At 40.5% G+C, this 144,179-nt stretch overlaps 1 protein-coding gene across 2 annotated transcripts; it reads left to right on the top strand.

Moving 5' to 3' along the window:
• The first annotated feature begins 71,032 nt into the window (after positions 1-71,032).
• Positions 71,033-141,370, top strand: SATB1 (SATB homeobox 1). Of its 2 annotated transcripts, none has more exons than XM_059818902.1 (11): positions 71,033-71,243; positions 75,009-75,185; positions 75,990-76,116; positions 76,845-76,968; positions 94,929-95,040; positions 97,668-98,122; positions 106,641-106,853; positions 115,290-115,445; positions 137,439-137,642; positions 138,145-138,240; positions 140,906-141,370. In XM_059818902.1, exons 1-11 carry the CDS (start codon positions 71,033-71,035, stop codon positions 141,368-141,370), a joined length of 2,340 nt encoding a protein of 779 aa, XP_059674885.1. The 2 variants fall into 2 exon arrangements, with proteins under 2 accessions (XP_059674885.1, XP_059674886.1); XM_059818903.1 differs by lacking the exon at positions 138,145-138,240 and adding an exon at positions 139,990-140,006 and having other exon boundaries at positions 137,439-137,646.
• Positions 141,371-144,179: the final 2,809 nt, after the last annotated feature.

The raw sequence follows: 144,179 nt of genomic DNA, 5'->3' as shown, positions 1-144,179 counted from the left end.
GCTCGTGTATTCTTTCCCTGGGTAAAATGAAAAAGTGGAAAATGAACATGCTCTTGGGTATGATATATTCTCATAATGATCATAGTCAAAGCATAGAAACTCGACGCTGTTAACAGGGAGAAGGAAAGCCTTCTATTAAACCTATGGTAGCATGGAAAAAAACAGATGTTTTGGGCACACACACCTCTCTTAAGACAGAAATAGAAGCTTTATATTTACATTATGCTTGCAATTGTTCAGGCAGAGACTGGGAGCAATACCATGCTGCTGAGGTGACCAGTAACACCACAGAGAGCACAGCCCTGTAGTAATCCAAAGGCTCACAGTCATTCTACAGAAAGGTTTAATGAATCACACATAATTATGAATTAACAAAAATAAATAAATAAATAAATCGAGTCACAAATAATTCCTAGAACAGGGAAAGACAAACTAATAATAAGACTCTGTAAGCTATATACATGGGTGGGAGAGAGCAAATTCATCTAGCTGCATGTGTATATTCATTACGTCACTCCGAATTAATTTGTACCAGGAAGAAAGGAGGAGTCTTATCCCCTATCATCTTGCATGTAATGAGATCATTTTCATCTGCGCAAAGCGAACATGGGGTCTTACTCCATCAGAATTCTGCATTCCCATTTAAAGCATTTTACATCTACCACACAGTGGTCTAACTGACCAGACATATTACCACCTCAGGCATATTGTCAGCCTGCATATGGAACGAGCCATGATTAGCTAAAAGATATAGTTGAAATTATTTTTATAAATAGGAAATTCGTAGCAGGGGTGTGGAGGGAGAATGGTGGCTTATGATAATAAAGGCGGGTTAGTATTATATATATAGGGAGAATTTATACTTTGTTATAATTTGTTAGCACTCTGGACACATCATTTTTCATCATGTACTTTGAATGAGAGAAAGATACACTTTATAAGAATCCTCCATGCCTATATTATAGCATCATTCTCTCTTAATAGCCTTCTGGCTATCCACATGCTTCAGAGTAGAAATTATCTGCCAAAATCACTTAATGTTGAAGATATCATGGGACTGCAGGAAAAAGTCCACATTATAGTTTGTCTTCATTTCTTCTTCAATTTCTTTATTTTTCCATCAATCACAATAGTTGATTCCTTAATAGTGCCCTTGAGAATCCCTACCAAGAAAGCAGAAAGTCCACAGGCTCTCTCTCAGTCAGATGTTTCAAGTGTACTCTGAGGATCTTGTAAATCTCTAATACAGAATGGATCATTCAGGTCTCAAAATGTTTAATATAATCTCTCCTCCAGTCAGCCTAAGGGACCAGAATCTTAAGGGCTGCAGCCCTTCCCCTAATTTTCTGAGGTTTTGAAAATGTCAAGGCTAATCTTAGATTCACGTAGGATTTTCTTAAATAAGTTGCTTGACCTTTGTGTTTCATAGATATTCTAACTGATACAAACCAATTACAAGGAAAGTTTGTCACCATTTTCTTTTCCCTGGGATATCCATGGTCTTTCCTGCTACTGTCACCCAGAAGCAGCTTTTAAGACTTGTGAAAATCTATAGCTATTGCTGATCTGACCTCAAACCATTCTGTAGCTACAGATTATCTGTAGCTACAGCAGCTACAAGTTCCCTTCTGGCTGCATGCTGGCAGAGGAAATTTCTTCTCTCATAACCTACAAGAATTGCCACAATAATAGAACAGTAGTAAGAATAATACCCGACTCCTGTGAAATGCTTTTTAGTAACTGCTTTCATGGAGTTTTACAAAGGTGAGGAAATATTACTGCCATTTTTAATGCAAAAACTCGAGCACTGGGCAATGCTACATGTTCAAGGTCATCCAGCAGGTGAAGGGCAGAGCTGGAAATACAGACTTGTTTTTCTAAGGCCACACATAGGATACTAGCCTTATTAACATGAGTCAGTGTTGTTCAGTAGATTAACCAATCAATCAAACACTTTTTCCATTTTCCATTTTCATACTGGCTCTGACACCTAGTCCCTCGAATAGCCTTAGTTAAGTCACTGAGAAGAAACCCTTTGAATAGGCTAATGTCAAGGTTTTTTATCCACACATGCCATTTAGGCTTACATAATTTGCTTCCTGATTCTTAAACTTGCACAAGGATACACACATTTAATAACTGACTTTTTAAATTGTGTAACTTACATTGGCAAGTCCTGATTGATGGAATCTGTAGACTTGCACCCTTCAGAAATATGACCTAAAATGATGCCAGATGATACATGATAGTTGTCTGTAAGTCTCTAAAACTCCATCTTATTTTAAATTGCCATTTAAGTATCCTAAAATAGAAGCAAACTTTCACAGACCACATTATGAGTAATACAATCTAGCTAAATTTGCCAGGAGGTTGGAGGAACTATCTCATTGACCCAAGACCCAAAACTGGTCCTCTATTTACTTATTCTGGCTGAAAACCAGTCAGTTACGTCTACAAAGAATAGAAATAAGTTTTTCAAGCATTTCACAATATTAAGGCCTGAGCAGGGTCTTTCAACAGTTTTCAGTGTCACTTCAATATTCTTCTGTCACACCATTGCATTTTGGCAATGGATACTTGTGCACATGGAGCATAGGCGACTCAGCAAAGCATTTCCCTACATTTCAGTGCAATCTGCCTTTGATGGAGATACACCCTTGATGATGTGTCCAGCAGCTGTGATACTGTCACACCACGGATCCTTAGGAAGCATGTATGCAACATGTTATGAATTCCAGGAATGGTCACACATGTGATTTTTGCCTTTTCAGATGCCTCGCTACAACTGGCAGAAGACAGAAAGATAAGGGCTATTGGAAGTCAATCTGTAATTTTGCCCAGCATATGCAATATTACAAACATTACCTGAAGGTGATGGAATGATCTAAAGACTCTCTCAATGAGAACAACTCTCCTACTCAAAGGCGTAAGAACACCACTAATATGTCCTGAAATTCTCATCAACTTTTCTCATTATTGTCCCTATTCTACTGTCATTATTCAGCTTGAAAGCTAAGAGACCGTCTTTCTATCAACAGCATTTCTAACATGCCCGTTACTGCAATATGTCTAGATATTAGCTAAGATTTGGATCTTTACTTACATTTCTTGGTTATATATGATTGAACTGATGGACTGACAGTAGGAAGTTTTGCAGCTGTTTTGTCTTCATGAACATACCTTGGGACACATTCTTTTCAACGGGTATATTCCCTTGATTTCCTATTCTTAACATTTTCGGTGGAGTTACTTGAGAAGTAGCAGGTAGCCTCCCAAAATTTCAAATATATTTTATCCCTTTCTTAAGAAAGGTTGTAACTACAAATACAGAAATAAACACCTATGTGAAAAGCACAGACTCGGAAAGGGGAAATATCTTTAGCAGGAGTAGATTTTGCAAGTGTTCCTAGTTTTATTACATTAGAGCCAAAGCTACTAAGCCATCATTCTGCAAAGGTGTAACACCTAGTGTGAGTGTCATGGAGAACTGTGAAGTTTCCTCATACAGCATAGCACCATTACAGAAACACCTGTGTTAAAAATAACTTCAAGCTTATCTACTCTGAAGTATTCCTTAACCTTTAAAATGTTTCCTTTCTTACGCTTTAATACTTGCGTTATGTTCCAGACCACAGCTGTGACAGCAAAAGCATCATCTTTTTTTTCCTATTCTTCTGACAAAGGATAGTACTTCTCTTTAGTGACAAATAACTGCATTTACAACTGTAATAAACACACACAGAAGTGTGGCAAGTCGGGATGAAAAAATCCACAGTGCAACATCTATTCATTTTGCGTCTGCCTCCTTGTCCTCACCTAAGGTGTGACAGCCACGACCCTCTCACACAAGCGGCACCGTGCTGGTCTGCAGCAGTAAGGCCTCCAGCTGGGGGCTCACCCTTCACCATGGCACCCACTTCCACCTCAGTGTCTGAAAACATTGCTAGTGTGGAACAGTAGGCCCAACGCAAGTCCCAGCATGCACATGAATTGCTTCTTGAAGAGAGGAGTGAAGTGTTTCCCAAGAGGGGTGAAGAAGAGTACGACAGAATTGAGCTAAATAAACTTAAAAATATCTGACCATCAAACAGGTCCTTGGTGACCAGAATAGACTCAATCTACCACCTACAGCTCATGCAGGAGCACAAAAGAACAAAATTCTCCTTGCAATGGTCTTCATGAGGGTTTCCTCTTCTGGGAGGGAATTGTCAACCAGCAAAACTCATACATCCAACTTTCACGTGGACTTCTTCACCCAGCTTGGTATGGCAGACATTTGAGAGGTAAGAGAAGTGAAGAGTGTTGAAAAAGAGTGGAGTCCTTCCACCTATTCACAGCTGCAAAATGCAATGAGTTAGGGGCAAGTAAGGCAGCAGGCTGAGGCAGCTTGAGAACCACAAAGCTTTTTATTTTTCACCCTTGTCCTGGTGGTTGTTAACGCAGAGTAGAGCCTGTCCTACAAAACGTTTTCTTTGTGCATAATACAACATTTATTTGTAGAATCAATAACATCTCAGACCAAAGAAAAACCACCAACAGTTTCCTTCCTAGGAATAGCACATTCTTGATTCTCATTCACTACTTTATCCGCCAGCTGTTTTAACTGATTAGTCAAAGGCACACTCCTTGTTGACATCAAATGTGTGGCAAAAACAAGTGTATAAATGAATAATTATTTCCAACACTTGCAATGAGATTAAGCGCTTATTGGATTAGGAAAATAACAGGATTTAATGGGGTCATTTATGCTGCAACTCTAGTATAAAAATGTACAGTGCATGCATACATATGAGATTACTATCTCTATAGTCCATCTAGCTATAACCATTTAAATATTTTATCTATCCAGCACTAATACATTTCTGGTCTTTTCCATTTTAATACACTACAGGTGAGTGTCCTTGGGCATCTCTGTAGTGAACACGTGACACAGTTGTTACTGCTATTAGTGAACAAGCATTTTTCAGTATAAGCTAATTTTGGTATCTTATAACTTTCCTAGGTCTGGGGACCTGTCTTTTAAGCCTCAGGCACATGCGACGAATGCCTCTCTCACTGTTTCTCCCTCTGTATGTTGCTGGAGACATCACAACCTCTACCAGTCTTCATTGCAGTGTCCCTACAGCTTCCTGGGAAAAAGAAAGGAACAAGAAGGGATGATTTGGTGAACCCACATATCCATCATTGTATTGGTTGTATTTGGCAAGGTTTTGGTGGCAGGACAGCTGTAGGGCTGACCTCTGTGAGAAGAGGCTGGGGGCTGCCCCATGCTGGACACAACCAGCTCCAGTAAGCTCCCCAATGGACCTACCACAAGAGACAGCTGAGCTGATGCATCAGGGGAGTCTGTGGTGCTTCTGTGAAAGCATACTTAGGAAAGGGCAGAAAACCCTGGACAGGCAGAGGGGGAAGGGAAAAAAGAGTGAGAAACAACAGAGGAAACACCAAGGTGTGTTTCCAAGAGGAGGAGGAGGAGGAGGAGAAGGAGGGGGAGGAGGAAGAGGTTCTTCAGGCACCAAAGCAGATATTCCCCAGCAGCCCGCGGAGAGGACCACACCAGAGCAGATGGATATTCCTGAAGGAACTGCAGCCCATGGAGAGGCCACACTGGAACAGGTTTCTTCCTGAAGGATTGCAGCCCATGGAGAGGACCCACACTGGAGCAGGGGAAAAATGTGAGGAGAAAAGAGCAGCAGAGAGAAACTGCTATGTATTGACCGTAACCCCCATTCCCCATCCTCCCTGCAACACTCAGTGGGGCAGTGAGAGGAGTCAGGAATGAAGGAGTGAAGTTGAGCCTGGGAAAGGGGTGAGGAAAGGTGATGTTTTAATGTATGTATTCTTGTTTCTCACTACCCAAATCTATTTAAACTGGCAATAAAATAAACTAATTTTCCCAAGTCGAGTCTGTTTTGCCAGTGACGGTAATTGGTAAGTGATCTCCCTGTCCTTACCTCAACACACAAGCTTTCTCATTCTTGTTTTTGTCTTATTTTCTTCCCCTGTCCTGCTGAGGAGGGGGAGTGCAGCTGGGTGGGCATTTGGCTGTTAGCCAAGATTAACCCACCATTTGAAAATCCTAGATTGATTTTTTTTAGATGCTATGATCTACAGGTGGCTTCCTGGTGCAGCGTGCATGTCTGTTTTCCAGGCTAATTTGAAAAAAAATTATCCTGAGTATCTGTCCCTTACTGGTACAGTCAGTATGGACACATCTGAATGGTGGAACAATAAGCTTCTTTTTTTCAGTCTAGACTGCAGAGCAATGAACTTCCTGAAGCCACTTTGATCTAGATTTGATCAGGAGAGTCAAAAGCTAGATGGTGCTGGAAATTGTAGGAGCATCAGAATAAAAAGAGGTGTCCACAAAAAAAGTCTGTCTGAATCCCAAAGAATACTCACAAGTGTAGAAGCGATCTTCTTCACTGAGAGGGTGGTCGGTGAGTGGAACAGGCTCCCCAGGGAAGTGGTCACGGCACCAAGCCTGTCAGAGTTCAAGGAGTGTCTGGATGATGGTCTTATTAATACGGTTTAGCTTTAGGTAGTCCTGTGAGGAGCAGGGACTTGGACTCAATGATCCTTATGGGTCCCTTCCAACTTGAGATATTCTATGATGCTATGATTCTAAGAAAGGGAATAGCAGTAGGTATTTCCCTATTTTGAATGACTCTCTATCTTTTGACTTGTCTAAATTGAAGGAAGGTTGGTTTACATCCTATCTGCACTCTGCCTTCCGTATGCTTAATCTGCTATGTGTCCTTTAGAAAGATGTACCTGACTGCTTAAATTCCTGGAAAACAAGCACTAGTATTGGCTGTAGGACCCTACTTATAAGTGACAGAAAACCAGCCTTTTTTCCAGGAATAGAGTTAAACTGAAGAGTCAGTGACTAAAGCTGTGTGATTGTTGATGCTTCCATTCACAGGACATTCAAACAAAATAAAAAGTGTTGAGCAAATCTAAGTTTTTTTAACAACTTTTTTAACTGCATGGAATATTTAACTTAACCTGAAACAGAAATTTCATTGTGATTTTGAGAGCTTCTTTACTTTTATAAAATACATTTCAAGGGATATTGAACATGTATAGTATTTTTAAATCAGAAAATTATACTATTTATTTTAAAGTATTGCAATAAAAAAAATAAAACTATGTTTTCCAATTTATTTTCAGGGGTTTAAGGAAAGTTACTTTTTGTAACTTGATAACATGAAATCAGATTCTCAGAGTTGTTTGGTACTGCTGAACCTGCCTTTTTCATGTATATGAAAAATACATACACTGTATCAGATGAAAAATATTGACAGACTCTACCTGGAGCCAGACACACTCCACCTGGAGTGTTAAAGCTCTGGAGCCGCCACGAGGGAGAAGTCTGGGGAAAGTTGAGGAATGGATCAGTGCTTCTTATTGATCCCAGTAAAGTTGCTTAGGTCTTTGAATACCAGACAAAGATATCAAGCATATAACTAAACTAAACAAATAAAAGAATGAATATGTCCTTTGATTTCCTTTTATTTAGGTAAAGCTTCCAACAAAGTAAAAAAGACTGTATCTTACCTCTTTGGAAAATGAATGTATAATTTAATTAACATTTCTCATATTTTTTTAAGCGCAAAAAGCTTAGCCAAGAAAGACAGACAACATAGCATGACAAACTGATCACTCCAAATCGGAGTTCAACAGGTATAGTCAATATTAAAGAGTAACCTTATTTTCACCAAAACCAGCTTCCCCTCATACTGCTACAGATCTCACATTTGAACTGTCACACAGCCTCAGACAACATGTAAAGACTGGACCCTGCTCAGAAGCATACACTTAGCTTTAAGAAAAGGGATGATCTTATGAAGTCTAGGAAAATACTCTCATCCTCAGAGCTGAGCATGTATCTAACCTCACTGTGGGTTCCTAGCACATTCCAGTCTCTCGCATGCTTAGTAAGTATCATGTGCACATGGTTAGACCAGACTGACCCAAAAGGTGGTCTACAAGAGGTACCCAACTCTCCTTTGGCAGCCTGACTTTTCCACAGAAAGAATGGCAGCAGTTTTGGGGGTAGAAAGGCATGGCTGGCTCAGATCACCAGAGGACTGCATTATTGCAAGGAAATGGGGGTGAAGGAGGAGGAAAAAAGAATGCACAACTCCTGCCCATACACAACCCCTAAAACCTGCTGTCATATTTGAGGCAGGGAGGAAGACAGGCAGCAATGTCTCTAACAGCTCATAGCCAGAGTGGGTGGAAGAGGAAGGAGGTGACAGAGGTGGAGCTGCTTCCATGTTTTAGCAAAGAAGAAAGGGAGATTAACCTTGTGTCATGGTTTAACCCCAGCCAGCAACTAAGCATCACACAGCTGCTCGCTCACTCCTCCCATGGCAGGATGGGGGAGAGAATCAGAAGAGTAAAAGTGAGAAAACTCGTGGGTTGAGATAAAGACAGTTTAACAGGTAAAGCAAAAGCTGCACACGCAAGCAAAGCAAAACAAGGAATTCATTCACCACTTCCCATGGGCAGGCAGGTGTTCAGCCATCTCCAGGAAAGCAGGGCTCTATCACGCGTAACGGTTGCTTGGGAAGACAAACACCATTACTCCGAATGTCCCCCCTTTCCTTCTTCTTCCCCCAGCTTTATATGCTGAGCGTGACATTGTATGGTATGGAATATCCCTTTGGTCAGTTGGGGTCAGCTGTCCCGGCTGTGTCCCCTCCCAACTTCTTGTGCACCCCCAGCCTGCTCACTGGTGGGGTGGGGTGAGGAGCAGAAAAAGCCTTGACTCTGTGTGAGCACTGCTCAGCAGTAACTAAAACATTGCTGTGTATCAACACTGTTTCCAGCACAAATCCAAAACACAGCCTCATACTAGCTACCACGAAGAAAATTAACTCTATCTCAGCCAAAACCAGCACACCTTCCCACAGCCTGCTGTCTGTGGGACTGGGCAGGAAGGAAGCTGGGAAAGCAGGACACAGACCATCTGCTCACCCAGCACCCAGAAATCCAGCAGAAATCCTGACCTTCAAGGTGGGAATGCTGCCCCTGAAATGGGATCCTGCCCCTGAAGCTGCCAAGGCTGGAACGTGCTGAACTAGGACATGAGCTTCTTCAGTCTAGGTCTATGGGCCTACTTACTCCTCATCTTATCCCCTGTGGCACGGGGTTTGCTTGCACTGACTGCAGTCAGTGCTGAACCCTACACCTCGTCTATGTTTGCAGTAACTGTGACTGGATCAAGCCCAACTACTTCTGAAAGTTTTCTGTCTTTCCCTACCCAAATACAAGCAGCTTCATTTTGTGAAAGCCCAGTATCTTCTTCCTTTGTGATTTTGCTGGTAAAACATGGTGTTCGTCCCAAAACATCATGTAGCCAAAGTCAATAGGGCTATTTCCCTCACTTACATGCACTTCTCCTTTCTCCTTTCTCCTGTATAAAGTGAATGAGGTATTCTGGTTATCAGTACATACTACAAAGCTACATAAAGACCACAATCAGTTTTCCTTAGGAAAAGAACACAGTTATGGAAATGGGTCTCCTGCTGCTGGAAGGCAAAATTGCTACCAAGGCAGGTCTCTCAGGACCAAGTGAAGCCAGCAAGGTGCCAAGGTCATAGAGCAGCGCAGGATCTCCCATGTCCATGATGTGAAATGCATTCCCCCCTACCAGACTCTCCCGCTGATAAACCCCCAACTCAGATTTGTGTACAAAGCCAGTCCTATGCTCTTTAGGGAGTTTTCCTGAGACCAAATAGATTCCATTGCTGCTGAGTTCTCTTAAGAACGTTTTTTCTTCTTTTTTTCTATAAGAACGGTGTCTTGGACTTTTTGTACTTGCTCGGGCACTCTGTATATGAAACAGATATAGATATGCATATCTGCTCATGCTGTTCATCCCCAAAAATCTCACCACATCCACCTGGTCACTAACTGAATAAACTGACTGAATTTCCCCCCTTTCAGGATCAAATCAGAAGGGGAATAGCTTATCTGATACTCTGTTCAGAATCATCATACTGGACAGTGCCCAGGACCCACCCTCATAATTTGTTTTTAAGGATAAAATCACTGTTATCTAAAAGGAGGCAATGTGTTCTCAGTAGTGTGTAAACATTGGTTCAAACACTCTTAAGTCTGTGCTCTAATCCAAATACATTCTTTAGATTGTATTGTCAGATCTTTTCCCTTTTCCTTTTTAAAATCAAAAATATACAATGTTATGATAGTGTGAATTGTTTTAACCAAGAAGTTAGACTCATGGACAGAAGTTGTGGTTTCTGCAACTAAACTACAGCAAGAGATGTCATAAAAAACCCCTACATATCCAATGTTCACATAATGTTGTATGCTGGTTCAGTACACACATTCAAATAACAATGAAGTAAAATAACTTAAGGGTTTTATGTTCACTTTTAAGCCTGTTCACATGTGCATTTGCTGTGCAACGCCAGGTGACACAACTTTTATGAAAACTTGAGGTAAATTCACTATGTGCTATTCTACTTATATACTCACCACACACACATACAGTTGCGCACATACACTCCCTCCTATCCACATCAGTGACCAAAGCTGAAAATAAAACCGGTTTTCCTGTTGTCTGTGCCTATATCACAGTGGTGTTGCAAAGCTGGGACTTGAAAATACCTTCCCAGCTTGCAGCTGTCTCATATATGAGGATTCCCAAGCTCAGCACAGAATTTCTACTTTTCAACTTTCTTTTTGTTCCAATAAATACATGAAAAGAAACAAACCATGCATGACTCAAAATAATTTGATCTAACTTTTACTTCTTCTATATCTTTACTCTTTTCCTATTTGAAGACATCTTGTCATATTTTCCTAGTTCTTTTCCTGCTACCCTCTTTACTGAGTTCCTCACATCTGTCCTCTCTTGTTTCCTATGTTTTTAATCACATCATCCATTCAGAGGCATAGGTGTGATCACATACTGCATTCCTCATCAGAGGATATTGAAGACATCACCGTCACCCACACAACAGTGTCTCCCTTTCCCAGAACATCTCCTCTCAGATCGCTACAGATGGGCCCAGTCTCAGGTTTCCTTTGAACACCTCTCTCCTTGCACACAACTCATCCTTGTTTTTAAAAATGCTCTCTTCCCTCTGTGAATAGGGGATGCATTTCTATTTACAGTAATCCACGTGTATTTCTCTGGTGACCAAAATTCACAAATATCATTCAAGTATCCAGGCTTGAAACAGCTAATCTCAAGAAAGTTGATTTAGATCACAGCAGCCTCTCTGCTGAAAAGGCATCACACCATCACTTCATTTCCTCCACTGGCTTCCTGTTGAAGACAAGGTCATATTCAAGATTTTAGCCTGTATTTTCAAATCCACATATATGACTGGTCTGAATTATGTGTGGGATTGCTTTGTCCTCTGCAATCATGACACTTTGCATCAGCTACTCTCCAGATACGAACAAAGTGTCTCTCTCAGTGCAGAAACGTGTTAGTGCAGGAGACAGAACTTGGCCGGCAGCTGCTGCACATAGCTAGAAAGGAATTCACGTCCGGTATGCACAGGAGGACCACAGACTCATCACCTCAAACACAACATATATCCCACCACATATCCCACAACATACATCCCACCACATATCCCTAAAGCAACACTTCACAACAAAACGGTCTGAAACCAAAGTGAGCCAGATAATGTATGGACAAATAGATATCTTTGCAAGTATAAGTGGCAGACTAAAAACATGAGTTGCTTTATTCACCAAAGATAAAGCTTTAACAAATACACCGAAAACATATCATTAGATTGCTTAAACTGCTAGCCCACTATATTCATCATGCATACACTTTGTCATGCAGATAGTGTCCACGCTGCCCACACATGTGGACATACCTATAGGCCAACCACAGGTCAAATACATCAGCGTCACACTGAACGAATCCCTATCCCACTGTGCTCATTGAAAGTGCATATTTATACATTGACCACTTCTGTGACTGAAAGCAAGTGGGATCTGGACATAGATTTGCACAGTTTGCTTAAAACCTCTTACGCAGGTTTTAACTTGTGTCTTAATTCCTGGTTTCATATTCATTTTTCACTAGCTTGAACATAAGAGCAAAAAAATTATGAGTCAGTAAGAGTATGTTCCTTCGTAACTAGGAGCTCAGATTTCAGACACAGGATCTGCTTTGGCTTTTGTATAGCTTGAACAAATTTACATTAAGTGACAAGTGATGTCATACAGCTGAAGGACATAAATGTCAATATGTGATGTATCATTTATAAAGTCATAGACTCAAAAAGGAACTGTAGTGGGGAAACCAGAGTGATTATTTTTTCAATACCCCAGAGAATCTTCAGGCCCCATTTATCTCGGCAGGTGCTGCATACGCTCTGCAGTTTTCAGAATCAGGCCCCTATAGCCCTATTGCTGTAAGGACAGAAACACAACCTGAGCAGTCTCCTCCTTCAGATACGGGAGGATTTACTCAAAATGTCTGTGAACAAACTGTGTTGTACATTTTCTGCCTTCAAGAAATGTACAAAGGAATCTGTAAGGATGCATAAATGATTCGCTTCTCATCAGCTGTGGGACTCCGTAGCATCCTTCATGCATTTAGAGGTTGGAAGCTATTTGTACTACCAGTTAAGCCCATCACAAACAAATCTGCATGGGGTCAGACCTGGAGGTTCAGAAACCATCAGGAAAATGGAGGTTTGCTGTTTATGCTGTGCTGCGTTAACTTCATGGTATCATTTCCACCAATGTGAGTGAGGTGAGGTCTCCCTCAGCCCTTTGTAGCTTTTTCCACTCCAGCCCCCAGTTCCAGCCTCCCAGAGAGCAGTTTGTGAGGCCCACAAAAGAGGAAAACAGCATGATGATCATGAGTCCCTCCACCTCCACAGGAAGGGGTGAACCCAAATGGAATGTGTCTTTGCTGTCAATAATAGTGTGTACAGTTTGTCCTTGAGATAAGACTTTAAATGATGACTGAGGGCTCCCACTCGCAGAAGTGCCTCCAGCTTCAGCCCTCCACACTCACAGTTGCCCGGCAGGCTATTGCCCTTTGAGATCACCTCAGACAAAATATACGAACATAAAACTGGTTTCTGCCCTGAACTGCATTACAACAATTTCTCCAAACAATGATTCTGCCAAACTCAATCTAAAAAATGACCTTTTATTTTAAAGTGCATCCAGTACCTTCCTTAATGTTGGTTCCAAAGCAGGGATGTGTTACCGAGTGGGTTTTGAAGACCATTTTCTGACTTATAAGTTGAATTTAATACAACCAAAGTAGCAATGTGGCAGTGGAAACCCTGTATTTGTGCAGGGAAGGTAAGACTGTTAAGAGAAAGTCCAAAAAATCCCCTAAATATCACCAGTATGCAAAATGGTATGAAACTATAATAAAAATACAGCTATCTAAGGGAATAGGCCATTAGTATGACTGGATGCGTAAAGAAAACTGATACACATGCATATCAATATGATGTTTAACCTCTTGGAAATCAGTTAAATCAACAGAGTGGCCGAAACTCTTAGTCTAAAACAAAGCGTTACCACTTCAAATGCACAAATAGGCAGATTCTGATAATGGAGCTTCTTCTCCGGTCTGCAGTTTCTTGCCATACTCTGTACTTCGGGGTTGCTTGAGCAAAGTGAACCGATACAGTGGGAATAGGAATGCTTAATCTCAAAGGCAGCTGTATTTTTAAATATATTTTTTAGCACTTCATGATGTATTTGCCTGTGTCAGGAGACTTAAATATTTAAACAGGGTGACAAAGTTCATTTCAACCTCAATGACAGTCAAACCCCCTGACATCCCCCTTTTGTAATGTGAGCAGAATTTTCTTCATAGAAATAGCCTACCTCAAAGGAGCCAGGGAAAAAAAAAACCACACTTCTGTTCCAACTTTTAATGCCCTGAAAGTCTTTGCAATGTCTCTCACCTTTACCTACTTAGTCACCCCACCCATTTCCTACGAATAGCCATTTATTCTTCAAACTGCGCCGCAGGTACATCCGCCATGCAAAACCAGCTGCCCACTTCAGCAGCTTCAGGCCCAGGTGAGGGGAGGCTGGCAGCCACTGCTGGCCGCCCGGGGGACCGGGCCTTTTCCACCCTGAGCTCAGGCCTCATCCTCCCAGGGCAGCGGGGGCTGCCTTTCCCTTTCCCCGGCACAGCTTTCAGGTCTGCCGGAGGGGTGTGTCCGTCCTGCGGCAGACCCGCGGATGAGCAAGCGCCTTTAAAATGTGACAGAACGAGAAACACGTATTTGCTTTCTCAGCCGGCGCAGCCGCTGGGGTTTCCGCGGGCGCCGGGTCACCCCGCACGGAGCCATCTCGCGGTCCGCCACGGGCACGGCAAGCGGCGGGGCCCGGCCGGCCCCGCAGGCCTCTGCGCGCTCCCGCACTGCCCGGCTCGCCGTCCCCCCGCTCCTCTCCTTCCCGAGGAGGTGGGGGGGGTAGTCCATCCCCATTTTGGCTTTCCGGCGCCCCGCGCGTATCCACACACCCGCTCGGTGCTCGCCGTCCCTCCCGGCGTACCCCGTTCTCCCGCGTGCACGGCGGGTTTGGCAAGAGCCGGAGGCACCAGCAGTGTTGGTGCAGGTTAACGTTAGCTTTTCCAGCTGAAAGGCGGAGGGGAAGGCAGAGCAGCGTAGCAGAAAAAAGCTCTCACTGGGAGGGGAAAAGATAGTGGTTGTCCTCAGGTGAAGTGCTTGGCTCCTATTACGGCCCGGTCACTACCAGCCTGAGAGGAGAGGCAGGACGGAGCTCTCACAAGCCCCATCCTGGCACCATCCCTAACTTTGGATTCCCGGCACTAGTCCCACCCGCCCGCAGGGCTGAGGACCTACAGCTGCGGCAGGTACGCTGCGGGGGGGCACCACCCGGCTGCGGGGCAGCGCGAGCAGGGGGAAAGGTCCCCTTTGCCTTTCCGACGCCGCGGGGGGGGAAGGGGAGGATTAGCCTTGGCTTAGAAAAGACCATTCGCAGGAAAGGAAAAGGTATTTGTTAAGTGAAATGTGTAGAAAAGACCATTCGCAGGAAAGGAAAAGGTATTTGTTAAGTGAAATGCATAGAAAAGACCATTCGGAGGAAAGGAAAAGGTATTTGTTAAGTGAAATGTGTTTTATGCTGAATAATACAAGGGTACGAAAAAGGGAGCGTATTTTGCATGGAGAGTTAGTAGCAACCATGCTGACAAATACTAACTGTCAGGGGAAATAACACCTCGAGAATGGCTCAGTCAAAAAGAGTTTAATCTGCTGAAAAGGCTTACTTTGGGGTTTTCGGGCTTTTTTTTACCAGTAACAAGCAGCGGGTGCATGGAGAGGCTCAGAGAAGAGGGCAGGAAGAGAAGCGCCTGGAGCTCCCCTCTTGCTGTTTCTCTCTCCTCGCAGTGGGGGCCAGCGTACAAACCCTTGAGCCGCGTGCGGAAAGGAAACAGAAACCAACCCGCTCCCAAGCGCACCTGAGTGCTTGCAGCCCCGTTCTTCACATGGTGACTCGAAAAGCATAAGGAAATGGGAAAATCATGCCCTGTGCTCTTCCAGAGCGTTGCAGTCCGGTACCCTGCCAGACTGCTTTCCCAGCACCGGGGTGTAAAAGATTGCTCCCTACATACCACACAGCTAACAGAGGGGTCCCCCAGACCCCATGTCTTCAAACAGGAGACTGAAGCAGCTGATTACCCACTGTTTTGACATTTATGTCCACCTTGGCCTCTTCTTCCTCCTTAGCTCCTTCCTTCCATAATCGGCCAAAAGGGACATGGACTTCCACACAGTGGACAAGATTTTAATTATGTCTAGCAGGAAATGAAACACTCACTCACGTACAGCCATGCCACTGGCCATGGGAGTGAGGGGGGAGCAGAAGCTGCCTACCAGGGAAGCTTCCCATGCAGGCAGGGAGATGGCAAAGAAACTAAGATTCTTCTTCCCTCTCCACTTCCAACTTGCCCTATGCAATAGCCAGTGTGACTAAACAAGAACAAGAGGATCTTGTTATTCCAATGTATTACTGTGGAAACAAAGCGAGTCTGACATGTTCCTACCTCTCCCATACTGCAGATGGTTTAAAGACCATATCAGTCTCTGCCCCTCGGTTGTGCTTGTGCAAGTGTTTGTGGAGCTGCTTAGTAAAGCAGCGACTGAAACAGCCCAGCCTGAAGAAATGCCTTGAAAACAAAAAAAGAGTGTCCACAGAACATTTGTATCCGTTGCATTTCCTCATGGAGCCGTTGGAATAAGCTAGTCTCCACCATTGTCGAACCATCAGAGTCACAGTAAATAGGAAAAATGTTCCTATCATTCCTGTGTGTGATACAGAGATGTGGGCTTCAAGTCCCTGCTTGGTGACTCTCAGGGGGTCCTGCAAGCCCCACAGAGCCTCAGCCCACCACCTGCAAAAAGCAGCTTCGCTGCTTGAGACAGCAAGTAACCAAAAGACTGTGACACACTCTGACATAGTTAAAATGGAGCCCATAAAAGCACTGGAGCTAGAAATTCCTCTGCCACCCTCAGGCAAAGGGTTCTGGGGAGGATTTCTGGCTCTGAGGGATGGCGACCACCCAGGCCGGCACAGCAAGCTGGCACAGGGCAGCTACGTCAGCGTGGCACTGTGCCCAGCTTGTCAGCTCTTCCGAGAGAGTTTCCTCACTGCCCTGGGTCACGTCTTTCTCACGAAGATTTTACAGGGATGTCATAATTATACATCCTCCCATATGCACAGTTAAGAATTAGAGCTTTCCTAACCCCGCATAATTATTAACATGAGAGCAATTAGATAGAAAGATCAAATAGCTTGTTATTAAAAGACCAAGGAAGAACATAAAAGTCTACCAATTGGCATAAGAAATCTTGATTCCAGAATACTAAAACCCATACCTATGGAGTGCTTCGTTTATGTCATATGATTTATGCTGTGGGATGTATTTTTCAAATTCCACCTGTCCTGTGCTATCTGTGAACACTGTAATTCATCATGTAGGTATCCAGGTAAAGGGGAAGTGACACCTAGTGTGGCTGGCTTTTGCCTAATCCCACACTTTTATGATCAGGCCTTAGAATATTATTTTAAGTTCAGCTAAAACATTAATTGGAGATTCTGTTTTATAGCTGATTTTTTTTTATCATCGAACTGATAAAGTAAGCTGTAATGAGAACTTTCTGGATGATAGATGTCATTCTCCTGAGCAGTGCTATTAGCACTTGTCCAGTTTCAGGAATATATATTAAAGAAAAAAAAGACACACATATGGCTTGGTGTAATTATGTAGCCCTTCAGAGTAAAAGAACTATTTAAGAGAACACAGCTTCATAAAGCTATGTTTATCTCCTTTTAATTTCTATTACTTTTTCCAAGTCTGTCAGCTTTACACACAATTTTACATTTTGTCAAATGAAGTTGATAACACTAATTTCACAGAAATAAAGGCCAACATTCATAAACTACAATAACAAGCCAACACATGCCTGCATCTGTGAATGGGAAGGGGGATAAGAAAAAGGCCTCGTTTTGGTAGGCAAACAAATTTCAGTTTGCATTTCACAAGGGATTATCATTAGTCTTGAGCAAACTCGATGTCTGTGAACATCTTACATTATTCTTATGGTCCACAGGTTTTGCAGAGCTAGCTTGACTTTGCAGACTTTTCTTTGATATAATTTAAACCATTTGTTTTTTTCAAGTAAGAATTAGGACTGTACTGTAGCTTAGCAAGTAGGAAAAAACACACAGCTACCTAACATGCCAGATACTTCTTTGGACCATGGGTAGAAGGTATTGCTAGTATTCCTTTCAGATCCTCTGTCCATAGTATCTAATCCATTCTTCACACTATGTTCATATTTGTTTGCCCATGCTGCTTTCTTCTCTTTTACTTCCCTTATTTTATCATTAGATATTATTCTATGTGATCATCTGAAAAGAACAAGAAGCTAATAATATTTCGTGATTAGAAATGGTCTTTGAATAGGCTTGTCATGAGGTAAAATGAGTTCACCCATCTCCAGTTGTTTTGTATACAATATTCTCCTAATAGTGAGAAATACTTTGACAGAATACTCTTAATTAAAACATTCAACAAACTGAGAGCCTGTGGTAGACGGCTTTATGGATTTACACAGTACTGTACCTTAAACAATGGTTGGGTTGAATTCTAGGGTAAGTTGGTGTGATTTATGCTTTCTTTAGCCAAAAAGTATTTTACACACTCTTGGCTCTCTTTTAGTGTACTTAAACAGCTTCAGACTTACTTAATTACCTAGAATCATTTTGATTCACAATCATTGACTAATGTGTGAGTTACATTCTTGTCTCTTTACATGAATCCTCTGCCCTTAGTCTGTCTTACTATAAAAAGCTTTGACAATGTTATGGTGTGATTTACGGGATGTGCTGTTGTTACACTTATGAACTCCTGGTGAACAGTGCAAATATTAAAGAATTGTTACTCTGTTGTAGGAATCAATTACAATTTCTTTGTTTGCAACAGTGGGTTTTGCAGCTCTTTTCGTAAGACATTTCTTTTAAAGTGAAGACATACAAAAAACTACTGACAGAAACTTACTTTCCTGTTGGAAGTTACTACAGCTCGTCTGTGGGGAGAGAGATTTTCATTTAACAAAAATGTCCAGAAGAAAAAGAGGTATTGTATATAAAAAACCCAAAACCACTATTTCTTTGTAATATCCATGGCTCTTAACCACAGATGATATAAAGTTTGGAGGAAACTTTCCTTAAATGGTATGAACAACGTAAATCAAGCCAGAAGCACAAGCCTGCCAAAATGTATACCAGCCACTGTTTGTAAAAGTGAAAAGAAAATTAGCACATTGAGAAAGGAAAACCACATCTTTGGTGTCAACTTTTCTGCAGACTTCTCTGCAGCTGTAACAGTTGCTCTCCCCATTTTTCAGAGAGGTCTGATGGACAACAAGGAAGGGGAGAGTGCCTGGAATAAGTGGTATATCTGTTTGAAGCTGCAGGCAGCAGCTGGGCTGGGTTCAAATGAGTTCGTTGATGGTAATTCTTGAAATGACTTATTCTTGGTGGTGTACTTTGATTAACTCTTTGAAAAAAGTTACATTTAGATTTTATGAGGCAGGAACTGACAGTCATTCTGCAATAGCGTGGAAGTTTATAGTTTACTCAGCAAAAGCTTGCATGGTGGTGTATTTTAGAAATGTTGGTCACCTCAGTACTTGAGAATCCGTTCTTGCTGGATTCTCTTAGTTCTCCGGAATGGAAAGTAATTGCAAGTTTCAGAGTTTGAATTTCACTTATTATTCGTCGTATTCGTAGAACCATGAACTGAGCAAGGTCTCCACTGTGCAGTTAAGAACAGTTACGAACTCACAACAGGCTGTCCCTGACCCAGCAAACTCGTCTAGTTTACTGAGCGCTACCAATGTAAACCACGCACTGATAAATTCAAAGGATAGAGTCTTTGTCTTGAGGAACTGACACAACTGATCCAAAGCCCTCTGATGCCAAGGGAAGACCCTTACTGACCTCAGTAGACTCTGGATCAAGCTGTAGTTTCAGACATGCCGGAATAAAAGAGGGCAATGAATAACAGGAATGGTCACTAGTACTGTAACCTTAGTATAGCATATTAAACTTTTTTAGATGCATGGTATAGAATCATTAAAAACACAGTTCTACACATATGTGTTCAGGATCAAATTTCAGTCATGGTCGCTGAAGAACTATAACCACTAGAAAAGACATACGGCATTATCTTAGTCTGCAAGGACTCAAAAAGCTGCTTGCAACAGCATGTGTCAGAGAAGACCTTGTTAGTTTTATGAGGAAGAGAAGTGATGCATTCTTGGTAACAGCTCAGTCACCGTCAGGTTTTTTCCTTGACCAGACTGCATCTATATTCTCATCTCTACCTGTCTCCTGTATTACTTGGGCTGTACACGTTTTTGTTGGTATTAAACTCACATTCCCAAAGGCCTGTTCTGTGCATTGAGGAACTAAGGTTCCTTACATGTCTTTTCCACTGTCTTTTGGGAATGTAGGAAGTGAATACTATTCTTTCCATGACACGCCACATGCCCACATCCCTGTGTTGTCAGTTGGTAGTAAATGCAGATCATTTAGTGCAATGTACTTCACCTGCCCCAGGAGAACACGAATCTGGCTGAGCCACTTATATCACTCTATGCTGGAAATGTCAGACAGTCTATCTATCTATATCGTATGCATTTACTATACCAATAGGAACCAGAACAGATCTACCTTGTTTTGTTGCTATTGTGATAATATTGCTAGCTTGTGAAAGTTATTATGGGAAAACTCTCTTTGAATACTTTTCATGGTGAATCACAACCACTAGGTTTGGAAAATGATTAGGTGATGTAGCATTTCTCAGCATTGCAGTGGCCAGTAATACCATTGCAACATTTAATTATCAACATTCATTTCCACTGACATAAAGAAGGAATCAAACAAAATGGCAGTAATACAAATAGTAAAGAAATTCTCACAGTTGAGTCTAATTGTTATTTAGTTTTAATTGAAAAGTGTGGTAGTGGTACAACACAAGGAAGTCCTTGGTTTTTCCAAAAAATATTTGTTAGGCTCTCCGTTGATTTAAAGAAGCTGAACTGTAGGCTCAGAATTACTTGCAGAAAGTTAAGCAAATGCCTGAATGTTTACATATTTGTGAGGAGCTACTTAGTTGTCAAAATTAACTGATAGTCTGCCTTTTAAAAGTAATGAACTATGTGCATATTTACACGTTCTTTTTGCAGAGAAACACAGACAGCATCTTCTTCCTGTGAATCCCTATTTGCTGCAAGAAGCTTCAAGTGTCATCAGCAACTGATAAAATTTCTCCAATGTTTTGCAGCTTCATTTAAAACCATCCTACAGGATCTTTAAATGCCAACAAGTTTGTTATTTCTTCTACAGGGAATAAATTTTGTGCTGTTCTTTTCTGAAAAGTTCTTTCTCTCTTGTGTTTCCCATAAGCAGTGGTAGTAAAAGTACTTTAGGTACCCGAAGTCATGTATGCAATTTAAAAGATACAACCTACCAGGAAAAACAGGCAGTGTAACAGCCAGCTGTTTGTGCCCAATATGTGCAAAAAACAGGATCCATAAGCAGGTATTTTCCGCTGTTTCACAGGTGGCTTGTTCTGTGATGCTCATCACTGTTGCCGTACATGTTGTTGGTTAAGCCATTCTTACGACTTTTACTGTAAAATTTCTCCTCCAAATGTCTGTGAAGGGCAAATAGTGATTAAATCAGTACCTTTGAGAGGTGGAAACCCTGAGGCCACATCAAAATTAGTCTTGGTGACCAATACCTGACGACTCAGATTAAACTATGCTTTTCTGAGAACGACATTGCAAAGCAACACAAAAGTGAAGGCTTTTCTTTCCTCTTTGCTCTCATGGCTAAAAGTTATAGAGAAAAAATAAGTTACAGTGTGATGGGCTGCCTACCTTGTGATTTGTTCCCAGTAACTGGAGAAAAACTTTATCTGACCTTGTGGATGTGTGGGGAGAGCTGTGACAAAGCACATCTCACTTGTGGTAGAGACTGCATCCTGGCTGCAAAAAGGTTAATGAAAGTAGAGCCCAGGCTCCAACCTGCCCTCCCTGGTTAATCCAGCTGGTCATCTTATGAAAAGGGCCCCTTGTTTGGGAGTAGAAGGGATTTGGTGCAAAGATATCAGGGAGGGATGCAAGTTGTCGTTAAATGATACAGAGGAGTTGGCAGCGAAGAAATTTTCTATTTCCTCCTTCCCACTCCCCACTTCACAGTTTGCATCCCCCTAGTTGTGCCGACACATCTAGATGTTGGGCTGTGAGGTAAACCAGATCCCTGAAATGATCCGCGTAAAAATAACCCTTCTGACTGTTTTACGACTGAAGTATTACTCTTGCAGAGCTCTTGGAGACCAATTTTAATGCCTATTTTATTTAAAATAAATAAGACAAAAATTATTAATTGTCTTATCAGAAAAACACTACTGTTAAGCATTATAAAGCAAGTGCATCATGCCTTTTTCAATTCATAGATTTTTTACAGCCAGAAGGGACTAAACATTATGAAGGAGATTTCAAGTTCATGGAGAATAAATGAATCAGATTTTGAGAAGTAAAAATTGACACCCTAAACTTACAACTCTATTGGCAGGATACCTAAAAATGCAAGACTGCTTATTTTAAAAAGAGAAAGAGAGTGAGAGCTAACCTTAACAATGAGAAAACATGCAAGACCAAGTGTAAGTTTTTGAAAGATAAATTTATCCCACTTATCTATTACTGGTCCTTGCTAAAGCTGTCTCTACCTAGTTTAAATAGGTTGTTGAAAAAACCTGCTACCTAATGGAAACGAAAAAGTGTGCATTTCATACAAGTGAAGCAGGGAACAAAAGAATAAGCACATTACCTAATAATCAATGTCTGTCTAAATGCTTTGCAGGGATAACTGTAAAAGCCAGTGCACAATGTCATGCAAAAGAGCAGAGATGGGAGGTCATGGGACAGCTCCTTCAGTAAAATGGCAGTGGCATTTTTGTTGCTAAATTATTTGTCTAACATGCGCTGTATTGTAATTCTGCTACTTTTACAAAATGCGTATTATGCTATTTATGCTAAAACACTTTCTGAAAGAGTTGCCTGTGAAAGATGAGGCACTCAGGTGTTAGCAGAAAAAATCATTAAGAGTTTGCCCTTATGAGTGCCCTGATAGAAAGTGTAGTCTCAGAGGGGGTTTTGGCCCTTAACCTGAATGTTGCAACTTTCTGCTTTCAGTCTAGCATAGTTTCCTGGATTAGAGAGCACAGTTACAAAACACTTATTCAAGGAAATTTCATTTTGATTCCTGCAGCTGAGGAAGCTTCAGCATAATTTTCTCATCTGCTTCTCTATTTCACTTACTTACTTGGACAACTTTCTCTCCTCTGCTCGAGTTGAAGCAACCTTTCACCAGCACCGTTCCAACCATCTCTTTCTTTCGGCTTCATCACTATCAGACGGTGTGGTGTAGTACTAGCCTGTTTACGTTTTAGAGCCTCTCCTCCCACACGGTAGGTAGCTGGGACTTCTCTGGCTACAGAAAATTAGTGGTGGGAGCAGCTGCACCATTTTCTAGAGAGATTTTAGAAGAAGAGTGAAAGATGCTCTATATCTTTCAAGATAGAAAATAAGCCCAGATTTACTGGACGCTTCTAGATTGCAGGAAATTTTAAAAGCCTACCAGAGCTTAGAGTAAAAGAGGAGCAGAGAATAGCTTATCTGCGATGCAATATAGTAACTAAGATGCTTCACTGTTTAAGATTATGACTGTTCATCCTTTTCTGGAACAGAAATATAGCTTTTGAAAATGTTGGTACCATTTGAAAATAGTTTATTGCTTTTTCTTTAGAGCGTCATTTTACTCTTCACATATTCATTAGGGTCTTGTTCTCTGCCATAACTTCTAAGACCTAATCTAACATGAACAGAATAATATTTAAATAAAAAAAAAATATTGAGCTGAGATTAGAGCACTTGTGTCTTCTGCAAACTCTTTGCCTTGATGCCAGGTAGTAGATTTCTCCTTCTGACGTGAAAAAGCACATGGTTTTACTAAGCTCTATGTGGCAGATATCTTGGCACTATTTCTCTCCCACATCCATACTTACCAAAATCTTTACAAAATGCTAATATAACCTGAAATGTTGAGACTGTAATATCAAATAAAGGGACAATTTACACGGACTCAATTTTCATTTCAGTTTACTGTTGGACTTTATTTTTTTTTTAATGTTGAATTTTAACACCTGTTATTTTAATCGGGTTTGCAGGCCTTTTGTGGCCTTTATTACAGTTTGGAGAAAGACAAGAGGACAGTGAAAGACTGGATGAAAAAGAAGATTTACAATACCTTTTCCCTCGTTAGTTACATCCATGTAATTATAGCAAAGCACTGAGTGGGTACCACTTTGCCATGCACCTGAAGCATTTTTTGCTTGACAGTGCACTGATAGTTTAGTAACACAGCCCCTACTGTGACTGACAGTTGGTTTTGGACTAAATCACATAAAATTGAATAGGAGATGGTGGCTATTGGCTCGTTCAGCCAAAGTCTATTTGGCAGAGTATATTAACCTTCATGAAGCTCTGCATTATTGCACAGCTCCATGCGATGCTGCTGTCTGCAGCACAGGTTTACCTTTAGCTTGGCTACTAAGAGTAGCCAAAGGCAGCGCTGTAGAAAAGCAGAGAATCACTGAAAAAGTTTTCTTTAGCTGCAACAAAGATTACATGCATGCCAAACACATCAATGTGGCAGATGACCTGACAGAACTGGTAGTTAAAACAATTCAGTCCTCTTAGGAAAGTTGTTCCTGGGGTAAAAGCTCAAACCTCAGCTCACTCAAAATTATTCTGGAGTATCATTTCTCTCTTTAACACATTGGGAGGGCAAACCGAGTAAATTAATACTGTTACTTCAAGACTTTTATCTGTTTTATTTAAAATTTTCCAAGAGCCAGTTCAATGCCATCCAAATCTGTAAATTACTGAAATGGAAAGCATTTAAGTCTGTTGATTGGAAAAGGAGTGAATACCATATTTCTATTGAAGAAGCCAAATCTGAAGGTGATCCAAGAAATTGCATTAATGTAAGCTTCAGCCCAGAATCACAGATGAGGCTAGTCATCAATCACCAGGGAGAGATGAGAAAATAAAACAGGACAGTAAGAAGAGACTGGATGGAAACATGTTGTAAGTCCTGCCATCTGACCTCCACCAGCAGACCCCAGCATTGATGGGAGCTCCTGTGTGAGCTTTCCGAACCAAGTTTCTGCTCTTCCTAAGGGTGCCAGGACTGCAAGATTCGGGCTCCCAGCTGATCTGCTCAGATCCTGGGGAGAGAGGAGATCTTCATACCACCTATATAAGCATGCTTTACTCCAGGCATCTAGACCAGTTACAATTCAAGGTAATTAAAAGTAGGACCCCAGGATTCAATTACTTTGTTCAGAATTAAGCATCAGGTGCTTGGAATAATTTAGGGCAGCCAAGAGATCAGCCCAAGGCTGACAGGTATAACACAGGCACTACAGGAGAGCTGTGCCCTTCTGCTGCAGCAGCTGCAGGCCAGGCAGGTGACACGAGGGCATCTCAGATGGTGCTAGACTCCTACGTTCAGGCAACTGATCTGAGCACCTAATTTCTCTGCATAGCCCACAGGAAGACGTAGGCACCTGCATTGGCTAGTTCAGGGCACTGGAGTTAGACAACGTGATTGCAGCCCTCAGGAAGCATTTACAGAGGCAGGCAGCCTTGCCTGTTCACCCTTGCAAATACACATCCTCTCCTCAGTGCTAGCGACCCATCACCCCTGCCATCAAGACTAAGATGGGATTGAGTCTGCTTTTGGAGGATGGTGCGGTCCTTTTCCCTCTGCTATCACCTGTCCTTCCCCAGGAGGGAACTTTATTGAAGTGAGGCAATGACAAAACTTTGCCTGATGCTGAGCCCGCAGCTTCAGACGGTGTTAATCCAGGCTGGCGTCTCTCGCCTCTTCTGCTTGGCCTCTCTTCTGGTGCCTAAACAATTTACACAGGGTGGAGGAGAGATTTGTGGAGAGAGGTGGGGAAAATCCCATCCTTGAAAAAATGCTAGGATGGTAAAAAGAGGACATCTGCTGTACATGGCCTCTGGCAGGGTCAAATGTCCGATTTGAATGAAGCAAAATCAGGGCTTGCAGCATGGGTCTCTATCATCCATGTGAGTGTCCTAAGAACCTCTAGGTTACTGGCTTCTCCAGAACACTTGTTTCATCCTGATACAAAGAGGGAAATTTCTGAATTTTTGGCAGGATAGTAAAACCACCCAGCTACAGTCTGAAGGCATGCACCCACTCCATGGGAGGTGAGCAATCACACTCCACGCTGTTCCCTCAGGTACTGGCCCCGCTCCACGGGCTGATAAAGAAGGATAATAGGTCTACGGCCCCACCTCCTTCCTTTGCCTTTTTGACATCCTGCTCCCCAAATCTGAGTGACAACAAAGGCTAGTGCCGCAGTTTTTGGGCTGCCTAGGACACCCACAAGGCAGCCTGTCAGGTCCTGCATGGATGCCAGGGCTCAGCTGGGAGCAGTTCCTCCACAACACAAACAGCTTTGGAGACTCAAAAGCACTCGCTTTCGTTTCCAGCCGCTGGCAGCATCGCCCTGGGTTACCTGAATGACTCCGGGGTCCAAAGTTTCCTTCCTACCCTGCCACCACCCTCCTGCGTGACATGTCCCCGGCGGGTACCGGCCAAACCTCACCTGTTGGAGGGGTAGGAAGGAGGGGGAGATTAAACAGACGTTGAGAAGGCTCACGCAAAACAGAAAGATAATGACTGCTTCAGCCAGTGCTGGCAATCGCTGTGCAAACTTCCCCGCACAGCACTGCCAATGTAGCTCGCTCCTGACTGCGACACACCTGCTTGCTGAGAGCTGTGCTTCTCCGTGCCAGGGCTGCCCACTGCACCGACTGCCTGCGACTGCGCTGCTCCGCACTCCGAGACAATACGTGCGGCAGAGGGGAATCAAACAACCCCGCTCACTCCACTTCTACATGCAAAGAGCCGAATTTAGACCTAAAGCTCTCCGCCCTGATGTAGTAACCCACCCTTTCACATTCTTACCGCATGTATACGTACCATACACCAAACCAGGAAGTCACACTTTTCTGCCTGTAGAATCCTGTGTGCGATTTGCAGAACATCACTGAGCTCATTTTAGGAGAATTCATTGCTGGAAAATGATTTTCAGTGAATGTTTTATTAATCAACACATGCCAAATCATATCTGCAGGGAAAAAAATAAAAATACTAAAAGAAACCCAAACAAAAATAATAGAACAATTATTGCTTGAAGATTCTGATTGCCTATAAATTATAACTCTATTCAGCTCCATGACAATTTATGCTTTCATTTATGAAACCATTCTTGTTATTAACTTTCAATCTTGTTTACTGGGAGAAGTAGGAACACACCAAGCAGACAAATCATTTTAAACCATGTCTTGAAAACCTAGGGTTATGGCACATGGGACACGTTTATTACCACGGTTTTAGAGCACCTGATAAGTTTAAAATGGGGCCCTATTTCAAAAGGCAGGGGTTGGTTAGGACAAGGCAACTTACCATGACCGCAGCTCCTAATGTAAAAGTGTCAATGTGCGTGGTATATTCATAATGTGTTTATTCTCATTACAGTTTTCAATTTGTCAGTGTTTTACTGGCATGCAACCACAGAACATTGACTGCTATTGCTGGTTAACCTTGTTATTGCAGACAAGTTACAAGTCCTGACAAGAGTTTGATAACTGTGCCTACTTATTTTAAGCCATACATGAGGAAAGGGTAGGAGGTTCAAAGAGGTTATGCTTTCCTGTGTGAGTCCCCATATGATCACTCAAAGTTACTGTAAATATAAAAGCAGAAGTGCCTGATAGCCATTTTGTCACTATGACACTAGACAAGAAGGTATCAAAAACCAGAGTCAAACATGAGGCTGAAGTTACAAAAGCGTAAAACCCTGGACCCTCAATCCTCTAAAGCAAATGTGTGGATTTAGTCACCTGTACAGGTGTTTGCAAGATGGAGGACTCATTCACTTGCAAATAATCTTTCCTGGAATCTATATCGCAGAAGAAACAGTGACCAAACAGGTAAAGAGTGGAAATTACTATTTCTTATGGAAAAAATATGCTTTTCTCCTCCTCCTCCTCTTCCTCTTGACATGTTTACTGCCTATTCATCTGCCTCAGCCCCTTGTTTTATCCTGTTGTAGGCTTTGATTATAAACTTGCTGAGTCAGAATAATCTTCTTCCTATTAATTTAACAAAAAAAACCCAGCTTGCATAAAACACATCATCCAGCCCTGATCCTTGACTGAGGCCACATATCACTGCTGGAATGTAAATATGATCTTACTATTTGACCAAATGCTCCACAACAGTTAAATAATAAATATACAGTGGTGGAGAAAAAAAGAAATTAAAAATTTAGGCAGTTCCTGGATGCAATTTCACAGTTCATGGTAAATCAGATAACGCTTTTACAGCTTCCCAAAAGGAGACACCTAAATAACATTGTTTTGATATTCAGAGACATTGGCCATGTGCTGTTCTTTAAAAATGAGGATCATGGACGTGCAACCCTACAATTAAAAGATTCATTTCCTATTTACATTTTGTCATCTAAACTAGAAAGCCAACAAAGACTGACAAAAAAAATTTGAAGGAATAAAAAACATGAGAAAAGGTTAAAAAAAAAAAAAAGGTAAACTCATCGATCTTTAACAAGCATCTGCCAGTGGCCATTTGCACATCAATTCTGATTGTTGTCCTGCTGTGGAGAGGAGTGGTGCTGCCCCGTGTATACCTTTGGTTTGAGCAGAACTTCCTTATCATTAAGGTCCATCAGTGTTCATTAGCGTCCCATAACATGAGCAGCAGACATATGGGAGGCAGAGCAGAGAGAGGCAGGATTCTGTTCCCAAACAGCATCTGACACGGCTTGGAAATCCTGCTTCTTCTGTCTAGGAGCACGCTGCAGTATCTCACACATTTCTTTATAGCAATGGAGGTCCATTTTACCAGAAAGTTTAAAAAAAAAAAAAAAAAAAGCAGCTAAACTCGGAGATCTGTGGAGCTGCTGTAAAATTAAGACAATCCTTTTCTCATTCATCTTTTAATGTTCCCTCAAATTAGATGGAGAGGAAAGATAGTTACTGGCTTCACCCTCAGCCTTCTCCACCCTACCATTTAACCACAGAAAAGACTGATTTATAACAACAGTAACTTCTGTACTATCAGACATCTACAAGTTTTTCAGTCTGCAATTTTACCTCACATGAATAGATACTGCAGACTTAACACGCTTCAAAAAGTTAGAACCATTTTAATGAACTACTTCTAATGTGACTACACTTCTGAGAACATGCAGTTCTTTTAAATCCATTTCCAAGTGACATAACACTTCTGAGATTTATTATAACACATATATTTTTCCTGAAAATACAGTAGAATTATGCTTTAATTATTCTTAAGTATTTGAAAGCTGATTATTTTCTTCTTTGAAATTTGTTTTGACCCAAGCTTGGGTTTAAAAATAATTAAAAAATTAAATGCAAAACTGTCCATTTCTGCATTTGTTATTTGCAGTTCTATGGATGTTCTGCATTAGGATACTCCTCCTCAGAGTAGAAATTTCCTACATAATTTCACAAAACTTCAAGATGGAACACCTATTCTTCTGATAAAACTTTTGTTTAGAAAAGCCTCCTCTTTTAAGTACAAGCTCCCTGGTTCCAATTTTGCCACCTTGGTAAGTATTTATAAATGAGTCACAAGCCTCTGAACAAAAACTTTGGATTGGGAGCCTAACTGAAGCACTGATAGTAATATACATATTCATGTTTCCCTTGCTGACCTTGTATCTGCTACTTTTATGGGAAAATCAAATGCTTTTCATTATTAGATTCAATTTCTGTCCTATATTTCAAGCCACATCTAAACTCTACTTCTTGAGGCTCATGCTGATGTGTAAACAACGTTTCTTTATGAATCATACAGAGATGTCAGCACCATGGGTCTTGGGTAAAGTTCACACACTTGATAAGCCTAAACCTGAAGGGACTTTTTGTTGGGTCTGTGAGAGCAAAATGGCACATTTAAATCGATTCTGTTTATATCCAGTGTACAAGAGACTTATTTTTATTCTCTGATACACCTTGGTATCAGGAGGTGAAACGTCAAGAGTAATAAGGAATAAAGGAGGTCACAGACATTCCACCAAACCAAATATACTTTATTGTACACAAGATGCCATGCCAGGATTAACCCCATTTTTAGCTCCTTGGCTGACAGTCCGTAGGGACTGTGGTGTCTCCACACAGCTATGTAACATAGGCGGCCTGGGTACCCGTCACTGGGCCAGTAGACTTACATGGCAACACGCTGTTTTGGAAAAACAGCTGAGCTTAATTAAGGTTGGTTGTTGGGTTTTTTTAAACGAAGTGACAAGGAATAGTGTAAGGCCCATCACCACATGATTCCTGCCCACCTATTTCACTCCAGTCATTCCCCACTTTGAAAATGCAGGCAGAGTCTTCTTAGCCTGTTTCATCTCAGGATCAAAACAGGTTCAGTCCAACAAGGTTCTCTGAAAGAAAAGAAAAGTAATACAGTCTCAGTTGCAATCCTCACATTGCTCTTCAGGAGGCCAAGATCATTCCATATACACCAACCCCAATCCCCTTGATGAAACTGGAGAGCCAGAGAGGTCAGGCTGATTGCTTTGCACATCTCTGCAAATTAATGTTGGGGACGTGAATCCCAATAGAAGTTGTATTCACAAAATCAGTTCCCCACAGAAATGCAGGGAATATGCTGGAAGGAAAAGACCTTTCCCTCAGTTATGCAAGGTAAAACCACAGCAGGTATTGTCTTGCAGATCTGTGCACTACCTGGACTTTTCAGGTGTCAGAATGATATACTTCCCTTACTTACAGCAAAACCAAAAGAAATAAGTTTTGAAACAAAGAAGAGCATTTATTCCATTTTTTTCTCCCCCAGGTTTTAGATTTAGAAAGATGTGGCAGAGAAACCCTAAAGTTAAGGGAAAATAAGACAAAGGAAATCGTAGCTAAATAATTAACATTCTTACTATTACAGTCACAACGGCCGATGGGCCAAGGGCATGCTCCTCATAATAAGGTGGGGTATATAGGACAAGACAGAGAAGGGTTTGAGTGGACAGTAATACAAGTGTTACAGAGTAAAAAGGTCAGTTATATTCCCATCAGTGTGCGACCTGCTGACATGGTTTTAAACAGCACTACTCTTACTTAAAATGAGTGTTAAAACATGGTAATTAGCCTGTATTGTAGCATAGCTCATTTTCCTAGTGTTAACGATTAGGATTGCAGGAAGAAAAACTATGAAAAACATAAACTAAGTTCAAGCCAATATGGGAATACCTCCACAGTTTGTGAACAGACTGCCCCATTTATTGCAAAGGCATTAACTGTGACATCCTCTCGTGGTTTTTGAAAGGGTAACAAGATTACCCTTAGCAATATCACAGTTAAGAAAGTGTGCAAGAACAGTCTGATTGTCATAATCAGCACAAATATTTTATTTTCCTGACTGAAAATAGTTGAAAGCAATAAGAACAAGTATCTGGTGCCAAAAAAAATAGGAATAATATCACTCCAGCATGGAATTCATCAGCCAGCTCTCAAATTGGAGCCCAAACATTACTGACAATTCTTTTAAAAGAAGTTCAGTAACATGTTTTTTAAAAAATTCAAATGCTTCTGCAATTACTGTTTTCATCCAGATCACAAAGAAATAGTATCAGAACGTGAAGGGAAAGTTCTGGCAGTCCTGCTGAGCAAGATGAAAACACAACAAGAGCTAGAAGACTCACAAAAACAAACAACCCCTCCCAACCTTGGTTTTTGGTGGGTGGTTTCTTCCGCATTTCCCCAAGCAAGAAATTAGGAAGTGTTCCTTTCTTGATGAAATTATCCCTACAGGATTTGAGTGATTCTTCACAATACTGCTTATATGAATATTATTTTTTTGTACTTGCTGAGGGTGTCCCCTCAAACTCACTGAAATCAAGGGTGCATTAAGGCAAACTTCCCCCCTTGTTTTCTGGGGCAGCTGTGGAGACCTGTAAGAGCCTGTGGTGGCAGGAGAGAAGCCGGTCCCTGGTGGTGCCTACACCCGCTGTGTGGCTGCAGGGGTGAACGAGGGTCCCAGGAGGCTGCACAGACATCTCTGCCGTCCTGGTGCAGGGACCGTGGAGATCCATACCCCGACTGTGCGTGTTGCTGAGCCCTGGGCTAGCTGGGGTGGACAGTCAGTGGCTCGTCACCGTTGTCCACAGAGAGGAGAGACGGAGGGAGATGCCCGAGCAGTTCCCGGGGCGAGATCTAAGGGAGGAGCCGGAGCTGGGGCTCTGGAGACAGACAGAGGCACAGGTGTCCGCAGCCGGAGTGCCGGAGGGAGGGTCACCTCGCCAGCGTGGGCCCAGATGGCACTGCACATGGCTCTCCCCTTGCTGGAGCCGTGTCCACTGAGGCAGCACCTAAGGTCACGGCGAGGCTTGGCAGAGACCTTACAGAGCTCCCTCTCCCCCCGCAGTTGCTTGGATTTGGAAGGCCGGTGGGTTTGCAAATGACAAGCTGCTCTCCCCCAGTCCGGGGAGGGCTACCTGGTGACCTTCCAGAAGACAGTGCCCACCAGCCTTTGCCCTGGGATGGGTGACCTGCCTGCTCCAGGCAAAAAAAGAAAAAGCAAAACAAAACACAGTGGTTCTCCTCCACCTATCCCAAAATTACAGGTGCAGGGTCAGTCATTCCTTGCCTGGGAGGCCACCACAGCGCTGTTTGGCTTGTGATACGTACCCAGAGCAGCTGAGAAGTGTCGGACCTGGGCTTGGAGGCGGCAGCTCTCACCAGCCAGGTGCTGCATACCAGGCATGGAGGTAACACCGGTGCTTGTCAAGGGCGCTTGGCTGGTAGATACGGCGCCTGGTCGGCCTGTTTTGATGCTCCCAATAGAACTAGCACTTTCTACCTCATGCTTGAACATTATGTTCCTCCTCCCTGCCTTCTCCAGTCGTGCGAGTGGCTGCATACTGCAACACGTGTGCATATTGGTGGGACCCATTTGTGGGACCAAGTGTTAGAAGGGCTTTGCCAGGGATACCACAGCAACCGTGGGAGTGGGGACAAGTCCAATGGCCCACCACACAGTATGCCCAGGGGCGAGACTGGGACACTGCAGGGATACCATAAGGGTACCTCTCTCACGAGGATGTGACGGGAGTCAGAGGGGATGATCCTGTCTGGGTCTCCCATAGTTAAGGAAGCCTCGAGAGTGACATATAGTGGCAGGATAGTCAAACTCCTGCCCAGAACCACAAACTCCAGGAGTCTTGTGACTTATACATAGTTTTTGTGGCGGTTTTTTTACAAGTTCCAAGAGCATGAAAAGATGACCTAAATATAATTAATAAAGTTACAACTACACATCACTCAGCCTGAAGCAAGAGAGAGGGTGGACTGCACTATGCATCTCAGTAAAGTATTACTATAATAGGAGGTGTACCAGCTCGGCTAATAAAACATTCCTCGTTCTCGCCCTTGAGTTTAATTTGTTGTTGAGGCACACCCTAAAGGTTGAGCATTTCAGCTCACTTAAGGAGTTATGACCCAGCACCGTACCAGGGCTACCATATTCCAAAAGACTGAACATCACTGTTAATCACAGCTTCCCAGCAGATCCAGAGAGGGAATACCATAAAATTGTTTAGTAAACACTGCATCTGCATTGAATAAAGACAAAAGCTCAATTTGAAATATTTGGAAGTAACTTTCAAATGAAAAGAAAAGGCGTGAATTCTTATTACACGTTTCCACAAAAGCCTTTTCTGCTGCTATTATGGTGTACCTTCCTGGGATAAATGTGTGGTTTACAGCATCTACATTACAATGTATAACTTTTAGCACTCACACTTTATGCTGTAACACATGCACAGACACTTTTTTTTTTTTCTCCTCGATCTTCTTTTGGATGTGATTTCTTAAGGCTTGTCTACACGGGGTAAGTTAAGCAGCATAGCAATTCTGGGATAACTACTGTGTGATAGCTCCCTGTGGACACTTCATTGCAATAAAAAAAAGACTTTATCTGGGAATAATTACTCTGCATTGTGAGAGGAATAATTATTCTAGAATAAAAATCAGCCTAATTCCAAGATAAAGTGTATACACCCATGCAGGAGTTTTTGTTCTGCTTGTTTGGCGTTTGGGTTTTTTACCTCAGAATGTGAATACTGTACAAGAATAGCTGGAATTTTTTTTTTCCCTGGAAGAGCTATGTTGGGCCATTTTTTCCTTATAGATAAAGTTATGGTATTGAGTTAAACAAAATGTCCGTCACCTGGATTCTTGTTAGTTTGAAGTGCAGTTTTTCTCAGGTCAAAATATTTGTGTTGGTAGCCAGTAACGGGTTGATGGGCCTTTCCTTGACATGTTTTTTCTGTTCCTTGGTAACAGGGGACTTGTCCTCCTCAGCATATTCTTCAGATAGGAACTCTGTAGCTGGAAGCCAAAGTGTTACAGATTTTATTTTGTGGGATCATGCTGGAAAGTATCTTCTTTTTTGTACATCTCTAGCAAAAGAGAGGCATTGTCTCTGCCCCATAAATCCAGAAGAGTCAAATCATGACTGGCAAACTCTTATCTAATAGGGTTTTGTCTCTCCTTTCTGCCTACATGCAACTGGCTATTTATTTTAAGCAGTTAGGTAATAGACAAAGATCAGAGGAGGCCACGATGGTTTGCCTGTTAAGCAAAGCTGAAATAGCTCTCCACCTGGCCAAGACGCAGGCCAACCACAGGCATCTCTCCCGGTCTTTTATCACTGATCTTTCTCCAAGTTCACTCAAGCATCCCTTACCTCCTGTATTTATGACCTCTCCTGCCTTTGTATTTTAACTGGCTCTGCTCTCAGGCTGTGGGTGGAGTGAAATGTGTAAAACCACCTGTCCATGATGCTGTGTTTCCATTCAGCTTCAGGAAAAAAAGGTTTATTCAGTAATTAAAAACTCTTTTTTGCCTTTAGATGTGTCTAAGCGTTTCTAGCAGAATCATAAGTCACACAAACAAATCCAATCCTTATTCATCTTGCTGGCCCGCCTTTCCCTTTTAAAGACATGTAATTCTGTTTGAAGGTGATCTTCAGGGTCCTTAGTCCTTTCATAATATGGCCTTTCATTTCCCTCCTTACCCTTTAGCATTTTTAAGGAGATCTGGCAGCAAAGGCTGTTTCAGATACAGAATGTGTTCATGATACTAATAGTGTTTAATGCATAGTCCAGTGGAGACATTTAAAGCATCACATGAACCATAAGGAGTTAAATTCAATTGGCTTCAGTATGAATCAGCTTTATGTGCAGATAAATTGCCAGGCAAAGAGCAAACTGCAAATGTTGCTCCTGATTCTGTGTACACCAGCATTTTTGGTAATTTTTAAACATTCTATATTATCTTTTAAACAACAGATGGTGTTAATAAAATTATAAACCACACCCCATAAAATGCCAAACAGGAATAGCATTTTCCACGGAAATAATACAAGGTATAATATTTCTGCATTTATGAAAAGCTGAGCATGAAAAACATTCACGTTGCAAAAGATAAGACCCAAAATACTCCTTTTCATTTCTTGTTAATGCAGCTTCAGCATTTTAATTAGTATCAATTACTGCAATTACTGTTTTGGATGTGTTTTAACTTGTTCAAAAGTTTCAAAAAAGAAAGTTTTTATTTGTTTTGTATTAGTCTCTCTCACTGCAAGTTCGGATGTGCAATGCAAAAAAAAAAAGGATCTACTTTAAGAAGTGGAGTTTGCTTTGAATCAGTTAAAATGAAAGAGATGGATGACATGTTAAGTTTTCTGTGAGTTCTGAGTATTAAATTACTTAATAAAGAAAAGTTAAATTTGGCAACGCTGGGTAAGTAATCACAAAATAATGAAAACACTCTTAAATAGGTGACAAGTCAAAGCTCTATCAAGGGCCAATTCCTATTCCAGGAAAACTCACATTAACTTTGATCGAAGTGAGAGCTTTTGGTACTTCCACAGATGGAAAAGAATACTGACTAGTTGACGTAGAGATCTTTATTCTACTGACATTTTTCAAAAGTTTATAAACTAGATGGGAACAGACTGGCTTTCCCCTTCAGAGTAAACTCACAGTCTGAATATCGCTCCAGGAGAACACTGCAGTCGTTTCTCAGCTACAGTATGGAGACATATGGACAAAACAAGTGTCTTATATACACACAGGAGAATGCCACCAGGCCTGTCATCACTTGGGTCATTCAGCACTTCCTCTGCCTATTTTGAGGCCAGCCTGCTGCTTTATTGCGTTATGCCGGAGGGAGAATCTGTTTCTTCTCTCTTCCATCTATCTTTTTGATATTCACAATGCCGTCCTCTTCCCCCCCAAGAAGCCCAACGATCATGGTAGCTCAGCTACTTATCTTAAAGAAATGAAAGCGAAGTGTATTTATTAGAGAGCTGGGAAGTCTGGTATTGAGGATCTGAGTGTAGCTAGACTACAGCACAACGAAGTGTGAACCCAGTCAGACTCTGCACTTAATTATGGAAAGTAGCGATCATGCAGGATGAAAGTCTCGTCTCAGCCAACTGCTGCCAGGTCTACCTGTCTTAAGGTGTTCCAGCAAGGTGTGTGGCTAAATTTTCATAGCTCCACCCTCCTTTCACAGTCTCTTGTGGCATGTGCGCGTCTTCATTTTATAGTCTTCAGGGCTAGTCCTCTGAGTGCAGTTTATATGAGTCAAGAGACTCACGCTGGCGTTACCGAGATCAGAATCTAGACATTTGTATGTCTGAGCACATATTCTCCTTGAAACAAGTTTGTGGTAGTATATTCAGGAATGTTTCGCACTCGGGTTCAGATCTGGTTCCAGCTGGAGTTCCCTTGTAATGTTCCAAATCTCATTAAGTTAATGAGCGCATTTTTCCAGCAATTTCAACGGGATTCCCTGTTTCTGTGCCCACATCCTCGGCTCAGCCTTGCACACGGGAAGCCAGGGCGAGTGTCGGGAACAAGAGGTCACGCTCCATCCCAGCCACTCCCTTTGCAGCGGGACACTGAACAGGGGTGTCAGGGCAGACATGCCAGAGCTGACCGATAGCCGCTCTCACCTGCCTCCCTCATGCCTTGCCTTTCCCTTTTCTCTGTTCACTGGTATGGCCAGAGATTTGGATTTAGGAATCGGAGCTAGGAAAGTTGCACAAGTAAAGAAAGGAAAATTCAACAGGAATTGTGTATGTTACCAAGCTTGGGGAGTGCACACTGGCATTACAGTGATAGGCAATGGTGTCACCCCCACTCACAGGTCAAGTTCAATCATTTAACACGTGCTCTTTTCCTTTCCAAGTATAATACCAAATTGACCTGTCACATCTGGCTGCCTTGCTGACCATCCCAAAAAACGAGATTGCAGACAGAAGAGATTGTCCTCAGATGAACTGAGGAATGGCTGGAAACCTTGCACAGCTGGTGACAAAGCTGACTTATTTTCATGGAAAGAAGACTGCGGCAATCAGGACAGTCAAACCAGTACCTTTAATGAGAAGTAGATTCACCCACACAAACAAGTTGTATGGACTCAGAGATACGTATCTTCTCATATCCAAATCATATACTTCCTATTAGCACTACAATTATTATACAGACTCACTAAGAGAAGACAATCTTCCTAAATATTTATTTAGTGTTGATAGAATTGCTTACAAAACCTCTCTCTCATTCTGAGAATCTCTTACAAGACTCCCTTGTTCCCAAGTTCATTATAGCTACTTATATTATTACTGTAAATCTTTCTAATGCCTCAAATGTTTGGCTCTGAAGAACATTTTTATAATGAGGGTGGGGCAATGCAAAACTTTTCCTCTCCTAATTCATTGCTAAATTGTATTTGCAAGTTCAAATGCCAGAGTGATGAAATCACAATATTATTCATTGGATTTTGTTTGATTATTTGGTAGTGGTGTAGGGAACGTATCTATAAAACAACATGAAAAGCAAAGCAACAGCTTTAGGGGTTTTCCGGAACTTCTCTTCCGCACACATCAATTTTACTGTATGACTGTCCTGAAAGATTTATGCTTTGTGTTTTGAGGGCCAGGTTTTAAATGGCTTCACAGAATAAAAATATTAAAATTTAAATGCAACTTTAAAAATGTGTGTTGGACCTTTGGGCCTTCTGAAGAGGTCAAGTTCAAGACACTTATAAAAAGACCATTCCCAGAGAGACTGCATGGGAAAGCCTATTAACATTACTGCTTTCCCTTTATTTCCCCTTTGATCATAAAATAAGGTTATGGGTGGCAAAAGCTGTAATGGTGGGAAGATCCCAAATAGGATAGTATGATTTAATCTACTGAATATAAAAGTACAAACCACCAACAACAATATGGTGGGTTACCAAGCCAGACTATGACTACAAAGTGCCTTGCTAAGGAGAAACAAAAACAAAACCAAAAAAAAAAACAAACAAAAAAAGCCCTATATAAGTCCACAATAGGAATTAAATTTAAAAAAAAAAAAAATAGGAATAAGAAAGGCCGTTTTCATTCTACTTCTTCTTTAATCAAATCTCATTTTGTTCATATGACAAAAAGCGTTAACAACTATTATTTAAAGAGCTCCTAAATCCTGAGTAAAAATACTCAGTAAGTTCCACATCTAGCGTAAGAAATAACAAAGGACAATTATCTGTTTATGCTAGGAACATGCCTCAAAATCTCCATATTCCATATGGAGAATATCGAAGCTCTCCTTTTCCTACTTCTGCAGGCCTAATAGTGACAGTGACTGATTTAGGGGAAGAGAAGGAGAATATACAAGTTTGCATGAGCACTTCTGGGCTCATTTTCATCCAAACAAACTGGCTTTTGACTTGTTATATATATTTTATTTTAAAAGCTGGGGGCTTTTTCTCAATTTTACTGTATGAGGTAAAATTTGTAAAATATACTATATGAACTGTCTTCCATTCCTGCTAAGGCCATTTTTTACTATGTGTGTATCAAAAGGTCCCTAGCGCAAAATACACTAAAGCTCATTGATTTTAAATAGTCCCATATAAATAAAGGCAAAATTTGGCTCTGAACACCTCTAGCAGAAAACTCTGTTATTGTCATGAATATCTTAAGTGTAATCGTTTTTCTTTTAATTAACATTCTAAAGAGAAGAGGAAGTTGGAAATCCAGATAAATCTGTTATGAGTCAATTAAGGAGCCAGGATTAGCATATGCAATCAAGATGGGTGCAGCAAGATTTCATGGAAGAGTTCATGAGGAAGCAACCAGGATGTATCATTTGCATGGGCAACCTCCTTGGTTTATGCTCTTCTCAACCTCAGTATTGTTGACTTGACTCACTGCATGAATATTGCCAAGCAGTAGCAAACCACGATTTCATTTTCCTGCTTGCACAGATACAGCTTACCTTGACATGCGGTTTTTAAAAAGACAAATTGTACGAACTATGACAAACAGCAGTGGTCCTTTTCTTCTTTCTCCAGATATCCCTTTTTATAAAATCTCTTTCTAAACCCCAGTTGTATAAATATCATCAGTAGATACTGCAGACTGTCCTACTCTTCCTTGATCAGATAGATCATATTGACTACCCCTCAGGGACTAGAAATGGGATACTTCACACAGGTCACCAGAGCAAGTAAAGCCTTTTTCAGGGGGTGTCTGCTTAGTGGAAGATATAAAAGGAGTTGATGAACTCACACCAGTTACTATCAAGGTGAGTGTTTATATTCTAAAGCTAATGTCAAATTTACAAGAGAAATGTAGCTTTTTTGTGTGTGTTCTAAACCAAAAAAATACATGAGCTTTATGGGTACGAAGCCTGAAACCTTTAACATTTTTGAGCTGATTATCATAGAGTCGGGTCGTCATGGAGAATCTTACAAGTCCCCTATCCATGCTATATCTTGTCTCCAAATAAACTGATGGCTAATGTTTTCCTAACTTCACGTTTCACAGAAAGAATTCAAGGCTTTTAAAATCTGATACTCAATGGAAATAAAAATAATTTAATATATATCTGAGAGCTCAATTGCCCTGAAAAAAGCTGTCCATGGCGCTGCAGAACAATACAAATTTAGCACAGCTGCTGAAGGACAGTCACTACTGAACTCATTTCCAACATATGGCATGATTTTGCTTAGCTCTACAGATTGAGGAAGTTTGATGAAAACTAAACAATCGTTCATAAATCTCAAGCCTCAGTTACCACGGTTCATGCGAAGCCGTACACCTAATGCCAGTTAAGACTATTTGTTTTTTAATGACTAGAACAAGAGTATAGAACATGAAGAAATAAGAAAAACTGAATTTCAGCCACCAAAGATAAAGCTGTGTTAGGAGAAGCTCATGTCTGCTTTTGCTGAACTTCACATTCAGAGTTACGATAGGCTTTGCACAACACCACTTTTCCTCATATTGACCAAGATTTATATTGATGTTAGTTCAACACAAGATGTGATCCCTTCAAATTCAGCAAAGAAGATTATACTACTTCACAAACGTACTTTCCTAATTCAAAGTTTCTGAAACAAAATACAATACTGTTTTTTTAGGTTTTTTAAAACATGCTGCACAACTGGAACTATTTCAATGAATACGAAAGATGGCATGGTCCTGACGTCGCAGTAAAGACTGATCACTATAATCATGGCAATGATAAGCCCTTACTTTAGGACAGAAACTTCAAAGTATCAAAAGAAACACATCTACTGGACCTTTTTTTCTCTTACTGAATCTGCTCCATTATATTTCTCTACATCATAGTCAATCTAAAATGAAAAAAAGAGTAAGAAACCCTGCACATCAGAAATGCTCTACATGGACTACATTTTTAGAGGTTGTAAATACATTAGAATATATCAATGTATATGAACAAATTAGGATAGAAGGGTGTGTTTCAGAGGTTTTTCAATGTGTGCACGCTATTAAAATCCGTCTGAGATCTGTTTGGAGAAAGCAACAATTATATTTCTTATTAAAGAATATGCAATTACAGCCCTCCTTACACTTCCTGCTTCCTTCAACAATGAAGACCTGTCTGCACCGAAGATTATAAAGTCCTGCACTGTTTCACTAGGTCACCAGACTAAACAGGCCAATCCACTTTCACAGCAATTTATTCCAGATTTTCTCTTTTGGGCCAACTTCTTTATTATAAAACTGGGCCTAGCTGGAGATTTACAGCATTGTCACTGCAGGAGAGTTAGCCCCTGTAAAATTAAGTAGAATGTTGTTTGAACTTAAACACCAAAAAACTTTTGTGAGGTCCCTAATGTGTTAGTCTCATGTCTATTATCTTTCAAACCTTTGTCAGACACTGAAAAATATGATCCTCAGAATTCCCAGTTTTCCACAAAAGTTACCACTAGCCATAGCTAGTGCCAACACTTTATGTACTAAACCATTATTTTAGTTCCTTTTTGTTTATGGTATTTGTCTGTCATCAGAAAAACCAGAAAGTCTACAGTTCAGATTTCTCAGGATCATAAATGGTTTGATTAAACTACAGATGTTAATTAAGACCCAAATCTGTATCTTCATGCATAGCCAGAATAACCAGATTGTTAGCTAGGGAAAGCCCATGATATTTAGAATATTCCATATTGTAGGATGCAGATCACAAGTGGAAGGGTTCCAAGGCAGCTTCATAACCTCCTCTTCAGTTGTATCAAGCAGGTTTGGGGAAGGAAACATGCATGGGACAGACTGTCTGAACTGTGTCCATACATCCTATACGTGGAAAAAGCAGTCAGTTACGCCCTGGCAGGGGAAATCTGTGCACTGGACTGTCATCATGTTGTTACCTTTTTTTTGGAGGAATATATTGTCCCCTGATTTTGGAAGTTTGCAAGTAGGTAAAATGAAATTATTTTTAAAGGAGAAATACGCATCTTTGAATATCATTACACTTTTCCTAAAAAAGGTCAAAATTTCAGTATGTATTTTCATTTAAATTTAGTTAAATTCCATAAACATACAATTCTAACCTTGTATCCCACAGGACTCAAACCAATATGAGCATCTAGCCGTGCTAGCCATTACAGCTTCTAATGGGAAACACTTACAGTGAGAATTTTCATTATAAATAATATGCATTCCAACAGTTTCCTGTGCTGTCCGTTGTGATACAAAATAAAAAGGGACCAGAAACTCTACTGAGGGAACAGTTACCAGCAGATACTAAGTATTGGTGTTAATATGAAACCAGCTGTCATGAATAAACAGATACTGATTTATATGGCTTATGGCCTAATCCCATAAAGGATTCGGGTGCTCCAACAACTTTGGTGCTCCAACACCGAATTTTTCAGCCCATGGTCCCTACGAGGTATCCAGAATCATGTTTTAAAAGCGTGACTTTCCTGTACATGGAGAGACACCTGGGCAGCCTGGAAAACAGCCAGCACAGCGTGCCTTGACCTCAACGTAAGATGAGTGGAATTAACCAGGGAAAAAATTAGGTTTGTCCCAAATCCAAAATCCCACCTCCTTCTAAAGCCAGGGCTCTACCTGAGGGTTACCTCTAAAGACAGGGTTCTACCCAGGGCTGTCTGAGAGATGCCTCCATCCACTCAATATCTACACCCTGATGCCTTTTATGAAAATAGGTTCCTGTGATCTTTCCTTCAAAACTTATGTTTTATTAAAACATAGCTGGAGGAGAAGCTGGCTTCCCATCTCCCACTATGTAACAACTCTGTGATTAGAGCACTCACGCAATCATAGGATTCATCTCTCCTGCCCTGAAAGGCCCTAATTCACAACTCCTCTCACCCCAGGGAAGACTCTGACCATCAGTCTGATGGTTATTTTAGAAAAGGCAGTCTCGACCCTTCTGCTGAAACAGTGCCCTTGAGCACAAACAAATTCAAGATTCCTTAGATCATAATCTAATGTTTAGGTTATTCCCAGGGCTGGGGCACACACTGAGTTTTCTTGGGATTATTTCTGTCTTCGCTATGTTAAATTGCTGTGGAATACACACAACACCCCCCTCAAAAAAATAAAAATAAAAAAAAGTCCTGGGAGTAGCTACCATCAGTACCACTGTGACCCTGCTGCATTTTGTCAAGAGGCCAGTTGTGTCAGGGAGTCTGGAGCACGCTCCAGGAGTGGCCAGGGGGTCAAGCCAACCAGGACATTTGGGTGGAGGAATGTCGTGGTCCTGGGGTCCAGAGGACTTGGGCATGAGCACTTCTGAAAGGCTGCTCGGGAGTCCCAGGTGGAAAAGGAACTAACTCCAAGGCATGAATCATGAGAGGCAAACGTAGTGCTTTGAGGTTTAGGCAACTGCTTAGCAGAGGTTTTCTGAATCACACGTTTGTTCACATGCTTAAATTCCACCAGAGTCCCACGTTTCACACCATCCAGACCCTCTTATTGAACAAAACACAAGTATTGACAAAGACATCTTTGTGCTTACCAAAATGTCTTTTTATTTATGAAAAAAACAGCAGCAGTTGCCGAGGACAGTTAACATTGAAAGCATTGAGTTGTCACCTTCACAGCCTTGTCATAGCTCAGCTGACAGAGTGATTATTCAAAGTATGGTGCACCTCTGGTTGGCAATCATATTGCAAGGCTTAGGGCTTTGCACTAAAACTGCCCTGTCTGAGATAAACCCCGAAGGAAGAATTGTGCTAAATCCTATTTTCACTTCAGAATATTCCTGAAGTGAAAATATAATTTTGCAGAAGTAAAATGTTTATTTTGACATCGTGACTGATGTCTTCCACTGCATGACAGAAACGTTAGCAGAAGGCCTTACTAACTAGATGCGGTGAACTCCAGACCAAAGACACATTGCTTTTAAACTTCCTTATTCTGGGCATGTTCTGTTTAGGCCTTTACAAAATCTCTACATTTCTAATAACAAGATGTACTTGTGTCTCTAAACAGCTCAGTGGTGAAGTGTTTATATTATCACCTGTAGCAGGAAAAGCCTTTCTACCGGCCTTACCAGGAATACAAGAAAGAAAGTGATTTTCTCTTATTTCTTCTGTTTTCATAAGCCTATTTACTAAGATCTAGTGGCACACCTTGTAACTCCTAGTTAGGTATTCAGAATAGCAACATGACTATAAGTTAAATATAATTTGTGAAATATATGCCATATTTGATAAAAAATGCATGTAGTCAGAATCATATGATGATTTAATTTGCATAGATGTAAAACCTGAATTTATTATACACAACCTATATTTGTAAAAGTAGACAGTCACCTGGTTTCTCTTCACTGGTTTAATCTGGCAGTCCCTCACTAGAGGCAACAGAATTTTTAAAAGCAGCCAAGATGAACCAGACACCAAGGGGAAGGAGAAAAGAAGAACAAACAGACAGTGTGCAGGAAAAGTGGTTCACACAAATATTAATACAACTCCTTTAATACTTTCAAAAATGATAATTTTAGACTGACAGAAGATGGAGACGGCAGTCAGGCAAAACAGGAGTGAGTTTGATGTCATTGATGCACCTGCAACAAGTTGATCTTCTCTTCCATAAAGCAGAAGTTTTAGGAGGAAATCTACAGGATGCAGTTTATTTTTTTAGGTAATCAAAAGATCTCCTGTAACAGAGATGTGGAGCAGAAAGTAGTTACTGTCTTGGAGCAAAGCTGAATGGACTGAGGTACTGTGTAGCATCAGGGCCTGGAAACGTGAACCTTCAATGAATGATTGGAGGAAACTTAAACCAGTCTGGAGACGGACAGATTAATTTGTTATTATTGACATGATGCCCATTTCAGTGAACAAATTTTCAAGAGAGACATTCCTGTAGTGAGGTGGAATAGGCCTAAGCTCTGGAGATTGGTGTCTAACCAACAGAGTAGAATAATCAACAGACTGCAGAAATAGACTGAAAGCAGCAGCCACGTTCAGAAAAAGCCATCTGAGTGTCTTCCGCTGAGCCACCAGTGAGGTGAAACACCAGACAAGGTTATGGTACCGCTGATAATGGCCACTTGCATTTAAAATATGCACAGAAGGCCACTCCAGCATGGTTATATTTGTTCACTGCCATTTTCACCTACGACAGATAACGCTAATACCGGTTGGAACATAGTTACTCAAACCAAGTCTTAACATTTCCTCAAGCTGCTGAGACAGCTATGTGTAGACCATGCTAGTAAGCAGGTTTTTGCTATGTTTCACAAGTACTAACATACAAATAGATTACAAAACTTAGGCTGCTGTTTTTGTATGTTAAGAAGGAAAAAAGACTCAACTGTTATTTTCAGTTTCTGATGCGCTTAGCTTAAAGCAAACCATGAAGAAAGCAAGCAATCATAAGAAGTGCTAGATGGCATGTAACGTTTTTCACTGCTATAGCATTAGCCATATACTACAAGCTGGAAATAAACAATACTTGGTAAGGTATGTATTACTTGGGAATGACATAAGCATCTGAGCATTACTGAGAGTTCTGTTGATCATCTGCAATTTCAAGCAGAAGATTGCCTTCTCTATCAACCATGGGTCAACATAACTCTCAAGTATGCACACGTTCATGCAGCGTTTCTTCTTAATAATGAACGTTTCATTTCAAGCCCCAGCTAACATCAGACAGAGAGAAAAAAACCACATGTATTTATTTGGTTTCTGGGTCTATGTGGATGCTTTTAACCCCATTCCACTCCTCGCTCTACTTCACTTCCTACCCCTTTCTACGCATGTAAGATCTTTACATGTCTGAAAGGAACTGGAAAGCATCTGTGATATTCCAGAGGATCTGATAGCTCTTCTCACACAAAAGTGTATTGCTACATCATTATGTCACAGTAGCACTTCAATAAGGGGCACCTCACAAAGGGCCTCTGACATAGTTTCAATTAGCAGATTCACCACTTTCACTACCTCACTTGAAAGAGAAAGATCTGAACAGGACTATTTTCAGTTAATATTGTCCTTCACGTGAATCGGTTATGTCTGTAGTCCTTAGAGGATGGGTCATCAATAAGATGGTCTTTGGATAAATGTACTTTTACACATTGTTCGAAGTCCCTAAAACTCATGGGAGTTTGAAATCATGTGGATTTCTGGTGTTCCTTGGCAGGCTCTAGATCCACAAATTCATGAGTGGATTGTTGTGATTCATATGCCACTTTCATTTTTGGCAGGTAATGCTAATGGTATTGGAGAATGATTATTTGAATGAGATCTGCACTCACTTCCCTCAAATCAGGACTCTAAAAAAGCTCAGAATGGAGCTGTCAGCATAAATACATAAAAACATGTGTGAACACTTATTCTGCATAGGGTTTTGACTGTACAATTCCAGCCACCAGGGATGAGCAGGATGAGCAGGACTTTCTGTAGTTCCTGTATAAGGTTGGGCAAGCAAACATCTGGGGGTGGACATTGAGGAAGAGGAACTATCTACGTGTCAGTAATAGGAAAGTTATATTGTACACCTGCTTTTTAAGGCATGCCATCTGCTCTCAGTCATACCATAATGTAGCTTTGATGACACGCCACAGCTAAAGGGCAGGCAATATATGTCTTGCTTCATTGACATGAATAACACAACTTGGTAAAACTCACTGCTTAATGATATAAATCTTAACTCTCAAACAGAGTATATGGTTGTCCCGTACGTTTTTCAGTTTTTAGACCCATACTAAGTATTTTGATACTGAAAGCACTGAAGGAGCACTACGGTGAGAACCGATGCACACTAGGTAAGCAATAGCACCCTTATCTATACTAATGCCGGACTTCTCATTGTATTTTGTTGGCCTGTAACTACACTGTAACATCCACTGCATATTGTTTACAGTAACCTAATAATGAGCAATTCTGTTCCCATTACTGCTCACAATCTCATATGAAATGTTTCTTGTTTCCAAAGTAAACTGCCCTATGTAGTTGAAAGATATCACCACACTTTTTAAAGAGCTGGATAAATCTTGTATTTAGAAAAGGAAACGGGATCTAAAAAAAAGGGTGTGTATTTTGAATAATATACAAAACTGATGAAAAATAAGGCTTACATTACACTTATTTTTTAAAGAAGCATTTTCCATAGTGCACTTGAGAAACTTTAAGAGGGAGCTTGGTCTAAATTCAGTTCCAGTCCTGGATCTAGACTTAAATCCATGTGTAGCCTCAGGCAAATGCGTTAATTCTGTTTCAGTTTCCCTGCCTTTAAAGTGGAGACAACGCAACTAACCCAAATAGCTTAGCTGCAATTTATGAGTAACTCGACCATTAGATTTCTGAGACACGAAACATGATTATTATTAGGATTCACTGACCAGCCAGTCAGAAGAGTGAGCGTGATACAAATAAAGGGGATAGATAGGGCTTCGACAATAGAAGGATGCCGGCTAGCCAGTCAGTCAGTCAGTCAGAGTAGCTGTGCGAGGAGGCAGCTCTAGGGACCAGATAGTTGAACTCCTAAAAGTGAGAATGCCCCCTTTGTACTGACTTTCTATTTATTACCCCATGGTACCTAAAGACTATAAAAAGCTAAGTCCTCTCTGAGAAATGAATAGGTCCAAAGCACTACAACAAATCAGCTGCAGGCAAACAAATTTTTATCTGTGTAAGAGAGCTAGATGTTATTTTTCTAGTGGAAATGTCAGAATTGATTAAAGACTTAGCATTTCTATTTAAAATGAGAGAGTAGCGGATGACACATTTTAAAGGGAGAAAAAGTCAGAGGCCTGATAACATGGAGATAATGGGGTAAATTAATTTCTGGTGTTGCTGCAGTAATTTGGTACTCAACCTATTGGGTCCAAATTCACACCACTGTACGTAGTATAAATAGGAGTGCCTTTTACTAACTATGACAAAAATACTCTCCCCACTGGCAAGGTCAGTATTATTAATTGTTATTCCTGTTATTAACATTTAGGCTTGTGTATCCTCCACGGATTAATGATTGTCCAATAACTGGGCTACAAGGCTGCACTTTCTAATAGCAATTAATAGAAGGGCTGGTTAACTAGAAAAAGCATTAAGGTATCAACTTCATGGTCTTGGTTTTGTTTCTGAGACAAGCAAAGGTGCCTACCGGAATTGTACCTGTCAATTCCCAGAGCTGAAAGAGGAAATCTGCCTCAAAGTCAAAACACATAAAGAAAGGAGATTGGGCTGACATCCAGGGTCCCCTCTCTTCTCAGTCTCCTACGGAATAAAAAAACAGCCTCAGCTTTCAGGGAAACCTGCACTCATTGCCAGGTTCACTCTCCAGGAACTCCACTTCCAAATGCTGCATCAGCGAAGATGGAAAGAAGATCTTAAAAACAAAAGAAGAGAGAACAAGTCCCTCCCCAAGGAGAAGTTACACTAATAAAGGCAATTCTCAGACAGCGTTACTGAGAAGCACATGGTGCCAGGTGAAACACCAGGCGAGAGAACCGCGGGTGATGCGCGGCGGGACCCGGCCCCGACGGGGCAGCGGGGCTGCCAGGCGGCGGCGGGCGGGCGGCGACCCCCGGGGGATGCCTGCCCTCACCCCGCGCAACCCCGTCCCGCGGAGGCCGCCAGCGCGGCCGCGGAGCTGCTGCCTCCGCTGCCTTGAATCGCTGGTGGCCGCGGGGCGCTGCCTGCCCGAAAGGGGCCGCCGCTGGGGCCCAGGGAGTAGCGGCGGGGGGCGGGCACGGGGCGCGGGGGCAGGTGTGGAAATAAAGGAGCGGGGGAAGGACGGAGGGACGGGGGAAAGCGGGGAGGGGGCCGGGGGCGCGGTGCCCGGGGAATGCAACGCGGGGGCGGGTCTGGCCCCTCTCGCAGGGCGCGGGGGGGCGGCAGGGATGGACACACACCCCCCCACCCCCCGGCACTTCCACCAAGTCAGCCCCACTGCCACGGGGGGCTGGGAGCGGGCGGGGAGGAGGAGACGCCGCGCACAGACACACACACACACGCGCAGCCGCCGCGCTCCAGCCGCCGCTCGGTTCCCCCCTCGGCCCCGCAGCCCCCCGCCGCCGCGCAGGCAGGAGCCAGCAGGCGCGGAGCGGGCGGCAGCGCAGGGCGCGGAGCCCCCCCGGCCGCAGCCGGCCTCCCGCCGCCGCGCTGCCCCGACGGCACCGCCGCCCCCTCCCCGGGGGCAGCGCGCACCTCCCCGCCCGAAGGGGCCGTACGAGGCAGCGGGGGGGACGCAGGCACACGCGCGCACACACACAGAGACACACGCGCGCACACACGCGCGCACAGACAGAGGCAGGGCTGCCCCGCGCCGGTACCTCGCTGTCCTGGTGTCTTCCGTCCGGGCTCCTCCTTGCTGAGGCAGCTCGGGAGCGGGGCCGAGCGGGCGGGTGTGTGTGTGCGCGCGTGTGTGTGTGCGCGCGTGTGTGTGCGTGCATGCGTGTGTGTGTGCGTGTGTGTGTGTGTGCGAGAGCGAGCGAGAGCGAGAGCGACTCTCCCCCCTCCCCCTCCCCCTCCTCCTCCTCGCGCTCCTTCCTTTAAACGCCCACTCCTGATGGGTGAAAAGACAACTTGAACTTCAGTGCAATTAACTTCGCCGGCGCCTCGGAAGCCGGAGGTGTCGCCGGCCTCGCCCGCCGCGCTCCCATGAGTGAGTCGGTCCCGCTCCTTCGGCGTCGCTCCTCGGGGACGGGGGGGACGGGGCCGCGGCGGGGGCATCCGCCGTGGTGATTTTCCGAGGCCGACGGTGCCGACCCGGGAGGGCGGGCGGGCGGAGACACGGGGCGGGGGGCTCCGCTCGGCGCTGCCGCTGCCGGCGCCTCCCGGCCGGCACGGGCTCACACCTGCCGCCGCGCCGCTGGCGGCCGGCGGCCCCGCTTCGCTCCCCTGCCTGCCGCCGCCTCACCCGCCACCGACACGGGGGGAGCGGGGGGGGGGGGAAGGGGGGGGGCGGGCAGGAGGTACAAAAACCTGAAAGTTTGGCAAACTTCTTCCCCGGCCCCGCGCGCCTCCCGGCAGCGGCGGGCGCTGGGCGACGGGGCGGCGGCACCCTCGACGGTGGGGGGCGCGGGGCGAACCGGCGGGTCGGAGCGGGCGTGGGGGGCGCGGGAGGGGGGGCGTGGGGTGGCGCTTCCGCGGGGCGCGGGGGTTGCGCGGGCGGCCGAGCGGCGGCGGCGGCGGATCGCCCCGCCGAGGGCGCGCCCGTGGCGGTGGGTGGCACGTCCATCCCCCCCGCCCGCCCGCGGCCCGACCCGGCGCTGCCGCTGTCACGGGGAGCTGTGCCAGGAACTCGCCTCTGTGCTCCAGGATTTTATTTTTGGTTTTTCCGCTCCGTCTCCAAACCCGCCACCCGAGGTTTTGCTCAAACCGTCGTCCTTTTGTCGCCGTCTCCGCTCGGTGCCCGGGGGAGCGCTCCTGACAGGCACCTGCCCGGTCCGGAGTTCCCCTCTGCCGGGCTCCAGGCTTCTCGGACTGCGAGAGAAACTTCGCTAAAATGCAAGTTTGATGAAATACCTTGCCCCAGCTCCTGAGCTGAAATGAGTTTAAACTGACGCAGGCTCTCCGCTGGTTTTAGTCAGCCCAACTGAGTGCAGCGCTTCTGTGAAAACAATTCACAAATTCAGATGCAGAAACTCGAAAGCGTATGATCTGGTAGTGCCCTTTCATTATGGTCCATGCTACTTGGCTGGGAGTTAGCGGCAGTCCCTTATTTCTACTTTATACGATTTTGGTACAGTGCATTCGTATATTTGTCTGCTGTAGTCTGCTGGCAAACATTAGCATTCAAGCTTACATTTTTGACAAATGTGCAGACAGGAATAGGCATCTTAAATATTAACAACCTAAGCATCTGTTGTGAAACAAATTTAATATATTTACTCTGTTTTTCTCACATTGTTAGAAAAGGTTACAATAAGTGTAAAATTTCAGCTGTAGTTAGCACAAGGAATGCTTGGGTATTTCACTATCTCTTCAAGCATTTAACACAATCACCAGATAGAAATGTGTCAAATCAGGCGCACTATTCAAAAACAACTTGAAACAGTAAGCGTAGAGTGTAAAGACATGCATGTTGGATGTTCTCTGCAATTTGTATCTTCTGATTACTCTGCAGCGCTATTTGTAGAATTTGAGAGTGCTCTTTTCAGTCCCGTATTCCGATATGCTCTTTAATACATTTATACGTACACTCATTTTCTAATTCATTTTCTATTTGAGATTGTTATTGGTATTACCTTGCTTTTCAAGTCGAAGCAATGGATTGCACAGAAATGTGTAATATCGTAGAGCAGGTAACAAAACGAGCAGGCAGAAAATGCAACGTGTTCACGTATAAGCATGCGTCTAAACAGATAGCACACACACATAATAAGGCAATAGAAAAGAAATTAAAATCACTGGCTAGTATGCTATGTATGCCCACTCTTGAATACAGACAGTTAGTGGAAAAGAAACAACTGACTCCAAGGAATGCCTCTGTCCCTGGAATAAAACTGTTCTGAGGAGAACAAGAGCACAGAAAGTGAAGTCTCTAAAAAGACTGTAGAGTTATTTCAGGAATCAGTGCATTCCTTCCCTTTTTCCCACAAGTTCAAATATGCAATAAATAAGTCCTTTGTATGCAAAAGAGTTTACTGGAACAAAAAAATATTTAAATGGAATGCTTTTTGTGTGTACACTTTGAAAAACTGGCCATTTCCTCTTTATATTCTTTGTTCTTAATACTTTAAATAGGAAAGTAACTCTCGCAGTTCCTCCTCTCCTGTTATTGTAGCGATACGCGTGAATCCTCACCTGCTGCTGCGCACTTCTGAGAAAGCACTGTAAAGCAGACAGAGTCGATCGGTAACTCCCTAACGGGACGTAGTTCTTTGGCAGAATGAGACGCAGAGAGGGTCTGCCACGATAGCCCGAGCTTGTAGGCAAGCAGGGCACCTTTTTGGTGCGCAGCGTAGGCCCAGCGGGTCAGCTGATGAGCACCTGCCCTCTGTTGCTGTGCTTCCCAAGGCAGGGCAGGCAACGCCAGGCAACGCCAGCCCTGCCTGCAGCCCTGCCAGCATCCCACGGGCACCGCCACGTTCAGCCCTGCGGGGAACGCGGGCACATCCACCCCTTCAGCAGGAAAACCTCTTTGGAGTAGGAAAGTCCTGAATAAGCACTAAACCATCCCACGTTTCAGGTTTGAGGTATAGGGGGGTTTAAATACGCGCGACTGCCGTTTAGAAGATGATCAGCTGAAGTCTGGTGTTCTTGGAAAAAGAAACCCCAAATCTTTTAATCGTATCAACTACTCAGTTTTTGGAAGTATTGTCACCTTTTCATTGTCGCCTGTTTTTTAATCTAAGCATTGTCAGATAAATTTGAAGTCCTTCTTAAGGTTTCCAGCTGTATTTGAAAAAAAAAAAAAGATTAAGGAGATTATTTTATTAATAAAATAGCTTGCAATATATAGAAAAAATACACTAAAAGTAGATTTCTGAATTAAAACTGGGGGAAATAAGACTTCTGAAATGTTTTAGTCATATTTCTAGGAACTACGCTGTTTTAACATAGATACTACTGAAGCATTTTATTGCCTTCTTGTACATAACTGCCATTGCTCTCTCTAGATATGTTTAATATATATCCAATGAAGCCACAAACTTTCCTTCTACACCAGTTTAAACACATCTGGAACATTTTACTTTCTTATAATTTATGTTAATAGATGTAGAGTGTATATACAATCTTCTCAGAAATCATTGCTTTTTCCAAAGGGGAATTTTTTTACTTTCAGTCAGGGAATATAGTTATAAGAACAAAATAACTCAAAGTATAGGCAATTCTATATATCATTTTATTTTCTGTTATATTAGGTTGATTATATAAAGCTTTCATTTAGAGCAATGGGATGATGAAATTACAGAGCAGTGATTGGCTTTTGTTTTTTCAAATGGTTCAAGTTGAGGGCTGCAAAAATAAATGTTTTTGGTAAAGTTCTTTGAGTATGTAATATTTTTCATAGAATTCTGACAAATTAATTTAATAGAAAAGCCACAAGTCTCTTAGCACGAGAGGCTATATTTTCAGGTAAAATGGAAGTTCTGCTTTTGCCATTATAGGCATCAGGCTTCAGTAATCTGCTCCTCTTGTGGAATGAACACTTTCTACTTAAAGCTATCATGCACCTACTGTTTATTTACGCTGCATTAAACTGACAGCACGGCAATCAGAGCAAAAATATGACTTACTTTCCTGAAGTAAACACCAGTTTATAGGTTAGTGCATGTATTTATATTCCTGTCGCCACTAAATAATGGCTGTCTCCATTTTAATATCTACCTGCGGTGTTATCCAGGGCAGCTGGCTCTTCCTCGTTTAAAACGAGAAAAAAAGGAAAGGGGGGTGAGCAAGAAAAGAAAGTTTTCTTATCATTCCACTCCAAGAAGAGCTTAATAGAAAAGTGATTCAGTATTCCTTTCTGTGGCATGCAGAAGCCAGTTTTAAAGACATAGTATTCAGTTTTACTTGGTGTATTTGAATTGCATCTCAAACAGGAAAAACAGAATTCCTTAACAGTATTTGTCTATCCAAGTCACTGAAATTGTATATTCAGGCAACGGCAGATTAAGGGCAGAAGCATTTTATTAATAACTGAAAGCACATATGTGTGTGTGATGAAAAATGTTCTGCAAATCTGTCACTATGCAATCAAGTGCATTTTTTAAACTTTAGTTGTCACAAAGTTGCTACTGATTCTAAAAAAAAAAAAAGTAAAACAGTTTGACGGTTAAAGAGTAACTTACAGTTCTTATTGCTTGTTATACTGAAATTTTGCAACTTTATGAAGTCCATGTCAGAAAACCCCATTGATGTTACTTTTAATCTTGGACTAAGGCGTCCAAGTAGCTGGCTTTTGAACTGAAGATAACCGCAGAAAGAACAACCCACAGTTTGCAGAAGGCTTCCCTAAATTCTCTGTGGGAGGATGCCATTAATAACCTCTACCTGAGAGGTCCATTTTCCCCTCAGATTCTGAAATTATTACATTTAACATTAAGTTAGCTTGTGTGTCACTTCCCATGTGAGTGGTATCATGAACTCTCAACAGCCCCGACCACAACTTGCAACTGTTACTTCAAAAAGGATATACTATAATGTTGCCTTCAAAAATGAAGGTGTTTTCGAACATTTGTCATCCTGTGGCATCTTTTCCCACAGTTATCACCAACACTTCATTACTTAATTGATACCCGTTTTGTTGCTTTGCAAATGTCGACTTTCTGATGGTTTCTGCGCCGCATTGCTCTCAGAAGGTATAAATCTTGATAGAGATTAATTTTAAAGAAACTTGCCGGTACTGATCTTGTTCATATGTTCTGATCTGGTCCTCGTGCCCTGTACCAGCTGTAATCTACCCTTAACCGGTGTCATCTGGTGCAGTGTAGTAGGAATGGCATAGTAATAGTACAGTAGTAGAGCGTAGTAACATACCTCAGGCACCGTCTGGATCATAAATATCTCCTTTTAAGCTTGCTGGGCCTGACTTTCCTCTCATGCACACTGGTGTATCACTGCAGAGGTGGGTAGACCTTTTTTACAGTTCTTGTAGGGGATCAGTGTTAGGTGCTCGGATGGGCTGAGGGACACACTAACACCTAGTATTTATGCCAAGGTCACCTTTAGCTATTTATTTAGAATACGAATACCCAGCGATCTCTTCGGAGATCAGTTTTCCTGTGAGACTGTGTGCATTTGTGTATGCCAGGATTAGGATAGGCTGTGAGAAGGCTTCCTTTCACCGGAGCGTAGGCTAACTCCTCTCTCTGAGCTGTTGTAAAGCATCGTTGGAAACACATCTCCACAGCTGTAGGTTCGCAAGAGTCAGCTCTCGCCACCTCGTGCTTTTCTGTTGTGAACTGCAGGTTAGATAGGCAGCAGAGTCTGCTTGCCTGCAGATGGACCTCAGTCACCCCAGCTGCACCTGGGTGCAGAACATCAGGATGGGCCACGTCTATCAGCTGCGTTGGCCTTGCATAACTCCCAGCGACTATCTGCTCTATCTCTTTCCCTTGGCACATTATGACATGATATGACCTGAGGAGATGAGGGAGGTGCTTTAAACTTCGAGTGCATCTCATCTTCCCAGGATCCTGCTCTGACAGGATTTATTTGGCCAGCAGCAATCATTTGTGTGTCGTTCCACTTGCTGCTCACTAGAAGAAGTGGTGATGCGCTCGGATCATATATACCCGGAGGATTGTCTCGTAATCTTTTCTGGTGTCTGGAGTCCTGGTTCTGGTTTCAGCCCTGACAAAAATGTGTGATCTCGGGTAAATAACTGACCATGCCATGTCTGCAATCCTTCATGCCGTAAGCCTGATTTTGAAAATGCTCAGCACTCGCAACTTCATATGAGAGAAAAGGAAGCTGCAGCACATAATCCCTCTATAAATGCGGCCTTAATATGCCCCTGGTTTATTTATCCAGCTATAAAATTAGTAATATATATGTTTCATAGAACACTGAAGGACTAATTAATTCTTTATATTTGTAAATCAGTCCTAGAGTGGAAAACATTGTACAGCACAAGTGCAAAGAATTGCTGCTCTGAACTCAAACCCACATGCAAAGGTACGACAAAGGTATTTCCTTTTCAGTAACTGCACTTAGAATATGTGTCTGTTTGTAACAGCCAGGTAATTAAAAACATTTGCAATAATAGGAGAAAAATTCTAAATATCATACACGCCCTGTATTCCCAATTCTAATACATTAAATAAAAGACAGAAAGAGAGGAGAGGGGAGAGAGCGTGAGAGACTGTGCATGCACGCAAACTCACAGAAGGACCAAAGGCAAAAAATGAACTGGAGAGAAAAAGCTGAGTGAGTTTTAAAATGTTTATAATCAAAGATTAAATGAATATTTTGTGGAGAGCCATATTAGAAAGATTTTAAATCGTTAACGCTTTTCATCATAGGTGGGCTTCCTTGATAAATGTAGGAAGTCTCGAGAATAATTAAAGGCATCTTAAAACTTAAAAAATTGCATTTTAGCTTCTAAGGATTCATTGTAATATAATAATACTGTATGCTTTTTAGTGTTACTTCTGCACTAGACATTTAATTACAGTCTTTGTGAGACATGTTATCTGTATAGTAACCAGTGCATAAAAAGAATGATATATACTTTTACATACAAGGTCTTGCTTGCCAGTTTTCTTTTTAGGATTATAGATTAAGATCTCCAATCCAGAATGTTCATGTCTTCAATGAAAACAACTTAATTTTACACAATTTTCGGGAGGAATGGGGCATTTCTTGTAACAGTATTTCTTCTGTAGTTACACTTCTTTTTGCAATAATCCTTGAACTGTTGTTTAGCAGGGTTTTTTTTCTGTGCAAGGGTCCAAACTCAGTGTTTTCTTTGCACGTTCAAAGGATAGATTTTAGAACACCAAACAAAAAAGCATATTTAAGTCGTATATTGAGAAGTAAGATTCAAAAAAATGTAAGAGTAGTTTGGTGGGTTTTTCACATGTACAGCTTAATGTTTAGACGAAATTTGGAGCTTGCCTTTCCCATGTCAGGTCTTGAATACTGTCTGAAACACATTGTGGATAATGTAAATTTATGGGATTCGTAACTTGGTCCACACATGGCTGTGGAAAAGTGAGTACGTTTGCAAGGAAGAGCAGGTACATAAAAGGAGAGTTTTTCTTTTGATACATTTGCAGATTCCTGTAATTGTGCGGCTTGTAAAAAGTGCTCCTCCACATACTGAACTTCCTACAGTTCCCCATGTTTTGCACTGCAGTCATTGCAGGATGAGGCACGATGGGTACAGCATCCAACCATTTTAGAGCATGTCCTCTTTCGGGTTTTGTTTTTCACTTCTTAACTAGCAGTATCGTGCAGGAACGGTATAGTATTGGTGTTGAGCCCCTAGTTCTGGTATGCTTTGTAAGAAAATTTCACAGTAAAATCAATCAATCAAAATCAATCTCTGTCCCATTGACTGTATTTTATTGACTTTCTTTTTCTTTCTTTTTTCTTCACTTGACTCGCTGAATACGTAATCCTTTTGGCCATTCTTGAAGGATTTTTTAATCTTTTTAAGGTAAAGGATGGAATAATTTTATAATAACATTTTTATATTTGAAACTTGTGATTCCCCTACTTAATTTGGACTGTATGTCCTATGAGAAACTGGCGCCTGCATTGCCACTTAAAATCACAGTGAGGATACTTACAGGTGTAGTTGTTCTCTTCTAAAAATTTCAGAAGAATTTTCTAGATACCATGCAAGAAAATTGAACCAGTAGATTTTTTTTATACGTGTGGCATGATGACGGATATGCCTTGAGAAGCATTATACTGTCTGATAAATTGCATTTTCAAACAGTATTTCATATAGGTTCTGTCTCTTTAAAAATGCAGTCTCCTCTATTTGCCCTATTAATTGTTGATATGTTGCCATCCACGAGACAAAAATTAGAGCTGTAATTAAATAATCATGTGATGCTCCTTAGTGCCAGTGAGAGCAAACTCATTTTTCCAGGCCCTGATGGTCACTGATTATTGTATTACTACTGGCTTGCTTTATTTTTTTTTAATGGCTCTATATTGCTGGGTTACCTAACCACTGCCCTTCTTTTTCAAAATTAAAGGAATTGAAGAACATTAAGTCACTTAATTGGCCAGTGGTCTACGGGGACACAAAGTAGTCATACCTTCTCTGCTTTTTGGTCACTCAGTTGGTTCTACTGGGAGAACTACATCAGTGGTGTGGTTGCGTGCCATTTAATTTACACTGGTGTTTTGGCTGGGATGGATGCATATAGGGAATGCCAGGAGAATTACAAAAGGAGCAGGGTATTAAAATTCAGAAATGATTAAAATTGAAATAAAAGGATGCTGCTTCTTTGCCAGTACTCTGGCAGTCATAATGACACATAGAGATTAGTTTCCACCTTCATCTTTTCCTTCTTTCTCATTTCCTCTTGTTTATTGTTGACACATTTTCCTTATGTCTCTGCTTCTCAGCGCTTTTTTTCACTGTTACATATTCCTACTTTTTCTCTTTCCTTAAGCATGGAGAAGCTTACTTAACCTTATTATAACAATAACAGAATAGGTTATTAATATTTAATATGCACATGATTAAAATTTCTCTCTTAAACATAGGTCAGCTCTATTATTAACTGACATGTTATTTTTCATTAAAAATTTTTTATTCTGCCCTTACGGTTTCTCAAACACCCTTTACTTTGGTGGTGATTTAACACATAATGTTTAGAAAACTGTGTTAGGCTAGTGAAAAAAAAGAACTTACCAGTCAAGGATAATCAATTATGCATGAATTCAGATATAACAGATGGAAACTGGTGAGTTAAAGTTTCTCTTTAGCTTCGTGATTTTTTTGTTTTGTTTTTGTGACACCTGTCTCTTATGTATAGATAAACATCTAACATAGCATACTGCTTTTCATGCATCTTTGTGTTTTTTGCTTTTTGGGTTTGGGCTTTTTTTTTGTTTCTTTTTGGTTTTGTTGGTGTGGCATAAACTCATTTTCCCCTGTTTCTAACTTACTATTTTTAATCTGTTTGTCTGCTAGCATTTCTATAGTGCCTTCGTTTTCTAGGGCTAAATTGTCCTGTGATGAAGCCAGCATTTAATCTTCTAATAAATTATACAATGCCATTTAACCTTAAAATTATGTCAGCACTATGTTTTAAATTGTATGAGTTCACTTCTGCCTTCAGCTGCTCATGGCCTATAGTGTTATGACATTAAAGCAACAGGGTAGACTGTGGCTGTGCATATGTATTCATATATGCATATACGCACATTCTTGTGATTGTGATACTTATATAGGCGTTCCCTCCAAAGGCATTAATTAAATTTCTTTCAATCATTTGACAATGAAGCAGATTGCTTTACTGCTTTTTATTAAAAAGTTCAATATGGACTGGGCATAATATTTCTTTTGGTCATGGAAAGATTTTCACAGACCTAAGTCAAGCAAAAAAGATGATAACCTTTTGCGATATGCCCACAGCAATAACCAATTGGTATTAGGTGAAAGAAGAACTAAATATGTTTTCTCTCTCTTTACACAAAACAAAATCTGAAAGAGCTTTAAGCATGGGGTTGGATATGAGATGACAGGGTTTTTGTGTAGTTCATTCATGGCAGTGCATTGGGGGGTTCTTGTATTTGAAGGTGCCCCATGTTTCAGAAACACGGGGGTAAGTTGATTTGGAGATTACTTTCCTATGACTGCAATAATTTGGAGCATTTCTTCACCTGGACCATTTCTTCACCTCCACCCACCTTTGAAGCAGCACATTTTCAGATGTGGCTCAGAAAGATTTTCCATCAGTATATCTATAAAAGAAAAATTAGTTGAGAGTATGCACCACATCTTTTTTATGAGCAGAAAATTTCAAAATTTCTCATGAGCGTCTTACCAACATTTCTGAAGGAAAAAATCTAATACAGGAAGGAGTTTGTAGTATAACCTGACAGAAACAAATTACATAGAAGAGATCCTAAGGAAATGAACACGGACACCGCGAAAATAACTAGTTTCAAATGTTATTTCTTCTGTCACAGCTGAAGCTCTGCTAGGAAACTTCATGAGCATGCCTCAGTTTCCTCTTACTCAGCTATTCTTACGTCAACATAAAATACAAACTTTTCCCCAAAATTTCTGTATTTAATGCAGGAACTAATTTTTACACACTTATTCAGGCCTTTTCTTCTAGTGCTTGCATTAACTACCATAAATATTAACGTCATTTTGCCCTAAAAATATTGTATTCTAGTGGATTCCCAACTGCTGCTCTCCATCTCAGTTTGTTTCCATTGTAGCCACTTAGCAGGAAATTTAGAAATGTAGTTGTTTTAGCAAATAAATACATTAAATACTTGAATATATTTTTGTTAATGTCTCCTTTTTTTTTGCTGTTTTTCTAAATCAGGACAAGTATTTTGAACATTTACAGGCTACTTGGGGTAACATTTTGAAGTGACTTGTTTTTGCCTTATGTTGTTTGCATTTAAACTAAGCATACTCTGACACATGTATAAATGACCTTTATCTTAGTGACGCTGCATATGCTAAACCTTTTTTATGTTAGCGCCTGAATATTAACAGGTACCTTGTTCCTTAAAAGAACTGTGAATATTAACAGCTAATTGTTCCTGAAAAGAACTGTGAAAAACTCATTCATTTCGTCTTTGTTATTGTGGAATCATCTGAGTCTGAGATTGGAACGAGCCTTAGAAGAAAAAGCGAATTCGGCCCAAACCACCAACTTTCAATTTGTTTTACACCAAACCCACACATTTTGCATGTATTTTATGTACAATGAATATTGACTCCTGTCAAGTTTGGCCGTAATTAGATGCACAGTTTTACTTAAAAGGCTTTGAACCTTAGAAAAAGTGTAGCAGAACCTGGGCAGAGTTCTGAGTTAACAATGAAACTGGAAACAGGACATTTCATGTGGTTTTGGGTTTCATAATGAAAGTTTGACATAGTTCAAGTCATCAATCAGTTCTAACCATTTCCTTAGACTTAAACTCTTCCAAGTTTTCAATTTTTATCAGTAGATTTTATTCATAAGAAAGAGAAAAAGATGATTGCTTGTCCTGTTGATGAAGTATTCCTTTGTAACAAGTCACTGTGTTTTGAGTGCAACAGCGCGAGCATCTAAGATCTAGCTAATAATACTTGAATAATCCTTCCGTGGTGCTAACCGCAATGGTTCAGACTATTTTCTACCATAATGTGCAGCTTTGCTTGGGCTGTGTAAAATTCATCCTCACCCAGAATTGCTGGATTAAACTTGTGCATTCCTAAAAGCATCCTTTTTTTTGACTGGGAGAGAAATGCAGTGGTTGGAAGAAGTCAGAAAAGGGAAGAGAAGCGGAATCAGTCAACAACACTGCAAAACATTTTGGAGATAACTTGGTGCTACTTTGCTTTTAACAAGTAAAAATAACTGGAGCTCTACTGATTTATATGTCTAGGGATCATGGTTTACATACTATTAAATCACTAGCACTTCTATTCAGACACATCCCTAAAATAACTGCTTATCAACCAACTCTTCTTTCAGGTAACAATTATATGCCAAGTCTCATGTCTAGGAGTTATCTAGTGCTGTGATGATTAGGGTTTTAACAGGAACCACTCTTTTTTCATCTCTCAATGTCCCACATTTAACATCTTCACATGGTAGGCCTAAAAATTATATCTCTGGGAAGAAAACTGTGAAATTAGTGACCTACTGAACTTACACTTATGACATAGGTAACCTGGCTGATCCTAAGATGCCAGCTTTCATCCTTTCTTCTAGCTTCCTAATTGCATTAAATACTATTATATAAAGTTCCATTACATTTTTTTGTTCTTCTTTTTTGTGGAAGCAGTTGGCTGTAGCTGCCACAAGGAAATTATGAGCATGACTTATCAAGGATCTAGTCTACTGTTACGGATGGAAGAGGATACGGTCCACAAAATGCTTTTTTTTTTAAGTTGAAGCTTTTTATGTGAAGTAGTTCTGAAATCCATAGTCAGAAAAATATTGGCTTATATTAAATAACATAGAGATAGTGTTTGTGAAGTTGCAATGCTGATACACTTAGGAAGTGAACTCAGCTTCTCCACGTAGCAGGTAGAGACTGTGCAACTACAGAGTAAGATTCATGCGATTAATCCATTAATATTCATTGCTGGGATCTTTTATGGGAAAGTGGACAATTCCAACCAGCTAGGATTTCTCATGGCAATGAGAAGTGAAGGACTCTCTATTCTCTTTAGCGGTCATGTTCACCCTTCACTTCATCATGCCGAACAGTTTTCTTGGGGTTTACTCCATAATTTTCTTCCAGCATTTTGCCTCTCTGTGACTCATTTGGCACCAAGGGGTGAACTGAAATGACTGTCAGGGCCACATCAGCAAGTGTCTGTATTTACTTCAGGTGTACAAGCATCTTAGTGAAAATAGATGTACAGCTATGAAGGACTTATGCAAAATGGTGCGGTAGTTTGACTAAAAGTAACTTCTTTCATCCAAACCCACATTTTGCATATTCTTATTCAACTCTTATTTTCAAAAGAAGATTCCATGATTGAAATACACTGCAGAAAATGTTTGCAGGAGTAAACAAGCCTCGTCACAGAGGCAATCAATAGGGAGATGTCTGTTTGTATATGATTTTACATATCTGCAAGCTAGCTGAGACATCCAACTACGAAATACTGCACCATGGGACACTGTGCAGATATCTGATACTTTCCAAGGGATTTGGGGTCCGTAAACTAATGAATGCACTACATGTAGCCATATATGTAGGTTTTTCACCTCTGACGAATATGCTAAGGATAATTTACTTCATTTAATAAGCAATTAAGTGCAGTTCAATACAGCTGACTATTGTAAGTTAAATATTCATTTTACGTAACCGTTTCAGGACATCGTGTGTGAGAGAACACAAACGAGCAGAAATTACTCATGCAAAATGTGAGAGGGGACGACAGCTTGTGTGCGATGCCTTTCACTGCTATGAATTTCATTTCATAGCACTTTTGCTGTTTGACAGGCATCCTATCCAGGCTGGGGCAGGTTGCAGTCAAAAAAATCTAGGTTGGTACGTAACTTTTGAGTTCAGTGTGGGGGATGTTGCAGAACGCTGTGATTCACATCGGTGCGCGTCGGATTCTTGGGTCGTATGTAAATCGAGATTGCCGCAGTCAGGTTGGTTAAAGTGTTTGAGCCGTGTCAGGCAACTATTGTCGTTCAGGGCAAAACAGAGGGGAAGTCAGTCTGAGGAGTCTGAAAAGCACCTTCAGTCCGAGGTGCAAAACTGGTAGGGCCACGGGACTGCGCCTGCACCACAGCGGTGACTGTGCCGAGGCTTGCACAGATAGAGGTGGGAAAGGACAGTAGGGCACATCCTTCCCCTTAACCCACACTTCATCTAACCCATGCGGCAATTAGGCACAAGCCCACCAGGGAGCCATCCACCTTTTGGCCCTAGATGTTTACCTTCGGAAAGCCATGGATTGGTATTGTCACTGCCTTGCTGTCCCAGCAGTTACCGTTAGCCATAGATGTGCATGCATCTCCCCTTGCAGCGGGGAAAACACTTTCAAATCCCCACCAAAGTGAGTTTCCTCGCAGTCCCGCTGCCACTGCACAGCTCTGCATCGCACCTCCAGCATGGGCTGGTGCTTAGGAGTTACCCAAATGGCCGCAGAGTTGTCAGAAGTACGTATGTATGTATAAAACCCAATCAGCCTGATCTCCCCAAAGACATCTGATAAAAGAGAATACACAGCCATGCTGGTTTTGCTCTGCTGCCAGGTCATTTCTGTTTGCATTGCACAAGAGCCAAGCCTCAAAATTTGGGCCCATATTTCCTAATTTATTTTAAACAAGAAGAGATTGGAATAGAGACCTTAGGAGGCACCGAGGCAGCGTGCCACGCTGGAGAATTTGTTTTGTTTTGTAGCTACTGAGACTGCTGCTCCAGAGTTAATTCACCATGGGGCTGAAAAAAACCAGTCCAACTTTTTAACTGTTTGTCTTATTTCAACACAACCTAGTGCAAAATGCATTTATGTATCATAAACACAGTGCAATGACTTTGAGGATTAATAAGCTTTATTAAGCATATATTTGTCTGCTGTATGTTGACTAGAAGCTATGAAAAATGTGATGTTACTATTGCCGCATGTTTAAATGATTGCCTGCGTATGTATCCATGACAATATCTATTCATCTTCTGTTCTTTATATATGTTTTTATTATAAATACCTTTATTCTAGTGGAACATTTTAATATCAAAGTTGACACAGTGAAGTGCAAATTGGAATAGGTCAAATGAAAATCAGATATGTGTATGCTGAATTTATTCCAAGTAGTTTGGTATCGATAAGAGAAATCTGATTGTTGTCTATATGTCAAGACGTAGAAACCTTCAGTAATTTGTGCTGTCTAGTCAAAGCAAGGGTTCCGCGCTCAGCCTTCCAAGTCTGTAGTAAATACTTTACCAGCCATAAGTGATGTACAGGAATTAGATGAATCCATGTTGTAGGGAGTTTATAAGGTTTAGTATATATATGCAGTTTCAAGAAGAGAGTTATTTTCCATAATCATTTATCTCAAGCATAGGAAGCATATGCATGGTTATATAATTAACAGAATATTTGTTTGTCAGTGTTTGGTTAGTGCGCATAATAATATCATTATTAGGCCTTCTGTGCTCCTGTATTATCGGATTGTTATCTCCCTGCTCCTTTAATTCACTGTCTCTGCTTTTTAGATTAATCACTTTGGTTTAATCTGAACATTTTAAGGTTTTTATGACCATGAAGGGAATGGTTTGTGAACACCAAAGCAAAAGTTATTTTAGAACAGAATTTCTTTTTTCTGTTATTGTCATATCTGGTAATCATTTTTATAAGGTGGTGTTTTAGTCCCAAATCTTGTTCCAAATCATATTTCTAAATATCTGCTCTATTCTAATCAGCTCTGCATCTCTCAAATTACCTTCACTGTGCTTTTCCTCCATCATACTGCAGGCAGCATACTGCCAGCTGAAACTCCCTCATCCTTCATCATTTTCTTCTTTAGCGGTCAGTCTTGCTCACTGCTAAAGTTTAGTCTATCAGGCTTTCCTGAAAAGGATGAAAAATGATACAATGCTGATATTTTCCATTGTGTCTGCAAAGTTCAAATTCAACTAGTTAACACAGTTTTTCCTCCAAGTATTCAAATGTATTGGGAAATAATAATTTGTTTCTCTTATTTTTTTTTTTTAGAGGGACTGAATAATACTCAATCTATCTCGTTGGAAAAAGATTGGTTTCTAAATAAACAACCTGCTAGACAGTGATCCCTTGATCATATGTTACGGAAGATGTCATCTACATTTTCCCTTGTTTTTCATTGTGAAACATGTTTCTTGTTTTTTTTCCTTTTCAGCACTCTCGGTAACAATCTTAGTAACCTTTTTCGGGCCATGCAACATATGTACAACTTTCCATGTTTCCTATGTACGCCACCTCCATTTGCTCTGCTCTGAATAATAGTATTATGTAACAGTGCCTTCATTTTCGAGTGTTGCAGTTCTCTGCTTCCGAGATTATAATCTATTTTGTGCATTGCTGAATATGATAAATATTTCATGTATTTCACCCTATTACCATTTTCTTTTTCCTGCATGCCCTGTATGCTGTTTGTGCTTATTTCAGTAAACGTCAGCTTGTTTCTTTACCTAGTCTCGATGCATTCCTTTTGTTTTATAGTAAGTAATATATGAGTAGTGATAATTCTGCTCTTCATAGATTTATTGATTCGCCTTTTCTTTGTTTAGAGGCTATGCTATTTTGTGTATTACAGAATTGGTATTAGCCTCCCCACTTGCCTACTTTTGCTGCTGCCTCAAGTTTGTATATGCAGGTCGGTCCGGGGTTTTGTTGGTTGGGGTTTTTTTAAGTTACTACTCTAAACGTTTTGGCTATGTATCTGCCGCTGCAGTAATTCGTGTTTTCGTTGGTTGATGATGCAACTTTCCTTTTAAACACAGTATATTCAAATAGTATGCATTTTATCAATAAAGAAGTTTAATTTTTCTCTTATCTTGTAGCTTGTACAAACTTGTTGCTTTCAAGTTTGTCTAGTTGGGTTACTTTTTTTCCAGGTGCATTGTGGGAAAAAGTTATGTCTGTCTCACAGTTATTTATTTTGTCAGTACGTCACCGCCTTTTAGTTTTCACCTTTTACCGGTGGCTTTGCGGTCCCGCTCTGCAGACAGGACACAGGGACATTTTGTGCCGTCCCGCATCGCGGCAGGGCCGTAGTATTCCGCCGTTGCGAGCACGGGGTGATTTATTACGGCTGCCTAGGGTATGTCGGTGGACGATTTGGCTATAGCCACGGCGCCCCCCGCCTCACGCCTGCCGTGCGGACGATGCCCTCCACCGAACGGGGACACGCTCACGCAACCTCTGCCGCCTTCTAAAAATGCGCCCGGTGCTTTTCTTCCGCCTCTGTTGATATCGAGGGGGGGGGGGGGGGGGCGGGGAGGAAAAACTTCTTCCCCCCACGCGGCCAGCTCGCTCCCGGGGGCTGCCCCCGCCGCGCGCCCCCACCTGCGGGTGCGCGGGGCCGAGCGCCCCAGCCGCCCCCCTCTCCTCCCGCCGCGGAAACCCCGCGCCGCAGAGCGCAGCTGCCGCCGCCGACCGCCGCGGCCGCTGTGCACCTGCCCGCCGCGGCCCGGCCCGCGCAGCCTCCGCGCGAAGGGGCAGGGGCTGCGCTGGCGCGGCGCGCTCGGCGGCGCCAGCAGGATATTGTTCAGCCTTCGCCCCCGCCCCTCCTCCTCCTCCTCCTCCTCCTCCTCTCCCCCCGCTCCACGTTCCCGCCGGCTCGCCCCCTCCGCCGCAGGCCCCCATCTGCCATGTGCGTGCGCGGCCGGCGCTGCCTGCGCGGGGCGGCGGGCATTGTGCGCGGCGCAGGCAGGGCCGCCTCACCCGCACCCAGCTGGCTGCAAATTCGTGCGCGCCCGGAAGCCGCACGCCCTCTTCCCCCGGCCCCCCCGCTCACCTACCGGCGGCGGCCGCGCCCCCCCCGGCCCGGCTCGGCCCGGCCCTGCCCGGCGCCCCCTCGTCGCCCCTCGTTGTGGTCCCCCTCTGCCACCTCTCTTCTCCCGACCCTCCCTCCCCCGCCAGCCTCCCCTCCCCCACGTCTCTCTCCTTCTCCACCACCTCCTCCTCCTCCTCCTCATCCTCCTCCTCCTCCTCCTCTGCCACTTTCTCTCTCTCTCTCTCTCTCTCTCTCTCTCTCCCAGGACGCGTCGGATGATCCGGGGCCGCCGGGGAAGGGCTCCGGGCAGCAGCAGGGAGGCTGCGTCCTCCTCCCGTTTCGGGCTGTAAAAAAAAAAAAAAAAAAAAAAAAAAAAAAAAAGCCGGTGGCCTCGGTGTTATTTTGTATTAAAATGAGGAGGAGGAAGAAGAAGCAGCGGCAGCAGCGGCAGCGGCAGCGAGCGGTAGCGGAGAGGAGGAGAGGAGGCTCTGAGCAGGGGACGGCGGCGGCAGCAGCAGGAGGAGGAGTAGTGATGAGTCAACTAATAATTTAATGGGGACAGAAACAGAGAGAGGGAGAGAGAGAGGAGGGGGGGGAGAGAGAGCAGAGCAAGGCAGCTCCGTCCGGGGACACATACACACACACATACATATATCCATGTAACATCCAGCAACAACCACCAAACCGGCCTAAATAACAACCATACTCAGCCAGCCAGGGGAAACGAGAATTAAAAAAAAAAAAAAGACAAAAAACCAAAGCCTACCATTATTATTCTTTTGCAATTATTATTGGGTTTTTGCTGGCTTGGTTTTTGTTGTTGTTGGCTTTTTGCAACCTTTTTTTTTTATATTTTTTACCCCTTCTTGCGAGTAACTCTTCTCGGAGTTCCCAGATTTTCTTTTTTTTTTTTTTTCTTTGCAGAAGCAGAACCAGTTTTTTGTTGTGTTTTTTCTTTTCTTTTTTTTTTTTTTTTTAATAGAGAGGGTTGGGGATTTTTAATTACAATTTCTCCCGGGTTTGGTCTCGGAGGGAGTGAAACCTCGTCACTTTTTGTAGTGGTGGTGGTGTGCCTTGTTGTGTGTGTTTCCTTCCTCCCCTCTGTTCTTTTTCTCTCTCCCCTCCTCTCGCTCCCTCTCCCCCCCTCACTCGCACAACAGCCCCCGGTAAATGAGAGGAGACAGGTCCTCTCTGCCTTTTTTTTTTTTTTTTACCTTCCCGGACCGCAAAGGCGAGATTAAAAGTGGCATTTTAGTGCCTTTTCCTGCAATTTTCTCTACACTTTTTTTTTTTTTTTATCTCCAGTAGCGATCTCTGGGGCTGAGGTTTCCGCAGAAAGTTTGGGGGCTGTTACGGTGTGTATTTTTGCGGAGGGGGAGGGGAGCGGGCTCTTTCTGTGTGTGCTGCTCCTCTGGGTGCCTATTGGAGAATAATAGTGTAAGTGACAACCTAGAAGTAGACTTTCTGCTCTTCACACTGGATAGAAAAGCTGCCTTTTTTTTTTTCTTTGCTTTTTTTTTTTTTTAATAACCCCCTTTCTCACTTGCTCCTGTACGCATTGGTTTTATTTTTGAAAGGATAGCTAGACTTAAGTCACCCTCCACCTCAATTTAAACCTGCTACTTTTTTTTGTATTATTATTATTATTATGAATTCCTCGTTTTGAGCGTTACACTTGTCTGATCAATTTGATCTTCAGCTCCTTCTTCTGTTGCTAAACCTCGAAAACTGGCTCTCTCAAAAGATATTTAATCTGTATTTTTTGTCCATTGCCATTTTTGCTCATGGCTACTCTGTTTCTCGCTATCTATTTTTGCCCCTCCCCGCCTAGAGGAAAATAGCAACAAGAAAAAAAGAAAAAATAAGAGAATATTAGGGGAAGTAGTCCTCAGGTCTGCTGCCCCCCCTCTCCCCCCCTCCAAAAAGGGGGGGACCTAGAAAACATCAGTCTTGAACTTCTTCCTCTTCAAGAGCTCGGGCTGCAAAGGAAACCTCCTTTGTTTTTGTTATTTATATGCTGTCAAGTTTTGAAGTGGTGAGTTTCGGGTCGGTTTTGCTAATTTCACTCAGAAAACTGCAGTGTTTCTGTTTCTAGATAAGTACTTTGCTTCTTTGTCTCTTTAAAAGGTCACAGGGAAAGCTTGGCCTGGATTGTGAGAGCCATATGGAACGGATAAGTGCGGAGCCTCTCTCAAATGTGATTATGGGTTTTTATGGGGGAGGGAGGGAAGAGGAGGGGAAAGGCATGGGGAGGGGGCTGATTCAGGAGGAGAGAAAGAAATAATATAATACCGGCGGCGTTACATCGCGACAAAAGGAGATACCGCACCGACTCTCATTCAGAAATTGCGCGGTGTGCCCGTACGTGTACGCTGTCTCTGGGAAACTGTGCCTTGAAATTGTGCTCGTCTCTCAATGCCTGTGATGAAAACTTGTAGTTGTGAAAGATGCCTAAATGCGAAACCCGGGGAAACTCTTGGCCTGGAACCGGTGGAGGTGATAGTTCTTCCCTGCAACCCTCTCCCTGGGCAGGCCACGCTGGTTGTTGCTCATCACTATTCCAAACTGAGGTTTCAGTGAACTTTAGCCTTGGGCATGGAGTTTAAATGAGTAAATTAGGTGTTTTATGTGCATGTAATTTTGCTTTGTAACATAAAGCTTTTTACAAGATGACTAAGCGGTGAAAGGATGCCGATGGGTGGGTATTCTCAGGCCAAGCGAAAAGGACCCATTTGGTATTTTGGATGTAGTCAGTGTATTAACTAAACTGTGATCTATCACTTTTATTCACTGTACATGATGTAGTGCGATTCTGACTCATGATGACTAGATACTTTTTGGAGCACAGAACCTCGGTGCCTTAGAGTACTTCTGAAGTTGCCAAAAGTGACAAGGATTTTCTTGTTCGAGGCTTTTTTTTTTTGTTTTACCCCCCCCCTTTTTTTTTTTTGCTAATCCTCTTATTCTTGAGAAAGACCAGTCTCAGAAAAGCCCTATAGGATGTCAGCATCATCATAAACATCAGAAGATGTTAACGGTTTGAGTCTGTAATTCTTTGCTTAGGCTGCAGTTAACACAGTAAAAAAAAAATAAATCTTTTTGAAAAGTGGCTAAAATAGGCACGTTTACTGTTAATGAGGCACACGACCTAAAACAGATGGGATCAAGATGAATGGTAAACCTTAGCCTGTCACCTTACAACATAAGGAAAAATAACGAATTTCTGAACTTCAGCTATTCGGTGGCATTCTTGAGGTTGCTTGTAAACGTTCAGATTAATATATTACCTCTTTCTTCACCATATGGGGAAAAGCAGCATGGTGTTCAAACAAGAAAAAAATAGTTTACAGAATTGTCATTGGCATATATACCAACGACATAGAAGTATATAAAAAAATCCCAAGATGTTTAGGCTTTAATAGCTTTGCTATGAAACGTGCAGAAAATGTATTGAATTACTAGGCAACTGAAAGAAAGTAGCAATTATCAGATTCACACCAGTCTTTCTAAATATGACTTCCCCAGTACAAGTATTTGTACTTGCTAATGTAAATACTAGTTCATAAATTAATGTCTAGTCACCTGTCCTTAGTGATTATCTTATATACCTAACATAATTGTCAGTGTAGTCACACCTTTCTCAGTCAGAGAAAGGTAGGGTAAAATACCTAACAATCACAGCAGTATTGATGAATGAATCACAACCAGAAAGATGTCTCTGTTCTCAGCAACTGATTTTATTTTTTTTTTTTATATGTAGTTGGCAAAACAGATTCTGACGAGTGACAAAAATCCTCGAAACTTACTCCATTATGTTCTAGGCTTAGGAGATTTTTAGTTATTTAACTGAAACAGTTATTCATAGACGGAGGTTTCAAAAGTTTCTAACAAGGGAAATATAAGCATGCTAACATATACCTTTTTTTAATTTGCTAGTGAAATGACTTCTGTTTTTTGGTTTCAAATAGCTGTGCCAGCACGTAACTTAGCGTCACCCAAGGTTGATTTTTTTTTTTTTTTTTTTATTTAAGGGCTTCAAAAATGCTGTAGAAATTGTGGGGTTTTTTCCCACCATTATGTTTTGTGAGATGCTACCTTCTCTTCTCAGTTATTTTTCTTAATTCAATAAACTACTCCACTTAACACTTAAAGCTTAACATCTGAAAAATTTCATATGCATATTTTGAACTTTGTGAAAGTTGATAAACTCTTTGTATAATATTGGTTAGGAAACTCAAAAGCAACCATCTCCCGCCACTGCTTTCTGAAGTTAAATGTTAAATTTTCTTCTAACTTTTATTTTTAAGGGGGGGAGGAATTGTAGATGCACAATATTCTACATCTCTAATAAATCTGTTGCTCCCTCAACTAAAGTTTTAACGATCTCTCTATTCTTGTGCATCCATTTTTTTAATCAAGTAGATCGAGAAATGTTTCACTAGAATCTTTTTCTTTCTCTGTCTCTCTCTCTTAACACAATAAAACCACCCGGGATTAATAACAAACCTTTCTGTGAGATTTGTAACAATAGCTGTGTTGGAGCACATACCTTGACAGTCATCATCATTTATAAGAGTCTTAGTCTCTCTCAGATTTAGTAGAATGTCTCTGAAGATTTTTTTTTTTAAAGGGGTACTCTAGCTGTCTTTTAAAAAATAATTCCACCGGATTACAATGTGATCTCTCTGTAAACTGGGGTGTGAGGTCATTTTTGGAGAATAAGTTTGTTTCTTTTAAAAAAGGCATCTTCTTTCCAGTTAAACTAGTTACTTATTCTTCTTTATGGGCTTATGATACATATATCTCTTTCTCTGTACATGTGCAGGCTGTGTACGTATACATATGCGCACACGTGTACAACATATATATTTTTTTTTGAATCATGGCAGGTGATCTTTAGAGGCGGGACTGAGTATGGATCATTTGAACGAGGCAACTCAGGGGAAAGAACATTCAGAAATGTCTAACAATGTAAGCGATCCGAAGGGTCCACCAGCCAAAATTGCGCGCTTGGAACAGAATGGGAGCCCATTAGGAAGAGGAAGACTTGGAAGTACAGGAACTAAAATGCAAGGAGTGCCTTTAAAACACTCTGGACACCTGATGAAAACTAATATTAGAAAAGGTAACACTTTTGATAATTCTGCATTAGAGAAATATGATTTATAATATTTGGGGGGGGAAGCATACTTTTGCAGACTCTACTTCATTTATATTTCAGAATTAAATCTCCATTCTAAAATACTATATATTCCCAACTCTGATATAAATCACATTTGGGAAATGTAAGCTTCATGCTTGGGTGGAGCATCTTGCTTTATAGGGTGGAGTCTGGTTTTTGTTAAGGTAAAGGCTAACTGCCCTGATTGAAGCAAATTCGTACATTGAAATATAAGTAATATAATGCATTAATTCTTTGAGTAAGTGTTGGGCTAAGAAACGCGAAAATATGTAAGAGCAAATACTGAGCCCCCAAAACAAATTCTCGCCTTCCCTCTTAATGTTGGTCCAAGCTTGGAAGGGCAGCAGTATTTCCATAACAGTTGCAAGTTGGTTTAAAGGAGAGAGTGTAAATCTTTAGGTATCACATTGGAAAAGTCATTTATGATGTCAATCTTCGCAGTTTATTTTCTTAAGTACAATTCATTATTGAACAATGAACAACTTGGGTGTCATATTTTTCAGTGGCTGGTTTGCTGTAATTAGACATTTACACAAGGAAAAGGCACATTTAGAATCATTGATGTTTGTATATGGATGGCTTTTGTTTGCATTGAAAATACTTTTAATGGACAATAATCTATAAATTTTGCTTATCAAAATGTGTAAGTCTTTTTGACCATGTCCTGCAGGCTTGCTAATTTAAATCAAAATATGCTGCATGTAATTTAGCATTTGTTTTAAAACAGCCTCTACTTTTCTCAGTATAATCAGTGTATGTTTATAATCCAGATTTTTCTTGCATTTGCTAAGCAAAGTGCAAAATGCAACCAAGACTATTAAACGCACGAAGTTAGAAGGCAGAGGAATTTCATTGTGTCTGATGCATAACATTTATCGTACAATCATTTATTTTTTCCTCGGTTTGGTGAAAACAAAGAATATATTGATCCTGAAATGAACAGACACAGCAGTCCGTATTGTTAGATCTTTATCTATTAAAAATGGAAAAACAGCACTTCAGCAAATTCTTTGGCCTCTGCTCATGATTACCCTATTTATTGATTGTTTGCCAAGAATGTATGCATCTTAAGAAAGCCAGCGTAAGAGCATTAAAAATATAATTTATTACGGCTTTTCAAGCAGAGTGCATTAATATTGTACAGTGAAGCAGTGGGGCTATATAAAAAGGACTTTCTGACGCCTGCAAACATATAAGTTCCATAAATTCCTAAATAGGAGATTTCGGCTGTCTCTGGTATTATGTGATATTTGCACAGCAAACTTTAATGCCAGGACGGTTTTAGACAAGGATTCTACAGACTTCACTGCTCCTTATGGCAGACGTGCTGTTTACACAGACTCGTAAACCTTCAGCAAAAGCTCTAACACTGCCTTCAGGTTTAAATCATGCTGTATTTTTAGCAGCGAGCACTGACCAGTGCTCTCCCCTTTAATACTAGAAGGTTATGAAGTTGCTGCACTTGGAGGTCTTGCCAAGTACTAGCAGGAGTGATCAGCCAGCTGAGATTGTGCTCTCCTGTATAACATTTTTCACATTAACAGAAGGACACTAGTGACAGTTTGCTAAAAGATTTAGTGGCTTGATTTTGTCAGATGATACCTGTGTCACACTCCCAGGATCCACCTCTGATAATCTACGCTGTACATCAAAATTCGGCCAGGAGGTTCTCCCGTGTTGTTTGAAGTACCACATTTTTCAGAACGCTACAACTCACGAGACTGTGTACCTGGCAAAAAGTGTGCTGACATGCAGCAAAGTACCTGTGCATTGCTAGTTTTGTGTCTGATCATAGCTTAATTTGTAGGAACTGATAAGGGAAAAACCAAATACACTCAAAACCAGCTAAAGTGTATCTGCACTGTTTGTTAAAAGGAAGCTTTGTTTACATTTTATCTTCAGGTATTAACAGTGAAACTACGTAAGAATTTTCAGCCCTTACTCTGAGTCAAATGGTAGTAGGTCAAACATCAATTGTGAGAGCCTGGAAGGAAAAAAAAAAACCCACCACCGTTTTGCAGATGAAGCATGCGTCTGTTTTAGAAAGCTCTCCACAGCTTAATTAAAACCAATGAAGAAATCACCAATTTGCATGTACTGCTTTTGCTTTGGTCTTCTCTCCTTTTCTGACCAGTTTCACACAGATTTTAAAAAAACAAGACAAAAAAAAAAAAGCTCCTTCCTGCACTACATAAATATTGGCAAGTTTTTAGTCTTGTCTTTCACGCTGAGCCTATTGGGCAAACTGGAGTGAGTTTGTGAGCTTTTCCAAGCGAGCCTGAAGGGGTTTGTTTGCCAGCGATTGACTCTCTGGTGAACAGATGTAGTTTAAATATACGTGCTTAAGAGGTATCTTTTTTATTGTGATTTCTTGCTATACGTTAGAGCACAAATCAAGAGATGCGGTCTTAAAGCCTTTATCTAATTTGAAGAGTAAATCTTCTTTTTCAACTATGGCATGTCTGGTGCACCTTAGCAGGTTAGGAGGTTTCTGTAAGTCTAGAGGGCAGTAGTTATAGAGGCATTAACATTGTAAGACTAATTGGAGTTCCTGGGTGCCCTGTTAAAATAACCCTTGTCATCATTTATGCTAAAGATGATACCCCTCTGGCAGGCTGCCATAAGACAGTTCTGTACATCTGCTTTTAACCCTTTTGCTTTCTGTCATTAAGAGATCCTAACCTGCACTGCTGGAGACAGCGGGACAGGACTGGAGCCTAAAACCGCGGGTCCGAGGTCGTCATGTCATCCGCGTCTGTCTGGGAGGCTGGGAGGGATTGTCACAAAGTCTAGAAATCTGATTGCCGGGAGAGACTTTGTCCCTAAAAGAGCTTGGGTCATTTGTTACTCCTCTGTCTGTTGCCAAAAGGGAGGCGGGGGGGAAAAAAAGGCCAAAGGAAAGGGAAAAAGGTTGTTTGCTTAATATTCTGTGCAGCGTAGGGAAGGGTTTGTTGTATGATCCTACAAAACTAGAAATTAGTAATTACTTTCAGGCATATCAAAATAGCAATGAATACCAGAAATGTTGAATGTGAAGTACAGGAGGCAACAAAAAAAAGCCCCAACTGCAGGTACACTTCTTAAAACGGCATTGAGATCATGATTTGTTTCTTAAAGATGCAAGTGAAAGTAGTGCTCAAGTGCACTCAATGAATGAAGCAGGAATTAGTGTTAACTTTTGCCTTGTTTCCTTGTGTGCTCTTTTCAGAGCGAATGTATAACACGCAAGGTGATTTGTTGTTGATGTTGAAGGCAATTAAATATTTTTGGCAGGACTAAGAAAGTTTTAATGTTAACGAACAAAATTATGTAGCTGGTACTAAAATGGCTTACAGTGAAGACATCTGCAGTATGTATTTAGGTTCTCATGCTGCCTGCTACTCACAACAAATCAGGCAGGACAGAGAGAATCAACTTCTCTTCAGTCAACCTTGTTGTTTCTGTAGAAGGTAATTCTTTAATCTGTATCCAATCGAGCAAGATAAATTTGCATTTCTGCTTTTGAGAGATGTATGTTTCGTAGAACTTTCTCTTTTTGGGGGAGAGTGAGGGGAAAGGACTCAGGGAATATGTTTATCAAATATTTGTGATGATTCTTTATGCCTCCTCTGCCTGTTTGTACAGGTTTTATTTACATAACGCTGTATAGACCCACCTACTGTACTATAACTCAAGTTTAATACATTAAATTTAATTTTTTTTTAATAGGAAGTATGCTTCCAGTTTTCTGTGTAGTGGAACATTATGAAAATGCCATTGAGTATGATTCTAAGGAGGAGCATGCAGAATTTGTGTTGGTGAGGAAGGATATGCTTTTCAACCAACTGATTGAAATGGCATTGCTATCACTTGGATATTCTCACAGCTCTGCTGCCCAAGCAAAAGGTAAATAAGATTATGAAATTGTATGATGAATTATGTTTGTTTGTGGAGTCTTGGGGGAGGGGCAGGATTTCTTTCAGGAATGTGATACAGGTTTTACTTCTTAAACTTCTTGCAGATTCTGTCTCTGTATTTTTTTTTTCCCTTAATGTATTTTTGTTTAGTTAGTGCACGTTTTGTTCATGGTGAACGTGGAGGTAGATTCTTTTTTTTTTTGTTTGTTTAAAGAAAAAAAAAAAGACTTCAACTGAATCATTAGTATGCTTATTGACCTTAATAATCTGCTCCACTGAGGATCCACAAGGAAGTGTAAAGCATATTTGAGCAGATGGACTGTTGAGAGTCAACTTGCATTTATGACTGAATATCCAGCTCTGTTTCTTTTATTTTGTTCCTGATGGTTTTATAGACTGCAAAATATTTTTTTTTTTACTCAGCCCTTGCATTGCAAAATCCTTTCTAATTTATTAAGAGGAATGATAACTGTTATATCATGTCCTACTGAATTAATGGGAACTTAGGAAAATACACTTCTATACATATTAAAAAATCCCTGCTGTAACGCATTTGTATAATTTCATAATATAAAGCATATCCTTGGTGGTGTGGGTGGGTGGGGATTTTGGGGGGGGGGGGGGGATATGTTCTTTTGTTTTGCCAGATTTAAGAGGTTAGAAACAAAGGTGGTGGTCTTGTTAAAATCAGATATTTCTTTTGCCCCTAGGAATTAACAGGTAAATTACTTTTTCAATTTTTCCTGCCTTTCTTGCCCACTCCCTTTCCCCTTAAAAAATAAAAATCCCGCAGGGCTTATCCAGGTTGGGAAGTGGAATCCAGTTCCACTCTCCTATGTGACAGATGCCCCTGATGCTACAGTAGCAGACATGCTGCAAGATGTGTATCATGTGGTCACACTGAAAATCCAGTTACACAGGTAAGTTGCATAGCTGTTCTGGGACGTGAACTGTTACTTGTCTGCCCTTACTGTTAATATTGCTTGTATTTAATTCCCACTGTGCTGTGTGCTCAAAGTACAAAGGCTTATCTAAATTCCTTTTTAGTTACTCTAATTCTTCTTTAACTTACAGTATACTATTGCAGAAAACTTTTATAGCTCTGATACATAGATTTTCTTTGGATATCTCATTAGAACTATATTGCATTTTAGTCAATTAAATGATGCATTACAAGAAGGCATTTTACATAAAGTTTACTTAAGAGAAAAATATTTTTGCATATCATGAACAGTACCATCTGTGTTGCATTTTGTAAAAGAATGACTTGCTCACACTTATTGTTGCTGTCTAGGTTCTTAAATTTCACAGTAACAAAAAAGAAAAAAACGGTTAATATATTAATGCTTTTCATGATCAGTCGTGAGAAAGCATTACACCTTAAATTGTTTTACCAAGCGTATCAGAGCAGGAAGGTAGAAGTAACATGAAAAAATAGTCGCCACATGCAGCTGATGTATAATTCATGCATCAATACAGCAGATGTGTTGTATAAAGTAATTAACTAATCGGAACAATCAGGAGACCGAGAGCAATCTCCAGATGCATCTGCTTGATGCGCAAAATGAAATCTGTCTGTCTTAAAGGAATGTTCTGCAGCAGGATGCAATCTTGTAATAATCCCTTTTCTAATCTGTGTTTCAAATAGTTGCCCTAAACTAGAAGACTTGCCTCCTGAACAATGGTCTCACACAACAGTAAGAAATGCTCTGAAGGACTTACTGAAGGATATGAACCAGAGTTCATTGGCCAAGGAATGTCCCCTTTCACAGGTACTTAGCATAACATGTAATAAATAATAAAGCACTATAGGCAACGCTGATGTGAGATTTGAGATTTCTACAGACTGTAGCAAGTAGTACCCGTGGAGTGAACCTGCCAAAAATGCAAATTCATTTGACCACTTCATGATCTTTATAAATATGCCTGATTCATTTTGAACATAGTCTTACAACGTTTCCCATGGGGAGTCGTGAAAGGTTGTTTACACCACACTAAAATTGTCTCACAGCAAACTGGATTTTAACTGGTTTTTGTCTTCAGTCTTTGAACTGCTTTGATGTAACTACTTTTTTCAAGCACATGTGTTCAAGATGTTAAAAGGCTCTTTACTTACTGCTGTCAAAAGTACTATTGAATCTGAATGCTTGTTAGATAACCTACAGCAGTTTTAAATGCTAATTCATAAAATGAGACAGTCTTTGGCACGCTATATGAGAAGGGAATAAAGAATAAAGCTCTTTGGATGATGTGTTGTTGCAAACAACCAAAGGAAAATCAGCCATTTATTAGTTCTAATCAAAATATACCTAAACAAAAATGAAACCTCAATTTATGCATTGCTAAATATTGAACTGATGCTTTCCTCAAGCCTTAGTCGTATTGTTCTTTTTTGCCATTCTTTTTTGTCATTCTTTTGTCAAATTACTGTGAAGGCGCAACTTGTTTTTCTACACAGTACAGTGTCCAATGATGCTGTGGTGAGAACATAATATTTATTTTTTTCCTTTTAAATTTTAAAACGTATTTTATTGTGCTGCAATGGAGACAAATTTAGTATACGAATAAATGATACTAGTTGTGGTAGGGAGGGGAAAAAGGAAATTAAGGAAGTCAAGGTATTTTTATGGCAATTTTATTTCTCTTGCTCAGAATATTGGAGTCTTTGTCTCTGAAAGACTTCAGTTAATCTATAGAGGGCTACTCTCTTTGTCTTTCCAGCGGGGGGGGAGAGAGAGAGAGAGAGATATATAAAAAAAATATATAAAAGCGGGCTGGTTTCCATCACTTTTTTGTCCCCTATGGTTAGATTGTTTTCAGTGATGTGGCTCCAATATAGGAAGTTTTGAAGTGGAAATAATCAAAATTAGCTTCACTGGTTGCAAACCATTCCTGTAATACGTCTGCAAAGTTATCTTGTACGTACCTACTATAAAAGCATGTGAGTTTTTGCATGGCTGGCTTATGGAAGCTGCAGATAATTTTGGATTTTTCTCCTTTTTAATCTAATAGTACTATTTTTTACTTGATACTGGTGGAAAGCAAGTAAATTCTATAGAGATGGCATATTTCATTTCTATTTAGACATCGTGTTTCACGTAGCAGCTTCTGTATATATGTAGATGATGCAATGATAAAGCAGAAAAAAAGTTTTTCGAAGGAATACTTGACTAGAGATGGTCTCATGGTACTGGAGACAATTAAATAATTGCACTCTTCTTAAAAGTTGTTTTTAAACTATATTGAATTTTTATATAATAATTTTAAAGGACAAAAACCATCTTGCCTAATAACAGCCCTTGAAGTTAGTGCTTGAGAGGACAAAAACCCCAGATTACATAACTCTGATTTGGGGCTGTTTGTTTACTGTTTTGCACTTCTTTATTTGTAAAAGAATATACTTAAAGCTGTGAGCTTCTTTCTGTTGTTAAAAGCATGCTTATTACTTTTGTCATCTCTTTATCTTCACCAGTGCTGCAGTAGTTGGGTTGGAAGAATTTAAATAGCTTCTGCTTCTCTTTTTCCTTTAAAGACCAAATCACATTAAGTTTAAAATACATTTATTTATTCTTAACTTTTGGAAAAAACAGCTGTTACAGCGGTTGATCGAGAGCCCTTCAGTGAGTCTAAATCTTCCCATTTCCCTCTGGGAGCTTGAGGGAGGACGTGTTGATCTGACGGTGTCCTTTTCACATGACTAAAGGGGTCCGAATGCTTCCCGTATTTGCCTAACTAATAACTCATTGTATATCTCTCCTATGGAAGGGACACTGATTTAAGAGTGTCTGTGTTTTATTAAATGTATTAAAGTTCGTGAATTGCCCCGCAGTAGCGTGCTGCTGCAACAGAGGTGAGAAGTAAGACCAAGACAGAGGTCGGGAGGCAATGTTTCCTTAGAGGGTCCATCAAAATGCCAGCACGGGAGACTCTTCCAAGAGCAGAGAAGTGGTCTCTCCTGTTATGTACTTCCACGGGCATAGGTAATGCCATATGAAGTGCTTCATCACAAATGCGAACTAATGCAGTGACACCATACCATAACTTATTAACACTGTTATGGATATAATTTATTAACCACAGAAAAATGACTCAAAGTGGAAACGAGAGTAGTTATCGTTTTTTGTCACTGTCATTAGCGGCACTCTATTTTGGGTAGGTACGGAAGGATTTGTTGTAAAGTATTCAATTTGCTGTGTTCAATGGGGAATCTCTGAAGCCCCATCTAAGTGTGGAAAACTGAGAATCATCATCCTCACTTAAAATTTACTGTATTTTCTTAATTAATCTTCCATTTTGTGTATTAAAAAATTGCTCATATTTATTCAGAATACTGATATTCTACGTACTGCAAAAAACCCTAAGCAAACTATTTTTATAGCGCAGATATATTTAATGGCTTTAAAATACGTGAGCAAACGAACTTTGAGATCCAGTTTGTCTTAATTATAGAGTCTCAGAAACTTAACATCATTATCTACTTGAGTGGATTTTCTTTTTTTCTCTTAATTTTTTGTGCCATTTGCTTTCTTGTCCAACTAAAACCTTGGGGCATACAGGTACGAACTCTACATGCCGTTCTCAGTAAAATACCACTGTGACTCTTGCTCTCATTAGGAGAGTTGAATATGTGGTCTCTTTTGAGGCTACTGTAATTGTCTCGCTCTGTGATTGCTGAGGCTACCCCTGAAGGCCAGGTTTATTGCTCGGTATATGAGCCCGCATCACGGGGAATCCCCATTGACATGACTTAGAGTGCTCGGGTTGGACTGGGGCAAATGCATGGCTCTGAATTGCCGTGGAATTGCAAGCATCTGTCCACAGGTTTAGTCTCAAATTTTTGGTATCAAGCAGGCAAGGTAAAAGGATGCTGCAAATTTCGCATGAAAAAGACAAGCCTGTTCTGAATTATGTGCTGCAGTGTGTATTTTCATGCTTTACCTCGGGTTTGCAGATTTATTGCTGAAGACTAGCAGCATACGTAGATGCCGGCTTGAAGGCTTCTTGTGCTTGATACGCACAGCTTGCTTCATTTCTGCTTCCTCTCCAGACCTCTTTTGATGGGGAAGGCAACTTGGAGTTTAATCTAGGACTCAATTTTGGGCCATCTTGTGCATTCCATTAAATTGGTGCATCTTGCGAGTGGCCTAGATCTCATTTCCCTCCTGCTTTGGCTCTTCAGTCTCCAAAGGGTTGTAAAGAAATTGTTCTACCATTAATTCTTATTTCCAACCCCTTGCACAGAAGCTGTACTCTACCTCAGTCTGTTGGGAGCTGCTCTAAAGTGATCAGGCAGGCAGGCCTGTTGCATTTATTTATTTAATGTTAGTCCTTCCATCTCTCTGCTCAGCCTTAGTCCTAGCATTTTCATACCTCACTTTCACAGTTTTGCTCTGTTTTGGTTTTTAGTGCAGAAGTCTCTTACTACTTCCGCAATTAAAATAACTGAAATACTACAGACCATATTTATACTGATATTAATAAGGGGGTTTTTTTGTTTTGTTTTGTCCCTGCTGAATTATTGTCTCTCTCTCCCTCTATGAGTATATATATAGTTAGATAAGCTTTTATGAGGGAGAAGAGAGCAACATGGGCTATTGGCCCAAAAAAAGGCTGGAAATTCTTTTGATAATTCTGGAACAAACTCACTGTGTGTTTTTAAACATTTAGATGTACCCCTTATCTTGAGTTCCTGTAACCTTCCATGAAAGGAAGATAACGAGTCACCTACCAAATGAAGAGATTGTAGAGATTAATTAGTATCTGGGCACTGCTTTGAAAATATGGCAGTGATCAAATGACATTGACTTTCCCACTTAGTATTATCTCACCTGAATTTTTTCTACAAAAAGATTTTCTAAATCATTGTTGTTAGTATTCACAAACAGGCTTGGGTTTTTCAGATTTTTTTTTTTTTTTGCACTTTATCAAACCACTGCAAAAGCATTTCTGAAGCAAGGTATTAATTTTTTCTCTTCCCCCATAGTACAGCTAGCCTAACTCTCAGGAAAACCAATAGCCAGTACATTATAGATGAGAAAATCCAGGCCTGATGTATAGTAGAATCTCAAGTCTCATGGTTTATTATGATTTAAAATATTTTGTAGGGGACATGCAATGTTTGGAATATATCCAGAGTCTGTGATACTTGTGGACATAGTAATTTACGTGCATTGTATTACTATTTTGAATTTTTTTAATATATTTGTGTGCACACCCCCCCCCCCCCCATCTGTAATGTCTTTTACATAATTTTGCTCTTGATGGTGACAGAATCACATTTTTTTCAGTTAGAGGGGTGTACGCTTGCATTCTGTAAAACGTATGCACACACAGAACAAGTGCTGGTATGTTACTGAAGTCTGAATAGTTTTGCACTTGTGATAAATATAGCTGTCCTGACTGCATTTTGATCAAAATTCCATGCTGTAGTGAATGACTGTCTGCGTCTGACACGGGCACAATATAGATCATATAGCTTCCTTTTTGTTCAAATATCCTGCCCTGAATCTGCATGCTGTTTTATGCAGACATCGTGCAGGCTTTATGTGATCTGGCAGAGACGCCAGACAGAAAGCTTGCTCAGAACATCAGTGTTTCTCAGTTCACCTGATCTGAAGGCACCTGGCCATCATAGAAAATAAACAGCGTAATAGAAATCCTCTGGCATTTCCTCGCTGCTGTTCTGACTCCCCCACCCTTCCGAAATCCCAACCAAAAAAAGTTGCATTTGCTAAAATTAAAATTTCCAGACCTATAAATAACTAAGGAATGAGCTATTAAGAGTTGCCAAAATGCATACTTTTTATGAGCAATTTTTAATTCATGCTTTATAAAACTGAAATATGTTTTTTGCCCTCCCCTTTCAATTTTACCTGTCTAGACCTGAGATCAAGTCCTTGGATTTCTTTGTTGCTTGTGATTCCCTTCTCTCCTCTTCCTCCTCCTCCTTCCCTCCCCCAATAATTAATAACCTGAGTAAGGAATGCAGCTCCTTTTTCTACTTTAGAAGTTACTGTACTTTAGATTTTAAAGGTGTCATTAATTATTTCAGGGAAGTAAATCCTTGAGGGCCTGGCCTCAGGTTTTGGCAGGCAGGGCCTTTCAACCCACCCCTCAGTTGCTCAAGAGCATTCACTCTGATGTCTCTTCAAGCGGACGTGGTATCTGGATATTTAAAACATTTTCAATTAACTATTAGAATTTGTGCCCATGATTTTTAGTCATCCAGGTCGAATGGGCAGTACAGAGCCTCTTGCTGACGGGATGGGGAGGATGAAATACGCGTGTTGGTAGAGCTGTGTGAGGACATTTGCAGGATACCCAACCTTTCAATTGCCCGATCCTTTAGTCGCTGATTTATGTTCTCTAGATGCATCTAAACACGCTCAGTGTTAAAGCTATGTCAGTCTACAACTGTTTTATCTAGGCAGTGCCCTACTGAAGGAGAAAACAGATAACTATTTTTTTCTGCCTCTTCATTAGAATTAACTATGATGAGGACATCAAAGTTCCCTTCCAAAACAGTTATGGGGCCTGGACTTACTGTGGGGAGAAGGGGAACATACCTTGTTTCTCAAATAAATGCAGTTTCTGATTTCAGAGGACTCTGTAAGGTGTCAGCGTGTCCTTTAGTATCTCTTCTGTCATGAGGTCTTGTGTTTCTGCTTCTGAAAAAGTGGAGAAGAGTCCAATAGAGGGATGGTGCTAGTGTTGACTTTTTTAATTTTTTTTTTTTTTTAAACACTCCTAAAGACATCTGTATGGAGATATAAGCAGCTGTCTTCTATCAGGCTTTCCTGTGAACGAGGTACAAAATTCATGCTTTTTAAGGGAATAACATTTTTGGGACTGTGCTCCCCACTTTGTATGCTAACCACTTGGGATTGTATCTCAGAAATTTTGAGAACTATGTCATGTGAACGATTATCTGCAGCATACGGACTTCAAGTTTTAGGGAAGTGACAGAATAAAAAAGGAACACAGCATGTTTTCTTCTGATACGTTTTCCTTCTAAAATGTGCACATGTTGTAGAACTGAGCCCTACTCGACTTCTGTTTTCACTCAGTGGTCCTGAGAATGGTATATAGAATAACTCACATTTTAAATATTTGCGGTGATGTTCTTTTTTTATATATATATATATATAACACCAGGCTTTTTTTTTTTTCTTTTTACATTTAGTGGCTTAAGAGGCAGTCAAGTAATGCACTGCTACAAAATTCTGTATTCATTCATTCATGTTTCTTACATACTTCTTAACACAGTCATGGCTGAGTGCAAACCCCGATTTATTTTTTTTTTCCATAACTTTATTAGAGGGTTAACAAGCCACTCCTTCAGTGTTCTTTAAAGCAAGATTGCAAATAAGTCTTTTTTTTTTTCTTATTGGCAAATTGTTGGCTGCAGAGTACTGCACAAGTATAAACAACATGAGAGATCCTTTAACATAACATGAGAGAGCCTTTAGTCGCTTTGCTCCCTAGCTTTGGAACTCATTGCCAATTGAAGTAAGGAAAGCTCTGGCTGTTGGGACTTTTAAATCTAGACTTAAAAGTTATTTGTTCTGTTTAGCATTTTTAAAATTATTCTATTAGGAATTGTATGTGCTTCAGTTTTAATTTTAACTCATAATGATTGTAAAGCACCCTGGGATGCTTGCATGAAGGGCGCTACAGAAACCCAAGATTGTATTGTACTGTGTTGTAATGTATTGTATTATTACATGGTGCTGGAGTTGGACCACGGACAATTCATATAGAAAGCATTTGAATACTTAGCTAAAGATAAGGAGTGTGTGTGGGGGGGTACTGTCTCTTCTTGCTTCTTTTCCCCCTTTTCTGTCAGTTATTTTATTAAACTACATTAACATGGCAGTTATTCCCTAAGAAATGCCAGCATAATTTACTGCTGCAAAGGGGCTCAAAATGTAAACCAGATGATAAACTAAAAATAAAAAAGTCCACATTAAGATTTAATTGCACTTCCCTTTCTATATTATGTTCTTATGTAAAATACATTACAAAACAGTACTTTCTTTATCACTTCCTTCACTTTTAACTGAATTTCATTAACAATAAAGAAATATATTGTCTCTGTTTCAGTAATGTCACTTGACAGTTAATCCCTTAACTTGATGTACATGTCTTTAAGATTTATATTTTTTTAAATTTTTTTTATAAAGAACATGATAGCACTGACTAGAGCCAAGTATTGCACAACCATGTGATTTGCAAGTTTCCCAGCTCGCAGCTTTGCCAGTGCAGGTCAATTCACACCTGCCACACTTATGCCATTCTGGTCCTCATGTTGCTTTTCCTCTGTGATTGTCAGAGGTAGAGAGAGTTGTGCGTGCAGCTCCTTCCTTCCCCCCCTCCCCTCCCCGCTCCAAATGTGTGGTAAACCTTGTGCATTGGAAGTGTCTGCTCAGGAATTAAATGGAGTTTAATTTCTGTCCATTAGGAAGCTGCTATCCACATCGCCAATTAAGCCTTCTATTTAAAGGGCAGGGAGGTACGTATGTCTACATCTTAATCACTGCTGCAACTGGTTTGCAGAGACCTTCCCCGACTGGTTCAGTTATTACTAGCAGTGGTGGGAGGCACAGAGATCAGAGTGGTTATAAAACCTACCCAAAAGCTGAGCAAATTCTGTAGGTGCTGTAGCGTCACTGTCAGCAGATTTAAAGCTGAGGTATGTCTGTGTTAGGGGACGCAGGGGTGTAGGCATAAAGATGCGTCTGGAGAGAATTACTTGAATTGATAATAATCTTTTACCTGACAGGAATGAAAGCAAAGCAGGACCCAGTTATTGAGAGGCAATGCTAAGAGACCAGCACCTCTCACCTTGTCAGACCAGACTCATTGCAGTTCTTGGCTCTAATCATAACTTAGAAGAAAAGAGGTGCATTTCTCAAAAAGACCCTGAGCAAAACTCTCAAAGCTTGCTCCCTCCCCACTTCTTTTTTCTTTTTTTAATTAATAATTAGGTTCTTCCTTTTTGTTTCCAAGAAATATGGTAGGAAAACCTAAGGCGAGGGTGAGCTTTGTCTCTCTTTCCTTGGACACTTCTTTAAGAACAGCACAAATAGTATCAGATTCCCTTGGTGCCTTGCAGCAGTGATCAGAGGACAGGTTTTTCAGGATAGCAGCAACCTCAGACCTGCCTCACTCCAAGCCATGAAATAAGCTACTCAAAAGGGAAAACTTTTGTTCCCCAGGGATGGGAACACATGAAAGGTTCTCCTCATATACACCTGTCTCTTAATTATTTTTATTTTATTTTTTAAGTACTAAGATTTCCTACACTGAGAGTTGCAGTTCTTTCGTAAGCGTGCGCCAGAAGAGGGGGGAAACTAAGCTAAAGCATAACCTGTGCCTGGCTGTGCCACCTTTCCAAAGGGTTTGATACTTTTTAGTAAAGTGTCTTGGAGAAGGATGAGTTTCGTGATGATGAAAAACTGAGGCACATGGCAAGGGCATTAGTATCAATGGCCTTTTTGGAGACGGAGAGAAGATTTCAGCTCCCTAAGTTTACCGAGTGTGTTTGTATTTGAATCAGTATATCTAGGCTCTCTAAGGAATGTGGGGGATTATTTAGATGTGTGTGTATATATATATACACACACACATATATATAGATATGTGTGTATCACAATAAAATTGCACCAAAATATACTTGCCAGCTAGTATGTCCCCAAGCTCTTAAAGCTGTGCTCACTATTCTGCACATCTTGTAAGGAGGGGCTTTGTGTGCTAAATCTAATCTAGATACATTTTATTTATTTTAATATGAGGGGTAACTAAGAACAATTTAAACCCTCAAAGTGCATGTGCATATTCCACATGGAAAGCTAGCTGGAACATTTCTCTTTCGAGATACCTTCATCGAGTTTTGCATCTTTTTATGAATTCTTCAAAGCGCCTGTACTTACCACAAACTCTTGTCAGTGAAAGGCAGCAATACAGAGGAGAAACTAGTATCTTGGCTAACATAGCTGCTTAAAATGTCACCTTCACATGATTTTACTTAACAGCAGTTAAGAATCCATAGCAAATTTCATGCTATAACTCCTTTTTCTCCTGGCAACTTTTTACGTTTTTCTTAGGACGGAAAGAAGTTTGTTCATGTGCTTTTAGCAGTATAAATATCCTCATAAAATCTGGGTCTATATGATTAAAGAGGCACATGTGCTGAAACAGTAAATCTGACACTTAACCGTTTGAACGAAGGATAGGCAGAGGATGTTACATTTGGCACTAGAGGGGTATTTAAGCAAGCAGTCAGAGGCATGAGAGATGCACTGACTAGGAGCAGCAATCAATGAAGTTCAAACTAAAAGCTTATCATACATTTAAAAAAAGAAAAGGTACATATCTAGTGAAAGAGAATACCATGGGATGTGGTGAAAGATCCAGCACAAGAAGTCTTCAGATCAATATCAGATGTTTGCTCTAGCTCAGCCACAGGTAACTTGGCTGAATTCAGAAATTGCTGTTTCTAGGGTCTGTTTCTATGTAGAGTCCAAATAGATGCTCAAAATGGTCCATTTTGGTTTAAAAATCTGCAAAAACTTGTGTAGGAAAAGAGATCAAAGAAAGGGTTTATCCTAAACACCAAAAGAAATTCAGCAAGACAACTGTTAGAGCTACTGAGTCTGATGACTTCTTGTCTGGACATTGTGCCTTAGGGCTCAACTTCATGCCAGACATCTGATGCTTTGCCTAGCAGAACAGTGGAATCCGAGAAGAGACTTGCTGAAAATCATGTCCTATTTCCCAGCAAGGAAATCTTTCTTAACATGGTGGATAATGCTAAGCAATTTTGAAGAGCCTTTTGCAAAAACTGTAGTGGAAAACAACCATTGTGGTTGGTTGAAGATAGAACAATTAGCAACATATCTCTATCAGGAGAATTTATATACTTGATTTTTGTGGACAAGTTTTGTATCCCCAAAGCTGCATTTAATACATTAATATATCTGAAATGTCCCCTATCACACAAAACATTTGTATTGGGATAGCATTTGGAAGCATGTGCATTGGGATTATAATTTCCAGATGGGAAACAAGTCAGAAACTTTCTGACCTGGCTGGAACAGAGTGGTTGGAAATAAAAGCGATCCACCTGAGAGGAAGGCTGAAGGTGTCTCTTACTCCAGTTTTTCACCAGATCAGTCTGTGAGATCTCCAAGGCCCCACCTACCCCGACCTTTATTCCTGTACAAGAAATGCTGGTTTGCCCTGTCCGCATCCATTGCACACGATCTGGATTATCCTCCTGGGCTCCAGCTTCCTCTAGTCTCATTCCTTGCGTCCTGAGGAGAAGAGGTGAGCGTAGGCATGCAGGCTTCACGTCGTGCACTGCATAGCGTAGGAACAGCAGCAGCCTGGAGAGGGAAATAGTTGGGGCTGAGGACCTTGTCTCCACATTACGGGACTGAGAAGGAGGGATGGAGCTTACTGTGGAGTACCTCAGCTCTGGTCCTGTGGACTTCAAGTCCAGCCACGGTTGGCTGGTTTGGCTTCATCCAGCAGCAATTCTGCCTGTGCGCCCTGAGATGGCTTCGTGGTGGGCACTGAAGTAGGAGCAATGGGGAGAGCCCTTGAAAATGTGCATTCCCAATTCAAGATAGAAGAGCAGTTTAAAGCTATCTAGTTACTTCATAACAGCTTTTTCAAGCAGATTCGTGGCTAAAATGGATAGTGCTTTCCTTTCCTATGGACCTCTCTGGTTTCAGAGCTCTTCTGGCAAAGGCACTTGCAGAATCAAAAGCTTAGGGTGTTATAATTCACCCCTCAAAATATAGAACCATTTTCATTCCATGAAGTAAATCAAGAATTAACTTATTAAATATTGGTTACTTTGCATTTTATATTTTATCCAGGTTGATTTTAGGAAGGGTTTAGCCAGGACTTTTACTACAAAGTACCTGCCATTTACAAATATTGTGCAGTAAAAATCAGGATTCTTAAAAAGATTCATGTTGGACATCTGACAATGAAGACAAAAATGTCTTGCGTCTCCTTGTCTTTTATAGGTTGAGGTTGTGACTTCTTTTTCTTTCTTTTTTTTAAGTCTAAGGCAGTATGCCATAAAGCTTGTAAAGCAGTTGTGAAGTTCTTCAATCTTAATTAACATTTCCCACCTACCTATCTTTCTCTCTTTTAAGCTTTTAACCTTTGTAGATATAAGACTAGTATCTTGGGAAGCAGCTTTTTATTTGAGCTTTATTTATATCCGTCAGTGGGAGATGCTCGGAAAACATTGGGAGAATGCTGCTCTGTCATGCAGCAACTGGGAATTTACATTACAAAATGGTAAAAATAGTGCGAGGATCAGTTCCTTCAGATGCTGAATCCTCATTTCTGACTTTCAAAATCTTCTCGTGTGTGGGTATATTTCTACATGTATATTAAATACATGTATATATATGTATATATGATTGGGGTTCTTTTTGTTTTAGATCTTCCCTCATTATATTCAATGTAGCTTTAAGTTTACATTAATATGTACATTTATAATACTTAAAGACAACATAAGGCAGAAAAGGAGGCGGAGACAATTTAGGCTATACAAGGATAGGAGTAAGGAAGAAAGACGTGCTTGTGTATTGGAAGAAAAGCTTGTGCTGTCATTTTCAATCTGCCTTTAGGCAGTTTTAACTTATATGACCAACATTTGCCATGCAGATCCTTACTTCTCCTGACCGTGGCAACAGTATGGAGGTCAGATAGCCATCCAAGTGCAATGCCAAAGGCACAAACAAAAGTTTTTTTCTTCTCTGTCCATCTGTGGGTTTTTCCCTTATCCTACATGTTTATAGGGCATATGACAACAAATTCCATTGCATTACTTGCTATAGTTTAAGGTAATGGATGAAGGAATTTAACATAATTCTTCATATGCAATTAAACTGTCCATTTCATGATTCCTTGTCTAAAAAACAGCTAGTGGCTAGATATATTTGGTCCGCTTTTATTCATAGTGGCAGATTATAATTCTCTGCCATACCAGAATATTAGGAACAACTTTTTGCCCTGGTTGGGTTTTTGCAGTACGTGGGCTGGCGTAGGCTCAGGCAGGCTAAAATCTTTGATTTGGGGATAATCTTGTGTTATCCGGTTGAGGCTTGAAAGTTCCCTTCTCATTTGAAAAATGTTAATGTAGAGTTTCCTGAGAAATAAGCACTCCTAAGAGTTCGGCTGGTATTAAAACCGATGCTTGCGATTTCTACACAAACAAAAGCCACTGATAGTGGCTAGGATCGGGGAAACAAAGTTCCTCTGTCCTTTATGAAAAGATCTTCACACACACACCCCCCCGCCCCAATCTTTAAGTTCTGTGCTGTTTTGCAACTTTATCACTATTCAAACTAGGTCTAGGGACAAAGGCTGGTAGCTTTTCTCTTTTTCTTTTTTTTAAAGGCATCTTAGGGTTGCAGCATTGGCACATGGTACCCTGCTGGTGTCTAGGGATGTAAAGTGGAGGATTTATGGAAGGCAAAATAGAATAGAGCCTTAAAAGTTTGGCTTTAAAAAATGGAGCTAGTAGTTTGACAGATTGTTCAGTAAATGTTCATTTTATTGAGAATTATAAAAAAGGTGCTTAACGCCTCTGTGCCATTAATATAATACATTAAAAGGTTACTGTCAAGATTAGTGTTTCAGCTCTGAAAATTGACTGTAGGGTTTATGAGCAGCACTGTTCATATTCTACTTGGAAGACGAGGTATCTTCTACTTACCACTTGACAAAACCATTATGTTGTTACAAGGCTTTATACTGAAAAACTTGATAAATAGTAAAACATAAATAAAATCTCATTTGAAAAGCGGGAGAATAGTTCCTGTCTGTCTTATAGCCAGATTTAGCAGATGCGGGTTTGAATGTAAAACAGTTGTGAAAATAGCCAGTGTCAAACTAGTGCAAAATTAAACTTGTGGGGTGTTCTGTTTTCAGTGTCTGTTATTGTTGAAGTACTCCATTTCAAAAGCATGCATTCCTTCCTACAGAAAAAAAATCAGATTCCTTAGTTGAAATTAATTAGCATTCAGAAACCAGATAGCATGTTTTTGGGTATTCATGAGATCTCTGTTTGAAAAAATGTTTTTAACTTGTAGAAATGTGTTGCAACACACAGATGGGAAGAAAAAGAAAAAAAAAATCTCTTTAGCAAGCACTGTGTGTAAAAGGAATATTACATTTTGCACGCTCCTGATTACCCTGTGTAAACAGTTTTTGACATCTGTCTTTATAGTTTTCGAGGAGAGGAAGACTTTGTTAAAAGAACCATTTTTATACAGCAGTCACCATTTCAGTCTTGCTTTACCTGTATTATGAAAGCAGATGGTCTGCATGTCTTTTGAATATTTATAACTATCAAAAACAATCTCTTGCTATTCACCCTTAGGCTTATGAGATGTCAGGACTGTTCTGGTTGAAAAAAAATCATCTTGGGTGTTTACAGAAAGAGGATTACATTAAGCTGAAATGACTATACATTTTCCAGTTTAATATTTGTCCATCAGCTGTTTAATCGTATTTAGATAATTGTGTAAATAAGTTGTTGCAGCCCTTGCCCCTTCCACTGAGCAGGCTTGAAGCTTTAAACACTGATGAATGAGTTGCAAAAAAGCTTGGATTTTTTTTTTTTTTTTCTCCTAGTTAAACAACCTGGAAGGCCCAAATAAGTTTTGGTTACAACGCTCCTTTTGAGGGAAATGTTTAATTTGCAAAGGAGTTCCCGATATCTAATTCATCCGAGTTGTTTTAGGAAGCTGCTGTGTCTGTTACTCTCTGCTAAGTCTGTTAGTATGTATTTGTTCTGTGTAAATACTGCAGCCCAACTACCCCTTCATGAGGCATGAAAACACCCTCATTCTGCCCATATAAAAATAATTTTAAGGTTATTTAGGGGAAGTTTTGGGACTGTGGGGGTTAAAAGCTTTTTTGACTGGAAGCTGAGCAATCACTGATAACAGATTTTGCTGTGGTTGGTTGATTTGGCAGAAAAGCCTGAACAGTTTTGGTTTAGATGATTGAATTAACCTGATTAACATTGTTTTTGTTGTTTTGCAAAAAGGACAACAGTATACTTTTAACAATGATCGAACAATACTTTACCTGGTTAGAGAGCAGTGTTAGAGGCAATGACTCAGAAATGCCTCCCTTGTAGCACCTGCAGCGGTGGCTGCAGCAACCAGCTGTCAGGAAAGGCTCGGGTCCTTCCCGTGTCTTGCAGGACGCACCTTGCATTAGATTCTGGCACAATACGAAAGGTGTCTGATGCTACCGTTTTATCGTGTTTTATTTGATGGGCATATGAAAAGAGTGCTGGTTGAGATTTAAGATATTTCCCCAGAGAGTTCCCCAACTTCTTCGAGAAATTATGGTGTCTGGATTTCGAACCTCTGGTATTTAATCTTCCTGAGAGAATGGGATTTGGTTCAAACTATGCTGGGTGAACCTCAGCTGAACTTTAGAACGAGTTCTACCCCTACCTCCACACAGTTGTTGGATGCCTAATTATAATTAACTTATTTGGCTAAAAAAAGAGCACTTGGGCTGCAGCAGATGGTATCATTCCAGAATAGTGGGATTTCTGTGAAGGTGGCACCATTTCAGATGAGATCTCCTGATTCTCAGAACAGGACTGCAAGTGATGTGGTTGGGGGGCGGGTAGGGATGGAGAGAGGGGAAAGAGGGAAATTTGGGATCTTGAAGTCTCATAACTTACTGTCAAGGATGAACTTCTAGGAGGTAGGTTAAGACGGCGGATCTGTGACCAGTTTTTGCATTCTATCAATTTTCTTTGCGACATGTGAAAAAGAAATCAGATTATGAGTGATGAATGTGATGCATTTGAATACGCCTGCTATTTGTATGATATATTTATATTCATCGTCCTTGCACATGGAAAGTATCTGCCTCTGTGCCTCACAGATAAGGAATGCCTATGTACAGTAGTACCTGAATATGATGTGCTTCAAATACAATCATTTTCATTTTGATTATTGATAAGTATAATCCAAGACATGGGGAGCTCCTCATGTGTAATGACCCAGGAAATAAGAAAAACTTCAATATGCCTCCAGTCTAGATCGTGGATCTCTGAAGACCACTAACTTATAGGGTTAATGTGCAGTTTTAGGCCCTAAGCATAGTGGGCATTGGTATATTTGATTGCCATTAAAACATAGAGGAATTCTACAGCAATAGGAATTATATAGGAATTTCTATAGCAAAGTGCATCTCTCTGCACTGACGTGACTGCAGGTGTGATGACAACAAAATAAATAAAGCATAGAAACAATGAAATTCAATGTTGTCAAGTTATTTTCTGAGTTAACAAGGTAGTAATATTTTATCTGGCTTGTAAAATTTTGCCTTCAGTGAATTAGTAAATAAATCATTGATTCCTCCTGATGAGGATTCTTAACGTAGGTAATATCACTTGAATGTTTGCATGAAGTGTTCTCAAAGAAAAAGCAAGACAATTTTCATTTTAAAATGTGTTGATAATGTCTGTGGGGTTTTTTTTTTAATCTGCTTTGAAGAGCTAGAGTAAAATCCCAATATTAGCCATCAGAGCCTGAAATTCACATGGTCTCAAAGAAGCTAAAATTCCTAGCAGTGTTATTTAAACAGACCAGTCCCCTATTTGGTTGTAAAATAAAGTAACTGCATTAAATTTATTCCTGAAGAAGCAGGGGATGTCACAAACTGCCAAGTCTTTGGCATATCTTCTTTGTAAAATGACATGGAAAGGAGGACTAGGAAATCCTAGACAAACGTCTTCATCGATAGTGGGTAATTTACTGAAATTATTATTAATATACATGTTTTCATACTTACTAAAGTTATTTGAGCAGGAGAAGACATCTGAAAGGGGCAAAGTAAAATGAGAGAAAACTAAATGACATCCAATGTGCACAAGCTAATATAGGAAACATTACACGTGCAGTTCCCCATTTTGCACATGCAGATCTTCAAGTTTTGTGTGTATAGTAACTGTGCATTCATATAATTTGCCAGTTCAGATCCAAAGGGCTTTCTAAATCATGCCTTATGTATCATGTGCCCATGTTTAAAATGGTTTAATCTGTAAAAGAGCTTAAACAATAATTTTGTAAGTATTAGACATTAGTGATACTCCAATTATATTGGAAATTGAAATTGGGTTCGGCGCTGAGCTTGGTTCAGGTCATTCAGGCTAGAATTGCAGTAGTCTATTAAGATTTCATTCTCCTTTTATACCACTGACAAAAGGCTTCAGGCTAATTTCAGAAATGCCAGATTAATATCAAGGAATGGTAAGAATTTTGGTGATTCAGAGAAACATTAAAATAGCTGCCTGGTGAGTAGAGGGTATCCACATTTGGCATAAATAATACTGCCTCACTCTAGCAGTTCTGAGCCTCCACACATAGCATGTTACTGAGTAATATGTTAGAAAATGGTTATAATAAACTTCACTAAGATCAATAATCAAGGTACTTTTATTCAGAAGCTGAACATGCCTTATAAAAGAAGACTTACAGTAATATTTATTGCATTTTTACTCCAAACTCATTCTTCTAGTCGTTATTGCAGTTTGTGTAACAAAGGGTTGATGCTGTACATCGATTTTATGACAGCACAAATATAGCTAAATGTTACATGCTGAATAGCGAAGAAACATAATAATCAGGGCTTTGTCTTCTTGACTGTCATTGTTTTCTCAATACGCTGGACAATTCCTGTAGTTAAGCTAGAAGTAACTACTTTCCACAAAGAAATCTGAAGGGTGGCAAAGTTCAGTCTATTGAAATTACATTTGCTAATTTTGTTGTTCATACATCATATACTGAGTATAATTTTCAAGTTGGAGCATTATCTCATTTTGCAAGGCTTAGTCTTAATTGATTTTGTAAAAGAATGTACTGGAACTGAAAGTTTTATGCATTGTAAATTCCACTATTTTAAAATTGGTCAAAACTGAGCAGAAGGTAAATTTCTCACTGTAGCTATCTGATATCTCGAGAACCTTTTAGAAAAAATCATCTCTATCATCCTTTGGTCTATTTTACAGCTAATATTCAGTTACAGAATTAGACATGACAATAAGAGCTTTTCATAAGCCTGTTTTTTGTGAGTCACTTAAAATACCCTGTTTAGGAAAAGCAAATCTGGGTTCATTTTGGGTTGTTACATACATATTTTATTTTACTATAAACCCCCTTATTTTATCCTGCTGATAGGTCATTCAGATAAACTTTCATCCTACCATTTTCTGGGGTCTGCCCTGTGATAAGTGGCACAAAGGCAATGGGCATGGGTAACTTGGGCATTGCTTGCATTTTTGGAGTCAGCGTAGGATTTGTATGCCTGTAAACTTGTGTGGGTACATGAAGGGTCAATCAAATTTAAAAGCAGAAATAGTACAAACAAAATGCACTTTCAAGATTCACATCTTCCATCCAGAGCCCATCCCATTGTCTGACGTTTCTTGGTCGATAACTTTGTTCTTCCCTTAGTACATCTGCTTTTTTTTCTCCCATTTACAATATACCTTGGCTTGTTTTTATGCTCAATTAATGAGTTTTTTAAAAGGCTTTGGACAATAGGATTAAAAATGCAATATGGTTCTCAAACTCTAAAAATATAATGGTTTCAACAATTGAAATAATTTGTGCTTTGACTTGTACTGCTCTGTATTACAGATTTTTTTTTTTCTTCTCCCCTTTTCACACAGAGTATGATTTCTTCCATTGTGAACAGCACTTACTATGCAAATGTCTCAGCAGCAAAATGTCAGGAATTTGGAAGGTGGTATAAACATTTCAAGAAGGCAAAAGATATGATGGGTAAGCAAAAAAATAAAAAAAAATTGCTGTGATGGTGGATACATACCATTATGTGTCACGTTGAGGTCTGTCACAGTCATATAAGAAGCCAGGTCCCTTCACAATAAGTTTAGGATGCTTTTGATGAGTAGATGTAGAAAGTTCCTGTATAGTGAAAGAATTAATTTAAATAAATATTTGCTATTGAAACAGCCAAACTGACTTGGGTTGCCAGAGATGTAAAGCTGTCATTCTGTAAATCTAGAGATCTTCTACCGCCCAGAATAATTGTTTAAAAAACCTGTTCCTGGAACTGTGATGGACTGATTTTTTTTAATGTATGTATTTTTTTCTTGCTCTGGCTAATGTATATTTAAAGAAACAGGGTTCTATAACTATCACTGCCTTCCAACAAGAATGCTATAATTTTATAAATTCATATCTTTATCTGACTTTGGGACCCTGATTTCAATTCATTTTAACAAATAGTTGTTGTGACAATTGTTTGCTTGTTGTAGCGAGCACAAGTAAATTCGTGGAGAAAAAAAATCCATCAGTGGGACATATTAATTCTGTAATACCTTTTATCTTTCTGTATTGTCCCTTTTTAAAACTATCTCTTAAACCTGTTAACATAATTTTGAATGCTTTATGTCAGAAAATTTCTATGTAGTTTTCAACAGAATGAAGAAATGGGACCTCAATTTGGATTGAATTTTGAGCTTGACTTAGCTTTCAGTATTTGAAGCAAAATCATTCATCTACCAAAACGGGTTCCTTGCCTTTTATAGCTTAAGGCTGTAATGAAGACAATGCATCACTTTTGTGATAATTGCTTGAATTACTATTCCAAGTGAATGGCCCACTTGGGTTGATCTCTACTTTCTGCTAGTGAAAAAAGGCGGCTCCTTTCCTTTATCTACTTTGTACCTTCTGTGCAACACTGAACCCTTCTTCTGAGACCACAGAAGTGGGTAGTAAGGTGGTCCATATGCGATGCAGCAGAGTGCTTGCATGGGGGGGATGACCTTTCCGCAGCATCCTCTCCCATGTCCATCACTGCAGCGCTCCTGCACAGCGCAAGTTATGCAAAATTTGCCTTACATGATCTGCCAAGACAGATTCACCATCCATTTATTCGGGGACAATGAAACCAGTGCATAGGAAACGTGTGTGTGTGTATTCCTATGTAACCTAATGCTGGGGGGAGAGGCCTTACTGCCCCCAAAGCCGCACGGACGAGGAGCAGCGGGTGCTCTGCTGGGGGACTGATCCAGGCTATGAGCACCAGACCTCTCCGCAGAACAACCCGCTTGGTTTTTTTTTTTCTTTTAATTTCTGCCCATGATAGGACAGAGGGGGAAGGCAGGGCTGTGGGTGGGAATCCAGGTGCCAGTTTCTTCTTCCAGCTCTCATCACTGTGGAGGAAAGGGTGGTCTTGCACTGAATGACTGTTAGTGAAGATCATAATTACTATGAAAAGCTCAGACACTGCTTTTTTAAAAAAAATATGCTTTACTAGTTATAAGAAAAAAATTGCTACAACACTTTTGTGAAGATACTGGAGCTTTGGTTTTTAAATAAAGCATATTTCCCTAAAGCTATTTCCAGACCAGCATTGCTAAAGCTCTAGAACTGAGATTGTTTAAAATGAAAAAGTGACACACATTGATAAAAAGGAGGCTCCTTTACATCAGCCTATAGTTATTTTATATTGTCTTATCATGCACAAGAGAGGAGCTGGAAGAACTCTTGTAGTTTAAAAAACTGTGTTGTTAATTAAAAAGGAGGGTGTGTCAAGGCAGATGAGTTAATATACGAAAAAAAATCAACCATGTTGCAAGTCACTGAAAAAAAACATGCATACATGGTTGCAAGATAAAGCAGCCCATCTGTGTAATTTACATAAATTATACTAGTTCCTAGCAGTCCCATACAATTGATGCAGCATCTAGAAGTCACCGGAGCACGGGGATGTGCACACCCCACCCTGCTTGTTACAGATTTCCAGTGGCTGGGAACCGCAGATGTCGTGGTGGGGACACCACGGGAGGAACAAAACCAGTCACCGGGGGCTTCTCTCTCTGGTTGGGGCGTGCTTTCCCGTAACAGCCCTCCTTATCCTTTGCGCAGATGCGCCTACCGTGTCATTCACATCTTCTGCAGCTCACAGAGTGGTTCCCCGTCTCTCGTCCTTGCCCCTTCTCCAGTTGCTTGCTGCCTTGTCTGAAGTCCCCTGCATCCATCGCTGCGGGGATGCACTCTGCAGCCCATGCTTGCGGTTCGGTTGTGTTGCGCCTTTGCAAAAATCTCAGGAAGTTACTCCTTTGCCATACGTGGTTTCCAGCACGTGGTTTTGCCTCTGATATTCTGCTGGTTCCTCCAAGGGCCCAGTGATGATGATGGGCAGTTTATTGGATGCTTTTTAAAAAAAGTATTCACTACACCGTTATTTGTAGGTAAATTTTGAAGGCAAATAGCTGCAACAGTGATGTTATGGGTCTGCTGATCTAGGCTGGAGAGTACAATAAGCTTGAACCTGAACGCGCCATTTTACATTTATTTTTATTAGCACATCTTGCAAGGAGCGTGAAGTTTGCGATTTTCAGTCTTATGTTGGCTTTTTCAATGTTTCTTTTCCATCGTAGTTGAGATGGATAGCCTTTCTGAACTATCCCAGCAAGGTGCCAACCATGTCAACTTCGGTCAGCAGCCGGTCCCAGGGAACACAGCCGAACAGCCTCCATCCCCTGTTCAGCTTTCTCATGGTAGTCAACCATCAGTTCGGACCCCGCTTCCCAACCTGCACCCTGGACTTGTATCTACTCCCATTAGCCCTCAGCTGGTAAATCAGCAGCTGGTAATGGCCCAATTGCTGAACCAGCAGTATGCAGTGAACAGACTTCTAGCCCAGCAGTCCTTAAACCAACAGTACTTGAACCACCCTCCTCCTGTCAGTAGATCCATGAACAAGCCGTTGGAGCAGCAGGTCTCAACAAACACAGAGGTGTCTTCCGAAATCTACCAGTGGGTCCGTGATGAACTGAAACGAGCAGGAATCTCACAGGCAGTATTTGCACGTGTGGCTTTTAACCGAACTCAGGTCAGTTGTCTTTTTTCTTTTTTTTTTTTTTTTTTTTAAAATCTAAGAGTCCCTTCTTTCTCTGTTTAATAACTACCACCTTTTAAGTCCCTCTCCTCACTTCTGCCTTGCCACTTAGCTCCTGTGAAGGAACCACGCTTCCTTGCAGGACCAGTGTCCTTGTTGATACAGTACAGAAATCTTCAGTGACTGGTTTGTGGCAATACCTGCTGTTCTTACAGACACCTTGGTTCCTCTCCAGTTGTGATGGTTTGTGAATATCTTAAACTTAATCTTTGCTGGAAAGGACATGAACAGCTCTATGCAGAACCATTCACAGTCACCCAACAGATTGCCTTTCGTGTTGCAAAGGTATACCCATACTGACCACATGCATGCACTGAACAACCTGTCTTCTTTCACAGGTGTACCTGAGATGGTCTTTTATTCTTGTTTGCATTTATTTTTATTATTTTCTAGTGAAAGTCTTAATAACATCTGTTCAGGCTTCTGAAAAGATTAAAAAATAAAAGCTTTACTTTTAGATCATCTACTCTTTTCATGTATTTTTGTAGTTTGTTGCAAAAACAGTAGTTGCTGAGGTTGCCGATGTCCACGTCAGAACATGTACGTCAGCTCTTCAATGCAGAAAAAGCTAGCCCTAGCAAAGCTGATAAGTAACACTAAAATGTGTTATTTTTTACACCTGTTTTAGAAGCTAACCCTGTTATAATTTATTCTGCTCTATGAATTTAACTTAATGCCATGTTGCATGGAATTTAATCAAGCAGAAATTATGGAAGAAATGTCAGTATATCAAATGCAAATAATGAGATCTCAAAATTTAGAAGTCTGTTTTAACAGAAAATAAAAAAGGAATTTTTTAAAAAGGAAATATTTAAAGAAGATGTAGGTAAATTTGTTTTGAGTCCACATTTTTAAACTTAAGGAACAAGTATTTTTCCATTGTAGAATACAGCCAAAAAATCATAATTTGGGCTTCTCTTGAAATACTGATGTTTCTCCCTGCATAGCTTAGAGAATAAAATTCTGTTTCAAATGCCCTGGTACCAGGTTTGAATCAGCATGTCATTTGTAATTGTTCTGAATTATTATTGCCTTAAAAATTTTTACATCTTCCTTTAGCTAAAAAAAAGTAGAGTCATCGTGTGAATTCTCTGTAGAGCTCTGTGTGTGTGTGTGTTTCCTCTCAACAGCAGAGGAGGTTTTCAAGATCTGGGTCTTTCATTCCAAATTTCGTGGGATACATGAACTCATGCAAGGATTATGTAAGTTAGGTTCAGGCAGTGTCAGTTGTTATCTTTACAAATAAGTGACATAGAATTTCATTTAATACAGTGTTTAATATTTCAACTACTGATAATGTAAAGTATTGAAATAATAATAGTAGCTTCAAGTTACCATGGTTTGCAGCTGCCATCTTACCTGGGCAAAAAGCCGAGCAAATAATTCAGAAAATAAATAGTTTATTAGATATTTACTTCTTTCTCAGACTTGCCTAAAAGCAGTTTGGAGGGGGGAGGAAGCTGAGAGAAAACAAAGTAATTTGTTAATTTTTTGTCAGGTAGTTTGTCAGCTTTTGGTCTCTATCATTTGTGCGTGAACAGTATTTGTTACCTGAAATACAAGGGCAATGAATTTATATGACACAGTATAAGAAGATGCTTTTCAGAAGTGATGAATGCAACTGTAGAACCAGATTTCTAGTGCAAATACTGGTTCCTGATTACTGTATATTTTTCTTACTACAAATGTTACTAAATATTTGTTTAAAGTTCAATTCTTCCACAGATGTTGTGGTTAACCAGCTTGGTAAAATGTGTTCAAAGTGACCCAAAACTGTGAGGAAACCCCAAAATGAACGTTGAAAACAAATCCCATGAAGAGCTATGAAATATATATGTAATGTATTTTGGCAATTTTCAACCAAATCTACTTGAAAGAACACAGAGTAGTATCTCTATTCCTACAAATTGTGTTAGCTAGTCAAATTAGTATTTGCAGTTAGCTACATACGATTTTGCAGTATTTGTTATGTATTGTGGCAAATGTAGGGAACAGAAAGGAAAAATACTAGGAGCCTAAGCAAGTGTTGTCAAGTGTTGCCAAGAAATATCTCAGCATACTTTTAATAAGAAGCGAAGCCCCATTGAAATCCAGAGGAGTTTGTTGTAGGCACATTTCACCTTTGCCAAACAGAAAATTGTTAATTGTACCCACAGTAACTGCTAAGGTCCAAGTATAAATACAGGCAGAGGTACCTGTGATTCTTATAAGAAAGCATTTAAATTTGTTTTGCTTGCTGTACATCAGAATTTATCTCAGGTTATTCAAGGATACATCACATCTAACTAAAATTAGGGCAGCACTTTAATAACCGATGATATTTAGATGTTAATTTCTAATATTGATGTAATGTCTTTTGTGGTTTTTTTTCTTTTTTGTCTAGAGCAAGTGAAAATGCTTGTTTAAATTCATCTACTGTTTTCTGAGATAAAAAGCTAACTCAGGCTTACCACTGACATTTTTGAAACTGTCATAAGCATATTTGAGCCGTGTCCAGGGACCATATCATGCCATCAGTTTCTGAAGGCAGAAAGATCTCACTGAAATTGGTTAGGAGTTCTGTGCAAAAAAACCGTGATGTTGAGATACGGTCTCAGATGAGACACTTTCAGCGTAAAAGTTAAGGAAGGAAGTGAACTATAAACTAAGAGTAATTTAGCTTAATGTTTTGGCAATAAAAATGGACTTTGGTTGAATTGGCTGAAGATGTTGGCACCTCTTGTTTTACAGACTTGTGCTCCACAGTATGAATGATTTGGTGGGGTTTTTGGGTGGAAAGAGCAGGTTGTGCCAGCTTAGTGTGGTTATTCAACACTTGGCCCTAATTTAGAGCGAGTTCTACCGGCTTAGTGTGGTTATTCAACACTTGGCCCTAATTTCCAAGAATTTTTGATTTGGGGGAAAAATGTTCACTGGAAATATTTCTGCTTCTTCCCAGCCCAAAGGAAAGAATTTGGTAAAATTACTTCTGAAAACTAGGGTGTCTTTTTTTTAAATTATCATCTATTTGTAAGGCAGAAAAAAACCCTCAGCCACACCTCAGAAAATTGAAAGAGTGTCCTTAATATCTTTTTGGATAACTTCCCCCCTACCCTTAACTTCAAAATGGTAGTTTCAAAACTGTGTAGTTCTCAGGAATGCGCCTTGCAAAGTTTAATCAAAGGGGAGTCCAGAAAGCTATAACTTGAATGAAAATTAGCGTCTATACAGGCACAATAGAACAATTGCTGTAGGGAGCAGAAGTGGTTTCGGAGGATGGAGCACCTCTCCCCATGAGAAATTTCAGTGGTCCTTCTAGGAACGCTTCAGAGGGCAGTGGGGTCTGAAGTGTTATTTGTCCTTCAGCGGTTGTGATTCCAGCTCACTGGCTGCGAAGAAACAGATTGAATCCTGTTAGCACCTCTTTGTAGTTCACCATGGAAAAGTTTGTTGAGTCAGGATTTGTGCTAGCAGATCCAAGTTTCACCTCAGGCATGGCTACCAAATGTGTGTACCACTCTCTATTTGCTAGGGTAATTTCAGCAAATTGAGCTGGTTATGTTTCGGTTGCCATTCGGCTGGATGAATAAACGTAGTATTTTTTCCAGCTGATGTCAGTGCACTGTGCAGACACCTCCACTTTCTTGAAAGAGCGAGTTCAGTTTTTTCCTGCGCTTTGCTGGTCAGAAAATGGCATTTGTCATCAGCTCACTGGCCCGGGTGGCAGCGAGCAGCTGCGGGGTGACGGTGCTCACGCATCAGGGCAGCCCCCCAAAGCGCGGTGCCCCGCGCCGGCCTCTGCCATCAGCAAAGAGGCTCAGCCTGCCCCTCCAAATCTGCAGCTAAACTGGGAGGTTCTCCACTCTCTTTTGTTCTTCTTGAGAGAGCTGGAGCAGAGCATCGGTGTTTGTTTGGCTGAACCACCTTCGGAGCCCTAGACAAATAAACAAACTCCTCTACCATTTCTGTCTTGTGTTTGTAAATGTAAACATGAGTCAGGAAACAGAAAGCCTGGGTTCCCACAGGCAAGTCTGACATTTGACTTGAAGGCGTAGCTTAACCTGGTGCATGGCAGGGTGACATGTACGTACTGCGCGAGCAAGGAATTGTGTTAGTCATGGTTGTGGTTGGAACTGTAACTCGGGGATGCCTGTCTCTCTTTGTGTGCACTTTCAACCATAACATTTGCTGCATGAACTCGGGTGCTGCTCTACGGAGGTGACCTCTCAGCTCCATCTTCGCGAAAGGAGGGGGAGTGCTTTTTGCTGCTTTTGCCACGTCTGACTATTGTAATTTTTCTCCTTCCCACCAGCGACAGTTTTTCATCACAAGGTTTTTGAGTACTTCTCACTGTTTCTGCCAGATACCTTTTCTCTCCCCCTCCTTTCTATTTCACCCCCATGCTTGTTTAAAGTATTAGCTGCCAGGATACATTGCCTTTCGTTCCTGTATAATGCCTTTTCTCTTCTGTGAAAACTTTTGTGTATTTAGGATTGTGCTCATGCTAATTCTGGGCAATTGCTATTTCGAGGGAGAACGCTTGGATGCGGTAAATGGCTCCGTGTAATTTTAAAACAAAATCTAAGTTTGCACAAACCACCTTCTCAGGCACTTTTTTTTTCTTCCACTTTGTCTTTGGCACACTTTATTTTCCAGTAAAATGAAAAATGAAGATGGATTATTCAAAATTGATAACAGTAATGGACCATCATGTAATGTTTTATTGAATTTGAGTTCTGTAAATTATGTGGTAGAGAGAAATTTGCCTGCTTAAGTATAACAGAAATTGCCACTATATTCATATAATTCTTCGTAGTGTAATTTAAGAAAAAGCACACTATCCATATCACTATTGAATAAAAGGTAAAAAGGTGCTATTACACTATCATGACAGCTCTCCTCTTGCTACTAAGCGACATAGATAAATGTGTCTGCTTATATCTTCCTTGGCAGGGATCCAGGCTTGTGGGTGGAGCTTGCAAATAATCTTCCACCTGGACATGGGATGGGAGCACCCTGCAACAGAGAGAGATAGTGTTCAGGGATGTTCTGCATGTTTTGGGGAGGTTTGGGCAAATTACATTTTTCTTCTGAGGGCTTTGAAGTTCTATCAGGCTGATAAAATCTATTTGAATCAGTGATTACGTTCAAAGAGGAGACGAACTGGGGGCCAGACAGGCAGTGTTTTTGTTCATATTGGCAGACACTTGCATTTATCTCCAGTTTTCAAGAATTCATAATTAGCTTTTGAAAGCCCTGATAATATTTATTGAACATTTTTGTGCAATTAGTAATGAATTATACTTGTGATCACGTGTAAACTTTCTTTTTTTCAACGGGACCTGGTAACATTTTAAGAAAATACATTTTCAGTGCAAAAAGAATACAGAGGAGGAACAGAGAGGAGGACTTTGAGCCTGACAGTGTTTATAAACTCTATGCAAAACAGCATTTAGCTTTTATGCAACCTGAGGTACAATATCAGGAGAGCACACCAATACTTGTACCTTGGAAAACCAGTTCAAGCCTGGTAAAATGAACAGTAAATCTTTGCATGTCAGCACGGGGCAGGATGTGAGAGCTGATGTTTTCTTTCTAGGATTTTTCCCATTTTACATCTTGTCTAACAATCTTTAGCTGAAGTTTGGCGCTCAGAAAATTGAAGCAGTAGCAATGAAGTAATATTTGGAGCAGGCAAACTGTATTGGAAGACTTTGCCTGCACCTGGTACTACACCTTCTTTTTATGTTATTTCCTCACATATTCTGACCTTTAGGTTCAAAGCTCCTAGAAGCAAACACCTCTTCCTTGCCTTCTCCCCATTCTCTCGTCTCCCCTCCTCTCTCCACATCTGTGTCCTCTGCTCTGCTCCCAGCTCATGCAAAGAGTCATGGCAGTGATGGAGGAAGGAGAGGGGAATGAATACTTAATGGCATTTTTAATCACCAAGAGGTGTCCTGCAGCAATGGTTATACTGACAAACCCAGGAAAAATACAAAAACCAATTGTCTTTGTTTACTTATTTCGCTGAAGGGGGGAAAAGTTATACAAGAAAAACAATGTTTTCTGCTTTTTTTTGCTGCCCACTATGTGGCAAAGGCTTATATGAGCAAATATTTGCTATTATGGGCTAAAGTATTTTTCAAGGACATTTCCTGTGGCTGACAGTGGGCTGGCTGTTAGTAAGCAGTCTCCTCTCCTGCCAATGATCAGTCCACTTGAGTTTAGTTTTTCTTTCTTCTTTTTAATCCTGGTACGGTTGTTTTCAGCACAGCAGCAGTCAGAAATCACATGTGTTTATACCTCCATCATACATCCTGTGCTCTGCAGACAGCTTTGCCTTGTCTCTGGTGGCACAAAATCATTTTTTGCCTCCCTTGGAGGATGGGTTGTGTAACCCGACCACTGACAAACAATAGTAACTGTGGGTTTGAGTACTTAGAAGTAGAAAAAAAATGGTAGACAAGAATTTAATTTCCATATTTGCTAATAAGTAAATTTATTATTAGACTACTCACTAAGAAAAATTTTAAAACTTACACTCCATCCACACGCCACTTTTGTCTGTAACTCATTTATTTACCTTCTGAGTAGTTTCTGCCTGGATACCAGAAAAGAGGAGGGATGAAGAACAGTGGTAAGAAAGTCTCCCCAACGATTGGTTTTTTTTAAGACCTCCTTCAAATTGTTTTTCATGCTTAGCGCTGGAAAGACTGTTTTTTCCATCCCATTTCCCTCTTATGTGTGCAGGCACAGATAGGGCCACGAGGACCACACTGGCCCCAGGGTGGTGGTTAGCACCTCCATCCTCAATCGTCCCTGAGAGATGGAGGGGTGACGGGGCAAATGCAGAGCGCAGAGCTGCGCTGGGTGGGCTCTGACTCTGCCTAAGCACAGCTGCCTGAGAGCAGTGGCTCTGTCACAGCACCTTCGTAGGGTGCTATTGCCCAAGAGGATAGGACCTTTGGGAGAGGTAACGACTTCCATAGGTGCTGTGAGCGTCAGACTTCCCTACAGAGGTGGCAGGAGCTGATGCTTGGGCTGTAGCTTTCTGTAGTACTCCCTTCGGAATGGATAACTTCAGTCAGGATTGCCTCTCTCAGTTTTAGGTTTTTTATTGCCTCCCCCTGCCCTATTCACCCTTCCATTATCCCAAATAACTTGTAACAGTTCTTTAGGAAAAGAAACATTGGGTTGTGTTATTTCTTTAAAATCACATCCACGTTTCCTTGTTACACTAGCAATAAAATCCTGTCATACCAACCCTCTCCTTGTCCCAGCATGGCAACAGCATTTATTCTAAAAAGAAGTTCGCATTTGCTTTTGCAAAAGTTATCTTTCTTATCACCGCCTTGTTACTTCAAAACAGTAGAGCATTTTGTTTGCCTGACATATTTAAAAGGAGAATTTGGCAGGGGGGAGATGTCAAGAACCTGTTGACATTAAAGTTCTAGTTGCACTCACAGGTTCATAAATATTTCATCTTTTAGAGTAATTAGGTGTTCCAGACCGCCAGGCCTGCTCCATTGCTGAGAACCGAGATGAAATGATTATGTAGGAAACCTGGTGTGGTCTGTACAAGCTGCTGGCGGCATGCTAGCGTCTGCAGCCTGCCCATCTCTGGCTCGCTGCTACGGATGCTCTGTGTGCTGTTTTCCTCTCGTTCCCCAGTGCTCGCTTTTATCTGTCCTTGCTGGATTCTGGAAGTGGTCAAAGGACAACAGTGGTAAATGGACTTAGGAAATGGGACCTGCACAGCAGGTGCTCAAATAAATAGCCCAGGCGATGGACTGGGTGAGGATTAGGGTTGTCCTGGTGAGGAGAGGGGGATGGTGGGAGGAGAAGAAAAGGCGAAGGAGGGGGAGCATCCAACGGTGAGTTTCCTCAATTGTTATTAAACTCTGATACACAACTAAACAAAATATTGACTTACAAAAAATGTGGACCTGAGTCAGTTAAGCAGTACTTTAGGAACACTGTGAGTTTATGGTCTCAGATTAGTTGTGAAATACCACTTCCTTTCAAAAAGCTGTTTAAGTTGCTAGAAATGTGGAAAGCCATTTCTTTAGGTTGGCTACGTGTTTTGTCTGGGAAGCCTGAGAACACCCCAGTGTCATGCCTCAGGACTATTTGTATTTCACTTACTCTTAACATCTTGTGATTGGCAGCTGTGAAAGATTTCATGGCAAGTTAAGCCAGAAAAAGGAAGTAGACCTATTAGGCAGATTCAGTTTATGTTGTATGTAAAACAGATGCTTAATAACATTAAGAGTAGAATTGAGGCTCTCTTCTCTGCTACCTGAAATGCCATTAATAGATACCAAAGTGGACTGAATAGTGCATTTGCTGCTCTCATTCTCAGTCCAGTGGACAGAAGAAAGAGGACTGATACGCAGTGACTTTGCAGAGCATGGTTTTACAGATGCTCACCTAGGCTAAGTCTCCAGCATATTTTGTTCTTCCCTCCCTACAGGGCTTGCTCTCAGAAATCCTCCGAAAGGAAGAGGATCCCAAGACTGCCTCGCAGTCCTTACTGGTAAACCTTCGGGCTATGCAGAACTTCTTGCAGCTGCCAGAAGCCGAACGAGATCGAATTTACCAGGACGAAAGGGAAAGGAGCTTGAACGCAGCCTCTGCAATGGGCCCTGCACCTCTCATAAGCACACCGCCTAGCCGGCCTCCACAAGTAAACCACTCTCTCTGTCTTACACATTTGCTCGTTGTGCTTTCTCGCTGTCCTGCTGGGTGATACCTTTCCTAAAAAAAAAAAAAAGCTTTTACTGTTGCACTTTTTAAACACTCATAGAATCATTATTTGCAGTGCATATCACAAATTAAATTTAAGAAATAAAATGGATGATAGTAGCAATTTGTTACTACCTATTTTCTAGTTTTAAGATAAATTCTATCCCCCTACAGAGTTTTTTGCTCTTTTTACTAAGATGTGAGCTTTACTGGGCCTGGAACATTCTGGCTTTCAGCTGTCTTTTTTTTCCTACAATTCTCAAGTGTTGGTTTTAATGTTAGAGGTTCAAATAGGGATTTTGAAGAATTTGGACTCCCATTTTGGATGGAGTGGGAATGAAAGCAGACGTATGAGTACATCGTATTGTCTTAAAAAATATCTTCCAGAAAATGAACAGGTGAAACTAAAGGGATGGGGGAAAGAAGGCTGCATCCCAAAATGCCGGGCACATTTCCACCAGGTTGAGTTACTGACAACTGGATAACATAACAGACTTGCTATATCCATTGCTCTGAAAGACTGGGATATGTTCATTACAGCTTCATTTAGTATTTGTTCAAATGAAAATCCTATTGATTTCGGTAAAATCTAGTGGGACTATTGGTTTAACTCTCCCAAAATTATAAAGTTTGATAGAGTGGGATCCAGAAATTCAGTGGTGTAGTCCTTGTGTCTGTCAAGCAAACTCTGATGCTGGTTTTAGGGTACATGAGAAATACAGGTGTGAGCCACAGGGATGCATAGGATTTCCACAAAGAAGAAAAACAGTTGTGAATGAAACACTTCAAAAAAACACCGTACCTTTTCTGAAATACTCTGCATGGCTGTGGCTTAAAGTTGTACCTGTGCAAGGACAATACAAACTGATCTGCAGATATGTGGGAATCGTGCAGTATACGCAGTTCAGATTTGCTGTACAAAGCCAGGCTTTGGGACTGTGGGAATTTTGTGATGGTTGAGTATATAAACACAGAGCAGTTTTTTACTAACCAGGCTCACGCATGTGCCTATGACTATATTCTGTACCCACTCTGAATGCTATAAATTCCTTCAGGTTATTTTTTTAATTTTTCTGCAGCTAGTGGATGCTAAGGACCACACTGAAGTAACAAATAACAAAATTGTAGGAAAAGGGAGTACAGAAGATCACTTTGACCTGCTGCAGTACTTTTCACAAGAAGAGAAAAAATATTTAGCAGAAAGAACAGACTGTGCTAATGGTTTAGTTTTATTATCATTAACTGAGTTTAGTCTGTGAAATCCACTACAGATACTCCTCAAGATAAAGGATGAGAATCTATTTATGTGGTAATGCTGTAGTGGGAAATAGTTAAATATAGATAACTATGTTTAAAGTAACGTTTGTTTTAATATCTGTACCTGCTCCCACAGCCCAGGTAATTCAGAGCAAAGGCTAACCCTCCTTCTTAACTTATCTCTTTCTGCCAAGGTAATGTCTCACTCTGTCTCAAGTGGTCTTGGGCAATTTCACAGCTAAAGAACAGAGTTAATTACAGGACCTTCCAGAAGGAGTCGAGTCAGAGGTAGTCCTTGTATTGGTTTTAATTCAGACTTTAAACTGTATAAATCCCTTGCAGCCAGAAAGAAAGTGAGACTTACGGGTTTTCTGAACTGACAAACATACTGTAAGTCCAAATTTTGGGGTCAGAGGTGGGGGATCTACCTGTCTCTACTGTGCTCTTGTTCATAATTACATTTCATTTTTCTAGTGGGAGTCAGGACTATAGTTAACCTAATCATGACAGTTCAAAGTGGAAACAGCATACGGTTTTGTTTTGAGCCTCTTCAAAAGGAAAAGAGGTTAACAAGAAAAACCTTATAGACTAATGCTTGAGGTCTACAGAACAAAACAGTTATTTTTCTAGTTGTTATATTGTTCTCTGTCATTCAGCAAAACATACGCACTTTACCTAGTGGATGGACTGAGGAAGTAGAAACCTCTGAGTTGAGATTTTGTGCAACCTTTTTCCATGTTGCCAGAATTATCCACCTATAAACACGTGTAGCACTTGCCACCTACTACTAAATGTGAGCCCTAAATTTGCAAACTGAAATATCCGTGTTGGTAATGTAAGTACAATACTTAGTGCTAGAAATAATAATGAAATTATTCTAGTTGTTGCACTGGCAAGTATAACTTTACATATCATAGCAGAAATAAATTATAGTCAGGATACTGCAAAATTATTAATGCAAACTACTACTCTGATACCCCCCCCACATGTCCACAGTTTATTCAATAATTGATACTAAGGAAATAAAACTACTAGCATCCTTACTACTAAAATTATTATAAGCAGTTATTTTAAGTTCACTATACAGGAATACAGCATAATATTTTTCTAGCTTAGCTGTGAGCTTCTTGGATAACTATTGAAAGACAAAACAGACCGTTTATCCTGACAACAGAATTTACGCAAGAGCCAACATATATAATATTAAATCTTTAGACCAGTGTAACATTTGAAACAATTAAACTATGAAACCATGAAAAATGGGAGCTAATATGCCACACATGAAGGTTTATTTTGCAATTGCAAGTTATCAGTTTCGGAAGGATGTGAAAATAAACATCCTGAAAGGGATCTATTTTGCATTTTTGTGTTGCCAACTGGTGGCCAGACAGTAGAGCAGACTTAACCATTTAGCAGCTGAGCTTGTTCTGTGTGAATTTTGCATACTAGTGCATGCAAAAACAGAAAGCGTGACCTTGGAGGTCTGATAGGATAGTAGGAACTCACCAAGCATAAACCCTGGTGCCTGAGTTAGAAGAAACTGTGTTGAATTTATCTCATTTTTACAGTATTCTTACTAGTTGCTACTTGAGCTAATGTATCTGGATTGTTTCCAATTCTTTTTTTTAAATCCTTTAAGAAGCTCTTTGTCCTTCTTAGTTCTCCCTTTCTCTCTGACTTAAACAAAAATGCAAAATCTTACTTTTTTTAAAAAAAAAATTGAAATCATTAGCCTCTAACACATGAGCTTTTGGGATACGTGTATAGCCCTCTAAGCTGGTCAAGTTGTAAAAGTCTGCTACTATCTTCCACGCTGGTAGACTGAGCACAAGGAGATGGCGTACACAAGAATTTTTCCCTTGGATGTTGTTCATCTTGCCACCTCCTGGGGCAGAAGCCTGTCTATCAGGCTCTTTCCTGGGGCAGTGGAGTTTATAAATATTAGCATCTCCATCATGTAGGTACTGCATGGAGACAGAGTTTAACCTCTCTAACCTAGAAGGAAGAAAAAAAGGTCCTTTCTTGTTCTATTTCTTTTATTAATTTATATTTTTTTCCCCTCTTCAACACCTTCATCTTGCAGATCACACCACAGAGGTCTTTTCTGGGTATTCCTAAGTTAAGTTCAGAGGATGAGTCTATTACACAGTATGTGGGAATGAGAGGATGTGGGGATACTTCAGAGGACACTGAGTGTGGAACTACGTTCAGGGTAGATGGAGTTCCCCAGGGAGGTGCTAGGGATGGCCTCTCCCTCTCACTGGGGCAGTTCGGGGGGTGGAGGGAAGAGGGATCCCTACTCCTTAGTAAAACTTGGGGAGAGGATGGAGACAGGTGACCAAGTCACAGATTTTATTTTCAAAAGTATTCTGATTAAAGCTTGTTAGCCATCCTGCAGTTATGAACACTTTCTTCTCAGGACAAGTAATCTCCATTTCAGCAGAGCTGAGGAAGAAATCCTTCTCGCCACCCATATTCCCCAAAGAAAATTTGTGTTAACTCTTGGGGCCCATCATCATCCGGTGTAAAAACAGAGTATGTGTAACATCAAGAGCAGAATATATTTTTAACAAGGCAGTGTTTTAAGAAGTATCCACAAATCTTGCATGAATCATCGTTCTGGGTACTGAATTGACAAAAACCTTAATTTTCATAAATATAATCCTGGCCTCCCTCTGACTACAGATAAATTACAGTTCCTTCATGCTAAAACAATTTCATCTTGGGTCCCAGATACAGGATGTCACTCTCAAAAGACTAGTCTTGAGGAGGACACTGCTTTGCTGGTGTTTGAGGACCAGTGAACCCCCATTGCAAGGAACTTTGGGTAACACCAGCTCCCGTGAAACTTGACGGTGGAGCCCTGGAGTTTGAACACATGCACACACCATACGTTACCACCAGCAAAATTTTTATTTTTAAGTCTGCAAAATTTGAGATTTAGGTTGATAGTCTTTGTGCCAAGTTGCATTTTAATGAAAGTAAAAATGAACAAAATAACAAATGCAAACCTCCCCCCCGCCCCCAAAACCACCATGGAGGAGAGTTAATGGAAACCCTGACACTTAACTATAACTGCACTTCCAGACGCCACTGTAATAATAGAGTAGTAAACCTTGTCCTGATAAAAGCTGTTCTGAAAGCAACAGCATTTATTGTACCTCCTGTGCTATTTGCAGAGCAGAACCGAAAAGTAGTTTGTTTAGCCTGGAATGAACTACTTTATGAATTTTAATGTACGATGTAATATTAAAAGCTAAACCAGGATTAAAGAAGATTTTTGTTCCCAGGCTAAAACAATACTTATGAGAATGTGTTATAAAAGAGTTTTTGTTTCAGTTTTGATGGGGAAGAAATGAGCTTCCATGTTTGTGGATAACTCTTCAGATTGGTTATGCCTTCTATAACAACCTGTCCTTTGTTTAGGAAAATTGAATTAATCCAAAATTTCTTGCTACTGTAATCAGTCTTATTTGATGAGAAGATATATATGGGCAAGCCAGGAGAGGATGCATGTGTTTGGGTTTTTTTCCGTGTCTTTCTAAACAACTAAATTGATAGGTGATAGGAAGATGGCCAAACAAGTTTCTGATTCTCAGTGTGTTATGTTTGCAAAATAATGCTCCCCTGTTCAGTTAGTGTTTGCAAAATTTGGTTACTGTCAAAAAAAAAATTTAGCTGATATATGGTTTCTTTCCTAAACAGAAAATGTGGCTATAAGTGTGGGTGGGGTGAGAGGTTGTGCTTAAGTGTGGATGAGATGAGAAATTATGTTTTGTTTTGTTTTTCTCTCCAAAATGAATACTTTTTCCACCTCCTCTCCCAAGTCCTGAAGTTGCACTGTTGGGGGCTTTTTTTGTTTTCTGTTGGGGTTTTTTTTGAGGAGGAGGGTGTTTTTTCAACCCAGCTTCAAACAGCCTCTGTCTTGAACTCAATTCTAAATTCAACACAACAGCCTAGATGCTTGCTATGTATAAATTATGAAACAGTTTTATGTATGGATATTCTCCAAGAGGTTAATTAGCATTATTGCATGGAATTCATCAGACCAGAGCAGACCAATGGTCCATCTAGTCCAGCCACAGTCTATACCTGATCTTTCAAGAAAAATTGTTAAGAGGCGGGAAGAATTTTTATACTTGGCCAGTGATGTAAATGGGAGGGGGAGAGGATATGGCTGTGAACAACATCTCTTGACAATCCCCAAACTCATCATTTTATGAGTTTAAGACTTTCATTCTACTGAAGCTCTTTGGGCTGATATGGCATTTTGATGCAGATATTAGTGTTTTCTGTTCACTTCCTAATTCAGTATCAACAGAAAGCAATAAGGCAATAGGAGTCGTCTTTTTTTTTTTTAACCTCAGTGACATATTAGATGCTGTTGAGTTTGTTGTACCTGTGTAAAGATAGATGTGATTTACCAACCAGAATGAGTATTTTCAGTAATTCCCCTGGGTTAAGTGCGTATCCATATTAAATTGTGCATTGAAAAGTGTGGACCAAGATGCACAATTTAAATTATGTCTCCAGCGTGATGTGTGAATCTTGGTTTTTGATGATCTGGGTGTTCACAGCTCAGTTAAGTGGTCTATGAAGTGCTGCTACAACATGAAGCTGTCTTTTGAAGCTGAGTAGCAATCAAAAAGGCAGTGTGCTTACAGAAAAGAGGCATTTCGATCAGGATCACAAGAGCAAAGTATTTCCTTCCCAACAGATACCGTGGACTTCTGTATCCTAGCTGAATGCCCTTGTTTTCTCATCCTCCCCTCAGGACCCTCAAAGATTAGTTACAAGTTAGAAATATTTATTTGGGAAGGACTGAAATAACTGCCAAAATTTAAACCCAAGGTCCAAGAAGGTAGGTTGACAAAGCCATCTCTTTTGCATTTTCTAATTTAGCTTAGCCTGATTTTCACATGCAAGCAGAGAAGCCTGTCTCCAGCTGTATATTTAACATCCCCATTGGTTGTCAGTTACCTTTTAGTGAATCCTTTTCATTTAAAGGTTATAAAATTGCCACTGATTTTGTAACTTTCAGATGATTTCCCTGTATGGTGTTCAGGAGATGCACCTGCTCTTGCGGCCCCATGCTGATTTGCCCAGTGTGAGGCATGCGTTTTCCTGCTCTGCAGTGGGAAGAAGGGAGGTTGGTGGTGCTGCTCCTCATGCTGCCCGCTGCCAGGTGCCTCAAATGTTTCTGAGCAGCCGTCAGCCCAGGCTTGGCCATCCTCTACTGCGGTGCCGCCTGTAAAATGTCACACTGCAGAAAAGGAAACGCCTCACTCTCCAGGTCACAGCTGCAAAGTACCAGTTGTTTTCAGATGAAAGCAAATCACATGATAAACTGTATACCACATTCTGGGATTTTTCTGCATTTCCCTTTTCATTTAGGACTCCTGTTTGCAGACACCAGAAAGTGCTAATGCCTGCCAGAAGGAGGCAGGTGGAAGTGTGTGTGGACGCCTTGTTCTTGCTGGGGTTTCGCCCGTTGCAGCTAATGGGCATGTGTTAGCACAGCTCCTGAAAAGCCTGATAGACAAATCAGGCTCAGCAAAAGTGGCATACTCTCCTAGGTTCCGGGCTAGATTATTTTATCTTGAAAGCACTACGGAGGATAATTAACACAAATTGAGCGTGACATTTCTAGGAAAAAATGGACTGATGATTTGCCTAAGTACGTCTCTCACCCAAACCCTTTGACTCTCGTATCGTGGGACCTGTGACATATGAAAGATCATAGAGAGTGAGATTAGAAGATGAATTATCATGTTGTCATGATTTCCCTTTGAACCTCAAGGGACTTTAGAGCACAGGAAGATGCTGACTTGCATTGGATTAAACTGATAGTGAAAGTGTGGTTTTAGACACATACTTAAGAGTAGGCTGAATCACCCTCTGGAAGTGCCAAGCTCTGTCCATTAGATTTAGAGGTAGCCTGAATGACTGACTTAGACTAGATGTGTAACTTCTGAATGGCTAAATTAATTCAGCTCTCGGCAAACTCAGTATGAACCAGTAGATTTGAATCAAAATCTAAAGGTTTGATTTTGCATCATCACCTTGTGGGTTCTTGGCAGAAATCCAGTCTTTCCTGTCCTCTGGTCCACTTTAGGATTAGCGGTCCATTAGGTCCACTAATCTTGGGCAAGCATTGCAAGAGTAGCTGCTAAAGAAAGACGTTATCCTTAACTATTGAGAATATTGTAGGATAAGCTGAGTACCTGCTGATTTTTTTGTACCTCTCAACTGATATTGCAGAAACTGCACTGTAACCTTGGTGGGATGATTCTTGGTGTTGAAACATCGCTTCTATCGTTTCCAGAGGATGAAGGAAAGGATAGTCTTCTACACATCATGTCACTACTGATGTATTTTTTGTTGTTTTCCTTAACGCTGCAGATGCAGCATAGAGGTGGTAGTGTAATCATTCTCTCTTGTCTTCATGTTTGTTTTTTTTTAACCTGGACTGCAAGAAGAATAACTATTTCATGTATGTAAGTGAAATACAGCTAGAATTAATAGTTTTAAGAAAGCCCTATCTTGATTTCATAAATGAGTGGTTAAAATATGCATTATTCTAAATTATCACTTTCTTAAAAACAGCTTAAGAATTAAATTGATAAGATAATATTTTAAAAAGTTAAGTCTAAAGCTACAACTTTTCTACATTATCATGCATTTGAGTGTACTGGACATAAGGCACGAATCAAGATATATCTGTCAGGTTTCTGTTTCATTAGAGATTCTTTTATGCTGCACTTACTTACAATTTTCACTTAATTTGCTTGGGGCAAAGAAATCATGTAAGGATTCACAAGTCTTTACAAGACTGACAGATTTCCACCTAATTTGTTTTATGACATTGAAATTCACAATGGTCAGTTAATGATAACTCATATTTCAGATGCACTCACCTGTTACAATATGCTGAATTTTCTTGTTTCCCAGTTGCCTGAACCACGGATAACTTATAATGTTAAGTCTCTGAAAAGCTGAAAGAGTATCAGAGCAAGATTGAATAAAAGGAATGAAATGGAAAGGGGAACTACTTGGGGAGGGAAAGAAAGGAAAATAACTTTTTCATAATGAAAAATGTCTCATAAAATGTATTTTCTAGGTCAAAACTGCTACTATTGCTACAGAGAGGAATGGAAAAACAGAAAATAATTCCATGAACATTAATGCTTCCATTTACGATGAGATTCAGCAGGAAATGAAGAGAGCTAAGGTGTCTCAAGCACTGTTTGCAAAGGTTGCGGCAACCAAAAGCCAGGTAAAGTTGCCAGAGCGCAACAGCCTCCCTGTCCTGTGTGATTATTTCCACCCCACCCCCCAGACCCCGGTTTTGATCTGTTTCTGTGTGAGTTACAATGAAGGGCCGGTTAGCACACCAGCCCAGTAGCACAACTCGTAGCTCCTTGCTGAGTCCAAAGGTAACCTCTGGTTACCCTTGATCGGGCAGGGTTGAGAAGTGGCTTCCTGAGACGCACCCCTCCCTCTTCCTCGCCGGTGAGATGCCTTTGCTGTGCGCCTGTGGGTCTTGCATGGCTCAGAAAGCATCAGGTTCATCAGTTCTTAGTTGGCATGGACGTGGCAAAAGCTGTGGGTGAGCTCTATGTATTGCTGCCGAACTCATCTCGAGGCTTTGGTGTTCTGCAATTACGTGCACTGTAACGAGGAACGCTGGGGTTCTGGTTTTTGCAAAAATATTTAGTCAGACCCACTGGTGAGGCTGTGCACGGGAGGTGCGGCATCACCGTCCACATCAAAAACAAAACAAAAAACCACCAACAAATTATGGCTATACAAGTTACATCTGAGAAAACGTGTATGATCTTTGTGGAACACGATGGCTGCTTGGTTACCTGTGTGGGTGCATACGTATATATTATATATTCAGTTTTTAGCCTTTGTTGTGTGGTTTCCTATTCTGTTTTCTTCAGCTGAAGAATTTCTGTCAAGTTTAGTGGCAAGAGGGGGAAATCAATAAGCACTTGTTGGGTGGGATTATCATAAGTGACATGTCTTCTGAGAAAGATCACCGGAGTATGCAAAAGCATTGATGTAAGTGAGAATATACTCAAGAAGTAAGCAAAGGAAAAACATATAGAAAAATGGGAAAGACTAGAACCACAGTTATACCAACACTTGAAAGCAATGGTAAAGGCACCAGTGCTTGCAATGTTGAATTTTCATGTTAGATTAAAAGTTAAGTCCACTTAGTCACTATTCCTTTACTTTTCTAAAATTGCTTCATAGAAAAATACAGCATCTTCCAGGGAAAGCTTATAATGATCAGTTAGACCAATGTTTCTTGGGCCGTCAGCATTTTAGTGCTGGTTTTCTTTTTAACAGTCTTTAACTTTTGACTTCTGTGTTGTTCACATTTTGGAGTTTACTCCATTTCATTGCGTAGAAAGGATGTTGTCTCTTAAGTTATATGCTGTAGGAAGCATTTAAGGGATATTTTGGAAATGTTATATCAAAATGATTAAACTCAAGCTGTGGACTGTAAAAATTATAGCTTTATAGGCCACATGCCTGCCTACCCTTCAATCACTGTCAAAGTGATAATTTTTACAATAATATGTTTCTTTTATTGTGGGATTCTAAACACCAAGTGCTGTTTAAACATTAAGCTGAATTGTTTATGTTAGTGCTGTACTCAGTGTGTCATACATCAGGCCACTATAATCTCCCATGGAATGTAAAAATTCTGTCATGAATCATGGCTTGTATATCAGAAATTACTGTAATTTTGATTGGAAATTACAGGGCTCTTGAAATGTTTCTAATTATGATAGAATGTTACAGCAGCTTCCAACCTGTGTGCTCCTCAGATGTCTTTATTTACATGTCAAGACTCGGGGTTAGAGAACTGTCCGTTTTCTACACCTTTCTCTTTCCATTGCAGTTCTCCGCAAAACTAAGGTATTGAAGCCAGTCTATCGGTCCACGTAATTTTGATCTGATCCGATTTGTGTGACAGTATATTTATTTAAGTGCGCAGTCTTAAAATTTCTAGGTAGGATAGCACTTCCAATGCTGACTTGAAAAGGGACAGGTAATCAAAGTGAAGCCCAAAAGCTTCCAGAGGATGCAATGCGGTTTTATTAGAGTATTGGTATAAGATTTAGATTCGTGCACAAACTTTGCTACCAAGTATGGAAAACAAACAACACCAAACACGTAGTTCTTTTCCCTTTTATTGTGGAGATTATGCCTGTATTCTCAGAGGTTATTTTTCTCCCCAGTTTAAGCAATGCACTGTTAATTTATGTGTTAAACAAGCTTTCAGGTCTGTAGTTAGCCAAAGTGCCATTTGTAGTAGAAAGCTGCTTCACAGAAGTAACCTCTTAGGTAAACTGGATGTGTTGGGTCTTCTCTAACCAGTTGACTACTAGTCAGCCAATTAATAAGCTTTAATTATGTAGCGAAGCTACATATATTAAAGGAGATATCTGTATTGTAAAAAATTCTGTATTGGAGCTTGTCAACGGTACATAGAAATATTTCTTTGGTCAAAGAAGTCTCCCTTGCACAAAAACATATTCTTCAAACATATTCTTCAAGAGAATCTTTCTTGAGAGAGATCCATTGTTGTTTTTTTTAATTTGGGGATACTGTTTTCCTGCTCAGAACTGGAAATCATGGGATAATCACTTCCAGTTACAGTGAAAAGTCTGGAGGACACACATTAGAAAATGATGCGTTGGTTAACAGTTTTGTTTTTAAAATCACTAAAATTGAACATTGCTGCTCTTGTCTTATTGTGCATATAAAAACTTGATTAAATCCTGAGTGTAGTCTGGAGTTATGGCATAAAACAGTATGTGACCTAAACCAGCTCAGCCAGTGGACAAAGATAGTTGTTTGCTGGAGGGCCTTTTTATTTTATTTTTTTTAAGGAACTGATTTGGGTCAACATTAGATTGGATGTCTAAGCAGCCAGCATCTGCAAGGTGGCTCAGCTTGCCTGAGCCAGGAGGCTGCAGATAATGTTCTGCTGACTAGAGGACTTTGTACAGAAGAGCTATTAAATGATGTGCTACAGAAGTTTCTATTTAGGTAGCGCCGAGGTAAAAAACGAGCATCTTCCCTTGCACTGTGTTAGTGTGTTTGGCAAGAGTTACCTGTTTGTCAGAGGATGGCATATGGACCTGATGCTCAACAAACCAGCTGGCTACAGGGGCTTGGTGCAGCAAAGGTCATAGCGCAGGGCAAGGAAGGGGTGACGCCAGCAGGAAGAGATTGCAGTGATATTAGTGAGACCGTGCTCTGGCTTAGGTGAGTGATGATTTGTGTACTTGTAGTTTCACAGTGCACTTTGCTGACGGCTTGTTGGCTTTCCCAAAGAAAAGGGACTGTCTGGCACATGGGTTTGAACAAGTCTGAGGGCTTAGCTAGAAAATTCCTTCAAATGTATGCATTCTGTATATTTTAAAAATTTCTGTATTTTTAAGGATCAATATATTATCTGCAGAATAAATTCAAATTCTGTTAAATTCAAAAAATATCTTTTAAGAGTTACTATGGTTATACTGAGGAACTGAGGAAGATACTGTAATTCAAATTGCTTCAATACATCATATCTTTGGGGAGTTTTAGAATTGTAATTGGCAAAACACCTATCGTCAGTATTTAAAATCTTCCATTTTTATTGCGACTTGTCTGCCTAATAGGTCTACGTATTTTTTTTGGTTAGGTTATGTTGAAAAGAGAGCTGTAGAAAAATACATGCAAACAGAAGACAGAAAGGTTTACTGGGTGCATTATGTCTGCTCTGAGGCTGTTGGGTTTTAGTGGTAGAATGGCAATAATAACAATATTATTTACTAAAATTTAATCAGCACACCTGAATAAGTCAAAATGAAAAGAATCCACACGTATATAAATTTGTGTGGTATGCATTACTTTTACAATTTAATCATATTGGGTTTTTATTAAATTTATAACCTGACAGTCTGATTCAAGTAATTATGAAAGCACATTCTTAATTTTGTTTTTTCAAACAAAAAAAAGTTGATTTGTGTAATGATCATTAAGTCGTCATGGTTCAGTAACTGTGCATTGGTTACAAAGTTTTCATGTGGAAGCCAGGGATGAGTTTTTTCCTTGATGGTGACAGATGCTGAAATCTAATTTTATTCCATAAAACCAAACAAACTAACAAACAAAAAAACCCCAAACCTAAGAGCCCCGAGAGATAAGGCAAGTAGAGACTTGTAGTGTTCCTGTATGTTTGCTGTGTTTTGAGAAGTTACATTTATGTTAATGGCTTATCCTGAAAAGCTGCGGCCTGCACATGCCGGTGTGAAGTAGGGAAGAAAGCAAAACTTTGCTGAAAATCAGCTGACATTGCTAAAGCTTTCTTAAGTTTAGGAAATTACAGTTTGCAAAAACTGAAGTAATATCAAATTCTGTACCCCTGAGAGTCCCGTGTGCTACAGTGTAAGGCTGTTAGCCTGCATTATTATACCTAAATAAGTTTAAGTAGAATAAATAGGTAAAATCGATACTTTTCTGCAGCGTCAATCCTGCCAATTGCTGTGTATGGCCAGGTAGGTGCTGAACACCCTCCCTTTTCACTGAATAAAAATGCGTGAATATTGAAGGTGAGACACTTGGCTCTCGCAGAATCCTGCTCTGATTTTCATTTTAGAATAAAACTAATGGAGTACTACCCATACCTCCAGAAACCTCACCTAATTTTGGAGAGTTTTGACCCGTTACTTCTGAGCTGTTGCACCGTGTTGCCCAATTTCCTGTCCTTCTGTCCCCGTCTTTCACTTCGGTTAGGCAGTTAGCTCCTTGGAAATGAGTAGTTTCACATGCAAACCATAGAGGTAAAATCTGTGGTTCAGACCATGCTAGAGACTCCATCCTAAGCCATCACGCAGGTATTTTGTGCAGCGGTATTTTATTAGAAGTGTTTGACTTTTTGCCTTAGTATGCACCTGGAGCATCCTCCTCCAAAACACTGCCTGGGGAGGCACAGCAGGTAGGTGTTAGGCAGAGCATCTAACACTTGTGAGTAGATGGGAAGGAGTTTAAATGGGGAGGGAATACTAAACATTGGCACTAAAATTGCTTTTGGCATGCAGATACCATGCTTTTCCTGACATAAATATTTTCAGAATAGGCCATTAGAGTTCAGGTATATAAAACCCTGCTTTTACTGGAAATTTTAATGTTGTAGTAAACCCAGAGATTTATAGTGAAAAATTGATGTCTGTTATCTCACTTTTATCTTTTTAACCAGAAGTTTTATAAATGCTATATCTTTGATCTGGCTTTTCCATCTAGAGACTAAGCTATATACTCTAATAGGAAAGTCATTTTTAAACAGTTTCCCACACTGAACAAGCACGGTATTGTGGATCTGGCACGAAGATGTAACATGCCATTACCGCAGATATAGAACGAGCTATTCAACTATTTTCCAGCGGAAGGAAAAAAAACCTTTTTATCACGAAGAGTAACCCCTTGATAACAATGTGGCTTTAAGAGGGAGGTCTTGAAATTTATTTCCAAAGCTGTTTCCTCAGGCTGCTGCACCTTGGGCTGCCCCGGCAGGGTCCAGCCTGGGAGGCAGGAGGGTCTCCGTCCTTCGCCCCGTCAGTCTGCTTCTCTGCCAAGTCGTCTCCCGCCTTTGTCTCCCTCAGAGCAGCCGAGTCACTTCCTGGGTTTAAATCTTGGCTTAAAAACCTTCTTTCCCGCCCCCCCCCCCCCCGCCTTGGCGTACAATGGATTCTCTGTAGAGCTGGGAGGGATACTGCACCGGGAGACGCGAGGTGGAAACAAAATGTGCTCTGAGGTCTGCCGTCGTTTCATGGGTCCACCTGGAAATAAACCCTTGCCCTCGTGGGAAGGCGAGGTATGGTAGTTAGAAAACATTAGCTGCAGAAGTACACCACGTAACAGCCTCTATTTTTTTAATTTAATTTTATTTTTTTATTTTATTTTCTCCCCCCTCTGCTACCCGGGGGTGATTGCTCTGGCAGTTGAAGAAGTGCCATGAGCAGCAGGAGTCGGGACGGGATCAGGTGTCAGTGGGGATGGGAGAGGAAGAGTGTGAAGTGAGAAAGCAAGATGGGCTTCTGCACGCGATCAAGAATTGCCCCATAAAGCGGCGTGTCATTCAGTGAAACTGTGAAACTTGGCAGATAGAGCTGATTTGTTTCTTTCACAAAATATCGTGTTGCGGAGTCATAGTGTGTTCTCTCTCGCCAGGGTTGGAGGGAAGGAGATTTTCGTGTTTCTATTGCAGGAACAAAATGAACACTTAGAGCACTCCAGGTCCTTCCTCTGCCCCACGTCTTAATTTCTTTTATGACAGCTTTTTGCAGAAATAAAGTCTAAAGCTTCAGGAAATTTCCTTAGGAATTTTTTAAAAATTCTTTCTCAGAAAGGGGGTAGAAAAATTGAGTTCAGTTAACTCACTTATCACTCTGTCTGGGTAGACCTGGAGAAGGGCCAGCATTGATCCTGGACATATCCCACATTACTGGTATGACCTTGGTGGAGTGGGTTGACTTTAGTGAGTCTTGGGTTCCTGCTAGTAAAAAGTAGAGAGCAACTTCTTGAATCAACAAAGATGCACTGAAGAGAAACTGCCTTAAAATCTCCGAGGTGGTTCATATCGGTGTGCAATTGCCCACGGAAATCTGCATAGAGGGGAAAAAAAGGCATTAAAGCCTAAAATAGTTCAAGCCGAAGAAAAAGGTACAGAATGGAAAATACTTAACTGGTAAGAGGATTATATTGACCTCTTCAAACAGCTCCTTGGGGCCAGGCAGCCCTTTCGACACGTAAGGGAAAGGCTAGATTTGTTGACACACCGATGAAAAAGCGTGCTTTACACGTGGGGTCAAATCGGCTCCTGCTAGAGGTTCCCAGCCAGGCGGGTGGCAGCGGGAGCTGTTCAAGTGCCGCTTACAGTCTGCGTAGAGGCCATTTAAAGAACTGGTAGCAGCTTCAGGAGACGCTGTATATTTGAGCCCTAAGGAGAGCTTCCCTGGAGGGATGCGATGCACACCTGCCCTGCGTTTGTCGGGAGTTAGTGCTTAACGCCTTCACGGCCTCAGCCTGCAGCCCCTGCCTGGGAGGCGCTGGGGCTGGGACCGCTGGAGCGCCTGGCAGGATGCGGCCCCGCAGGTGGCCAGAAACAGCAAAGGGGGGGTTCTTGGTTAGGTGGTTTTTGTCTGGTGGAAGGAGCACGAATGCGTGGGAGAAGCTAGGAGAAGTACAAGTTTAAGTCATTAAATGTACAAATGAAAAAAGAGAGCCAAGTAGAGAAAGCTCTTTACAAAATACAAAATGCTGTTAAAGCAGCAAGACGGCACAACATAAGGAATGTTTGGTACATGTTATTGAAACTGAAAAATCAGAGTATGGAATGAATTATAATTTAGCATAATCCATAATTTTACAGTTTTCATTTTGAATTATTTATCTTATATGATTTGATTAAAGATAAAACTGGCTGACAAGATCTTGAACATCTCTGCATGTCTTAATGACAAATGAAAAAAGTCCTCATTATAACTTCACCGTTTTAAAATTTTTATTTGTATTGTTTCTATATAGCTCCCTTTTATTTTTAAAGCATGTTTCAGATACGCACTGTGTACACGCGATTCCCTAACCCATCAGGCTTCAGTGTTGCCTCAGTACCTCTGATTCAGTAAATCAGATCATAGGCAGCATGCTGTCATATAATAAGGTGTCTGATCCTTATTACCAGTTTGTTGATGCACAGACTCCTTCAAATTGACCATTGCAACACATGGTTTCCCCTGAAACTAGCTGTGATAATTAGCGTGGCTCTAATGAGACAGAATGTCACTGATCTTGTGCTGAACTGTCGAGTATCGACGCTACGGATGGGAACTGTCAAAGCTTGCCATCTGTGACAGAGCTTGGCATATTCCATTTGCAAGGTAGAGCATGCTCAATAGACTGTTTTTAAACAAATGGTCCATTTCTTGATTAGGGCTCTGTGTTCTGTTACCGTGGAAGACTTTATATCATAGTTAAACTTTTCTCTTTTTTTCCCTTTTTTTTGCTGGGGTAAGCTTGTTAGGAAATGGAAACGTTGCTAATTCTCAAACCGGTGCCTTCAGTCTTCTGTTAGCTTTTTGGGGAGAGGCGGGGGCTTGCTGATCATGTATTAATTCTTCTTCCTTCCCCCAGTTATCTTAACATAGTTTTTCTAAGGCTAGCACTTCCACAAGGCTTTTATCTGATTTTTTTTAAGCAGAGAGGGATAGGGACGGTGTAGTTTTGAAGGACAGAGGACCAAAAATTAAAAAGTCTTAGATGACGCGCAGCGGGAGTACATGTGCCAGGGATGAAAGATGGAATTGGTCAGGAGAGTCAGGCACCCAGGCTCCCGAGACTGGCCCTGCAAAATGCCGTGCAAAAAGTCCAGCGCTGCTTATCATTCCAAAATATGCTTTGTTGCTTTTTATTTCCTCCTTCTCTGGCAGACCACACAGGGCTTGTTCTGAAGAACATTTTCACTAATCTGATCAGGCAGCCAAATACGCCGGGAAAACTGCTTTAATGATCCCACTAATTACCTCAAGTCAATATGAACTGTATTATTAGACTGAGGGAAAATATTCCATTAGGTCTCCCCCTTGGGAGTTTCTCCGCTTTGTGATGTCACCGAAGCCTTCGCCCTCTCGCTTGTAATTAATTTTATTTACACACGCAGGCACGCACAAGGTCACACCTGCACAACCGGAGCTGGCCAGGGAGCTAGTGGCACTCAGGCTTAATCAGATCTGTCATAATTACCATTCTGCATGTTTCTGACACACGCTGTGAAATATTTCAATTTAACTGCCGCTACCAGCACAACCAGATGTAGTGTGAGTGTGGCTGCATTGGAAATATTATTCCTCAGGATAAACTCTCTCCTCCTCCTTTTTCCTCCCACCCCCTCTCCCTTTTACAGCTAATGTGGCACAGAAGCTGATGTATCCTGTAAATCTTGAATGCAGCGCTAGATTGATAACAGCAGATTAGACAGTTTAACCACAAACAGCTTGTTCATTTTTCACAAATGAAAACCACATGTGGTGTAACTAAAATTTCAGGCTCCTTTTTTTTTTTCCCCCCTCCTCTTTGGTTGTTGTTTCCTTTTGTGTGTGCATGTGTGCATGCGCGCGCGTGTTAAGGTCTGCCTTTCGCTGTAAAGGAGTGAAATAAAAGAGAAAACGTATAGGGGGACAGAGACACTGCCGTCTTTGGAGATTATTTCTCCGTGACCTTTATTAAAAACCTTCCTTGCTTTGGCAAAGAGATCAGATATCGCACGGGGGTTTTGTCTCTCACTCTGAGACTTTCTAATCTCCGGGTCTTATGCCCACTTATTAAAGAAGTCTTCCTACTGTGCAGTTTTTCAAAGTAACACGCCAGCAAACACCTCGCTTTAAGAAGAGCTTCTAACCAAAAATGTAGTCTTCACTGCTACCTGAATTTAGCAGAAATAAAATTTTCTGCCAAAGTTTTTCACCACGACTTTTGTCTCTTTGCTAACTCTTCCCTTTACCTCTTCCTTTGGGGAAAAGATTCTTTTTAAAAAAGAATCCTCGAAGTGTCTAGAATTTTGGCAAATGGAAAATTGCTGGGGTTTTTTTTATGAAAACATTTCAGTATTTCTTATGAATACAAATTATGGTTAGTTTTTAGGAGACTAAATGTTGTCTGTAAATTGTTTTGGGTTTTTTATAAATCCATTTTTTCAGTTAAGTTGTTCGGCTTGCCCTAATTAAACAGCCTTCAACACTTAGTAAGGATTTTTTCAAAACCATCTACTCCTTAGTAGATCACTGTTGGCTACTTTTCTGACACAGAGAAAAAATTAATGCAATTTTGATAGAAAGTTTTAATTATAAGGTTCTAAACTTTTCTTACAGCAAGGAAAAAAAATGTAAGTGTGCAGAATGCTACTGAGCAGATTCCCCAAAAGCTGTTGCAGGTATTGTCAGGTAAGAGGAGTGGTGCAGTGCATCTGATAGATATTCATCAAATCTAATCTGTAATGAGGCTTCCAGGGGAGGTTTAAAAAAAAGTAGCTTTAGTAAGAGATTGTTTTATCCATTGCCAGTGATTTGTGATGCAGTGGCAATATTGAAAGTGCAGGAGACAGGGAGCTAAGACTCGGTGCTCAAAGTCAGTCAGAAGAAGGTGAGCAGGATGGTTTTGAAAGCCACTGAAGGCACAGTTTGTAGGAGGAAATTAGACTACATAGATGGCCCCGCAGACTGCTGCAGAGAGGGTTGAAGACCCATGCTCGTACCACTTGCCCAGCAGTTACTGACTGCATTACTAGTCCCCCAGAGCTGAGCTGGAGTAGGTCAGCAAAAGTGTGCCATCAGCATCCCTTGCTGCACAGCAGTGCCACCTCTGTTACTGACTCCCCCCCGGGGTCCGTGCAGACTCTGAACAAAGGGGAAATCTCATCCTGGAGGTGCTATGGTTGCAGATGTCTCAAAAATTAGTCTGGAGTAAGACGAAGAGGAGGGCAGGAAGGGCTCGTGTTGGGAGAGATAATGCTGAGATGAACCGTCAGGATTCTTGCAAGGGTCCGGAAATCAAGCTCTCGTTTCTTCACAAAACTATTTGAAAAACGTCGTGCAGTTGGGAAGCACTGGATTGCCAAAAGAGGAGCAGCGCGGCACCCTCTCCCACCTCCTTTGAGTCTTTTATTTTTAGTTTTCCTTTCTTAGGTAGAGGTGTTTCAGTTCCTACACTCCAGGTGCATGAATCAGCTCTTCCCCAGGCAGCACCTCCTGTCTGCCTGACAAGAGGTGCTGTTTCTGGCAGGATGCATTTTCTTAATCTTTCTTCCCGCTTTCTGTATCCTCACGTTCTGTTTTGTTTTCCTCTCACCACCTTCACTAATTCCTTTCGTTATAGCTCTCCTCTTAGGCCTTCTTTGACTTTTTCCCACTCTCTTCCTCTCCCGCATACACCCTCACCATCCACTCTCGCTTCATCTGCCCCGTTCTCCTGTCCTATTGCTGTCTCCCGCGTGCCAGAGCTGCGCCTAGGACATGCCATCCCAGGTGCATCCCCCCTCACGGAGTCGCTTTTGGGCTTTTGCTGTGTGGTGGGGAGCCAAGGGCTGGTCACTACCACTGCTGGCTTCATGGGTGAAACACGTTCCTTTCCCCGCGTGGTGACACGGATTTAGCTGGGAAAAGAGCCGTGGTTTTGATTTCTCAGGTTGCTCGTGCCTGCTGTGGGCAGATCACTGATTCGGGAGCCTTTTGAAGATTCAGCGTATCAGTGTTTTAACGTGAAGAAACTAAAGCCCTATTGAAAAAAAAAGGGGGGGAAAGTCTGAGCGAGCTGTACAAAAGTTAACGACGTACGGAAATGAAAACAAAGCTGTAGTGCCAGCGCCGAGAGGGAGGCTGAGGAGGTAGCGAGCAGCCCTTGGTTCCCGGCAGTGGGGGAAGCAGGGCACCAAGTAAACAGCACAGAAAACAAAAGCGAGCTCAACCCATAACTAAACAGGAAATGACAGGGTAAAATTCCTCCTGAAAAAACGAGAGCTGCTAAAGACGTTAACTGCAAAGAATAAAGGCATCTTATACAAACACAAATATACAGTAATGGTCCGAGCAGCAGTTTGTTAAAGGAGTGACCAATTACAATTCAGGTGAACGATTGATGGGCGAAGGAAGGAGTAAGAAATAATAGATAAGTGTTTTCTCCCTTAATGTTAAACTGGATAATTCAAAACACACAACACCTGAAAGAATGTTACAAGATTTCTAGGTGCAAGGTGAGGAAGGAGACAATGTTTTGTTCCAGATATTTTTTAATTTCACTATTCGTATTAATTTCTCATTGTGTCCATTTTCTTATTTTCCTCTAATTTAGCCTCTAAGTCACACTTCAGATTTTTGTTTACGACTTACCCCAAACCGTTGGCGTATAATGAATAGACTAGGGCAAGCACGCAGCTAGCTAAGTGGGGGAAAATTCCAATTTGCAAATATTTATCTCATTCCAAATCTGCCATCTGAATCCACATTGTTATTCAGTGGTCATCTTATTTTTATTCCTGTGCAGTGTCATGTTCCCTTACTTCAGCATAGTGTTTGAGAAGCAAATGAAAATAGTTTTCAGGATCTTTGTGAAGCAAAGGTGTTCGGACTAAGTGGTCCTTATCAGAATTCCTTGAAGTTTTGGACCCCAACTGAGCAAGACTTGCACACCTATCAGTTAAGTCTGTGGGTTTACTTAGATGACCAGATATTCTACCGAGCCAGGTCCTTAGCATCTCTAGTATATGTAACATGCAAGAGAAAGCTCTACAGATATAGGAACTTTCCACTGTTTATATAAAACCAGTAATTTTAAAAGAAGCTGTGAAGGGCTTAAATGAGGTTCGTTTTTTTTTTTTTTTTTGCTTTGGGGCAGCCAGTTTGCTTCACCTCTAAGAAGTCATTTGCTACTCTTATTTAGTATGAGGAGGAAGTCTAACTAAAGGGATTGATCCTTTTCACCTGGGGAGAGGGGATGGGACAGAGGGATCAGGGCAGGAAGCACTGTGCCTGCTCCATGCAGCGCCTGATTGAAGGGCAGAAGCTGCTGCTGAAGCTGCTGCCCAGAAATATGGCTGGGGCTCAGCTTGGCTGGCACTTGTCTTGGCCAGTGAGGAAAAGCCTAACACTAAGCACTCCTCTCTCTAGGAGCTTTTCCCTTGTGGCTGTGCTTGTCCCCAGCCTGACAGCAAACTACCTGAAAACACTCCTGTGTTGGTTCCCACCCTCAGCCAGCCAGGAGGGAGAAACCCGATCTCTCCAGCTTCCCTTTTGATCCAGCTTTCCTATTCTTTTAAGTCTATGCCCCAAGCAACCATGCTACAAGTAAGGGTATTTTAGCTTTCTAAGGGCTTCACTGCCTTTATTTTTCCGTGGGTGAGATACATGCGTCTGGCTGCTCCCTTTGCATTTGCTGGGAGGTTTGTGTCTTTCACAGGTGTGGATTTTAAAGATTTTTTTTTTAAACTGCATTGAGGTAATGGGCATTATTAATTTTCTGACTGCTTCTGTGGTTAACAAAATCTGGAGGAAAGTTAGGGAAAAGTTTCTTTTCAATTTCCTTAAGACTTTCCTCACCCTTGGCACTATCAGAGCATTAACCGTTCTTCACTACAAAACTGAGAGCCACAGAAGCCAGCTGAACTGCAAGAGAAAAGTTAAAAGAAATTTTCTCAGAATATTTAAACATCTAATTCAAGTCTAGATGAAAATGTTAAGTTAGGCCATAAAAATGTGAAGGGATATCTGAGAACGGATTCGAGCTGGGTATGTTTTGGAATGATGTTGCTTGTTGGAACATCTTGTCAGCTGAACTGAATTTACAATGAAGTCCAAATATCTGTGAGCCTGTGATTCCACAGTGTGTGGTAGTTCTTTCCCTGATCCAAAATGAATTCTGGAAAGAAAAAGCATATGACAAGAAGCCACGGATTTAAATTACTCCCTCTGGGAAATTATAATCTTTTTTAAAAAAATAAATCTTAACAACATGATATATATACATGTATAAGTAATTACGGAAGTGACACTTTGGCCCGATGGCCTTTTTACTGGAGGTCTTTCCCCCAAAGCAAGTGTTAAATCTCTGTAAGCAGCACAATAATAAACGTTTGCTGTTCACTTGTAAACTGATAGTAGTAAAACAGATTTTTTAAAATTGCCAGGCTCTTTCTATTAAAGTCTTCTCTAACTAAACTGCAGATACAGCTGCCATACAAAAATTGATGGCTTGTTTAAGAATAAATAAATATAGGATATTAAAGGTCATCGTTAGATTTAGGATTGTATTTACTTTCAAGGGAAGCATCGGTATTGCAGTGAAATCAGTACGTCTTTATAGTTAAATAAAAGATAACAGGCCATATATTACCAGTCACCCTCTGTGAAACCCACTGACCCATTTTATACGCCTGTACTATAAAAAGTAATGTACCAGACCAAGACTGACTTACTTAATAATTAGCAGTTGGTTTTTTCTTGTTTAGATTTTTTTTTTATTGTTAAGTCCATTTTTGTCACATGTATCTCGTGGTTACAATGCCAGTTGAATTGTGTCTGTGAAAGAGGAAGGATCTAGAGTAGAGGAAGGCAGAATAAAGCTTCACCCACTGTTTTTTTTGCATCTATTACTTTTCTTCTCTTCTTTTTACATATGAATGTCCTTGCATTTTATGTAAGATTTTCAAAGGCATGCATGTTATGTTTTTGATTAGGGCTTGTGCCTATCTATCATTGCTAGGCCATTGAAGGCAATACTGTAAAAAAGATACGTTTGAACAAGGGAAGGGAAAGGTGGAGGAGGCTGACAGCAGAGAAACCAAGCCTGGGAGAAGCCCTTCATTTAGATTATTCAGTTCCCTCTGTACTCAACTAAAAAGTAATGATACCTATGTTTTTAGTCGGTTTTAGAGGTATTGGTTAGGTTTTTTTCTTTCCATGAGCTGGTGGTACGTCTCAAGTGCTCATATATGGGAAATGTACCCACCAGTTTTGATACAGCCTCAGACCTTAATCCAACAAGTTTTTCGGTAGCGCTGGCTCTTAGCCACTCACCGTGGCTCTGGGTAGAGGGAGAGGTCTAATAAGACAGACGATACTGTGGGAGCAGGGCCACAGCTCTCCAGGTTTTTGTGTCTGTACCTGTTTGCTGCTTGTCATTGAATTTTAGAGGTTGCTTTAGCAAGTTTCCTTTTCCTATTTGTTTGTTTGGATGTTTACAAGAACAGAAATATGTATTTTATTTTTAAGTGCTGCAGCTAGAGAGGAGAAAAGGCAGAGAAGAAGAGACGTTAGGAATCCTTCTCCACTAAAATATCGCCAAAAAATTGCAGTGAAATACTATCAGTACCACTGCTAGCTGTTTGGTCATTTGTTTTTGACAACCCAGAGAAGAGGTAACATGCAGACAGATGGTACAGCTGAATAATAGGTTGGATAAGAAATTTAAGGAAATGGCATAATCTGTTTCAGTATTCTTGGAAGGAAGTTTTTCCTGCTAGTGAAGTTTACCTTTCTTCTGAAAAGCCCTGTGAGGTTGTGGGGTTTTCAGTTTGTTTGTTTTGCTAAATCTCATCTATTATGATGGCAGATACAGATTTACTTAAAATTCACATCTGGCTTCCCCTTTCAATGTTCTAGTAATGAAAGCCAGTAAAATAGATAAACCAGAAATATCTGGAGATAAAGGACAGCTTCAGGTTTCAAACTTTCTCAGATTTAGGGGAATGCCCAAAGGCAAAGCCTGAAACTTAAGGCTGGTTAGTGTAAACAAAATATTAAGGCAACCATCTTTCTGAGGACATTTATTATCACTTTAGGCCACATCTCAAGAAGAGGCATTCGTATGCTGGTATCTCTACTCATCTTCTGGAACAGGCTGAAAACCAGCTTTTGCTTCTTGAATTAAAGATACACAGTTTTGTGAGTAAAATAGGGGAATCCCAAAGTATTAAACATTCACAGCAGTTTTTAAAAATACTCAGAAGTATGTTCCTCACGGAAGTCAGTGCTTAAAATTACTTGAAAATATCAGCTAAAATGAAAAGATTTTCACTAAGAAATAAGTTGGTCAGTATCAAAAACTAAGTCTGGTAGATGATTAGTTTTCCTAAAATTTTGTGAAAATATCTAGTGGCCTTCCTTTTAATAGACTTCAGTTCTTCTCTGAAGCATTTAGGTCTATTCAGCTTTGCACAGGAGATAACCAGGGCAATTTACATATTTTGGGAAAGATAAACCTGCAGTCAGAATAAATTTTCCTGCAGTCAGGAAATTCCAGAAGAACATTTAAGGCTAAAAAGGACCGCTCTCGTCATCTAGGCTTGTTCCCACGTCTGAACGTACAGGTATTTCACCCAGAAATAAGTCAGATTTAAGTAATCTCAGCCTGAAAATCTCTGTTCTTACCCTGCGGTGGGTGTTCCCTGTTGTATTTTTCCAGATAATACAAATGTAATGCAAATAGCATTTCCCAGATAAAATAAAGCAGCGTCCATTGCTACTTATTTGTTGTATTTGTTTGTGCTGAAGTGACATTTGTTTATTTTACTTCTCAATGCCATATGCATGAGCTTACTGATTCAGAACTCCCTGAATTTCCGATCTTTTTGAGCGCTGTGAGAAATCTCAGTTGAAGGGTTTAATGCCTTTTCCAGTCAATGTGTAGGGGAAGTTTGGCCTTATCAATTTAAATGCTGGAGATCCTTTCATTGCATTATGGAAGAATCTTCTCTAAGCAGAGATTATTCTTAAGAACTTCATAACATTTAAAGGTTAATATGTTAGGTAAAGAACAATATCTTAAGACAAACATTTTTATTACAGGACATGAAGGGATAGTTCTGATTAAATTACATGATTATTTGAATGGGAAAGAAGACAAAGTGCATCATTTCTTGCCCTCAACTTTAATGCCTTTAATCAAATAATGACCTTCTGGAAATAGTTAATTTTAAGCATTTGGAAAGATCAATACCACTTTGCCACCAAAAAATGGCCCAGATGATGAAATTTGATGTATTTAAAGTACCATTTCACCCTTTTAACCTAGTAAATAATTTAAAATGCTTTCAGTACTCCTTTGCTACCATTATGTATCTCGTTCAAAGTATTATGACTTTTCCAAAAGCAACCTTTTTGTGCAGTGAGCAGCTTACAAGTTTAATACTACAGACTAAGACTATATGCATATACTGTAGTGGTGATGTCAGCCTTTTTTCTTCTCTTTTATACGTGGATTCTGTTTTGAAAAGAAATGGAAATATCTATGATGAACGTAGCCATTTGGAACAAAAATGAGATTTGTAAAGTGAGTTGGATGACTTTTGAAGGAGAGAAAGTCAATATTTAAAGTTTAGTTCATGAGTTCTTTGCCTTTGTTTTGTCTATCAGCTTTTGTGTTAAAGGTGAAGGATTTGGGTTGCTCAGACAATTAAGAGCTCATTTACCAAGTATAATTTCATATCTGTGTTCTATAAACTGGAGTGCCTTCAGCATTGTAAATAAAAAAAAAATGCCCTCTATTAGCATGTTTGTGGGCAGATTAAAAACAGTCTTCATTAGCATAAGTAACACTTACAGATTCTTTTAAAAGTAGAAAATTATTTGCTGAATGATAAATTGCTAGCTTTATAGTTAGTTGCTGAAAATGTGCTCATTCAAAATGCCTACTTTAGTTTAGTCTACAATACTCAATTTTTTTGAGTTAGAAGTGCTGTTTAATGGATTATGTACTTAGTCTTTGTTCACAGTAGATGCCGAAATGCAATTCACACTTTCTGCTAAAATGTTTGTACCAAATACCTCCGTATTTAGACTGATTTCTTTTAACATCATATATTTTTATTTTACTATATGCCCCAGAGAATGATACAAAATAATCTTAGATATACTATACCAAAGAAAAACTGTTCATATCTTAGCATTGATACTCTAAAATGTTTTGCCTTCTTAGATTCAAATTACAGCTTTTGTAAAAAACATTGGAGTCTTTGTTACTTATTCTGTAAGAAATATTCATCATTTGGCAAATTATTGTCACTATAACAAATTCACCAAACAAAAGATTTCAGTTACTCCACCCTGAAGCCCTTTCTTCCCAGACTAGAAGTGTTTGTTGCTGATTCGGAAAGTCTTGCCCAGAAAACATCTTTCATGACTGTAATGCTACCCTCTTTGATCTAGTTAGGATTGGTATTTACACCTTAAGTGCAGATTTCAATTATCTTTTTTTTTTTTTCTTTTAATAAGAAAGATACCAGAATGCAAGAATAGTTTGTTAGAAACTCTACAGGAAAGAGCAGAAGATTTTATTTAAACACAGCACAGGTCAGACTGAATAAAATAGCATTTGGATACATAGATATAAAATGCATACATGCTTTCTTTAAAATAAGCATGCTCATGGGTCTTGCAGAGTCTAATGTTTGGCAGTTATCCTCTTTGCGCTTTTCCTGCAATAGTTTGGCAGTTCGGTTTTCACAGGTTTTTTTCCTCTAATGTCTTATGTTTCTTTACTAAATCCCTATCAGAATACCAGACAGAAGACTCTTATTTATTTTAAATATCTTAGGTTTAGCATCTTTTTTTTTTCACCATTTTCTTGCTTACTGTAGCAAGACCTTTGCAGATGGTACTTGGTTACTTGAAAGTGCATAACAGTATTTTCTTTGTAGCAGATGGATTTAAGACTTTTAGTTCCCAATAAATGTAGGTTTACAATACATAACTTTACAGGATTTGTGTTGTATATAACAGGTTTGAACATATTATCTCAGAATTCATCTGCATGGCATTTTCAGCTTATCCAGGGCCCATGCCAGTATTTTAAGTAATAGGGAGAGCATAGTGATTGATAGCAGCTAAAGGCGTGATTTTGAATAGAAACAAAGGTTTTAGAACAGAAGGTGTCAAATTAAACTTTGTCAGTTTGAAAAGTAGTAACATCCTGAAAGTTCTCCAAACATATTTACATGTGGCTAATGTTTATATTTTGCTTTGTACTCTCTTTATATTCAGTGTAATGTTGCCTGGCAAATTTACTCTGTTTTAAAATCAAGGTTGTTCCCAATGTCATTGCAGAGTTTTGGGGGGTTTGCCTTGCTGCATAGATATATCAGCTTAATTATTTTAAGGCTGTCTTTTTAACAATGTGCTGTATATGCTGTATAAACCAGTTGTGATCTAATCTGAGTTATAAATATTTCCTTATTATTTTGTGGTCCTTTCCACTTCCTGTAAGACTATAAAGATATGAAAAAACAGTGGTTCAAGCCCTCCTTCAGAATGAATTCTTTGAACTAGACAGAAATTGCTGTAGACTTCAATTTGAGTGTAAGAGGATAAAAATCAGCCTTGTTAGGTTCACTTGTAAATTCAACTGCATTAACTATAGCACTTCGTACTTCTTTAGAACAAATGGAAACAAAACTTACAAATTTTACAGAACATAAAATTCACTGTTTGAAAAGTCTGTATGATTACTTTTCCTAAAATTTACAAAAACATTTCATATATTCTCATTTAGCTGACTTCTGTGAATGAGCTTTATGTTGTACACAGAATTCAGAACCTGAAACTAAACCAAATACTTATGGTTTTGATTGCTTGTTTTGAACCAAAAGAAAGCATATTGGTATAAAGTTTTTAGTCTCCTAACAAAGTAACCCCCTACAGCCTCTCTTACTGCCCATTCACTATCTCTTCTGAAAAGATTTGTGAGATCAACTTTCATAAATATTTTCAGAAATAAACCATGAAGACCAAAATATTGTTTCTATCCTTGTAATTTTAGAAGAATTCAGTTGGTTGTTTCCACGTTGTCCATATGTTTCATCAGAGTATGTCTACTTCTTTAAAAACGTGACAAACCCAGTGGAAAAGAGATGTTTTGCTAGAATAGCTGTCTATTTTGTGTACTGTGTCTGATTTCAGTATCTCAAAATCGCTGCTTCCCTGAAAGGCTAGCAGAGACATGCTTCACGTTACAATTAGTCAAATCAATTTTAGGTAAGGAATTAAAAGTATTATTTCAGTGCAAAAGTTTATAGAAAAATACTGGAAATATAATGTTAGTCATCAGTAATTAATAAAAATAAGGTCTGACCTAATAAATATAGAAACAGAAAAGACAGCAAGGGGAGAAGGAATTTCTTAGTTAACAAAAACTGTTGTTGTGAAATGTGTTTAATCAGCATAAAATGTGATTGCTTAGGAATTATTTTTACTACTGGACAATTAAAAATAGTTTCTACTGTCTTTTTTCCCCCAAAATCTGTGATTCACATGGTCATTGCACGGTGCAATTTCTTTTCCAGTCTGTCTGTATACCTTAGAGAGCTGTCATGGGAGGGGATAGGTTGTCTTGTCTTTACTTTCACCAAACTGCCATGACAGTCAGCTCTGCTCTCTGTTCCACCAGTATTAGAACAAGGACCAACAGTTTCAATGTGAAGCAGTGCAGACTCCAGACAGCCACAGGGAAATTTTTATGCTTTGGGGCAGACTGTTTTGGGTTTTTTTTAATACAAAATCTTGGAACTGCATTTCAGGTAAAAAAATCTAGGTTTGTTTCTCTTCATCTTCTTCTCTCCTCCATCCCCAACAAACTACCTATGTTTTTTGATTGCACATCTTTTAACTTGCTGGAGAAAACTAATACCGCTGTTTAGCACAATCCAGCACGTATCCCCATGGAAGCAAGGTGGGCAGAGAACCACGAGCAACCTGTTGATTTTGTAAGGGGCAGGGAGAGTTCATACATTAACCTGCTAACACGTCCCAGGGCGCCTTACGATGAGGAGGGAGAATTCACAAACCCTTGCTACTGTTTTAAAAACATGCCATACGATTTCAGCTGGGACAGGCTGTACGTTATGTGCTCTATATAAGGACATTTGGCCCAGCTTGCTAAGCCCTGGGGCAATACCCAGCATCCACCCTTAGCACGTGGTCAAGGAATGGGGTGCGCTCCATCCCTGGGGTGCAAGGTGGCCCTTCTGCTGCCAGCGCTCTCCTCCCTCTCCCCTCCTTCCTAGCACACCTAGTGAGCACCCGGCAGATTTTGGCCCCATTTAAATTTTTGCTGTCTCAGCTCTTCTACCACCACCTCTCTAACATTTGTTGTTTTGATTATTTCTGTTTCTCAGGGGCATTTTATCCTCTGTCACTTGTTCAGTTTTCCACTTACATCCAAGAGAATAACTTCAAATTTTTATACATAACCTCACTAAATATTTTCGTATACAATATGAATGCATTAAGATTATTTGTTTACTTTCACCTCTTCCTATCATGGCAATATTTTTACACTGCATTTAACTACTAGCTAAAGATATGAATGTCTTCAAGAAAATACATTTCTATGTTGTATCTATGTATCTATTGTATCTAGTAGTAAACTAGTCTGGATAAACCATTTTTCAACTACCAGTACATATAAAAACGATCTAAAAGCTTCTGTACATTTATATTATTTGTTGATTCAATAAAATGTCACATTATCTTTCCTACAGCATTAAGAAATAAAATTGCATGGACCTAGTTTTGCAAACAGATCCTTGAAGCTAAAAAAAGGAAGTATGCATGTTTTATACACATAATATTTTGTTTCTAAATTATAATACATCAAAAAATTGCTGCTGATGCACACTGTGCTAGCTAGAGTGTTTGCACTCTTCTTTTAAAACTACCAAAGCACAATTAAGAAAAAAAATCCTCAATTAAATTTTAAGAAGACATAAGAAAACAATTGTTAAATTTTCAAGATGAACTTGTTTGTCTCTTTCAGAAGCAAATTAGCAACCTCTGCAGTTCTTGCAGGGGATTCTGTAGCTGACTTCATAGTATGTATCCCAAAACCACATCTGAATTAGAATAGGCAAAGTCTTAGGCAACTTGCTGTCCTGTGATCTAGAAGTGGTATAAAGGGTTTATCAGAAATTTGAGCGTATCTTGCCCGCTGCCCCAAGCCCTAACAATGTACATAAAACTGAAGAGACTTTTTTTCTGGGTCTCTGAGAAAGATTCTGGAACAGCTAATCATCTGTCACTTGAAATAAGTTCACCTGCAGAGGCACCTCTACCCATAGCAGGTAGGAAGAAGGTATTACTTGCCTGCGTCTAGTCAAAGGATTCCTGTCTTACGAAAGGACATTAGGGAGCTCCTCTACCGCTACGATTTACATTAGGCAGCCCTACAGTCAAGGCAGATATTTGAAGTACTTTCTTATTTTGAGTAGTAGTACCAGGATTTTAAAAATTGCTCAGCGGACAATCTACTGGTTCCTGAAACACGGTGTCAATGCTCTCGGATGGGTGTAGCCTTGCATAAAAGAAAATAGGAAGCAGAGAAAATATACTGGTGTCAGTGAAACCCCTGTCCTGCAGAGGCGAGCGTGTAAGGGATTCTGCCTTCATCAACTGATTTGTTTCTAAGCAAACAAACAACAGCGCTGCTGTGCGGGGCCAAGGGGAAGGTGCTTTCCAAAATGCTCGCGGTTGGCGACGGTCTGTGAAATAGCGCGGCAGCCTCTCGGTGTATCGGTGTTTGCTCTAAGCCCAGCCTTTATGGTGAAAGCCTTTGCTTACCGGGGGAGAGCGTGAAAGAATGCAGTGCCACTAAAGTACACATTTCACCCTCGTTTTGCCCCTCGTGAAGTGAGGAAAAAAACTAATGTTTTGCTGGTGTTATCTTCAAGGGGTGGCTCTGTGAGCTGTTACGTTGGAAAGAAGATCCCTCACCAGAGAACAGGACCCTCTGGGAGAATCTCTCCATGATCCGAAGGTTCCTCAGTCTTCCTCAGCCTGAACGCGATGCCATTTATGAACAAGAAAGCAATGCAGTTCATCACCATGGTGACAGGCCTTCCCACATTATCCATGTGCCAGCAGAACAGATTCAGGTTAGTTTACCTTGGCCAATCCCGCAGAGCACTAAGTAAATAAAGCTTTAAATGGAGCAAAGGAAATTAGTGTTTCTTTCCTCCCAGCCAGGCTAAATGCAGGTCTCCCGGTATGAGAAAAGAGCACGTTGCCGTCCGCCACCAGAGTTCAAAGGAGAGCGCGCGACCACCCATGGTTTTTGTTTCGGTTCGGTGGTTTTTCGCAAACGTGTGTGGATGTGGTGGCGCAGAGGCATCTGCGTGCCGGGCAGGGCGAGCCTCCATGCTGGATATCCCTGGCTAGACAGGCATCAGGACCGAAAGGCAGAGGCGTTTGGCACCAGTTGTCAATGCCTTACCAGCAAAGCGGGAGGACCTTGTTGCGCTGCTGTTCAAAAGCTAAGCTTGAACCCTCTACAGCGGCGGCTCGCCCTGGGTAGGAGTGAAGGGAAGGGGATTCCTCATCCCACCTTAACCCCAGTCGAGGCTGGGGTGCGTCAATGTTTGTTTGTTTTTCCTTCAGAGCCCCTCTCCCACCACCCTTGGGAAAGGAGAGCATAGAGGCGCTTTCTTACCAGGCCTGCTGACCACTGGACCTTGGCTGGGTGCTGCTCCGCAGGTGAGCTGGCACAAGGGCACCGTGTCAGGGAGAGAGAGGAGGGGATGCAGGACCCACGCCACAGGGCTTGGAAACAGCCGCCCTCCGCTCCAGGGCAGCCCCGGCGGTGCCCCATCCTCTGGGAGCTGTGCCCACCCTTTGCTCCCACGGGCACCGCGAACCAGGAACGTGGCTGGCTGTTTTGCTAAATATTGTAGCCCAGGTTGGCAGTGCGGACTGCTGTCTCTCTGAGCTGGGGACTCTTTAATCCCTTCTCACGAAAGACCTGAGGTCAGCCTTTTAACTGCTCCCTCTTAAATGGCTGATACTACCCCATGCTTTCCCAACCTCAGCTGAGACCCAGTGTATCATTCGTATTACCTATACAGAAAAATATTTACAAAGCTAGGAAGGATGGAGTTATCTCGCAGCCAGAAACAACACAAGTGTGTATTAAAGATAAAGCAAACTGAATAAGACAATCCCTTAGGATATCAAGTACTAAAATAATTGTGAAAGCCTGGAAACTTGCTGTTTGATTTAGCAAAAAGAGAGAGAAAGATCTATATTAAGTAATAAAACAGCACTTGTTTGAAAATGTACATTGTTTTTAATAAAATCGCTTCTTAAGGGGATAAAAGGAGAAGCTTATGCACAGTATAAACATTCAACCACTATGCCACTTACTTAGATTTTCTTGCCTTGTTGATAAAAGTTGTGTGTTTGATCTCGCAAATACTACTCACATAAGCGGTTGCATTGTAATCTCTTAATATGACTTGTAAGAGTAAGGATTGGGAGATTGGGCCTGAGTTTTGTTTCTGCTTTTCCACATGGTAATTGTTGTAGATGCATAAATATGTAGCTAAGACACAGGTTTTCAAACTGTATGTACAAAGCCTCCAGTCTTGTAAGAATTTAATGTGCTGGGAGTAGTCTTGAATCTCTTTGGGATTGAAGCCTTGAATGGGACTGCTCACAGACCATAAAACATGAAAGGATGTGAATAGGGATGAGGCAGGAGCCCTAATTCCACTAGCATTTGTGTCAAATCTTACAATAAGACCACTTAAAGCAGTGCCATCTAAACCGGGTGTTGAGACCTATGCAAAGTCTCCACAACCACGAGTGGCACTGCACAGTGGACAGAATTATAATTCCTCCAATATTTATAATCTTCGTACAGTATTTTGTGCTTCTTGGGGTCTGCAAGTGAGCTGCAACTAGAAGCTTGGAAACCACTACCAACACACAAGAAATTGTCGAGGGGAGACTCGCAAAGGGAAATGAAATGTAGTGACAGCAACTGCTTGTTTTGCTGCTGTTGTTTTTTAATAATAACTGGTGGTTTGTACCATATGACAAGAAATTTGCTGATCCAAAATATCTTACTAACCAATGCTTCCTGTGCTGTGAAGCAAAAGTATTGTCAACAAAACCAGTAGCTGATAAATTTACTTTTGATTTTAAACATGATCTTATAGTGTACTGTACTCCAGTGGTAGATGAGAAAAACATTTCTGTCCCTAGGGCTCAGTGCCTCACCTTTTAAGAATGTTTCTGAACCCATGCTTGCAAAACTTCATTTTAAGCTCTTGTTAATTATTTACATCATGATCTGCTTTATCTTACTCTTCTGATGTGCGTACTGGCTCATTTTTATTGCCTGAGTTTTTGGAATGCAGCATGTTCCCTTCTAATAATAATAGTGCAACTTACTTAGAGCTTTGCATCTTAGTGCTTTATAAATATTAACTAAATAATCCCCAGCACAAACACAGAAGCAGGTAAATATGTTTGTTCCCTGTTTATATGTCGGGATACTTGAACACAGGCAAGACAGATCCTCTCTGAGACCACAGGCAAGAAAGGTCAGAGCCAGAAGGGGAAATACAGATTTCCTACCTCCAGATCTCTTTGTCCTTGCCGACGCTGGGTTTGACAGCGTGACATTAGGCGCTTCCAGCTAACGCGTTCTGTCGTAACGTTTGCAAGTTTGACGAGACTTCGGTGCATGCTAAGGTCAGATCAGCAGTGGGATATTTCCGCACTTAGCTGAAATGCTGTCCTTCTCCCTGATGCCCCCAGTCCCTTAGTCTAGCTATTGCTAGAGATTTGCAGCCCTTGGTTTTGGGCAGCAGCTGCTGCTGCTGGCAGAGCTCCTGTGTGTTTGCCCTCATCTGGCACTTTTCTCACTTTGCCCTTGCTAAAGTTCTGGATAAGCTGGTCAAGTTAATCCCATACTATGTCACCTACTTAGCATTTTGTCTTGTCTGCATTTGTCTCATGGAGCATGTTCATTACAATTTGTCAGCTAAACTGCACCGATGTCTCGTCATCGGCGCTTTCAGTCAGGCAAAGCCAGAGTGTTCCTTCCACCTCTCTGTCTGTATCCCACCATCCCTTTATCCCCCGTCTCTGCTCACACACATACAGATACACAGCGAGCTATGCGGAGAGTTACTAAATAATAATTTTAATCCTGGTTCAGCAACAATGGGCCTTTTTTTCCTTTTTTCTTTTTTTTTTCTTTTTTTTTCTTTTTGTTCTTTAAACTTGCTAAGCCTTTGTTTATAGCTTTGCAATCCACCCCCCCACCCCACCCCCACCCCCCCGGATTTTCTTGGTAACATAAAATATCAGCAAGAATACATGTACAACAAAAATGCTCTACTTTGTCTTGCAGCAACAGCAACAGCAGCAACAGCAACAGCAACCAGGTCCCAGACTACCCCCAAGGCAACCGACAGTAGCATCACCAGCTGAATCTGAGGATGAAAATCGTCAGAAACCCCGACCGCGAACAAAGATTTCTGTTGAAGCCCTAGGGATCCTACAGAGTTTCATACAAGATGTAGGCCTGTATCCAGATGAAGAAGCAATCCAGACTCTCTCCGCTCAGCTTGACCTGCCCAAGTACACCATTATCAAGTTCTTTCAGAACCAGCGATATTATCTCAAGCACCATGGAAAGCTGAAGGACAATTCTGGTTTGGAGGTGGATGTTGCAGAGTACAAGGAGGAAGAGTTGCTCAAGGATTTAGAAGACAGCATCCAAGACAAAAATGCAAACACGCTTTTTTCAGTTAAACTAGAAGAAGAGTTATCGGTAGAAGGGAACACAGAGATCAATGCTGAATTGAAAGACTGATCTAAAAGTATTATTTTCTTTCAACAGTGCCACTGGTATTTACTAATGAAATGAAAATTCCATCTTGTGTTCTGTCAAAAACATTTATTATTCATTGTTTGGCCAACGAATCTTCCAAAACTTGCACAAAAGTTGAAAAAAGGATAATGCAGACTGCACTAGATGTTTTACTCTGTTTTACAAACTGCTTCACAGCAACAGATGAAGCGTTGAGGATTGTTTGATATTAATTTGTGTTCACTGGATACACTGTGAGTGTACCCAATAAGCATGATACCAGTGATTTTGATTCTGGAGCCTTCAGACAAGCATTACAACTTTTGTGATTTACTGTTTTTTGTTTCTGTTTTGTTCTTGTTTTTTAATTATTACTGTAGCACTCCACACTTGATCTTTGGAAACTCACATTTATTTAAAAAAATAAAATAAAAAAAGAGTTTGTTACTCTTGTTCTATTGTACGTTACAAAAGAACTATAGACTGTGGAATGCAGTTTAAAGATAACATATGCCAACAAATGCCTTGTATTATATGGCACTGCCGTAATTCAGATTTGTTTTCTTTTGGAAATAAAGGTCACTGTATTTTTTTTTCCATTCTCATTGTTACATGGTTTTAAAGAAAATGAAAAAGAAAATGTGAAACACAATTTAGTCCTCATTATTTATTTGTAGATCCTGCAGCATCATGTTGTAATTAATTTTTTTGGAAGTTTCCGTTAAATGTAATATTGCTTCTCTTGTTATCATACTGATTTTTTTTTCTATTTATAAATGTATTTTGATGGGCAGTAAAACAAAGTGTCTTAAAAGTTTTAAATAGAGAAAATGTGCTTTACACAGTTGCCTATAAAAAGTGCTCTATGTTATCCAAGCAATTCATACTATAAGCTTCACTCTTATTGTTGTATGCAATTTTTACTATCATGCAAATAAGCTTAGGTAAATAAAACTAATAGATCACCTTAGAAACTTATGCAATTAATGTGAAAATAATTGATGTTTGCAATGTGTCTTCCTTTGGTTTACAATCAATTTTAAAGCTACAGCTGTATAAATTTTCTGTATAAAGGTGTATTTCTTTTTTATGAGTTTATTGCTATGAAAACACCAGTTATTTTGTTACAGCTGGCTGTTTTTATAAGTGTATCACAATTTTCTTTATGCAGAAATGTTCTGACTAGGAGTGGTTATTGACTGTAACTACACAATTAAAATTGTTTGTATGGTATGATATGGCAGGGTTTGTCTGCGTATGTGTATATCTGGGAGGAATAACTTGTTCTTAGTGCACATTGTACCTTCTTGCCACCACTTTGAAGATGACATTTCAATTGTTCTCCTTTAAAATCACAGGCAGATTTTTTTAATGACCTTCTTAAAATTTGAATTTAGATAACATACTTCAAAAAGAAACACAGTTTGGTTATGAAAATCATAACCTGTCTTTTCTTGGTTTAAAAACTTGCCTGCCCAACAGAGATAGCAGGATATTATTGAGTCAAAAGGCTATCAGGCATAAACATATTTACAGTTCCTGGCAGTAATGCACTTATAATGGATACAGCTGGTTTTATTTTACACTAGAATTATGCTAACACTATTCCTTGCACTAATGTATAAACATTAAAAAAAACCATTAATAGTCACAAAGTAAATAGGAAGGATGGGCTTTGCACATAGCAGTCCCCTTCTGAGCAAGATTATTTTTAATGATCACTAATAAGGTTCTTGATAAAGCCATAATAATTGGTGAGTTCTGAATTTATGCAAGGCTCATGTCTAGGCTATAGAGAAATCTGCAGCTGAAAGTTGTGAAGTACACACCATTGTTCTCTTTCCCTAGGAGAGAAACAACATCCAGTGCCATTTGGGATGGATTCAAATTCAGCTGAGCTCTTCTAAAATGACTACAAGTTTGCAAAACGCAGGATGAGTTTCAAACGCAGAAATGACTCTTAGGTTGCAGCAAATTTCTCCTTTTAGCTCCGTTAAGTTCTTTAGGAAGATACATATTAGGCAACAAAGTAGGTTTTCATTCCATGTGTTTAAAACTGCTACGGGTTGCCCAGGTCCTCTGTCGCAGTGCCCTTGGGGTTCCTTGAGCAGCTCCCAGCTGCGGCACCTCTTGGCTGTTCCCAGGACTGTGTTGGGGCTGCACCATGATTTGGGCTTGGGATCCAGTCCGGTTAAAAGAGCCTTCGTACCACTCTGGGAGGGAAACAAGCCTTAGGAGAGACATGGATGTGTGATTTGGCATTGCAGTCCAAAGGAAGGACAGTCAAACTATGCCCTTGCTTAAGGGACTTGTAATAGCTATAAAGCTATTGATAGCCCAAAGCTATGCTGGTTGCAAAAGGGCAAAACCTAACCCTAGTCCAGGGAAGCCATTGTGGTCACCGTTAAAACAATTTCTTCACTTACTTCAAATGGGACCATTGCTTTGTACAGCCCCACAGCTGCTCGGTGTTAGGACAGATCCCTGTTCACAGCCGTGGGACAGGACGAAATGCAGCCCAGGCAGTGCAAGCTGATTTGATGTGTAGGACGATACCACTGGCACCCTTGGGCTGGCTGAAGTGCCAAGGACTATTACAATTGGGCTGCTTAAGAAAAAAAAAAACACGTTAAACTAATATGCTTGCATACACAGGGTAGAAGGGAAAATGAAGCAAAGACTTTCCTGGAATATACCTCTTTTCATGTTAAAAGCTAATACATGTAAACACTCCTAATACCAGAAACAGGGAAACAAGTCCAACACCCTATAAAACCATAAGAAGAAATGTTTATAAAATTCTCTTTGCTAT

This window comes from Gavia stellata, chromosome 6 (assembly GCF_030936135.1).
Source record: "Gavia stellata isolate bGavSte3 chromosome 6, bGavSte3.hap2, whole genome shotgun sequence".
NCBI classification, from domain to species: Eukaryota; Metazoa; Chordata; class Aves; order Gaviiformes; family Gaviidae; genus Gavia; species Gavia stellata.
Note: the sequence above shows the minus strand (reverse complement) of the source record. Positions and strands in the feature narration are given on the sequence as shown.

Excerpts from the sequence above, each read along its gene's own strand:
- SATB1 (XM_059818902.1), top strand. The coding sequence starts at position 71,033 with ATGGATCATTTGAACGAGGCAACTCAGGGGAAAGAACATTCAGAAATG. Across the intron at positions 76,117-76,844 it reads CTGAAAATCCAGTTACACAG|TTGCCCTAAACTAGAAGACT; the intron begins GTAAGTTGCATA and ends TGTTTCAAATAG. Across the intron at positions 76,969-94,928 it reads AGGAATGTCCCCTTTCACAG|AGTATGATTTCTTCCATTGT; the intron begins GTACTTAGCATA and ends CTTTTCACACAG.